The sequence below is a fragment of the Lynx canadensis genome, chromosome D4 (assembly GCF_007474595.2).
Source record: "Lynx canadensis isolate LIC74 chromosome D4, mLynCan4.pri.v2, whole genome shotgun sequence".
In the NCBI taxonomy this organism is placed as follows: domain Eukaryota; kingdom Metazoa; phylum Chordata; class Mammalia; order Carnivora; family Felidae; genus Lynx; species Lynx canadensis.
In genome coordinates, this window is record NC_044315.2 from 28,468,506 (window position 1) to 28,612,684 (window position 144,179).

At 43.9% G+C, this 144,179-nt stretch overlaps 3 protein-coding genes and 1 long non-coding RNA gene across 4 annotated transcripts; 2 read left to right on the forward strand and 2 right to left on the reverse strand.

Moving 5' to 3' along the window:
• The first annotated feature begins 25,817 nt into the window (after positions 1–25,817).
• On the forward strand, positions 25,818–29,913 carry LOC115499438 (cathepsin L1-like). Its single transcript, XM_030293345.1, has 8 exons — positions 25,818–25,965; positions 26,274–26,409; positions 26,706–26,828; positions 26,930–27,076; positions 27,257–27,481; positions 28,166–28,328; positions 28,969–29,086; positions 29,562–29,913. The coding sequence occupies exons 2-8, from the start codon at positions 26,284–26,286 to the stop codon at positions 29,659–29,661; spliced, it is 1,002 nt and encodes a 333-aa protein (XP_030149205.1). The 5' UTR covers positions 25,818–25,965; positions 26,274–26,283; the 3' UTR covers positions 29,662–29,913.
• Positions 29,914–34,095: 4,182 nt separating this feature from the next.
• FBP2 (fructose-bisphosphatase 2) lies at positions 34,096–63,877 on the reverse strand. The gene is made up of 7 exons (XM_030294244.1): positions 63,612–63,877; positions 58,587–58,749; positions 56,412–56,504; positions 44,905–45,045; positions 42,648–42,785; positions 35,975–36,094; positions 34,096–34,510 (listed from the first exon to the last, which is right to left on the reverse strand). Exons 1-7 carry the CDS (start codon positions 63,779–63,781, stop codon positions 34,316–34,318), a joined length of 1,020 nt encoding a protein of 339 aa, XP_030150104.1. The 5' UTR covers positions 63,782–63,877; the 3' UTR covers positions 34,096–34,315.
• A 9,394-nt stretch (positions 63,878–73,271) lies between these two features.
• FBP1 (fructose-bisphosphatase 1) lies at positions 73,272–100,388 on the reverse strand. Its single transcript, XM_030293862.1, has 7 exons — positions 100,096–100,388; positions 88,115–88,277; positions 85,719–85,811; positions 79,812–79,952; positions 76,424–76,561; positions 75,230–75,349; positions 73,272–73,601 (listed from the first exon to the last, which is right to left on the reverse strand). The coding sequence occupies exons 1-7, from the start codon at positions 100,263–100,265 to the stop codon at positions 73,410–73,412; spliced, it is 1,017 nt and encodes a 338-aa protein (XP_030149722.1). The 5' UTR covers positions 100,266–100,388; the 3' UTR covers positions 73,272–73,409.
• Positions 100,389–100,591: 203 nt separating this feature from the next.
• Positions 100,592–102,996, forward strand: LOC115499421. Its single transcript, XR_003964154.1, has 2 exons — positions 100,592–100,692; positions 102,542–102,996. It is a non-coding gene; the product is annotated as an uncharacterized LOC115499421 (long non-coding RNA).
• The last annotated feature ends 41,183 nt before the right edge of the window (positions 102,997–144,179 follow it).

Consider the following 144,179-nt stretch of genomic DNA (forward strand, 5'->3'; position numbering starts at 1 on the left):
GTCAAGGTCCATCCTGGACAAGCCCCCAAATGTGAGAAATAAGCCCACTGACCCAATCAAAGGAGGGACACGAAGACCCAGAGCACAATGAAGCAAAGCTTTAATCAACATCTTGCAAGAGTGGGTGCCTCCTAGACAGGCACACTCAAGGCAGTTACAGCAGACAATTTATCTCCTAGCATGTAAGTCCCTCCCCTGGTTCCTCATTGGCTAAGGACTACAGAGGTTACAGCATTACCCAGAACTTGCCTATGCCCATGCAAGGCAAAAAGTAGTCTGATGAGAACAAATATACATTCCTTGAAGTGATGCAGAGACATCAGTTTTTTGGCGCATATTCATTGCAAAGCCTGAAAAATAAGCCCCTGAATCAGAGAGGGGAAGAACCAGGAAGTGAAGTGTCTAAGGGTTTGGGACTCCATTGTGGGGGAGTTCTGGGCAGGTTTGGGCAGCTGCATTGGCCTGGTCAGTTGAGGGGGTGGTGGGGAGGCACAGGGCAGAGTTGGAGGGGCCGCTCCTTTTGTAAGAAGGTGGTTCCCACAACCCAAGGTGTGGCTGTGGGGCTCCTGAGCCCCCAGAGCAGCGGTGGGCTGCTTCGCCAGCTCACTAGGGGTGAACAAGCCTTGATTTGCAGCACCGGCTGCTTCCTGGGATGCAAATACTGCCACCAGGGCTGATTCCAAGCCCCCAGTGTGAGGGCACTGAACACCTAGGTGGGAAGAGACGCATGTGGTGGGCTCTGCGGGGGGCACCAGAGGCCCCCGCACACGGCTGCCCCCCAATCACTTCGTGGTGAACTGGGTCACAGCACACCTCGCCCAGCTCAGGCCTGTCCCGGCTTCTTCCTTCCCCCACAAGCTCTGGCCTGGCCACCCCCACCCCCAGCCCCACCCTGCCCAGATGCACTGGCTGCAAGATCTCATCTCCCCAGGGTCAGCCCCCCTGAGCTGTCTCAGGACCCAAGTAGCCTCTCCCTGTGCTCTGGCCAGTCCTCTGCTGCCCCCTGCAGGTCAAGAAGAAGGGGTCTTTCTGTTGCTAATTTAGCCCACTTGGAAACCTATGTTATTGGCCACCCCCCTGCTTTGCAGATATAGACTTCTAGCATGAATGTGTTTAGGATCCACAAGAGGGGGTCTTACAGAGAGTAGCTCCCCCAAGGGGTGTCAGGAAATGTGTATAATCAGTTTTTGATTTCACAGTGAATGGCGGAGGGCGCTATGATTGGAGCTGCTTGGGGTCCTCATGTCTTATAAGGACAGGAAGCCCCACCCACCCCAAAATGCCCACTGCACCCTGGTGAGAAACACTGGGAATATCAAGAAAAAGTGACATGGAAAGGAAATAAGTATAAATTGCCCTCTGCCTTTCCCTTATCCATGGTTACTGATTGTGATCACTCTCCTCTTCCAGATGGTCTGAGTTATAGCTGCAAATACATCTATTGTCTTGGCCTCTCTGCAGGTATGGTCTGCTCCTCATGACAAACTACCAGGGAGTTAGCACCTGGCCCAGGGGCACACAGTAGAGCAAGGCCAGAATGCAAACATTCAGCTCCTACTCTTTTTCTTCTTGGACAGAAAGCCAGGGAATTTGGGGGGAAATCTCAGCCCTCTTTTTCTATGCCTGACACTTTGCTGGTTCTTTCCACTCGGTTTTCTCTAATCTGCTCAAGTATGTGTGTTGTGAGGGTGTCTGTTTCCATCTTATGGGTGAAGAAGCCCAGGAGGCCGAGTGACTGCCACACAGCTGGTGAGGGGTACATTCAGGAGTTCGACCTACTCCTTCTGACTCCAAAATTCAAACTTTCCACTACACTGACAGGCCTTTCTTTTGGGAGCCTGAGTAGTGTCTCTTAGGGCACAGTGTTTTGCAAACTATAAAATGCTGGGCAAGTGGAGGTCATTTGGTTGATGTTGGCTTTCTTGTCATTGCAGAGGCTCCATGAAGGACCTTTGTCACTGAAGTTCCTCTGCCTGTGTACCATGCAGATCTTGGGTCTCCAAGAGAAATGTTATCACCAAAAACACCAAAAGACAACTTTAGTCAAGGCTCAGATTTTTTCAATGGGGACAGTGGTTCCCAAACTTTGCTGCACGATGGAATCACTTGGGAACACTTACAACCGCAGTGTCCAGGTGGCAACCAGACATAGAAAGGCAGAGTGTCCAGAGGGAGTGGACATGTGTGCAGGCACCAGGAGTTGCTAAGGACCCCAGCGATTCCAGTGTGTGGTCATATTTGGGAACCACTAACCTGAAGCCTTTTCTTATGTCAGTAAGGATCTGGGCAGTTGGGCATGAATTCCTGGTTGGGCCGTGGTGTCCGACAAGATCCCTAATTGACCCCAAAGCAAATGAGAAGCCCTCACCTGTCCGTTGGAGACACCTGGGGACTTTAAGGGAGAGAGAGAGATGGGTGGGAGACTGCCTCCCTGGAGCACCCACGTGAGCTTCCAGCTTCGGCCCAAGGCAGTGGTTCTCAACCGGGGCCATCTCGCACCACCCAGGGAACGCTTGGCAATGTCTGAATGTTACTGGACCCCCAAGACCAGGTTTTTGAGTCTCAACCCTAAACTTGAGAGAAAGTAGGCAGGCAGAACTTATTAGAGATAGCCTGTGTACGAGGGAGCCAACAAGCAGGAGGAATGTTGCTCCCAGAAGGGACAGCATGCAAGGCTTATAAAGGCACGTTTCCAAAGGGTGAGAGCAAGCAGTGGGGAAGCATCCTTCAGTCCCACAGTCATTATCTTGTGGTTGTTACTTTTTAGTGGATACGAGACAATCACAGGATGCCTTTCCCCATGTTCAACGTTCCTTTAGAACTCCTGGAAAACAGAAATACTTGTGCAAGGAGGCTTTAAATTGCTACTTCTAATTTTGCCCAGACCACCTTTACTCCCTAATGGCTCTTATCTCTCCCTTGTTCTCCCTTCCAGAAGGAGATTTTTGTCTCTAAGCCTATGGAAACATTTAACCCTTGCCTTAGACCAGTGGCTTTATAGGAGTTAAGTCCCTTTTGCTTTCCCTATATTGTCTTATGAAGACACTTTGGGTTGTCACGTGTTTGGGAAGGCGATGCTGCTGGCATCTGATGCGGAAGCCAGAGATGCGCTAAACATCCCGCTTGCGCAGGACAGCCCCGCCCACACAGTAGAGATTGATCTGGTCCCAGACGTCAACAGTGCTGAGGCTGAGAAACGCTGGTCTCATGAAACCCCGCGCATGGCTCAGATTATGACTCGAGTTGAGAAATTCAAAGATGTGCTGTGAATCAGATTCGGGCGTCCGTGAGCTTCCGTGGGAATGGAACTTTAACTGTTACTGATAAACATTGAGAGAGGGGCCGAGATGCTTCTAACTCTTGTTGAAAAGATACTGCTTTTATTGGCATGGAAATTGCAATTTCCTACTTTCGAATTTGTAATGACTTTAAAACTGCAGTCCCTAAGCCTCCATTTCCTCCTTGGGGGCACGTGAACAGCCTCCGTCCCTGCCTCCCCCAGGGCGACTCCGAGGGTCAGTGCAGGCACAGCCCCGAGAGCTGGACCAGGCGCATGATACCGGGAGGTGCTCCGTACATGTTAGCTGGTGTCGTGCTTATTCATGGCACAGAAATGGAAGTGAATTTGCTCGCTACGAAACTACGAAACTGCAGCCCTATGAAAATTCTCTAATTGAAAGGTGCTGTGAACCCTAATGTCCTCCTTTTATGTTCACTGAAACTCTTTAGGTCAAAATGGTCCGTAAAACTAAGCCTTTTCTTTGAAGTGCACAGTTATTACCAGTAACTAGCCTCAAATGAGTGCTGAGGTTTGTGCATACACAGAATCTAGGTGGGTCCTGGCTGGCTCAGGCTGTAGAGCGAGCGATTCTTGATCTCGAGGCTGTGCGATCAAGCCCCATGTTGGGTGTAGACACTACTTAAAAATAAAATCTTAAAAGAAAAAAAAAAAAGCAGGTGGCTCAGTCGGTTAAGTGGCCAACTTCCCTCAAGTCATGATTTTGCTCTTCATGAGTTCGAGCCCCACATGGGACTCTGTGCTGACAGCTCAGAGCCTGGAGCCTGCTTCGGATTCTGTGTGTGTTCCTCTCTCTCTCTCTCTCTCTCTCTCTCTCTCTCTGCTCCTCCCCAACTCGTGCTCTGTCTCTGTCTCAAAAATAAATAAACATTAAGAAAAATTTTTTTAAAATCCAGGACACGCTCTGTCCACCTTCTTTGTTTCCAGCGCCCGTTGCACTTGTTTCTGCCTCTGAAGGCAGAACTAGCGCGTGGAACAAGCAGCCCTTGTGCGAAGGAAAGAAACAAATCCTCTTTCTCCAACAGAATGGGAAGACAGCGGAAGAACTGGCTAAATCAGAACAGTACGAGCACGTAGCAGGTCTGCTTGCAAGGCAGAAATTCTGTTTATTGGTCTGAAATGGTTTTTACGTGAAAAATTCTTTTTCCTTGTAAACGATGAGATGAACAAAGTGAGGCATTGGACCCCCACCCCCGTCCTGTGGTTTGCATACAGTTAGCGTCAACACATCAGCTACCTATCAGTTTCCTCTTCTATGTTTGGACATGGAAATCATGTGACCTCCTTACAGTTGCTATGCCTGGTTTCCCTCCTCCCGCCCTCTCTGTAATAACCGTCCCCACAAAGTAGACAGGAAATGAGAAGGCTGACTGCTTCTTTCCTTCTTAATGTGTTGAGCTCCCAGATATCACATGATACACTCCAGTAGAGGAAACACTGTGACTCTAAGGTTTAAGGATACAGGACAGAAGTTAGTAAATGCAGGGGTGTCTTTCCTGCCCACATCATAGGAATGTGTATCAAGAGTCTTTAAAATAGTCACACCCTTTAAGCTAGGAACTCCATGTCTGGAACTCTATCCTAAAGAAATGTAGGGGGAAAAAGTTTTATGTGCAAAGATATTCATTGCAGTGTTATTTATAATATGGTAGCAAAAATTAAAAACATCAGATGACCAACAATAATGTCTAGTAAATTGTTATGCAGCTACAGGATAGAATGGTTTGGGGACATTAAGATATTGTTGAATAGGTTTTAGCAGCAGGACTTTAATGCTTAGGTTGTTCCTGGCTTCAAAGCGGAAGATAATATTAAGGGCACATTATAATCCCACCTATGTTTTTTAAGTAAGCATAGGGGGAGCCTGGGTGGCTCAGTCGGTTGAGCGTCAGACTTCCGCTCAGGTCATGATCTCGTGGTTTGTGAGTTCGAGCCCCACGTCGGGCTCTGTGCTGACAGCTTGGAGCCTGGAGCCTGCTTCAGATTCTGTGTCTCCTCCTCTCTCTGCCCCTCCCTTGCTCATGCTCTGTCTGTCTCTCAGTAATAAATAAATGTTAAAAAATTTTTTTAAATAAGCATAGGAACAAAATGTTAACAGTGGTGTTTTGGGATTTTACTACTGTGATTAACACTTTCTTCTTTAAATGGTAATGTATTTTTCCCAAATTTTCTCTAATACAGTTGACAGTTAAACAACATAGGTTTGACTGTGAGGACACACTTCCATGCGGGTTGATTTGTCTCTCAGTGCCCTTCAGTGGGCTCAGTGCTGATTCCTCGCCAGCCTTCCCCCGTGCTGAGCTCACATGCTGTGTGGTGAGCCACACTCTCCTTCCAGGGGTCACCAGGGCCTGTTCCCTTTAGCAGAGTCTCCTGGACTCCGTGCTCACTGAGACCCGTGATTTGTTTGCTACAGTCATTCCCTCAGAAGGTTCTAGACTCAGCTTCCTGATGAGCCGGAAAGGGAGGAGTTGGCTGCCACATTCTTAGTTTTTTTTAGTAAATAAGTCCCCAAATAAGTAACTGCTTGGGGTTTGGGGACACCCGGTCCTGGAATCTGGTTCTTGAAAGTGGTTGAGAATCACAGGAGCGACTCTGGAGAATACGTCAGCAAGGACTTGTGGTAGATTGTCAGGAGGAGCAGGCAATAGAAGCCAAGGCAGAGAAGCCAAGACAGTAGATGAATTTGCAGTGATAAGTCTGGTCATCTGGAGGGGGAGAGTAATCACACTAGGAACCACGGATAAGGGAAAGGAAGAGGACAATTTCTACATAGGAGCATCTTGTCACCAATTTCCTTTCTTTTTTTTTTTTAATGTTTATTTATTATTGAGAGACAGAGACAGAGCACAAGCATGGGAGGGACAGAGAGAGGAAAAGACACACAACCCGAAGCAGGCTCCAGTCTCTGAGCCGTCAGCACAGAGTCCGACGCGGGGCTCGAACTCACAACCGCGAGATCATGACCTGAGTCGAAGTCAGATGTTCAATCCACAGAACCACACAGGCGCCCCACAAATCATGTCATTTCTTCTTGATGTTCCCAGTGTTTCTCACCAGGGTGCAGTGGGACTTCCTGTCCTTGTAAGACATGAGGACCCCAAGCAGCTCCAGTTATAGTCTCCCCCCCATTCATTGAACTCAAAAACTGATTTTACACATTTCCTCTGTCAAGACCCCCTCCTGTGGATCCTAAACATATTCATGGGGAGAAGTCTGTATCTGCACAGCAGGTTTGGGGGGGAGGGGGGTGGCCTTAAATTGCCTGACCATTCCATAGGTTTCCCAGTGGGCCAAATTAGCAACAGAAACACCCCTTTGTTTTTGCCTCTAATCATGTAGAAGAGCCAGGAATTTATCTTTAAAAAACATGGTTAAAGAAGCCACGGGCTTCCGGTTCCAGAAATACAACCTAAGTCATCTTGTTGACCTGCAGGGGGCAGCAGAGGACTGGCCAGAGCACAGTGAGCGGCTACTCGGGTCCTGAGACAGCTCAGGGGGCTGACCCTGGGGAGATGAGACCTTGCAGCCAGTGCATCTGGGCGGGGTGGGAGTGGGGGTGGCCAGGCCAGAGCTTGTGGGGAAAGGAAGAACCCGGGACAGGCCTGAGCTGGGCGAGGGGTGCTGTGACCCAGTTCACCACGAAGTGATTGGGGGGCAGCCGTGTGCTGGAGCCTCTGGTGCCCCCCGCAGAGCCCACCACACGTGTCTCTTCCCACTTGGGTGTTCAGTGCCCTCACACTGGGGGCTTGGAATCAGCCGTGGTGGCAGTATTTGCATCCCAGGAAGCAGCCGGTGCTGCAAATCAAGGCTTGTTCACCTCCAGCAAGCTGGCGAAGCAGCCCACTGCTGCTCTGGGGGCTCAGGAGCCCCACAGCCACACCTTGGGTTGTGGGAACCACCTTCTTACAAAAGGAGCGGCCCCTCCGACTCTGCCCTATGCCCCCCCACAACTGACCAGGCCAGTGCAGCTGCCCAGACGTGCCCAGAAGTGTGCTGTTGCTTAGACCAATTCTGCCTCCCAGGAAGACGAGGGGTGCTTATTAGGATGGCAAGGAGGGAGTACAGGTAGATGTCATGAGTTCATGTAGTTTTACTATCACCACAGGTGCCCTTCCGATCTGATTTTAACATCCTAGTCTGAGGGATGATTAGGAAGTTACTTTATTTTTATTTTGTTTGATTAGCCTCCTAATCAGATTGTTTGCAAGCTGATATTAGAGTAGTTACTTTCTCTAAGCCTAAGACAACACAGTGAAGAAAGGTGCCCAGGAATATTTTGGAAAATAAGACAAGGTGTAGAGTTTGCCCCAAATTTAAAATTCAGCACAAATAAGCTGCATTTGCATCACTAGGAGTTGCTGCTCCTTCCATGCTGGGACCCATTGCATCCTGCCTTGTGGGGAAAGCAATGTAAGCTCTCCATGCCTCCTCTGGCTTTCCCAGATACTGATGTTGGTCTGCTGAGGTTCAGTCATCTTTGCTAATGAGAAAGTGGAGCTAAGTTTCCAGTGAGAAAAAGCACTAAAAGAAAAGTAGAAGAAACAGATTCACCAGGGCTTCAAAGATAACCACAGTGTCTGCTATATGCCAACAACTGTTCCAGGCACAGGAGAGACCATGGTGAGCACAGAGCACAGTGTCCACAGTGTGCAAGACTCAACTTGTAAACAAACAAGAAAACTGCCCCATGGGGGAAGTCAGGGGTGGGCAAAGAGTGGCCTATGAACCAAAGCTGGCCTACCACCTGTTTTTGTAAATAAGGTTTTATTGGAACAAAAACACCTGTTTCATTTCCTATTGTTTATGAGTGGTTTGGGAGACATGGCATTCACAATTGAGAACACCAGTCACTTTACAGAGAGGATTGCTGGCCTGGTGTAAGTGCACGGATTCAAACAGGGTGAAATGAGAGAAAGAGTTTGGGGCCATGGCTACTTTCCACTGACTGCCCACGGGACCCCTCTCCAAATGTGACATTTAAACCAACATGTGAAGGACAAGAAAGTAGAGGCACCCAGAGGAGGGGCTGGGGAAGGCAGAGAGAACAGTGAGTGCAAAGGGCCTGGGGCAGTAGGGAGTTGGGTGTCACCCAGGAAACAAACCAAAAGGAGGGTTGATGCGTGCTGGCACCAGGGCTGGAGCATGGTGGTCTGGGAGAAAGGTGCCTGAGGGGATCTAATCAGAAAGGAAGGGGGTCTTACATACCTAGGTAAGGAGATTGGGTTTGGTCCAGGAGGGTTTAGCAGGTGGGCACAAGATCTGACCCTGGTTTAAAGAATTTCCCTTCCACTGCCTAGAGAGGCCAGGTAGAAGGTGATCTTGGAGGCCAGTGAGATATGAGGGCACTTGGATGGGGTTATCCAGGCTCAGATACTTTGTGAGCCGTGGGCAGGAGTGCAAAGGAGGCCCCCATCCCTGGGTAAATACGTAAAATACAAGGTTAGAGTTAACAAACAGGGAAATAGCTCATGCTTTGACTCCCACTTACATAAATACACTATCTGACCACCTGGAAGGCAGGACTGGTTTAGAATTCTGATTCCTCGAGTTCCCTGCTGCTTCTTCCCTCACCCCCCCCAACTCTCCAGCTCTTCACAAGCCTGGCATCCTCCCCTGCAAGAGGCCAACAGCCATGCACACCCCAGCCTCACCTCTGCATCCAGCCACACCTGCCTGCCTGGGGAAGGCAGTGGGGGAACACACAGGAGAATATTTCAAGGCAGGAGCCAGAATTTAGGAATAAAGACAATTTTCAACTTTTAACCTTTGTGGACCCTGCTTCTGGGCTCACAGAGAAGCTATACTGAGATTTACCAAGTCAAAGTGACTTAGCAAAACCTCAAAGCATAGGCTCTATTTCTGCCCCGAGCACACACCTGCCCTGAGCATATATCCTCTTTGCTAGCAAAATGACCAAAAAGAAGCATTCCGAACATGAAAATAAGAAAAAGAATAAAAATCCTGGTTCCCATAAGATTAAAATCATGAAGATTGGCATATGCTAAAAACATAAGATAAAGTCTGTAACTTTCTGGAATATCCTTCATCATGATAATTAGTAACTCTTTATGTAAATATATTTTATAATATGTATTTAACATATAAATATATATATTATTATTATATATTATATATATAACCATATATATATGACCCTACACTAAATGTTCCTTTCTGGGAGCATTCTCTTCTTTGAGAAGATTGTGTCTCCTAGCAGTTGTCCTATCTTGGGCTCCAATAAAACTTGCTTTTTTTCCTTTAGAAATTCTAAAAGGTTTGCTCATTTTGCGTAGACAACCATAGTCCCAGCTCCTCCCTTCCCAGGCGTTACTTCAGGAAGGTCTGACCAGACAGGGTTTTGTGACCACCAGGACACAGGTGGTCTTGGGGCTCCCGGGAGGTAGAGAGCACAGAGGGACTTGTGTTCTCCCTCCAAAAATCGGTGTTCTCCCACCTTCAGAGCTAGACGGGAGCAACTCACACTCACTTCTTCCTCAGACCCTCTCTGTATCAGAAACACAGCCAGCCTTGGAGAGCACCCCTGCCGGGTGGATGGCAGCTGCCTTCCCTGGGGCAGTGCTCTGGGCCTGCCACTTGCCTTTGCATCATCATTTGGTGGTGACAAGTGAAAATGCACGCATCAGCCAGGGGGGAGAGATTTCAGAAACCCCCATGTGTACTTCTATATTAAAATTGGTCTCCGTGGAGACCCCACAGGCCCTGCACCCTTACTGTCGCCGCCACACCATGGAGGATGTTCAACACCTGGTGCCTGACAGCCACGTGGAGGAGCTGCTGCCGATCCAAGATGCCGTGGACATTTGTGCCTGGGACCTGAGCAGCAGGACCATGAGGGACATCCCTAACCTGATCAAAACAGACAAACTACACCATTCCTAGATGGTGAAGGAGGATGAAGAGAGGGTCTACAAGTAAACAACTGCAAGATTGCCAATCGCAGGACCGAGCTGCTGGTGCTTCTGGTCAACCACAGCCAGGGCATGGAGGTGCAGGAGCGAGGGCTAGAGATGGAAATGATAAAGTGCTGCCTCCTGCTGGACTCCGTGTGCAGCACCGCAGAGAACGTCATGGCCACCACTCTCCCAGGGTTGCTGACAGTGAAGCATTACCTGAGCCCCCAGCAGCTGAGGGAGCACCATGAGCCCGTCATGATCTACCAGCCACGGGACTTCTTCCGGGCGCAGACCTTGAAGGAGACCTCGCTGACTAACACCATGGGCGGGTACAAGGAAAGCTTCAGCAGCATCATGTGCTTTGGGTGTCACGACGTGTACTCACAGGCCAGCCTAGGGATGGACATCCATGCATCAGATCTGAACCTCCTGACCCGGAGGAAACTGTGTCGTCTGCTGGACCCGCCCGACCCCATGGGGAAGGACTGGTGCCTTCTGGCCATGAACTTGGGTCTCCCCGACCTTGTGGCAAAGTACAACACCAATAACGGGGCTTCCAAGGAGTTCCTCCCAAGCCCGGTCCACGCTCTGCTCCGGGAATGGGCCTCCTACCCCGAGAGCACGGTCGGCGTCCTCATGTCCAAACTGCGGGAGCTGGGGCGTCGGGACGCAGCAGACTTTCTACTGAAGGCGTCCTCAGTGTTCAAAATCAACCCCGATGGCAATGGCCAGGAGGCCTATGACTCCAGCTGTAACAGTGGCACATCTTACAATTCCATCAGCTCCGTCGTGTCCCGGTGAGGGCAGCCTTTGGCTTGGGCAGGGTGTCTTCGGACTGCAGAGCAGGGGGATGCAGCCCATAGTCCCGGCAGAAATTCCGGCATCCCTCCCTGTGCCCACATCCTGAAGGTCCCCGCCCTCCTTCCTGCTTCACCAGTTTCTCTGCCACTACCTCCCTCCTCCCACACATTCCACTGTGTGTGAACGGTCTTTGTAGTTACAGAGCAGACCACAGCCTGTCCTTTGGCCAATTGAGAAGCCAGTATCCCTCCTCCCTGTGTCCTAGATCATCTCTCATCCGCCAGCACCTTGCTTCTTACTGATAATTTTACTGGAATTCCTAACTTTCCAATGAGTTTTTTTTAACTACTGTATGAGTTGTCCAAAAAAAAAAAAAAAAAAAAAAAAAAAAAAAAAAAAAAAAGCACATGTATCCCAAATGTGTTTCTTATAGTCTTTTCCTTGTCAGGCCATGTCCTCGTCTTATCCCTTTGATATTTGTAGGACAGACTCCCATGTGTGGAATCCCACTGTCTGACTGACAGACAACGTGTGAGGCCTTTGCAGAAGAGGCTGTGTCTGAGACCATCCAGGGAACGCTCCCTCTCTGTCCCCTGCTGTCTGCTGATCGCCGCCTGAGGTGCTCCCCCCCTGAGCTGTGGTTTTTCCAGAAATTTTTGTGTTTCATTTCACACGGAAAGGGGAGGAAGGAATCCTCTTCTAGAGTGATTTCACACACAGTGTTGTTTTCATGGTAAGACACGTCCTTGCTGCTCTTGTGTAAACATCAACGTTGCGCGTCCACGCGGAACCCGCAGAGTGTCCGCTGATCATTCCCGCTCATCTCAGGTAGAAGGTGACACAGCTGCAGGAAAGGAAGGTCTGCGGGAGGACTCAGCAGACCCCTGACTCCTGCTCGGTGGCAGTCCGCTGTCATTTGCGCGGAGCAGATGGTTTTCACATGTAGATCCTGGTTCGATGACTTCCTGTCTGTGAAGTCCGACAAAGAAGGCGAGGAAGCGAGATTTCCTGCGGTGATTTTAAGTAGTGATGGAGTTTTAGGTTGAAGTGAGGGAACACGTCCTAATTCTTCTGTCCTGAGAAGCGTGTAATTTTAATGTTATAGCATCTATCACTTATCTATCTACATGCAGTATGTGTATATATGTGTATTAATAAAGTTAAGTTTACTTAATCTATAAGATGTAGTCAATAAGTTGCTGATTTTTCTTTTTTGTTCTTTTTCCTTTTATTTCATTTTTTTATAAATAAAATGTCCCTTGTTTCATTAGTTTGTTGGAGTTTTATTCAAAAGGAATCCTTTTTCTCTCTTTTTTCTTCAATTGCCAAAACCCTGCATGGCAGGGCAAACCAAACTGAAGTCCAGGAAGTCAGTTAACCTAAACTCCCATGTGGAAACACCCGGCTCATTTGGGGGCATTAGTACTAAAACTGGGGATGATGGGGGAAGCGGGAAGAGCCCTGATGGTTTTCACACTGTTGTCACTTGAAGAAGGGAGTCCCTTCCGTTGTCCTTGGGTGACCCAACACCACTGGAGTCCTTGAGTGCCGGCCAGGCACATGGGGAGCTTTTTCTGTCTGTACAGAGGTGCGGGGACCAGCCCACAGGAGCAAGAGAAAACCTACTGCCAAAGATTTGTATCTCCTGCCCTTCTTTCCAGACAGAGCCTGCGGCCCAGGCCATGCGCTGGAAATGCCAGCTTTGACTTGCATGGAAACGCTCAATGACAAAACCTGCATTTAGTAAAACCTAAAGACTGTTTAAAGAAAGGAAAAAGGATTGGAAGGAAAAATAAGATGGTAACGATGATTTTCTCCGTGGGGCTGGGAATACTGTTTATTTCTGACTTGCCCAAATTGTCTGCAATAAAAATGGTCTATGTTATAATGAGAAAAAAAAAAACAAAAACGAATGAAATGATACTAAAAGCTGCACATTGACATGCCCGGAAAGGATGGCACTGAGATAGAAGCTTTGGTCACTCTGGAAGAGTGGACGATCTTTTTTTGTGTCGCCTCCATCCTGAAGGGTCACTTCACTCTCTCCTCCTTCAAAAAGAGTGTCACAGGGGAGGAACATGGCACAAGGCCACTGGAACCCAGAGGCAAGGGGTTGGTCTCTGCCTTCATCTGTATGTAAAATCCCAGAGAAGGATCTGGTCCCACATGGGTCCTGGAGTAGCCTTGTGCAAAATGTGATGGCCTGGCCCTGGGACCATGGGTTGAGTTTGGGAAAGAAGCCCAAGAAGGAAATTCTGTTAACAGGAAAAAGGGGACAGAGGGAGGATGCTGGGCAAATAAAAGCAAAGGAAAGCAAGAGTTTTTATACTTCTCTTTCATGCAGGTGCCTGGATAGGCAAGTGTACACAAGGATGCAGAACCACTGGGATACCTGAAGTGTTGAAGCCATAATAGGAATCATTACAACCCAAATCCAAAGGGCTTAAAGACCACTGACCTCACTGTCCCATCCTGGGAAAGGCCATGAAGGCAGGCCAGGGAGCCTTTTGACATCTTTAGTGCATGAACTCAGGTGAAGCTGGAACTGTCTGGCAAAGTCTCACCATGAGAAGCCGGCTCCACCCCCTACAGGAGGGAAGAAACCAGAACACGTCTCATTTCCTTCAGCCACAGTGAAACTCATAGGGTGCAAGTTCTTAGGAGCCAGAAAGCAAAGCCTCCTAGGATCTTTTTCTTAGTGTTGCCGTGAAATGCACTTGGGAACCTGCTCCTTGTCTCCTATGGGCCGTGCTGACCATTGGCACAAAGTCCACCCTTAGGCTGCTCTCTGGTGCCTGTGGTCTCCTTTTGGACAGGAGATTCCCAGGGACCACAGCAGCTAGAGGACACTGTGGGAGTTCTGACTAGTTCCAAATCTGGATGGCACTGTAGGTGGAGATTCTGGTGGACAGTTTGCAGAAAGGGGGTTTTAATTACAACTACAGGATTCCCTGAAATGTTGAAATCGACCGGCTCCCCTCGTGTGCTGAGTCCACACGGGTCTTACGAAACCCTGATGGGGTGACCCTGACAAGCCGCTCCAAAGCAAAGGGCTGACTTAGGTCTTCCTACATAAACAGCGGCTACATGCCTGTGAGGCAGTAAAATTGAGAGGGTGGTCAGGAGATCCGAGCTTGACAAGTGGAAGGCCTTCACAAAGGGTCAAACAGTAGATCCAGTTCTGAAGACGAAAAGAGTTCTGGGGACAGATGCTAGTGATGGTGCATGGCAATGTGCATGTGCTTGTAAATGTGGTTAAAATGAACAACTTTATATTCTATTTTACTACAATTTTTTTTAAATAGAGAAAATATATAAAGGTAGAACATTAAAAAAAAAAAATCCAGGTAACAATAAGGCTTGCAGAGGGATGCAGAAGATTATCTGCTGTGTTTAGACCATCCAGCAAAGCAGGACTCCCAAAAAGAGGGATATAGAAAAAAAAAAAAAAAAGATAGATTTTGTTTTGGAAGAATTTCATGTGTGTTATTTCAAAAAAAAATTCTTTAAGGGATGTCTGGGTGGCTCAGTCAATTAAGCATCTCACTCTTGATCTCAGCTCAGGTCTTGATCTCAGGGTCATGAGCTCAGGCCCAGCTCTGCACTGGGTGTGGAGACTACTTAAAAAAAAAAAATCTTTAAAGTGGTATCATGGGAAGAAGAAGTAAGAATTTAGTTTGGCTTCTTTTCTCTTTTTCTTTACTACTCAATTTTTTTTTCCTCAGTTTCAATTCATACATGGGATAACGCCATAGTCTTTTCAGGACATTGGATTCTGGAAGACTTAATCAGGCCAAACTTTATGGGGAGTAATGTTGTCTGATTCATTATACCCCAGACCTTTGCTGAGCACCTACTATGGGTGCCAGCCCCGGGCTCACAACAGGGCACAGAGACAGGTGACCATGTGTCTGCTCACCCAGGCTCATCACAGGGATCCACTCCACAGCTGCCTGAAAAGGTGGCTCTGAGGGGCTATTTCCAGAGACTGTAGCTATGCTTTGGGTGGCCACCTGAGGGTAGATCAGACTTCATCTTTGCAACCAAAGATTGTGCATTTCTGAGAGGCTGGAGCCTCAGACCCCTCTGAACTCAGCCGCTTCCAGACACGGGTCAGGATAGGGTTGGGAGTGCAGGTCCCTGCTGAACACCCTGGAGGAGGGAGGACCAGGGAGGAGTCCCTGGAAGGGGATTTTAAGGAGGTCAGTCCCCTGTCATGGGCACTCTGGAAATGTGTGTGGCAGGAGCAGGAAATGACCCAGGGGACAGCTGCTAATCTCCCAGAACCCCAGCCTCGGATGCTTGCTGATCGTAACTATTGCTCACAGGGCCAAGTCTTTGCTTGGAAAAGATGAAGAAGAGTGTAGGTGTAGGGAGGAGGGGCAGGAAAGAAGTTGCACAGGTTTCTACAGCAGAGGTTCCCCCGAGATGGGGCTGTGATGTGCCTTCCCTCTCAGGGCTGATGCTTGGTGAGGGGGCCTGGCCGGGTGCCCAAGGTTGTCACTCCAACCTGCAGGGCTCCTGTCAGGGCACAGAGAAGGTCCTGAGGCCAGCTCTGGGTAGATGATGTGCCTTGTCCCCCTTAAATCATGGAATTTTATAACTGAAAGAAATTTACAGATGGTTTCATTCAGCCACACTCTGTGGGGTCTAGAAACAAAGAGCTTAAGAGATTTAGACAAAATTGTACCATCAGTTATTAACAATTCAGACTAAGTATCAGGACATCTGACCACACCTGGGGATTCACTTTTCTCCTGTGCTAAGTATTTATATTGTAATGAAGTATGTGTGTATTGTGCTGAGTGTATGTGTATATGTGTCTATTGTGTAACTGTCTATGCATATGTGTGCATCTGTATATATGTGCATAAGTGTATGTGCATAAGTATATGTGTCATGCATATCTGCAGGTGCATGTGTGTAACTGTGTATTGTGCCTATAGGTAAATTGTATGTGGGTACATACATGCATAATGTGCGTGTGAGAGAGTATGCCTGGGTATATATGTGCATAAGTGTGTTTTCATGTGTGTGTACCTGTATAGTGTGTGTATTTTATATATGCTTGTGTATATGTGAGTGTGTGTTTCACAAATTAAAGGATTCTCTGTCCCTAAAGACCTGTTCTCCCGGCCAAGAGTCATGACCCTCACCAATCCATCCATGAGTGCCTGTTCCCCACAGTTAGGGAGGCTCACAGAGTAGGTGAGGACTGTCTTCTTCCCCCCAGCTCCCCACCATCCCCACCCCTGTGTGAGCCCCACAGGGTCCTGCAGAGCCCTCAGGTTGCATCACAGCCAGTACTGATGATAATCTTTCTGTCTTCCAAGAAGAGAAGGCCAGTCATCTTATAGTCATCTTATAGGGAGACCGGTGCTGACTCCTGTGAATCATGTGATTCTGTGACCAGCCCTCACATGGTACAGAGAAACGTGGAATTTATTGCTGACAATCCAGTGTACTAGAAGTCAGCGCAACAAAGTCCTTTGGTGCTGGCTCTCCCTGGAACTCGGGCAACAACCCTCTGGGATTTGAGGACAATTTGATGCAATGAAAGTTTTTATTCCCTTCAATTTTTTTCCTAGACATATTTTAATGTAACTGAAATCAGAAAATGTACAGTTTTACATCCTGCCTTTTTAAAATTATTTTTAATGTTTATTTATTCATCTTAGAGAGAGAGAGAGAGCATAAGTGGGGGAGAGGCACAGAGAAGGAGAGGCAGAATCCCAAGCAGGCTCTCCACATTAGAACAGAGCCCGATGTGGGGCTCGAACTCACGACCTGAGATATCATGACGTGAGATCATGACGTGAGCCAAGATCAGGAGTCAGATGCTTAACTAACTGCGCCACCCAGGCGCCCCTACATCCTGCCTTTTTTCACCTAAGGTGTCATAACAGCAATAATTCAATGTTACTAGAAGCTCTTCAGAAAGTACAGTGTTAATGGCTGCATACACTTACATGTTCCCTACCATGAAACACACATTTTTCCCTATTAGAAATAAAGCTGAGGGGCGCCTGGGTGGCGCAGTCGGTTAGGCGTCCGACTTCAGCCGGGTCACGATCTCGCAGTCCGTGAGTTCGAGCCCCACGTCAGGCTCTGGGCTGATGGCTCAGAGCCTGGAGCCTGTTTCCGATTCTGTGTCTCCCTCTCTCTCTGCCCCTCCCCCGTTCATGCTCTGTCTCTCTCTGTCCCAAAAATAAATAAACGTTGAAAAAAAAAAAAAAAAAAAAAAAAAAAAAAAAAAGAAATAAAGCTGAGAGGGGTGCCTGAGTGGCTCAGGCAGTTAAGTGTCTAACTTTAGTTTTTGGCTCAGGTCATGATCTCACAGTTCGTGGGTTTGAGCCCAACATTGGGCTCTGGGCTGACAGTACAGAGCCTGCTTGAGATTCTCTTGTCTCCCTCTCTCTTTGCCCCTCCCCCACTCGCTCTTTATCTTTTCCTCTCAAAAATAAATAAATAAACATGAAAGAAAGAAAGAAAGAAAGAAAGAAAGAAAGAAAGAAAGAAAGAAAGAAAGAAAGAAAGCTGGGATAACCAAGTTCCTGAACTTTTCTTCTGTATTTTGGATTAGATATGATTTTTTTTTTTTTTTTTTTTTGCTTTGTCACATGACAATTAAAGTCCAAGGAGAGAAGCACTTCTTACTGAGGAGAGAAGCACTTCTTGTATTTATATGGCTCTTTCTCTGGTTTCCTTTTTCCCCAGAATGCATTACTATATGGATAGACTGTTGACACACCTCATAATGCTTTTAATACAGTTTTTGCTACATATAACAGATTTCATAATAGCACTCTGACCAAAACAGAAAGATGATTCAAGCATTCCAACATGAGAAATGAAAATGATTTGTCAGTAATTATAGTTACTGATAGTTTAGAAAACTTTCAGTTTCAAAATGTATTCTTGGTACTACCATGCACATTTTTAGGATTATTTTCAAATCTGGGGAACCTCTATCATGTTGTATTTTTTTCTTATTGAAAGCTGTAGGCTTTTCTGATGAGGAGTTTTTTTTATCTAGTGACCTATTTTGAATGTTTCTTGATTGTCAACTCTGGTTAACCAGTCTGTGGGGGTCATCGTCCTTCTCCGTCTGGTTTGAGGGGTTGAGTTCCTCTGCGGGCTCCCCTTGTTGGGGACACAGCCTTACTAGTGCTCTGGGTTCTTCTCCGTGAGAGCCTCCCCTGCCACCTGGCCCAGGTCCCCACTTCTCCAGCCTCCTCACATCCCTGCTCCTGGAGGCCTGCCATCCAGCTGGGGACCCTGCCCCCCTCCCATTGGAAAAGGACTGGGGGACCTTATCACTGTAAATGGTGAAGATGCCAAGAAAGACTCTTCTTTCATGTGGAGAACACTCAGCCCCAGGGCCAAGATGCAAAAACGGTTATCTTCTAGAATGTTCTGATTTGTGTTCTTATCTGATTGCTTTCTCCTGCTGACACCTAACTTATCCTCCATAGTCGGGACAAAGGTGGACTTCAGGCCCGGTTAGGTTCTCATTCATCATTTTGGCAAGAATGCTGTCCTAAAAATAAGAAATAAGAATTAATTGGACTATTCTGTGTCCTCAAAGAGTGTAGCCTGAAGCTGTTTTCCAATGAAGGTGAGAAGCTGTTTTCTCATCTACCGACTCCTCAACCCTGAGAAGCCCTACTGTGTGCCAGTGGTTCCCATACTTTGGGATTTTCATGAAATAGTAAAATTTCACGAAGAACATAGGGGCTGACACTTTCTTATACAAAGTAAGACCACTTAGAAACTGTTGTCACCAGTTATCACAAAAAACATATATTTTTTTTTTAATTTTTTTTTCAACGTTTATTTATTTTTGGGACAGAGAGAGACAGAGCATGAACGGGGGAGGGGCAGAGAGAGAGGGAGATACAGAATCGGAAACAGGCTCCAGGCTCTGAGCCATCAGCCCAGAGCCTGACGCGGGGCTCGAACTCACGGACCGCGAGATCGTGACCTGGCTGAAGTCGGACGCTTAACCGACTGCGCCACCCAGGCGCCCCCATATATTTTTTAAAGATTTTATTTTTAGGTAATCTCTACATGAGGTTCGAGCTTACAACCCTGAGATTAAGAGTCACGTGCTCCACTGGCCGAGCCAAACCAACCAAGCAACCCACTAAAATTTGTCTTTCATATGTAAAGACATCATAAAAGAAAGAGTAGATTTCAAAAATCAAAAAAGGTACAGTCTTGGAATGTTGGATATTTATTTCAATTAAATAATTTAACCTTAAGAAAAAAATCACCCAGTGGTCCTTATTTCTCTACTTCACTAAACTATTGGACACATTGTTGTGGTTTTAAAAAGTTTACTGTATGGTTTGTTCTGTATTGTGTGTAGAAATGCAGGGAAAGCCCACAGGCCCCTTTCCATGTAATATTTCGTGGCCGCGTGGATCCCATCCCCTGACACTGTAAAACTCACCCTGTGTTCGCAGGCAGGGCCTCACTTTGGGAAGACCAGTGATTCTGGCTGCTCTTGAAACATGTAACAGATCTCAGTGTTAGGAGAAAACCTGGAGTCACACACATGTCAGACCATGGCCCTGTCATGAAACACAAGGGTTGACAGGTCTCTGCTCCAAAAAAGCCCAGGATAAGGAAAGGGAAAAGTAGTTTTTAATTCATAAGTGTGCTGACACTTGCCTCCTGAATTTCCCATCCCTGTTCTGCCTCCAGGTTACATAGAAACCTTGATATCTGGGGCACTTGGGTGGCTCATTCTGTTAACCGTCAGACTTCGGCTCAGGTCATGATCTCGAGGTTGTGAGTTGGAACACGGCCTCAGGCTTTGTGCTGACAGCTCAGAGCCTGGAGCCCGTTTGGGATTCTGTGTCTCCCTCTCTCTCTGCCCCTCCCCTGCTCACACTCTGTCTTTCTTTCAAATATAAGTAAATGTTAAGAAAAAACTTTTTTAAATAGAAGAAACCTGGGTTCCACGTCTACAATAGCCACATAAATATTTGTTAAAATAGTGATTATGCTGCTTGCTATTGTTTTCAATCTCCTAAAGACATATATAGTGGAAGACAAAATGATCTTGAGTCAGGACAGCATAGGGTGCACAGCCTTTCATGAGTTTTTTTTTTTCGGCAATTGGTAGCACAGTGTCTCTCTCTTTATAAAGCCTGGGTTTATGTTGAAAGCCATGAGCTCAAAAATCTTGTTTTGAAAGTTAAAGACTGAACATGTGACTCTTTTTCCTATCATTTCATTTTAATAATCCTAAGACTTTCCAAGGCAATGCATAGCTCTGGCTGAATGAGGGGCGGGTTGCACACAAGAAAGTCAACAAGAAGTGAACGTTACCCTTTCAACCTTACCACCTGGGAGACTCAGGGGAGAGCAGGGCGTGCCTAGCTCCCTGGTGCTGTCCTGTGAGTGTGACCAGCCAGCCAGGACCCTGTGCTTCCCCCACCTGTCTAGATCATGAGCTCTGAGCAAGCAGGGGTGCAGCAGGCTGTGCATCTTCCCTAAGGCAGCGTACGTATTTCCTGTCTGGCCCCTGCAAATGCTTGCACTCTTTGTAGACTGCTGCAGGGTGCCTGCAGGAGGGGGCAGTGGGGTCACATTTCACCTGTATTCAACCCAAGCCGTGTGCGCGCCTGGGGCGGGATCTCTTCCTGTGCAGGTGATCCTTAGCAGCACACCCTGACCTTTCTAGTATATCCATTTGGCACAGCCTGAATCTTGTTTGTGCCCGGACTGCCTGGAGCTCACCAAACACTCCAGTATGGAAATCATGGGGCATCAACTGAGGACAATTCCCTTTGCAACAGGAAAACACACAACTCAGGTGGAGGAGACTCAACTGGGAAGGAGTTCACCAGCCAGGAGGCACAGGCTGAGCGCACATCGCTGATGCGGCAAAAATGTCCTAACCCATTAGAGAGACTGTGGCATTTTCTCTGTTTGTCAACCTTCACCCTGTTAGTGGCTGAGTGGGACTAGAAGTTAGTGATTCCACTGCAATGATAGGAATGGCCCAAGAAGAAGCAGTAACCTTAATCCCCCACATTCCAGCAACCCTGTGCATTTCCTTTCATTTTTGGGGAAATGAGTCCCTTTCAGCTTTAACATGACTCCAACACTGCCCTTGGGTATAGTCACTGTCCACACTGTCGAGAACTATCATATTCCTTTATTATTCTTAAAATGAATCTGACTTGGAACCATTCATGCAAAATCTAGCCTCTTTCATTCTTCAACAAGTGTCTCCTCATGGAGAGTGCAAAGGTCCTGGGGTCTTACGGGCAGTCTGTGTTTCCTACTCTTGGTCATTTCAAATATGTGACCTGTACCCCTCCTTGCCAAAGGCTGTGTTGGGAATCTTCCAGAGCCCACCAGCCACACATGAGTGTAAGCATGAGTGTAGGCAAGTGGTTCCCTTCAGAGCAGCCTCCTGCCCCTCTCCCAGTGTTAGGGAGACACCTCTCCCCTCTCCCACTCAATAGGCAAAGGACACTTATTCCTCCCTGCAATGACATTATGGGAGGTTTTCAGACTGGGCCCTAGGATTAGAAAATCTTTTTCTCTCTCTTTAAAGCCTGGCTTTCAGGCCCCTCCTGGGCTCAGGAATTCTAATTGGAATGTCAAGTGCTGAACAGTGACCCTTCTTTGCATTCCTGTTGTTAAAATTCTGATTGTCTATGAGACAAGGATGTCCCTGGTTGTAGAGTAGACCTGTCCCTAGAAATGGAACACAAACAGGAAAAGAATACAGACATTTCAGACAGTATCACTCCCTGTGTCACACATGACACAGGTCTGCAGGCCACTACAGGGCCCCTCTCTGCATCTGATACAGTCTCCCTCAGCCCTGACAACTGTACCCTAAGACCTACTCTAGAAGAAATAACTCAGGGGTGGAGGATCTTCTTCTAGGAGAAGAGGGTGATGGTTCCTGCAGGGAGAAGGGAGGTCTCCCCATACACAGTCACAGACACAAGAGGCACTTTCCAGAAATGTTGAGTGGACACAGTGACAGTGGTTAGTGACTGTGCCTGGGGTATTGATGTGGGGGCCAAGGGAAGACTGTGGTCCCTTGGTTGCTGTCCCCACACTGCTGCATAAAGTATTAGCCGTTGTCCTCTGCAATTCTCTTTAATGATCTTTATTGATGTCCAGCCTTCAATCCCGGGTCTGGTACAGCCCTGTGTGTTGCCTTGTCTGGAGTTACAGCTCCTGAGATCAAACCCTGACTCCCTGCTCACCAGCTGAGGAAGCTGCCAAGCCCCTCCAAGCTTCAGTTCATTCATCTGTAAGGTACGATAAGGGGTATTATGGTGAACAAAGGCCATCATCCAAAGCAGAGCATTGGTGAGTGAGCCATACATCCCAGTTGTCTACTGGCTTCAAGAAGCCACAAAGACCAGAATTTTGGATGCATTTTTCCCCTTTTTTTGCTTATCTGTACTTTTAAAGTTTTTCGTACTGACTGTTTTGTTTTTTTAGCAAAGAAAGGGGGGAGGGAGGAAAGAAAAAGAAGAAGAAACAGAAGGAACCAAAGAAAAAACAGAAAACACTCCCAGAAGGACAATGGCCAAGGTCCCTCTGAGAGTCCTTGAAAACAGCCACTGCCAAGTTGTTCATAAAAACTCTAATGGGACGAGACAAGCCAGGGTGACAATGTGCTTACTGTCCCATCCCCAGGGGCACAATATAAGGAATGTGTGACATTGTGGTTCATGAGCCAGGTAACTGGTTGGTTAATTGTTCCTCTTGGGAATAGAACAGCCACATACTCTATATTTACAAAAAAAAACCACTGCCTTTTCCATTAGATTACAAATAGGTCAGGACCTAGAGACTGAAATTTTAAGGCAACTGTTCACTCATATTTGTTGGCAAGTTCAATTTGCCAGGACCAATTGGAGAGTGGATCCACTAGACATCTACAAAGTCATTTTTCACTTGCCTGTTATTTTTCTGAGAACATGCAAGAGAAGAGGGGGAAGAACACCAGATTCCCAGATGGATCACCGATGACCAAGGTTCACCAAGACGAGGCCTGGACTGAGCATTGCATTTTGCCAACAGTCTGCCCACAGTTGACCTATTTCAGTGCATCGTGCACATTTGGGGGCTCCACAAGCAGGGAAATGCTGGGGGGGAAGCCATGATGATGGAAGCTGGTTTGGTTGAGAGTCTCCAAGGTCACCTTCGTCCTTCACTCTCCATCCAGCCTTGAGCACAGAGCACACCAGAGGCAGCATGTTGGCATGGCTCCAGCTGAGACTTGTGGCCTCATGTCCCTAATCCTCTGTCCACCTCTGCTGGGTCTGGTGACCTCAGGTGTTCGCCCCCTGCCCCACAGCCCTCAAGGGCTTATCATGTGTCCTATTATATCTGGACTGTCTGATATTCTAAAACTTTCAGTGATATATCTTAAGATATGACACCAACAAGGATGTTTTGATGATAAGAGCCCTCTTAAATTCCAGAACATCATTTAGCATAATAATAGTAGCTACATTCTAGGGATTGTATGCTGACCATCATATCCTCTATAATCCTTAGAAATAGACATTTTTTATTCCCTTTGACAGGTGAGAATATAGACCCTCCAAGGTGAAGTGTCTTGCCAAAGTTACATGACTGTTGAGAAGCAGAATCAAAACTTGAAACTAAAACTGTTTTGCTTTAAAACCAATGGCCTGAATTAGTAAATATTTATTTACATATCATGTCTCTTGCCTGCCAACCACCATGTTCACCACTCACCTGATATATGATTGGCCTAAAATAAATATTTGTTGAATGAATGAATGCTATCTCCCCTCCAGACCTAGGGAATGGAGGCATAATCGTGGAATGACAGATCATTGTTCTGTTTTGCAGTTCATTGAACTATTAGGGCCAGTTGCCTATGGCTCCAAGGAGTCCAGCCAACTCCATGGTGCCTATAAAAGGGGGGATGCCTTGTTGCATTGCAGAAGTACTTTAGTTCAAAACTTCTGTAAGATTTCTTTTTTCTTTCTCTGTACTCTGCACATTAGATTCATTAGCTCTAGCTGTTATAAATCCAAAAAATTCTGAATTAAGTAGAAAACATGAACAAAGAGGCGCCTGGGTGGCTCAGTGGGTCGAGCATCCGAGTTCAGCTTAGGTCATGATCTTGCAGTTCCTGAGTTTAAGCCCCGCGTCAGGATCTGTGCTGACATCTCAGAGCCTAGAGCCTGCTTCGGATTCTGTGTCTCCCTCTCTCTCTGCCCCTCCCCTGCTCACGCTCTCTCTTAAAAATAAACTTTAAAAAAAAATAAAAAGAAAAAAGAAAACATAAACAAAATGATTTTCAAAAGGGAAAAAACTAACTCTAGCTCAAATGGAAATTCCTTGCCCAAAATATCACTTCCTCTAAAAAATATGGCTAGCTTTGTTTAAGGTCATCCGTGGATTGCTGACAACTTTCTAGAAACGTTTTTGAATGTTTCTTTTGGCCACTGGGGACAGAACTGCTGAAGCACCAGGGAGCATAAAGGAAATGGTCAGATGGAGTAGGCTGAGGGAAGCAGAAGGCCCAGCGGTGACCCCTCAGGGCTGTGTCAGCATGATGAGAAGGCGGGACCCACATGCCCCAGGCAGCAGGGCCTGTCCCTCCGACCCCACGTCATGGGAGAAGGACTTGACTTTCTCCCACAGATGAGAGTCATTATTAATTACATTGGAAGTGCAGGATGCATTTCTGCCCCTTTCTCCACCCAACCTCCCACAAATAGAAGCCTCAGGTAATAGTAGCTTGCCCTGATACCAGGAGCTAGTTCAGTCAAATGTATTTTTAATTTCAACATCTCCTGAAAATCCTGGCACATTCCCCAGCTAGTTACGTTTCCAGTTGTGTTTCTTAAACGCTTAGTTACATAAATTAATATTCATATATAAACATATTTTCCTCCATTGAAAATATTCTTACAAACTGCCATGGAAATCCTGGCATTACATGTAAATTAAAGTAATAACCACCGAAGTAAAACTCATTCAAGCAAATTTCTTAAATCTAAAGAAAAACATGTCGGATACTGAGGAACATAATACTCCATAACACAGAGAGTGGGAAAGAAAAAGCAGTTTCTACATTTTGCCTTTCTTTTATTAAGCCAGATTTTTCTGTAAATGACACGTTTCTGTCAGTTCTGAGAAAGACTTAAGAGGGAAGTAGAATCCCTGCCTGGGGGAGGCAGGACAGGAGCCTTACCAAATGCCACGCCTTCCCCGGACACCCCTCCCCGTCTGCCCCTTTCCCTGAAAGGACTTGAGCCTTGCCCAGCGCATGCCCCGTGTGGGGCATTGTCAGCCCTCTCCAGATTCTTCCATAACCCAGGGGCATCCCATCCTGATACAGTGATAACACCTCCCCCTGTGGGCTCTGCATCCTCCGCCAGCCCTCCGGGAGATTTTAACCCAAAACACTAGAACTAAAGGACAGGAAGGGTGACGCTGAAAACCCACTTGGGGCTCCCTGTGAGGTTCTTTACGTGAAACACCTGCCAACACATAAATTCGTGGTAATTAGTTGATCCGGGTCCCCAGGGAGACGCCGGACCCCTCCACGGGGCTGTCACTGGTCCCCCGGCTCACCTCCCCCGGGGCCACTGAAGCAGGTGTGGCCTCCTCTCTGGGACAATTGATCCAGGCAACTTACTCCCCGGGCGCGCAGAGCTCCAGGGCACAGAGGCCCCGCCCACAGGCTGGCTCAGCCACTCGCAGCCTGAGCAAGGCGAGCAGGGCGGGGCTGGCCGGGCCGAATCCTAGGTCTTAAACGGGCGGCTGCGGGCCCAGTGCAGGCCTTCTGGACCCCCCGACCTGCACCTGTGACTGAGATTGCTCAGCTGTACCTACCACAGCTGGTCTGCCCTCGCCAAACCCGAGCAGGGGGGCCATCCGAGGAACCAGCGCGGCCACCTGCCTTGGGGGTCGGAGGTTCGTGGCTCCCAGGAGGCGCTGTCCCCGGGCCTGACCTCTCCTTACGCGGCAGCCTGAGCCTCCGACGCCGCGCTGCGAGGCCCTCCCCTCCCTGCGCCAAGATCGAAATCCCTTGCAAAGTGGGAGGCGGGTCTCAGGGAGGGGAGCAGGGCAGCAGGCCCCCAGCACATCCCACATCCTCAGGCTTCCTTCCCAGCCCTGTGCAAACACTCGGGAGGATAAATTCAATTCCACCTTAGTGGCTCTAACATCTCAGAAGAAAGGAGGATGGCTTGGTCTAATTAGAAACTCATTTCCCTTTCTAGGTTTTGAAGCATGCATCCTTCTCTCTTCCTGGCTGCCCTTTGCTTGGGAATAGCCTCAGCTGCTCCGCAATTCAACCAGAGCTTAGATGAACTATGGTCCCAGTGGAAAGCAACACACGGGAAGCTATATGGCATGGTTGGTAACATTTAAGCTGCACAGAGGGACCCCCGCAGAGAACAGTCTGTGCTGGTGGGAGTTCGTAGCAGGGAGTAGCTTCTTGAGGCCGCTCTTACCAAGGCAGTAAGCGGGGCACCTTGACTGTACACAACGTGGGCATATGTCCTGCTGTGTGGTTGCTGGAGAACAGCTCGCAGAAGCATCAGGCCATCCCTGGCTGTGGTTTATCCTCCTGTCTGTGAGCACACCCGCTTGGTGCAGGTGAGTTGGTTTTAAATAGAAATAAAGATGATGAATTATATGTTTGTCTCCAGGATGAAGAAGGATGGAGGAGAGAGGTGTGGGAGAAGAATATGAAAATGATCAGACAGCACAATTGGGAACACAGCCAAGGGAAACACAGCTTCACGGTGGCAATGAATGGCTTTGGTGACATGGTGAGTGTGGCGTGGATTGCTGACTTTTTGTGCTTCCTCTCCCCAATACTTTACCAAAAAATCTCATGCTTGTCAAACATTGTATTCCCTTTTCCTTGAAGACCAATGAAGAATTCAAGCAGGTGATGAATGGCCTTCAAATGCAGAAGCACAAGAAGGGGAAAGTGTTCCAAGCACCTCTCTTTGCTAAGATCCCTTCAACTGTGGACTGGAGAGAGAAAGGCTATGTAACTCCCGTGAAGGATCAGGTGGGACAATGTTCAGCAGGTCCCTCTCAAGAGTAAAGGCTAAAGGAATCAGTATCCTTGCTATGGTAGACTGAGAAACAATGTGCAGTTCGCCATGTTTTAAGAGTTTTCAAATCTGTGGGCTGTTGTCAAATCTTGATATTTGTTTTGTAGACTGAGAGCTTTATGATTTGTTTTCAGGGTCCGTGTGGTTCTTGTTGGGCTTTTAGTGCAACTGGTGCTCTTGAAGGACAGATGTTCCGGAAAACTGGCAAACTTGTTTCACTGAGTGAGCAGAACCTGGTGGACTGCTCTCAGGCTGAAGGCAATGAGGGTTGCAATGGTGGCCTAATGAATAATGCCTTCCAGTATGTTAAGGACAACGGAGGCCTGGACTCAGAGGAATCCTATCCATATCATGCACAGGTAAGTGGAGCTCTTTACCTGTCATTCCAGTTCTGTTTTTTAGAGTTAAATACATTTGAAGAAGACAGATACCACATTTAATATGTGCATTTCATTTTTAACGTTTATTTATTTTTGAGAAAGAGAGAGAGAGAGAGTGGAGGAGGGGCAGAGAGAGAAGGAGACACAGAATCTGAAGCAGGCTCCAGGCTCTGAGCTCTCAGCACAGAACCCAATGCGGGGCTCGAACTCACGAATCATGAGGTCATGACCCGAGCTGAAGTCAGACGCTTTAACCGCTTAACCGACTAAGCCACCCAGGCATCGCTTAATATGAATATGCACATTTTAAATTGTAGACTCTAGATCTGCAAACTGTCAGATCTGTCATTAAATTGTATCGGCCGGGCACATTTCTCTGCTTAGATCGTTACCATATAGCTGTTCCTATTTCTATGTTATGTGGTGATATACATACCGTTCTATATATATTGCAAATTTCTTCAGAGCAACAAAATTCTTATGGACAGGTAGACTGAGAGTGTCTCATTAAATACACAGCAGTGAATATTTCCATTTCAAAACAACCAATAGCATTTCAGCGTTAACAAACCTGACTTGGAAATCTTTTACCTGTAAGCTGTCTTGAAGTCATGTTCCCAGTGGATGGTAGTAATCAAGTCTTTTCCCCTTCACCTTTGAAAGGATGAATCCTGCAAATACAAGCCCCAGGATTCTGCTGCCAATGACACTGGCTTCTTTGACATCCCTCAGCAGGAGAAGGCCCTCATGGTGGCTGTAGCAACCAAGGGTCCCATCTCTGTTGGTATAGATGCAAGCCATTTTACCTTCCAGTTCTATCATGAAGGTAAGCTCTGTCTATGTAGAAATTTAGGCAGAAAAATGGGGAAACCACCATAAGGTACAGCAAGATTGACTCTTTGTTATGTAGAAGTCGATGTAGAATTTTGGAGGGTGTAGATTTAACATCATTCTGTACATGTAATTTTTGTGCCTGTTGTTTGTTTGACGTGACTTGAACCACATCCCCACAATTTTAAGTACTCCATAAATATATTTAAATGGCTATATAGTTCAATTGGCATACTTTAATTTACTTTTTTCTAATTGTTAGACTATGAAACATTCCAAAGAATTTTACCACTGTTGTTGAGATTGGACAAAATCCCTTGGCTCAAGGAATTTAGTGTTCTGTGCTGTTTCCTTAAGCTGACATCCTAAAAGTCAAATCACAAGGTTTCAATGAGTGCTCTTTTAAGCCTCTTGACAGGTTGTTTTATGCTTCTTGCCAAATTGTCTTTCTGCCGGTACTAGATGAGAGCCTCAATCCCTAGCCTGGCTCAGAAAAGATCTGCTTTTAACTCTTATCTGGTGTTATGTCATTTCGCTGAAGGTTGAAATGCCTCCCTTACTCTGGTTGATAGGCTGGGTTGCTATCACATGTCACATGGGAATCCTCACCCTAGCATTGAGTTTCACTTTTCCAGGCATTTATTATGATCCAGACTGCAGCAGTGAAGACCTGGACCATGGTGTTCTGGTGATTGGCTATGGCACTGAAATAGGACAGTCGATAAACAAAACATACTGGATTGTCAAGAACAGGTATAAGAAGCCAAAAATACTTATCTTTAAAATTGAAAAGGGAATCCTTTCTGAAATCAGTGTTTGGAGGCGTGTTCTCAAACCCTTGGGCACACTTCTGAAATCACAGAAGTCTTTACCCTACGTAGGGGAAACACAGACATATTCATTTCATGACAACATGAAGACACTGTCTCAAGCTTGCTGAGGTAGTGCTATAGTTTTGGTACCACTGCATTTCTAAATTGGAAATTTTTCGTTATTTCAGAAACACATCTGATCCCAAGTGCTTTGGGGTCTCTCATTTTGCAGTCTGTGAAAGGTCTGGGGATAGAATTCTGTGCTGGGTTAGAATCCAATCATGAACAAGAATGGCCTCTCCTGATTCTTCCTGAATCTGCCGTAGCCTCTGGTGCACTGCTCAGTATCGGGTATTGTTGTTCATAAAGATAAATGTGTTTGTTTGTAATAAATGGCAAACCCTGTCTTCTTTCAGCTGGGGTGCAAATTGGGGCATAGATGGCTACATAAAGATGGCCAAAGACCGGAAAAACCACTGTGGAATCGCCACCATGGCCAGCTTTCCTGTTGTATGAGATGATCTCTGTAGAAGGCCTTGATTGGGAACAGAATACTACGAAGAAGAATTTTATCTTACAACTGATCACACCTTATTGTGTGAAACAAAACACTTGGAGCTCGAACTTGTGATTTGATTCTGTGACATTTTATACCAGTAAAATGTCACTTCTTTAAATACTGCTTTGAACAGCTTTGTATGATTGATTTTCCTAATAACTTCTGAATTTTTATATTTTGTACTGATGTATAAAGTTTTACCTTTTAAAATAAAACCATTTCGAAGTAGAAGTGGGGTCAGTTTTCAATATATTAACTTTCTGTAGAATAAGGCTGTTAAATAACAGAAACTCAACCAAGTAAATTATAAAGAGCTAATTGGTTCAATGAAGGATTTATGGTTCATGAAGGATTCATGAAGGATTTATGAATCAGGCAGCTTCTCATCTATCTAGCAAGTAGAAGACAGCTCCAAGAGCTACAGAAAAAGAAAGGTTTGTAAAGGTAGAGAGGGAACAGAAAAAAGGAAATTATTAGCAAAGAATCTTATTTTAGGCAAGATCACTTTCCTAAGAAGAGAAAGAGTCTGTTGATGTATTTCCTAGTGCTGACCAGGACATTCCCATTACTGGTTAAAGGTTATATTTCAGTGAGAAGGGAGTTGAAACTGCAGTTAGGTTAGATATTGAGTCTTCATTTGCTGATTTGCTTCATTTACCTAAGTGCTACCACATTGGGCCTGTAGCTCAAAAGACCTAACAATGTGCTCATCGTCCACTAGGAGAATGCTGGGTGGGGTCTGGCTCTTGTAGTTGTAAATAGGCACATGTCATCTCAGCTGCCCTTTGGCTGTGTCTGTCCCAACCCTTGAATGGAGCAAATAGGAAATACTTTTGAGGGCAGGAGGCAAAACTAGTGGAAGATGAGGGTTATTTAGGAATTGTGTCTGCACAGAGATGTGTTCAGTGTTGACTTCCGGCCTCCAGTGATCAGGATGTTCTCTTGCTGGAAACTTTCTCAGGGGAGAACACCTTTCTCAGGGAAATTTTATGACCTGCTTCTGGAAAGGGGATGTCAGAGAGCCCTTCCTGCATCTATCTGCTGCTTCTCAAGTGCCTTCATCTCAAAATAACCAATATGCCACTGTGGCTTATTTTGGAGCAGCGTGTCCTGAACCCCTACATCCTTACTGGGTCATTTGAAAGTCTTAGGAGCAAAACTGAGGTCTCCAAGGGAAGAAGGAATTTGGCCTCAAGACTGTGGCATAGGGTGTGTGTCTGTGTGTCTGTGTGTCTGTCTGTGTGTGTCAGGGCAGGAAGGCTTGAATCCTATTGGTTGTGTTTCTCTGGAGAACCCAGACTGGTACACAGACCCATCTTATAGACCCACCCACAATGTCCTACTTTCCTGCATATCTTTCTCATGCCTTTTCCCCTTCTTTGAAAATAATAATAATAATGATGATAGAAGGTGGTTAGATTTCATTACAGGAAGTGAATACAGAGAGTAAAGATGGTGTTGTCATCAGGTTAGGTGGAGCAAAAGGGCTTAGCATGGTGCCAATATATTTATTTCTTTACACATTTGTCTATTGTGATGTCCCTTGAACTAGGGAAGGGATTTATTTCCATGTTCATAAAAGCTGGAGCGGGTTTCTAAGTAATTCGCAACTTTCTCAAACCACTGAAGAGCTTTCCACAGTCAACCATCTCCCTACTGCTGGACACTTCGATCCTTCCCATATTTTTGCTCTTACAGACAATATGTAACTTTAGAAAGGCTCATCTAGGTTTTCCTGCTGACCCGCAGGTCAGAGGGCCTGCTTATCTAAACTTCTCAACGTCCACAGAGCTGCCACATTGCCATCCCGTGGCCGTCCTGTGATCTGTCTCTCCATCAGGCAGAAGAGGGCCGTGTCCCAGCACCTGAGGACATCTGAAAGGATCAGTCACTGCTGTTTATTGTGCATCTGCTAAGTGAGAACAGATGGGCCATGTTCTTCTCATTTCCTGATCCTTAGGGAGTCTCACCATCTTCCCACTAGTTTATAGACTATTTGTATTTTTCTCTTCACAAACTGCAGTTTTATATCCTTAGTTTATCTCTCTGGGAGGGTGGTTTATCTTTTTTCTCTTAATATGTATGATCCTTAATGTGCCTTTTATTACCTGTCACAAACATTTTCTCCTGCACTTTGGAGTGGCTTAACTTTGTGTGGGGGATGTTGTTAAATCGCATCTCTTTCCTTTATACATTTTTCTTGCTGTCTTTTGGTCCCGTTTAGGGTCATAAATATATCCCTTTCATACTTCCGTTTTTTATGTTTAATTCTGGAATCCATCTGTAATATGTTTTGCGAATCCACTTCTATTTTTTTCCCAGACGACTAGCTAATTATTCACCATTCTCTTCCCACTGATTTGAAACAGCATGCCTTCTTCTTATTTTTAAAAAACATTAAAATAATCATATGGCTTTTCTCCTTGTTTTAATGGCTCTGCCTTCCAGTTGCTGAAGCCCATTTGCCCAGAGTACAATGCAAACCAGTGAATAGTCCCACCTTCCCCAAGTAGGGCCAGACCCATAAAGAGTACTTTGGGAAATGCTAGAGAACGGAAAGCAAACCAAGGGGCGCCTGGGTGGCTGAGTTGGTTAAGTGTCCAATGTCGGCACAGGTTATGATCTCATGGCTCGTGGGTTCGAGCCCCACATTGGGCTCTGTGCTGACAGCTCAGAGCCTGGAGTCTGCTTCGGATTCTGTCTCCAACTCTCTCTGCCCCTTCCTCTCTCTCTCTCTTACTCTCTCTCTCAAAAATAAACATTATTATTTTTTTTTTTTTTTTTTTTAGAAAATGGAAAGAACACCTGGATTCCCCGCTGAGACAGGCCCAAACATTTAACCTGGGAAGGCAATCAGGAGAGAATGAGAAACCAAGAAGAAAAGGATCCTCAGATCACTTAGACCAGAGATCCCACCAATAATTCTTCTGTCCCCTGCCTATGGAAGGACAGTCACTCAGGCACCATTCCACCAATTCCCTCCAATCTTTGATATGTGGCCTCTGAGAATGGACTGGGGGAGTCCCAAGCTCTTTCCAGCTCCTTGTTTCAGGATTTCACTTACAGGGACCCATGGTCTCAGCCTGAAGAAGGAGGCGTATGAATCGTGCATGGATCTTCTGAGCGTCCGCCACACTTATCAAAGCAACACACACCATGACTGAAGGTGCTGTCTCTCACCTCTGTTTCCAGCAAAACCTTCTCCTCATGGCTGTGCAGTCTTTAGACCAAGTGCTGTACGCTCACCAAATCAAAGTATTCCTAAGAGATTTTGAAGTGAAGACTTCAGTTGGGATCTTTGAGATATACCTTTCAGATGAAGTCTATAATAAAGTAGCCCATTGCTTAAAATCAGAATGTTTCTTAAAAAAAGAAAATTGATGTGTCCTTTGGAGAGGCTGAAAGCATTTCAATTACATATTAAAATTTTGCCACTATTGTTACTGCTGCCAAGCCATATTTAGCTGAGGAACAACGCTGAGTTCTGAATTATACACATGCTGACATCTGCACTGGGTTGTATGAACCACCCACCCAAAGCCACAGTGAGAAAGGAGAGCCTCGCTTCCGCCCATGGCTCCTCCTAGTCCCCACCTCCCCACCACCATTGCCTAATGCATTACTTTAGTGGATTTTCTAATGTTGAGTCACTCTTGAATCCCTGGGTTAAGCCTGATGTTGTCCTGATGCATCTTTGTTTAAGTACTTCTGGATTTGATTTGTCAATCAAGGATTTTTGTCCTCTGGGTCCATATACATATATAGTAATTCTTGTGAAAACAAGCTGAGGTTCCTGATGTATATGCCACCCCAATCCCAATGCTGACGTAATTTTGAAAAATGATTGATATTTAACTATGCACTCTGGTCAGGCCCTAGGATAAGTTAAAATCTTCTCCCCAAAATGAAAATTCAAAGTTAAGGGGTTGAGAAAAGTAGGTATTAATTTTTAAATCTTAACTCTGTTTCATATGTGGCTTAGTCAACAGGTGACCACACCTTTCTGTTCAAACAATTATTGGTCATCCAAATCATCGCTCCCGAAAAAGGCTCAATCTGAAGCTTCATAATTTAATAGACATAAGGTTTCTAACTCAAAACTTATCCAAAGTAAGACAAAAGCTCTTCCGTAACTGCCAGCCATTTAAGTACATGTAAATATACATTTAAATATAGAATATATATTAAATACGTCTATCTCTTTCACAAGAAAGGAAATGAATCACTACAGGATAATACATTAGGTTCAAATTATAAGCCAACCAAGACAAATTCTTAGCTAATCTCTGGACTTTTTGCCGCAAGTCGGTAGTTGCCAATTCTCTGGCTGGCAGACTTATAACTATATCTCTACTAGCTGCCGTCCATGAAAGAAGACAAATCAAAGTTGTTCTTTTTACATGTGGGTTTTTATTTTGAGCCCTTTACACTGAGCACAGAACCGCCTCTAGCGTCTGGATCTGTGACAAGCAGTTCACTGCTGTTCTTCTGGATGTGACTCAGGAGCTTTGCCTTTTGTTACTCATTACCATTGTTTCCACTTATCGTTCATTTAGGGCCCTTAATAGAAGGGACAAGGCAAAGAGAAGACAGCTTGCAGGGTCAAACCCACTACCTGCCTGCCTGGCTTTTCTGTACACAGGTGAGGTATTCTTGCACATCATCCGGGGACCCTAGAATGAGGGGAACTCGTTGGTGAATGGACTCTGGCTTCACATCCAGCACAGGCTGGGTGCCTGTGGTCGCTATGCCTCCTGCCTGCTCTATGATGTAGGACACGGGATTGCACTCGTACAGGAGCCGGAGCTGTGGAGAAACAGAGTTAGGTGGACAAGCTTGGCAAGCTGCCAAAAGTCCCATGCCACACCCCTAAAGCTCAGTGAAGGAATTACAACTGCTGAACTTCTGTCTCATTAGCATGAGCACACTGGGCACCCCAGCAGAGTGGGCTTCCTGAGGTCAGGGCCCTCCAGAAGGCTGGGTACATCAGACGTTGTTCATCATCACATCTTTGGGGCACTGCTGGTCAGTATCTACCCATCTTGTGACCTTTGTGTTCATAGGAGACCTGCCTCCTTGTCTGGAAGTATGAGATCTAGATACTAGTTTCTTACAGTTTGGCAATGAGGCAAATTGACGCTGAGGCCTGGTCAGGAGCCTCTGTACGTGAGGCCTTATGACTAGGAAGGAGTCCTACTTGGGTGGGATGGGAGGTCACCTGGAGAATACTAGGTAGCCTCTCAGGATAACCTCAGTGTCCAAGATCATATGGAGGAATTCCACATCTCAAGCATCAACTTGACGAGGTAGATTGCTAGTATTTAAATGGTCTTTTCTCTTAGCCCCCGAGACTGAATAACTTCTACTGCTTGCACTCCAATAGCACATCCCTCTTCATATATTTGTCACACTGAGCTCTGTTTAGTAACTGCCTTCCTCCTTATATGCTCGCCCTTGAAGGCAGGAACAGAGTCTGTCTTGGTTGGTCATTGGCTTTGAATCCGGCATTCCAATAATTCAAACTGCACACACTGGTAGACATATATACATGTGGCTAGTTGTTGCTGTGCCCCAAGAATACAGTAGACCTGTGTTTTGATGTGTCTACTTACCTATGATTTCTGTGATTGGCTAAAAAACAGACACGTTTCTATGGGAGGGTCTATTCAAGACAGATGCACTTGGATCATAAGATTCCCACCTAATAATACAAGTATTTTGGGGTTTGTGTCATAAAGTAGCAGTAAGATCTTCCAGGAGCTATCTTTGTAGAAATATTGAATAAGTTCTGACCAGTTCTTATTCTTGAGTTTGGGAACTCTCTAGGGGCTTCATAGGTAGACTTCAGGTCATCTGTGAACCCCCTAAAAACATATATAGTGTGTATGTTTATGTGCATTTTTTTTCTGGAAAGTGAGTCCATACTCTTCATTAGATTTTTAAAGGATCCTTAATCTAGAATCAGGTGGTGCTGAAGCTACAGGTCAGGCACAATATGTAGAAAGTGGTAGATGAACACAGTTGACTCACGGTGAGTTATGGGCATGAGGAAAAGGGGAAGTGAAGGCCAGTGAAAATTGCCAACAACAACAATTTTCGTCTCTCCCACAGCCTCAAATTCATTAATGGGAAATAGCCCTCATTTCTCTTCCACATGCCCACTCACAAATGGACGTGAAAAGGACAGAGCAGTAACTAAAAAGCAGACATGAAGAGAAAGGGAACTCCAACTGGCTTACTGACCAGAGCCAGTGGACAAAAGAGAATTACCTTGCCCTTAGGACTTTTCTGGTTCGCTGGGTATAGGAAAATCCCTCCATACACCAGGGTGCGGTGCACATCAGCCACCATGGAGCCCACGTATCTGGCCCCATAGGGAGCACTGCCATCCTAAAAGGCAGAGAGAGGAGATAAGATGCTCATCTGAATTACATACTCCGTTACCCAAGTATCCTGGTTTAGGAAGTGTGCAACGCACGGGAAATTAACTATTAAAGGCTTCTAAGGAAAGAGGGAGACCCCAAAAGCATTTAGGCTTGGATTAGACAGCAAGAGAAATTCACCCAACAAAACAAATTGAAATGCAATAAAAACAGGCACTGTAGGTGATTCCAAACCCTGAGTATTAGATCCAATGCAAAATCTGCAATATGCTCTCCTAGGTAACAACATGAGTAGCCATGTTCAGAAATCTTGTATAAACTCAGCTCAATAAATAATTTTCAGGGGCACCTGGGCAGCTCAGTCAGTTAAGTGTCCAAATCTTTATTTTGGCTCAAGTCATTATCTCACGGTTTATTAGACTGAGCCCCATGCTAACATGGGGCTGCTTGGGATTTTCTCTCTCTCTCTCTCTCTCTCTCAAAATAAATAAATAAACATTAAAACAATTTTTTTTTCAGCATCTTCTTTATGCCAGGCACCACGCTGGGCCCCGAGGAGGCCAAAATTGGGAAGACAGTCCCAAGGAAATCACCAACTAAAGGGGGAGAGTAGCATACATAAATGAATAAAAATAAATGAATTTACAATTCAATGGTAAGAAGATGAATAATCCAATGTTACATAAAAACGAAAAGCTTACCTTATACCATATGACAAATTAACTCAAAGTGGATAGATGACCTAAACATAGGAACTAAGACTCTAAAACTCTTAGAAAATATCAAGACTTTTTGGGGAAGAAACTCGAAAGAAATGGCATTAAAATTATCTGCCAAAGTAAACTTGAACATTTATGAAAATGAAGAACAAGAGAAACATATGTATCTCTACCAAATCTAAGAACATATAATGAACTAACAATGCTTACATATTCAAAGAAGAAATGCAAACACCAAACAGTGGATCAGAATAGAGCATGGTCCTGGGCCTAAAGATAGATAAGAAATTCATTTATGGTAAACATGACCTTCCAATCAACATGGAAGAGCACTATATAGAGAGCAGCACTGGGCTAGCTGCTTAGAAAACAGGTGTGTAAGACTCCTACCCTCATTCTTGACAACCAAATTACTTCAAGATGGAGAGACACTTAAAAGGAGAAACTCACAAATAATTTAGAATAAGGCTGTCCAATGAAATTCTCTGTGATGATGAAAATACTTTTTATTACCACTGTTCAACATGGCAGCCCCTGACCACATGTGGCTGTTGAGCTCTGGCAATGAGACTAGTATAGATGAAAATGGAATTTTACATGTTATTTAATGGTAATTAATTTAAATTTAAATAGCCACATGTGGGTAGTAGCTATGTATTGGACAGCACAGAAGAAGGAAACATGAATACATTAATTTATAATCTGGTACACAAAATCCATTAGATATAACAAAAAATAAATATATAGAAAAGACCCTGAATAGCCAAAGCAATCTTGAAAAAGAAAACCAAAGCAGGAAGCATCACAATCCCAGACTTCAAGCTATACTACAAAGCTGTAACCATCAAGAAAGTATGGTACTGGCACAAGAACAGACACTCAGATCGATGGAACAGAACAGAGAACCTAGAAATGGACCCACAAATGTGTCGCCAACTAATCTTTGACAAAGCAGGAAAGAATATCCAACAGAATAAAGACAGTCTCTTCAGCAAATGGTGCTGGGAAAACTGGACAGCGACATGCAGAAGAATGAACCTGGACCACTTTGTTACACCATACACAAAAATAAACTCAAAATGGATGAAAGACCTCAATGTAAGACAGGAAGCCATCAAAATCCTTGAGGAGAAAGCAGGCAAAAACCTCTTTGATCTTGGCCACAGCAACTTCTTACTCAACACATCTCCAGAGGCAAGGGAAACAAAAGCAAAATGAACTACTGGGACCTCATCAAAATAAAAAGCTTCTGCACAGGGGCGCCTGGGTGGCGCAGTCGGTTAAGCGTCCGACTTCAGCCAGGTCACGATCTCACAGTCCGTGAGTTCGAGCCCCGCGTCAGGCTCTGGGCTGATGGCTCAGAGCCTGGAGCCTGTTTCCGATTCTGTGTCTCCCTCTCTCTCTGCCCCTCACCTGTTCATGGTCTGTCTCTCTCTGTCCCAAAAATAAATAAACGTTGAAAAAAAAAAACTTAAAAAAAAAAAAAAAAAGCTTCTGCACAGCGAAGGAAACAATCAGCAAAACTAAAAGGCAACTGACAGAATGGGAGAAGATATTTGCAGATGACATATCAGATAAAGGGTTAGTATCCAAAATCTATAAAGAACTTATCAAACTCAACACCCAAAAAACAAATAATCCAGTGAAGAAATGGGCAAAAGACATGAATAGACACTTCTCCAAAGAAAACATCCAGATGGCCAACTGACACATGAAAAAATGCTCAACATCACTCATCATCAGGGAAATACAAATCAAAACCACAATGAGATGCCACCTTACACCTGTCAGAATGGCTAACATTAACAACTCAGGCAACAACAGATATTAGTGAGGATGCGGAGAAAAAGGATCTCTTTTGCATTGTTGGTGGCAATGCAAGCTGGTGCAGCCACTCTGGAAAATAGTATGGACGTTCCTCAAAAAACTAAAAATAGAACTACCCTACACCCAGCAATTGCACTACCAGGCATTTATCCACGGGGTACAGGTGTGCTGTTTCGAAGGGACACATGCACCCCCATGTTTATAACAGCACTATCAACAATAGCCAAAGTATGGAAAGAGCCCAAATGTCCATTAACGGATGAATGGATAAAGAAAACGTGGTATATATATACAATGGAGTATTACTCAGCAATCAAAAAGAATAAAATCTTGCCATTTGCAAGTATGTGGATGGAAGTGGAGGGTATTATGCTAAGTGAAATTAGTCAGAGAAGGACAAATATCATATGACTTCACTCATATGAGGACTTTAAGAGACAAAACAGATGAACCTAAGGGAAGGGAAACAAAAATAATATAAAAACAGGGAGGGGTACAAAACATAAGAGACTCATAAATATGGAGAACAAACTCAGGGTTACTGGAGGGATTGTGGGAGGGGAGATGGGCTAAATGGGTAAGGAGCACTAAGGAATCTACTCATGAAATCATTCACTATATGATAACTAATTTGGATGTAAATTTTAAAAAATAAAAAATCAATAAATAAAATAAAAAATAAATAAATATAACATGAAATTGTAAGCATCTTTATAGGATCAAAAGTTGAAAGTCCCGATATATTTCTAATATGAATAACACACAAAGGCTATTTTCTTTCATTTACTAAGAGCTTATACAAAGCAACAAGAAAAAGATAAATAATACTAACTAAATATTTGAAAAGATAGAAATAGGCAATTTACCAAGACAAAAGTAGATGCTCAATAAATACAAGGAAACATGTATGACATAAATCATAATTAATTACACACTAGTCAAGCCACAAGGTTCATTGTTTACCATCAGATGGACAGGAAGTTTTAAAGATTCACCATATCTAGCACCATCAGGGATGCAGGGAAACGGGTACTCTTTCATACGGCATCAGAGACTAAATCGATGCAATTTTTGTGGAAGAGTATTTGATAACATTAACATGTTAAGTGCTCATATACTTTGATCCAGTAACCCCAGTAAGCAATGTGCTGTGCACATCTACTTGCACGAGGTCACGAGTGGACACATTTGGGCATCTCCATTGCAGCTCTGGGTCTCCTGGTGGAAAATCAGAGGCAAGCAAAGCTTTCCTCCATAAGGAATTAGCTCATTCTGTCCTCTCAACACAAGGCTGGGCAGCCTCTTCAGTCAATGCCACAAATCTGTCTGTGCTTGTGTAGAACAATCTTCAAGTCATGAAAGAGAAAATCAGGTGAGACTAATATGCTCTACCTGATCTTCTGAACGGGTGAAGGGGTAGATATGGAGATGGATGTGCATAATCCCTCCTGCCATCCCAGCTCAAAGAATAGAAGCAACACTGAACAGTGGGCATCCCTGGAAAGAACAACTTGGCTGGGGGTATGGGAGGGGGGAGACTTTTGCTTTTAATTTTGTATATTTCTGTAAGTTTTACATTTCCTCATCTTAGATCACATTTTAAAATTGAAGTAAAATTCACATCAGATAAAATTAACAACTTTAAAGTGCATAATTCAGTGGTATTTAGTACACATTCATAATGTTGTGCAACAATGACTGTCAGGTTACAGAACATTTCCATCACCCAAAGGAAAACCCTACACCCATTAAGTAGTCCCTGCCATCCCCTCCCTCAGCCCCTGGCAACCACTAATCTGACTCTATACATTAACCTTGTCCTTGCATCTGGCTCCTTCTGCTCAGCATAAATGTTTCTGAGATTCACCCATGCTGTGGTATGCAACAGTACTTCACTCCTTTTTGTGACTGAATAATATTACCGTGTATGGATGTACCATCACTTATTCATCCATTCTTCAGTTGATGGACATTGAATTGTTTCCACCTTTGGTTATTATAAATAACGTTGCTATGAACATTTGTGTATAAGGTGGGGCTTTGTGTGTGTGTGTGTGTGTGTGTGTGAGTGTGTGTGTGTGTGTGTGTGTGTGTGTGTGTTTAAATACCTGTTTTCAGTTATCTGGGGTATATACATAAGAGCACAATTGTTGGGTCAAATCGTAATTCTATGTTTAACTTTTGAGATATATTAAATTTTAAATTTTGTTAACAAGAATAGAAATCAGAGTTTCAGTCAAGTAGAAATATTGCAAACTATTTATTGCCTTCTTCTTTGGACCTTTCTTTTTTGTTTTTGTTTTTGTTTTGTTTTAATTTTTATTTCTTTATGGGGGGGGCATGAATGAGAGAGGGGCAGAGAGAGAGAGAATCCCACGAGGGGCAGAGAGAGAAAGAGAGCAGGAGAGAGAAAAAATCCCATGCTGACAGCACAGAGCCCAAAGCGGGGCTTGAGCTCACCTGATGAGGGGCTCTAGCTCATGAGATCATGACCTGAGATGAAGTTGGATGCTTAACTGACTGAGCCACTCAGGTAACCCTGGGCCTTCCTTTATTTAAAAATAGTAAAAAGTACTTAATAAAATAAAGCAACAGCTTCAAGCCGACGCCCATCAGGCCAACCTCTCCTGCTTTCATCTCTGCCCCTCTCTCTTCACAGAGAATTTTTGAGGAAGGGGGCACAGATTATTTTCCCTAATTTTCTTTTAATTTCTTTAAGGGATCACTGCAAACCTCCACTACAGCCAGGAGGATGCCCACCACCCTGTTGAGTGTATTCCCATTTGTCCAAAGTCAAAATTCCTTTTTGTATATTTAGGTAGAAATTCTGGGATCCAACTCTAGGTTTCATTCTGTTCTTCTGATCAGTCAGAATTGGACGCTCCCAAGACCATCCGGCACTTGAGTCAAAATGATCATTGTTTTTACATCCAGAAGAAAGTACCTCCCTGGACTCTCAAGCATTGTCTGAGAAAATTATCAAGCATTCACACTAGTTTCCAGCCATTGTATGTAGACTAAACTTTCTGAAGCCAGAAAGCAACTTTCCCTAACAACTAATCCCTAGTCTTCAGTTTATGGAATTTGTAAGGGATTTTATGTAAAAGTAAGCAAGCAAAACCAAAACCTCCTATAGGCAAAACAATGCCTTTTATGCTAAGAACAGATACATAGTAAATCTCAGGTTTCACATTAAAGGGCAACTGGAGGATTCTGGAGATTTGCTTTATATTGGGGAATAGGTACCTTCCTTTGCTGTTTAAAAGGGTCTCATCTTTGAATCCGTATAGAAATATTGGTTAATATGTTGGGCTCAGCAGTCTACCATTTCTGTGATAAGTGAACACTGACTTTTTAATTCCAATGACATGCCCTAGAGTTTGGTGAGAGAGGGTTCCACTTGTAAACAAGCTTGAGCCCCTCTTCCAACTTAGACCAGAATTTACACTTCTGGTCTAGAAATTCTTTGACTCTGCTCCCATGCCTGTCTTAAAAGCTCTCTTAGTATGGTGGACATACTGACTGGAGTGTTTGGGCTGCATTAACAGCCACATGAAGTCTAGAACGTGGTAATCCCTTTGAGAGCAAAAAATGTCCTGAAGCTTGCAGTAAACACAAGGCCCTGATATTAGGGCATATGAATGGGACTTTCAAATAGAATTAACTATTCCATCTAAAAAGGAATGACCAGAATCTACATAGGTGGTAGCTCAGTAAACAAATGACTTGAGAAGTTCAGGCCTGAATCCTGAATTTTGAAAATGTAGTCTGTCTTCTTCATAAACAATGTCTCCTAAAAAAACTAACCGGGGAATATTATCTTGAGTAGGTAACTTTAGCTGTAAAAGACTTTGGTCATTTATGAAGAAAGGCAGAGTCAGTCATTCTCATACCAACCAGAGCCATAATCAGTGTCACCGACCTCTGTCAGCCAGGCTCCCAAAGCCACCACCCAAACAGGGATCCAGTGAGGCAGCATTCTCCCTGCTACTGTGTTAGGCTTCCTTCACTCACCTCTGGAAATTTCTTCTTCTGCACATATTCCGAAGTGGCAGCATCAAAATACTTGGCATAGCCCTCATTGAGACTGAAAATCTTTCCTTTCTTTTTTATCTTGACATCTTTTTCCACCAGGATAAATTCACCGAGAGCCTAGAAAGATGAAGAGAAACACCTGGAAGAAGAGAGAAACCAGGAAACAGAAGCCCACAGCACACTGCCGAACAATCAGAGAGCATCAGAAAATGTGGGACTGCTGGAGAACATTCCTTGGTAATGTTCACTGCCTGCCCAGTTACTCATTTATAGGGAAGCTTGCAGTATTTGTCCCCCAAGTTCTCATCCCCAGTTAATTCCTAATGTTTCAAGGGAGTTTTGGGCCATAGACAATGAGAGGAAGAAGTTTCACGGATTGAATTTGTCATAAGGGTGGGTGATGCAGTTCCCCTACCAATGGGTGGTCCATTTATGTAAATGACTCAGTCTTAGAAACTATTAAAAGTTCCTGATATCCCAGTGACTCTTACACAAGTTAAGGAGGAAATCCCTTCCATCAGAAACTGTATTCACTTGGCATAAGGAGTAAAATGGATAAAAAATTTTAAAATCTTCAGAATCATTAATAAAAATGTGGCAGTGCCCCCACTGTGGTTGCTCTGCGGGATATCCCCAGTGTAACCCTTTATCTGAGTGCTGGTATTATAAGGACATCCCTCAGGTACCCGTTTATCTGAGTACTTATGGATGTGATTAGGTGGTTGCAGGTATCACTTTGAAAGGCTAGATATCTCTCTAAGTCACTAAGAGGAAAACCAGGCTTGGAAATGTAATCAGCTTTAATGAACTTCAAAGACTAAGAAAGTGAAAATCCCCCACGATGACAGCTCACAGCTGGCAGCTAGATTAGAAGGTTCCTAATAAACATAGGAATTTACCTTCCAAGAGTATAAAGAGGCAAGACCATGTTGACCATGTCTGAAATAAGACAATGATAAGAATACTCAACAGCCACAAAAGTAACTAAGCATCCCTCTCTTCTGTATGTGATGACTGCTTCTTTCCCAATGAATCTCTACCCTCACTTTAATCTTCCCACCTCCTAGATAAAAATTATTGATATACAATCATTAATTGTGCCCACTTCTAGACAACTCCCAAACCAGAACTAGCCCTCTCTTTCTTGAATCCTCCTGAGATCAAGCAAAAGCCCACTTGCTATATAGTTAAGTCCATCCCAACTCCCTCCTACCACGACACTCTACTGTTCCTCTAGAACACATCCTCCCTTGTTCAGTAAACCCAACTTCTTTTTATTAGAGGAAAGTTCTTGGTGGTTTTTAGTTCATGAAATTTAATAACTTGCTGTGGACATTTGTTGCTTTGGAACAGCCCAGTGTGGAGTAATACTTCCTAAAAGCAGCCTGACTCCCTTTGAAGAACTAACTCTCCTCAGTGGATGCCAGTCTAGGAAGACTAGACTGAGCCTCCTCTAGCTCAGTTCATGCATTTGACTTATCTTGGCAAATTAAATTCTCCTCCCTGGCAAGTGAACCTGGAGTGAGAGACACAGAATCAGAGGTAATGTCCAAAACAGACTGGCCAAGCTGCAAGCCCATTCCTGTGACTCCTGCTTCCTGGTCCTCAAGACCTGCCCATTTCAGCTTGCGTTTTGAGCTTTACCATTAATGCAGTAACATCCTTTACTTAATTGGGAAGAACATGTATGTTAGAGGCAGTCCTACAAACCCAGCTGTCCAATAGGGTAGTCACTTAAGTTAATTAAAATAAAATAAAATTTAAAACCCAGTTTCTTAATCACACTAATCACGTTACAAGTATTCAATAGCCACATGGGGCCAGTGGCTACCAAATTGGACAGCACAGATTATAGAACATATCCATGGTCACAGAAAGTTCTATTGGATGGTGCTGCTCTAAAAAGTCCATGTTACTGTCTAGACATTGGCAACATTATGATTTTTTAAATCATTGTATTCCCATAAGCCAAAGAGGTTTAACACATTTTTAGATTAGAAACTCCTTAAGGATAGGGTCTGGGTTGGTAGGACAGACCCCTAAGAACCCTTCAAACGCCCTCCATTACACAAAAGTCTTTAATGTTTTTTGATGTTGGTGTTGGCTCACCAACTAGACTCTCTGGCCCCAAAAAGCAAGTATTAAGAATGACCAGAAAATTATCCCAGGGGACTGGAATTAAAGCACAGAGGCACATGGAGTCCTAAGTACTGATGCTGCCATATTGGGTACCTACAGGGTCAAGCATGAAGAGGTCCACTCCCTGCCCAGTGGAAAGAGCCACGAGCGTTGCACTGCCATAGAGGGCATAGCCCGCAGCCACAATATTTCGGCCTGGCTGCAAAGCATCCTTTTCAGAAGGCTCGTCGTCTGAGGTCTGCGGAAGAGAAAAGAGGAACATGGTGTGTTATTGTCTCTGGACAGAACCCTTTGCCAGAGGCCGCTGGCACTGAAGGAAGCGCAGTTCTCAGCATTTTGAGCTGAAGCACATGCACCTGGAGGGAATGAGCTGCCATATTAATGAACGGTTCTACCTGAGCCATTTTGCAAAGGCCATTCTTGGATTTCTCCCTGGTTTCTGAACACATTCATCTGCATCCTGCCAAGAAATCACTCAAGATGCTAAAACCACAGCCTCTCTTCATAGTCATAAGCAAGAGGGAAAAATCTTTATCATCTCCATTGTGTAGATGAAGAACTCAGAATCTAAATGTTTGGATAACTCACCCGACATCAAGAAGCCTCAGAGGTGGAGTCAAACCCAGGCAGCCTGGCCCAGGGCTCTTCCCTGTTCCATGTGCTGTACCTTGAAGACCTAGTCCTTGCCTGCTCCCCACCTCCATCCCCACACCACAATGAGCCCATGTCTACAGTTTGGAACATTTTCTTCAGGAAGCCTCCCCCTTTGCCATGGCAGCAATGCAGGTGTGAGTGAGAATTCAGAGGGGATTCAGAGAATTCAGACAGGTAGGGATGCCAAGGAAGAAGCAACAAATATTCTTGATGGAGGAACAGAGCTGCAGCTGAGACTCTATTTCATAACCCAGTTTCCCCAATACCTCTTGAAGTTTCCTTCCCTCCCCACCTCCTTATTCTCTAAAAGGCAAGTTTATCAAAACTTATGAGTTTGGTGGGGCATCTGGGTGGCTCAGTCGGTTAAGCGTCCAACTTCGGCTCAGGTCATGATCTCATGGTTGGTAAGTTTAGGCCTTGCATTGGACTCTGTGCTGATAGCTCAGAGCCTGGAGCCTGCTTCGGATTCTCTCTCTCTCTCTCTCTCTCTCTCTCTCTCAAAAATAAACATTTAAAAAATTTCTTAAAAATAAAAGAGAAGAGATGGAGGTCAGGAGAGGTACCCACACAACATCTTGAAACCAGTGAGTGATAAAGCTGGGACAGACCCACATCTCCCAATGCTAAGCCAGCATCCTTCATCCTTCAACACTGTCACAGAACATGGGACTAGTCTGACCTTTGCAAACAATATCCTAACAACTTGATTATAATTAGCAAACCTTACCCTTCTTTAAAAATGGCATGTTCCTTTTAATAATTTTTCCTTTTCCCATCTTGCATTCTTTCAAATAACTTTTTTTTTTTTTGCAAATAATTACATTTCCATCTGACTTGGATACATATTCAATAAATTGGCCTTACTTCCAGATTTACTGGTCACATACAGATTCTGAGAACCAGACCCCAGAGCAGATTCTCAAAGTGGACCAGCAGCATCAGTATCCCCAGGGATCTTGTTAGGAGAGCAAATATTTGTCCCCCCTCCTCCCCCAATCTGGCTAGGCCTACAGAATCAGAAACTCTGGGCCTCCAGAGTCAAACTTCCAGGTGATTCTGAAACATGCTAGTTTGGGAACCACAGCTTTAAAGAATGAGCTCTAAAGACTTTTCAGAAAATTGAAAGGTTTTTAATTAAAACTTTTAGTCTTCACCATTGATGCTCCTAAAACACCTCCATTCGGCCATCAGAAGGACCACATTTTCTGTGTATGAAACTAGGGTTCCTTCCCACTGATTTTTCCCTGACCAGAGGCTGTTCTATCTTTGAGCTGTGATCCTGTAGCCCCTGCACAGGGTAGCACCCTCTCCGTGGCCCTCTGGCCTCTTCCCCATGGCTGGAGGAGAACCACTCCTTCCCCCTGGCTTCACTAGCTTTTAATAACAGGCAGAACTCTCTGGTCTAAAGAAATAACAAAAAAGGGGCGCCTGGGTGGCTCGGTCGGTTAAGTGTCCGACTTCGGCTCAGGTCATGATCTCATGGTCCATGGGTTCAAGCCCTGCGTCGGGCTCTGTGCTGACAGCTCAGAGCCTGGAGCCTGTTTCAGATTCTGTGTCTCCCTCTCTCTGTGACCCTCCCCTGTTCATGCTCTGTCTCTCTCTGTCTCAAAAATAAATAAACGTTAAAAAAAAATTAAGAAATAACAAAAAATACATTCCAGATCCCAAAACTTCCCTCTAGCCATTGCCCTATCTCTGTCTTCATGTAGATCCTGGAGTCTGAAATGCCTGTCTACAGTAGCTGTCTTTCTTCTCCTGCTACCACCGCAGGCTACTAGCTGTCCACTCTGACCACTGTCACTGTCACTGTCCAGTCCTCCTGACCCTACCCCTGGGCAATGTTGGGTCCCTTGACTACTGTCACCTTCTTAGGTGAGAGACATGGGTCTCTCCTAAGCATCTGTCCACTTCCCTCTTTTCTGGACTGCAATATTGTGATTTATAAGAAATATGTATTTGCTCCTTCAGATGACCAAAATGCATTTCTCCTATATATTTGGTTTTTGCCCACAGTCCCTGGCTCACAACTTCCAAAACACTCAGACTTTCCTAAGTGTTGAGAGTGATGAAGGTGTCTTTGTCATGATGATGAGTGACTTTGGGACAGCACCTAAGAGAATTGCCCAGAGAATCAACCACGTGATCACGTGATTAGAAGGCTGGAACTTTCTTCTTCACCCTCTGACCTCCTGGAGAGGTGAGGAGATGGAGATTGAATCAATTGCCAATGGCCAGTGATTTAATCAACCATGCCTATGTAATGAAGCCTCCATAAAACCCGAAAAGGACAAGGTTTGAAGAACTTCTGGATTGGTAAATATCTGGAGATACAAGGAAAGTGGTGTACCTGGAGAGGACAGGGAAGTTCTGCACCCTTTCCCGCTTACCCTGCCCTAGGGATCTCTTCCATCTGGCTGTTCCTGAGTTATATCCTTTAATAATAAACTGGTGATCTAACCACATGTTTCTCTGAGTTCTGTGGGCTGCTCTAGCAAATTAATCAAACCTGAGGAAGGGGGTCTTGGGAACCTCTGATTTGTAACCAGTCAGAAGCACAGGAAAAACCTGGGCTCTCGACTGGCATCTGAATTGAGTTGCCGGCAGGGGCAGCAGGGAGAGTCATTGGGACTTTCAATCTATAGCATGTTGGTCAGAAGTACAGGCTTGCCTTGTAGGACTGAGCCCTTAAACCCTGGAATCTGATGCTATCTCCGGATAGATAGTGTCAGAATCGAGTTGATTTCTTGGACACCTGCTGGTGTCTGAGAATTGCTTGATGCTATGTGGGGAGCCCATGGCATCCCCATGTTGGAATTGGGTCCAGGAACCTTTCATGGACTTCTTTTGAACTCTCTAGCTGTGCCTTCTCATTTGTTTTTGCCATCCCCTAGTCTTCCAATCCCTTAATGCAGGTACTCCTCCTGGTTCTCCGCAGTGCAAAATGGACTTTCTTAACTGCCACCCTATCCAATGTGGAGACTCTGAATTGCTGTGAGACAGAAAAATTTAATGAGGTCTGGGTAGATGCCTGACCCAAACTGCCCCAATCACAGTCTACCCAGAAATCCAGATTTGGGGCTAGAACACTCTGGTTTATGTCAACTTGGGAGCTGTGGGATGGCACCTTTCTTCTGCCATTGGCCAAAGAAGCAGAGAAAACTTGGTCCACAGAGAGAAGGAGTGAACTGGCCACGTGGCAGGAAAGCAAGATAAGAGACTCTTTTCTGGTCCTAGCTTTCCCTGAGGCTGGCCATATTCCTACCTTGGAGTTTCCTAATCCATTCCTGCCATTCCTGCCATTCCTGCCATTTACACCAGAGCCCTAACTAATAAAGCTCTCTTCTTAGTCTACACACTGCTCGGTAATCTCACCCACAACCAGAGTTCAAAGCCCTACACACACTCCCAGTCCTCCATCTTCATCTCCCCTGAGAGCCCAGCCTCAGAGTCACCTGCCCACCAGATATCCCTAGTCAGGTATCCCACAGGTACCCCAAACTCAGTATCATCTAAGATGGAATTTGTCTGCCCCATCTCAACCCCAAAATCCCTGCTCTTCTGCCATTGCTTCCTGTCTCAGCAAATGGCACTGTCATTTGCCCAGTAGAAACCTCAGGGTCACCTGCCCCTCCCTTTCCCTGACCACCCTCCTTGCCATTACCCCATGCCCTCCACTCAGTCACTGAGCCCAGTCTCTCCTTGCACCCACTCTTCACAACTCCATGGCCTCCTCTCCATCCTTACCATCACCGCTTGGCCCCAAGTGACCTTTACCTCCTTCCTGATCCCCCAACTCCACCCTTGCCCCACTCTGATCCATGTCACTTCTCACTTAAAACACGTTATTGACTTCCCACTGCCTCAACGTCTGATATTCTTAACTCATTTTACCAGGTCTTCCATGATCTGTCCCCCATTGGTTGACCAGCCTTGTCCAACACCATCCTCCACCCCACACCCAGGCCCCCACCGCAAAAATACCGAGCTTCTTTTCTCTTCTTGAACATTCCACCACCCTGCATCTGAGCTCCAAGAATCTGTATATGACCTTCTTTCTAACCAGCATGGCCCAATCTTTTCTCTTCACACCTTCTGCCTGAGGAACTCATAGTTAACCTTCACATCCCAGGTGAAGCATCATCTTTCCATGAAGGCCTTCTCTGACCTCTTGGTTAGTCTTCCAGGTACTTAGTGCTTCTCCTGGGAAGCTCCCAACACACCTTCATTAGTGCTGTTTAATGTCTGCCTTCCTAAATAGACTGCAAGCTGCATGGTGGCAGGTGCCAATTGTCTTGTTCAGGCCTGTTTTCCCACCATGAGGTGCAATCTGGCACATGGTTATGGCATTCAGTTGATTCACACATGCAAACACCCATGCAAGTTAATACATGTGCATATATATGCATACATACATACATTTTCAGGAGCATGCTAGACAGGCAATTGCAAGGCATTCCCAAATTTCATCAACCTCTTATATAAATTTAGATTTTCCTGAATTTTAACCTTTTATTTTAAAATAATTAAAGATTCACTGGAAGTTGCACAGATAGTACAGAGATCCCATGTACCTTTCATCCAACTTCCTTCAATAGTTGCACTGTAAATATTTTGCTACAGTACAATATCAAAACCAGGAAATTGGCATTGGTATTAAGTCTGTGTACCACTCTGTGCCATCTTGTCACATGTGTAGACACCATATAAAGACACAGAACTATACCATCAGGCACAGAAGTCTCCCTCATGCTACCCCTTTGTGGTCATTCCCACACTCCGCCCCTCCCTGCTATCCCTAACCCCTGCGACCACTGATCTTTCAACAGCTCTATAAGTACGCTTTATAGAGAATATCACATAAATGGGATCATAAAGTTTGTGAACTTCTTAAATTTTTTACTCAGCGTGAAACCCATGAGATCCATCAAAGTTGTTACATGTATTGATAGTTTATTCCATCTTATTGCTGAGTGGTTCCCCATGGTATGAATGTATCACTATTCAACCATTCATCTGTTGTAGGACGTTTGGGTTATTTTCAGCTGTGGGCTATTACAAATAAAGCTGCCATGAGCAATCACGTGCAGGTTTTTGGGTGGACATAAATCTTCAATTCTCTGGGAAAAATGCAAAAACTGCCAAACTTTTCCTGAGTAGCTGTGTCACTTCACATTTCCACTAACAATGCATGCCCTTGTAGCAGTTGGTTTTGTCACTGTTTTCTATTTCAGGGGTTCTATTAGGTATGTAGTGATGACTCATCATGGTCTTACTTTGCATTTCCCTAATGGCTAGTGATGTTGAACATCTTTTATGTGCTTCTTTGCCAAGGAACTTCTTTTCACCTGTTTGGTGACACGTCTCTTTATGTTTTATGTTCTAATTGGATTGTTTCGAGTTTTTTACTGTTGAGTTTTGAGTCCTTTGTCAAACTCTCATTCTGTAGCTTGTGCGCTCATCCTCTTTACAGAGTGTGCTTTTTGAGGAATTGCTCATCTAACTTGTCCAATTTATGCAGGTAGAGGTGTTTATAGTATTCCCTTTTTATCCTTTAGATGTCTCCTTTTTTTTTCAATATCAAAACAACTCTGAGATGAACAGTCTAGTGAACAAACACATGTTTCCATGATTATTTTCCCCAGAGAAATTCCAAACAATGAAATTATTGGGTGAAAGACTTTTGATATATATTGAAAAGTTGCCCCTCAGAAAGACTGCATTAACTTATAGCTTTACCATCAGTGATAAAAGCATTCACTTTAATTCAACCTCATGAACATAAAAGAGCACTATCTTTTCAACTTGGCCAATTTGGTGACTGAAAAAAAAATGATATTTCTTTTGTTTTAATTTCCATTTTTTATAGTTAACAAAGTAAACTTCATAGCCTTCTTGTCCATTTTTATTTTTTATTTTGTAAGTTGCCTGTTTCATATCTTTGCATATTTTTCTCTCAGGGTGTTTGTATTCTTGTTGTTTATTGTAATACCTTTTTACATATGAGAGATATTAATGCCACATATTTGTTACACCTATTTTCCTCAATTGTCATCTGCTTTTTAATTTTATTTACAGTGTCCTTTTCTTTTGCAGTGCAGTTTTTCTAGTAATTGAAATTATTTACCACAGCCCACATTATTTTCTTCTCTTGCCTTTATGGTTAGATAGAATTTCCCCTACATCAAAACAAAGCCAGACAAATATTATTCTGTTTTTGCTCCAGTTTCATCTCCCATCTCTCCATCAAGTCCATTAAACCATCTGTAATTTACTTTAGTGCATGGAAAAAAGAAAGGCTCATTTTTTTCTGGTCTGAGACTTCAAAAATCTACTTCACATTAGTAATCTCTATTGCCATGACACTTCTCTCAGAAAATCTCAGAATAGTTTGCAAATGATTTGGTGTTATCTTTATCAGGTGTTTTTTTTTAATGTTTTATTTATTTTTTTGAGAGAGAGAGCACAAATGGGGGAAGGGCAGGGAAGTAGGGGGACAGAAGATCCAAAGCAGGCTCTGCACTGACAGGCTGACTGCAGGGGGCCTGATGCGGGGCTCGAACCCATGAACTGTGAGATCATGACCTGTGCCAAAGTCAGATGCTCAACCAACTGAGCCACCCAGGTGCCCCTCTCGGGTCTTTTTATTTCTTCCTACCCCAATAAAATATCTAAATCTGTCACGGGTAAAGGAAGGGATGCATCATATGGCAACTTACCAGTAAAGTTAGTGACAATTGCAAAGACTCAATGTGTTGGTGGTAGAGGGTATGGAAAAGTAGACTATTTTTCTTTTTGTTGAGGTATAACTTAAACATAGCAAAGCACACAAATCTGAATTGTTCAGTTCAATGAATTTTTATATACGTGTAGTATATATTCATGTAACTACTGAGATTAGCTTGCAGAATATTTCCAGGGCACCTGGATGGCTCAGTCGGTTACACATCTGGCTCTTGACTTCAGCTCAGGTCATGATCTCACAGTTTGTGGGTTTGAGCCCTATATTGGGCTCTGCATTGACAGTACAGAGCCTGCTTGGCATTCTCTCTCTCTTCCTCTCTCTCTGCCCCTCCCCTGCTCTTGTCATTCTCCCTCTCTTTCAAAATAAATACACTTTAATTTAAAAAAAAAAAATTACAGAACATCTCCAACAACCTAGCAGTCTCTGGGTACCTCTTCAGTCATTATCACAGCCTCCAAAGATATCATGTGGACATCAAAAGGATAATTACCTTTGCCTGTTTTCATATAAATGAAATTACAAAGCATGTGTTCTTTTGTATCTGCTTATGTTTCACAACATTACGTCTTTGCAATTTTTCTATGTCTTTGCATTCAGAAACTTCTTGTTCTTTTTCATTGCTATGTAGTTTTCTGTTATATGAATATATCACAATTATTTATCCATTCTAATGTTGATACACACTTGGGCTTTGTTTTCTAGTTAGGGGCTACTATGAATAATTTGTGCATGTCTTTGGGCAGTCACAAGTGCTCGCTTATCCTGGGTGCGTACCAGCAGTAGACTTGCTGGGCCACAATGTATTACTACATGTTTAGCATCACAGGTGCCATGCCAACTTTTCCAAAGTATTTGTATTACTTTTTACTGCCGTCAACAATGTACAATTCCAGTTTCTTCATCAACACTTGGTATACATTTTTCATTTGAGCCATTCTTGTGGGGATGAATGATGTCTCATTGTTTAACATCCATTTCCCAGATGACTAACGACTTCGAGCATCTTCCTTGTGCTTATTAACCAGTTGTGTGGAAAATATCTCTTTAGTGAAGTGCTTATTCAAGCTTTTGCCCATCCCTTTGATTATACTGATGGTATTTTTTTTTTAATTTTTTTTTTCAACGTTTAGTTATTTTTGGGACAGAGAGAGACAGAGCATGAACGGGGGAGGGGCAGAGAGAGAGGGAGACACAGAATCGGAAACAGGCTCCAGGCTCTGAGCCATCAGCCCAGAGCCCGACGCGGGGCTCGAACTCACAGACCGCGAGATCGTGACCTGGCTGAAGTCGGACGCTCAACCGACTGCGCCACCCAGGCGCCCCCTGATGGTATTTTTTTATTGATTTGTAGAAGTCCTTGATTTATTCTGCATAGGCGTTCCTTGTTGGAAATATGTATTGAAAATCTTTTCTGCCAGTCTTTTCACTTATCTTGTCTTATGATGAATGAAAGTTCTTAATCTTAATGAACTACAGTTTATTAGCCTTTTTTTTTTCATGGTTAGTGCTTTCTGTGTCCTATTTAAGAAAGATTTACCTTCCCCAAAGTCAGGAAGATATTGTCCTATGTTTTTTTCTAGAAACATATTGGTAGTTGCCAGAAGCAGGGGTGGAAGGGTGAGGGGGAAATGAGTGAAGGTGGTCAAAGGGTACAAACTTCCAGTTAATAGATGAATAAATCCTAAGGATGTAATGTACAGTGTGGCGACTATAGTTAACAATACTGATTGTATGCTTGAAAGTTGCTATGAGAGTAGATCTTAAAAGCTGTCATCACCAGACAAAAATTTTGTTTAACTATGGTGATGGATGTTCACCAAACTTACTGTGGTTATCATTTATATATATATATATATATATATATATATATATATTATATATATCAAATCATTATGTTGTTCACCTATTCTAATACAATGCTATACATCAATTAGATCTCAGTAAAATTGGGAGTGGGGGCAAGGAGCTATTAAGAGCCATGATGGCAGAGTTGGAGAGCCTGTTTGAATTCTTGTCCTTCACGTACCAACTGGTGATTTTAGTTGAGTTACTTAACTTCTCTGTGCTTCAATTTGTTCCCCAGTAAAAAAAAAAAAATTGGTAGCAGTGTGTGCACCTGCTTCATGGGCTGAGGTGATGAGTGACCCAGGAGCACTGTGCTTGTAGGTGGGCAGAAGAGTTCCTGACTCATGCTCAGCAGTCAACAGTATTGGCCACAATGAAAAAGCCAATGTTGAAAGCCACCTCAAAGATACAACTGGTGTCTTTTTTCAGAATCTCATAAAGATCATACCACCTATGTCTTTATTTTTATTTCCAAGCTTTACTTCAAAAAGAGAAGTAACGTTCCTTTATACACCTATCTCATTTTGGCTTAACCTTCAAACATCATATTAGTCTTTCACTTTCTCAAACACCAGAGAAAGTGTCTTGGGTCATTCTCTCCTGCTCCCTCAGCAAAATTCTCCTTTTCTCTCTTCACAAGAAAAAAAGAAAGAGAGAGAGAGAGAGAGAGAGAGAGAGAAACACCAATTGGGAAACATTCTCAGAGTATTCCTCTAGCCTGGGCTTGCTTGGCTTACATTTCGTTCTTCAAAACAGAAGTAACAGAGCCCCCATCCTGCTCCTTGATTTTCTTCACAGAAAGAAAGCTTAGGCTAATTCACATATTCTGCTAAGGTTAGGTTTCTGCTAAGCTTTTGCCCCTGAAAATCAAATTCTGGCCTCTTTCTTTGGACAATCATCAGCCAAGCACAAATAATCTTGCAATATCAATATCTACAGACAACACACTGGGTGACATGGGATGTACCCAATCCTCCCCCACATTTATAATCTAAGAGCATGAAGGAAAACACTCATAGAAAGTTAATTACATACACATTACATGATTAGTGCCAAATTGGTAGCATAGAAATCAGTGATGCCTGTGTGTGTTTGATCATAGTCTAGTGGAAAGAATGTGTGCTGTGGAGCCAGAGGTATGGGCCTCTAAGACCAGCCCAGAGGGCAGATTACCCAACCGAACAATCCTTAAGACCATCCAGAGCCTGTAGTGTCCCTTCGGCCTGACAGCCCCCCTGGGGAAAAGGCCCAGCCATTCTGATTAGAGTGAGGACTGATCTCAAACTGAGATATACTGTGGACTTTGTTGTGTGACATGAAGTTTCTGGTAATACTGGGTGGTCGCAAACCCACCCATAAAATCCTCTGTTGGCAGGTATGTGGTGTATACACGAAATGGCCCCAAACAGGTCCTAATGCCCAGAGTCTGTGACTAGGTTGCATTACATGGCACAAGGGACTTTGCAGATGCAATTAGGGTCACTAATTTAAAATAGAGAGGTATCATTGTGGATTTTCCAGATGGGCCCAATCTAATCAAATGAGCCCTTAAAAGCAGAGAACTTTCTGTGGCTGAGGGCAGGGGAGACAAGGCAAAGTGGGGATATCAGAGAGATTAGAAGCCTGAACAAGACTTGGCCTGCCTTCACTGCCTTGGAGGAGAAAGGAAGCACAAGCCTGGGAATATAGGAAGCCTCTAGAAGCTGAGAATGACCCCAGTACCAGCCAGGAAAAAAACAAAACAACAACAAAAAAAAACCCAAGGACCTCCATCCTGCAACAGAATGGAACTGAATTCTGCCAACAACCTAAAAGAGCCTGGAAGCTAATTCCCCACCCCCAGCCTTTCGATAGGAAGCCAGGCTGGCTGACACCCAGATTTTGGCCTTATGAGACCCTGAGCAGAGAACTCAGTCATGCCTTTCAGACTTCTGACCTACAGAATGGTAGATACTAAATGGGGGTTATTTTAAGCCTCCAAATGTGTGGTTAATTGTTACAGCAGCAATAGAAAACTAATGCAATAAGATTTGAGAAACATAAAGAAGAAACAGAGGAGTCCTCAAATGCCACCTGGAACCTAATACTCTATCTGATATTTGTGTCACTCCCATTTTCTTAAAACCAAGACTCATCTGTCCTCTTATTTTACCTTCCCACCCATGCAGTGAAGAAGGCAAATGGAAAATTACCATATCAGCTCTTCCAATGAGGAGCCCGAGGCCAGAGTGAGTTATGGTTTGCTTACAATCGTGGGTCTGGTCAGTGGGAAGATAGAGGCTAGAACTCCAAACTTGTGGCTCCCAGGCCAGGAACCTTCCAGAAGCCACCAAGAGGGAAAAGGCATTAAAGATCAGACTCACCTTTCTGTAGATGGCAAAGATGGTTCCAATGGAGGCCAGGCAGTCGATGTTAGAAGATCCATCCAGTGGGTCAAAGCAGACCACATACTTCCCCTAAATGCACAGAGAGAAGAACCACCTGATTGGTGCCCTTCCAACCAATACACTCTGTGAAGTGGCAGTGCATGGTCGGTACCACTACATCAAAAGTGACCCAGAGCAAAGGGATATCCTTACCAGAAACTGCAATTACTTAAGGAGGGCAAAGTATCCCTTAAGGAGGGATTCAGCATCTATGAATCCTGAGCTCGGGGCCAATGTGCCCATAGACAGATGAGTCAATGCCCACATGGGGCGACGGAAATCCCATCCACCTCCGTGCCTCCTCTGGCTCTGCCCTTCCCTCCAGGGTGGGCCCATGGGGGCCTCATGGCAGTGGAGGGTGTGAGAGGAAATCATGTCTGAAACTGGCACCTGGCCGGGAAGAGGTAGAGGAGCCGAAGATAAACCTGAGCGAGCTCTACCCATATCCACAGTAAAGTCAGTAAAGTCAGTTATGGATTTATTCATGATTCTTTCTGAACCTCTATGCAGACAGGCTTTTCTCACTGGGGAGCAATTTTGCCAAAAGACTTCAGAAAATCTCAGAACAATGTCCCAGGGCCTCTGGATCTGTCTTATTAAGAGAGCTGGCATGTATACATACGTCAGGAGAATAAAAATACTGTCCCAGGTTTTGCTGCATCCAACCCACCTGTCCTGTGTGAAGGCCAGAAGACAGATCTGGATCTTTCCAGCCCACACACACCGCTCTCACAGGCTGCTCCAGCCAACATTCCACGGGAAGAAATCATCAGATACTTTTTACAGACCTCCTATGTGCAAGGTTCTGGGAGAGCTGTAGTGATGGGGACCAGAGTTTCCTGGCTAATTAGGCTAATTAAATACTGGTAATATAACATCAAGTAAGATGGAAGTCATTTCTCCCACCACTAAAATTACTTTTCCCTGACTTTCTGGTGACTTAATGCCCTAGCTTAAGCTGTTTTTTTTTTTTTTTTCCCTCTCTCACTGGGGGTGGAGACGGGCTAAAAAATGGGATAATCCATAAGTTTGGAAATTTCCCATTCTCCCTGTGGATAATTCAACTGAACCCATTCAATCATTCATGCATTCATTCAACAGATATCTTTTGAACATCTAGCATATGCTGGAAAATGTTCAAAGAACTGGTGTGGAAGTAGGCATAGAATATTCAAGAACCAGCACTAAGACCTGTATAGATCAGGCCAAATGGGGAAGAAAACAATAGATTAGATAGGAGAGATGATTGAGAGGCATGTAACAGTGGGAACTGAAAGTTGAAAATAATAGGTATGATTTAGCTTAAATTGTGTGAGACAACAAGAGTAAAGTGCTTTGCACAGTCCCTGGTATAAGGTAGATGTTTCATACATTTGCTTTTACCTTTTTCATCCTCTCAGCTAATTATGAAGAAATGGTCTCCAACACCCAATATATAAAACAAGGCCCAGTCCCAGTATTTACTTTGTATCACAGCTGGACATGGGTTGAATTTTTGGCCACTAGCAAACCTCTGACTTTAATGAACTGTTTTTGTGAAACCAGAGTAGCTACAGACCCTGCCTGGTCATGCCCTGCACTAACCAAGTTTGCCATTGTATTAAGGCAAGAGAGCACGATCTTTACGGTTTCTTTTCTATATTGGCTAACAGTTTGTCAGGAATGAAGAAATCTCTGATGAAACCAGAGCCCCTTGGAGAAGTTTGTGTTGGGGAGAGGGAGAATAGAAGTGGGGATGGGAAGAGTACAGGTCTGCTCTTCCCAGGAGCTCTAGTTTTTACTGGACTCGATGGTTTTGAAACCACAAAAAATGCAGCACTTGTTCCTGGCAAATGAAGACAAAACCCCACCCACTGAGGCATTTTCAGGAAATTACTCTTTACCCTGAATGAATCACCCCCCTGTTGTGGATTTTTTTTTCCACTAGACAGCATAAGACTTCTAACTAAAAAAGTATTCAATCTCCTCCCCCCCCCCCCCCCCCCGGAAAATAAAAGTTAAGGAATAGGAATATCCCAGGAACTAAAGAAAAGTAAAGCAACCAGATTCTTCCCAACTCAGTAGTACCATCTACTGGTGGCTAGGGGAACTGCATCCCGTCCCGACACGCACCCTCTTCTCCTTGGGGGTGATAATCGCGTCTTTATTCTCCTCAGAGACCAGGACACAGGTGCCGTAGGAGGACTGGAGCATGTTGATCACCAGAGAATTGGATAACACGTCCAATTTCTTCACCTCATCCCCGGTCACGTTCACGCTTCCCGCAATTCCATACCTAAGAAGACGAAAGACTGAATGAAATGGTTAAGGGAATCCAAAACTCCATCAGAGAAGCCCAGATTTGGGGGGGGGGGGGGGGGCCGCACCAGGGTGGCTCAGTTGGTTAAGCATCCCACTTCTGCTCAGGTCATGATCTCACGGTTTGTGCGTTCGAGCCCCACATCAGGCTCTTTGCTCTCAGCACAGAGCCTGCTTCATTCAGATCCTCTGTCCCCCCTCTCTCTGCCCCTCCCCTGCTTGCACTTTCTTTCTCTCTCCCTCTCTCTCTCTCTCAATCTCTCTCTCTCAAAATAAATAAACTTTAAAAAAAAAGGCCCAGACACCATTATTATAAGCCACTTTTCCCTTCATTGCTGCCAAATCTCCAATTTATACAGACCAAGTGCAACATTTCTCAAAGCTGTGATTCTCATCCTTGCTTCCTTTACACCGTGAGGATATTGTCATAGCCCCGTATTCTCCCAACAATGCTAACTGGAATTCAATCTTATAAAAACACAAACCTGCAATGGGCAGTGGGAGGTGAAGGGAAAGAGCCAATTCATAAAGTCAGACATGTCGCCATCATTACTAACCCCAAAACTAAAGGACCATAGCTTCCCAGCACAGGAATTTCAAGTATTTGTTGATCACCCTCAAATAATGGCCTGGTGGACTGAATGAGAAATTTGGCCTGTGTTGGCTTTGCATTACTTAAGATGGAAATTTGGGGACAGACTTAACTAATTTAATTTTGTTCTTCATTACCATTTCAAGCGACGTAAGAAAAATTCTATCTAGCTTTATGTTTTAGAATATCAGTATGCAAAGGTCTCCTAACTTCCACCGTCATGGGCAGGGTCCTTCTAAAATACCAACAAGATCACTCTGGTCTCACCCAGAATCTCCAAGTTCCCCATGGTGGACTTCAGGCCTCACCAAGGAAGCCCTGTTCCCATGCTGGCATTGCCTCTTGTCCCACTGACCTCACTCAGCCAGTCTCAGCCTCTGGGATCCACTAGGCACACACTTGTCTTACACGGACCCCTCGGTTGGCTGCCCCATCCCCGCACTCTTCCCGCCAAGAGTGGCATGGCTATACCCACTCAAGCCTTTTTCATCTCAACAGCCACAAAAGTCCTGTGGCCACCAGCACCCAGCAAGATGCTCCTCTCTTTTTCACCCTCACTTATGGTGTTCACTCCACAGGAATGCTGTCTGCCTACCATGAGCTTTTCCCTACTCTCCCTCCTGATCCATTCCAAAGGCTTCCTTGGCCCCAACACCACCAGGCACACCCCTGTCATCCTTCCACAGCAGTTTGTGATCTGTTCATGGGAATGCCTTTCCTGGTAGATTATCTGCTCACTGAAGGCTAGAACGGCTTATTGTACTGGTTTCCACAGCACCCAAGGATGTGGTAAATGCTCAATATACATTCACTGAATTATGAAGAAAGCATGGCAGGAAAATAATTTCTCTACATCCCCACCCCTTCTTTAAAGCCATGTATTTGCTGAAGGAATCCTCAGGTGGCTCTAACAGGTAGCCCGGTTGAGAACCACTGATGTACCCTAAGCAGGGGACAACTCACTTCCCACCCTCTTCCTTGACTGACAACCTTCCTCCAGGTGCCATTTACCCTTAACCCCCATTAGCACCCCTCCTTCCAGAAAGAATGGAAGCACATTCATAATGAGATCTGTCTGACACCTGCTCCAAGTTAGATCATGGATACAGCAGAGCTTTATAATCCACAGGACAATATCTTTTACTATTTTTTGAAAGCTTTACTGATAATTTTTGAATGGGATGTTCTACCACTTTGGCAGAAACCCATGAAGGTGCTTCCAGGAGAAGGATTCTAGCATTCCCTTCTTCCTACAGCAATGAACAGACAAAAGAGAAGAAAAAGCATGAACATTTTTTTATCACGTTTGCATTCATTGAGCTTGTGCCTAAAATGTCTTCCCCAAAAAAGGAAGCAAAGAATGAGGGGCTTGAGGCTCCCTAGATGAGAAAAGGGGCAGGAACATGTGAAAATCCTATTTTCAGGAGAATTGTTCCAGGACAGAGAACGACCTTTTAGCAATATGAGAAACAATTCCACGGTCCTCTTAAAATAACCTCAGCATTGGGGCGCCTGGGTGGCGCAGTCGGTTAAGCGTCCGACTTCAGCCAGGTCACGATCTCACGGTCCGTGGGTTCGAGCCCCGCGTCGGGCTCTGGGCTGATGGCCCAGAGCCTGGAGCCTGTTTCCGATTCTGTGTCTCCCTCTCTCTCTGCCCCTCCCCCGTTCATGCTCTGTCTCGCTCTGTCCCAAAAATAAATAAAAAACGTTGAAAAAAAAAAAAATAAATAACCTCAGCATTTTGTTAGAAAGAAGGAATTTCCAGGCAATGGGCATCTCACACTGCCACTTTGGTGTTTCAGTGAGGGGTCAGGAGAAGGATGACATCTGAATTGGCAGAATGTGGGGCTTCTGCCAGCCTGAGGACCCCTACCTCAGCCTCTGAGAAAATAGTGGAGCCTGAAGTCTTGATTCCATGGGCTACACCTGCCACCTAGTGGACATTCAGCAGCATGGGCCAGCCAGCGGGCAAATTTCCCCAGATCTGGGCTTGGACCCACTGTAATAATGAGCATTTACTGAGCATTTATTATGGATCTGGCGCTGTTGAAGTTATCATCACATGGATTCACTAAGCTTTACAACAACCCTATAAGTTAGGGGCTATTCCCATCCCCTCTGTTTTACAAATGGGAAACTGAGGTCCTAACAAGAGTAGACAGTCACATGGAAGGCAGCCAAGTTAAATGAACACCTTATTAACCAGTTCCTGAGTCTACTTCATCTGGACACTCGACAGGCACAAAGTTAGAGTTCTGAAGCCACGTAGTACAACTGTACCACCGCATCCACTGCCTAGCTAAGCGTCCTGCACAGAGGACGAGCACATTAAGGCGGGTAAATAATACTGAAAAGCAGTGGAGATGCCCAGAAAATGGCTCTAAGCATAGCAGAGCCATATGCAGGGACAGGTAAAGTCACTACTTAGTGTCACTCAGCACAGCCCATCACCTGGTGGGATCAGAACAGAGGCAAATGGCTGCACCTCGCATTCATGAAGATTGTTACAAGTAAAGATTGGCCATTATTGGTCTATGAGGCAATACAGTTATAGCAATACACAGAGATCAGGGAGGGCCGATCATAATGCGTCTTTAAACTGGATGTCATTACTGGGTTACAAAACCTTATCCGTTATAAATAAATCCTATAGTTATCTTGTGAGAATTACATCTTGTGATATAACGCTATCAAATTTTTGGTTCAAAAGTACTAAATTGTTAAGAATTACTATTTTAAATATTAGACTTTATTTCTTTATTTGGGGGAATAATAATAATGGGCCCCTTCACCTTTGGAGAGGACCTTTGCTACAAAAAAAAAAAAAAAATGGAAGTGCAAAGAAAGTCAGCTTTTTTTCAGCACAGACTTAAACTGGACTCTTGGCCGTGTGAACGTTAAGGAAAACCTCACTAAAATTGAGTCGGGAGGCCAGAAGGGGGAGCCCTCACACTGTAGCACTGGAGGTCATTGCAGGAAGTGTCAATTCCAGACTAACACAAAAATCCTCCGGGGAAAGAATCATCAGTTATGGGCTCCTAGAAGGAAGGATGTACATTGCCTCTCCTGCAAGAAATTGACTTGCCAACTCAGCCAATAAGAAACTATTATGGCCCTGAACTCTTGCTTTTCACCAATGGACTTTTGTTCAAAACAGCTCCTGCCAATGTCCTCCTTCATAAAATAACCTTCTTCTCCTTTGTTAAACCAGCCTATGGTTTTTGGCGTAGCTCACTTGTCCCATATTGTAATTCTCTTACTATTCCCAAATAAACTCATTTTGGGGGGGGGGTAAAATAACTGACTTATTGGGGTATCTGGGTGGCTCAGTCCATTAAGCTCAGATCATGATTTCAGGGTCATAAGATTGGAACCCCACATTGGATTCTGCACTGGGCTTGGAGCCTGCTTAAGATTCACTCTCTGCTTCTCCCTCTGCCCCTCCTCCTGCGCTCTCTCTCTCTCCCTCTCTCTTACAATAAAATAAAATAAAATAAAATAAAATAAAATAAAATAAAATAAAATAACTGGCTTATTTTTTAAGGTCAGCAGCTGTGACATTCAGCAGCCATAGTATGAACTTGGCCTTCTTCTGTGCTTGGATAAAGTACTGAAGAGAACAAAGTGGAAGAATGCTCTTCATTTCCTCCTCCTGGACCCAGAACCTCCCAGCTTCCTGCACACCAAGTAGAGAAAAAGATAATGAGTCTCAGAGAAGAAATAAAAAATTGTTTTGAAAGCAAAAGACTCCTTCCCTCAGTAAGGACAGAGACGCAGGGCAGAAGTCATTTTGTAAATGATTGCTAGCTCCTAACACACTGGCAAAGTTCATGGCAATAAAATGCTACTACCTGCAAAGATCATAAAGCAAAATCTCAAGTCCTATTCGCTGTTTCTTTCTGCCATAAGAAACAAGCCGGGATAATACAATCTATGTTTTTAATGCAACCAGCCACTGAGCTTCTCATCGTTATAATACATGGCAACTGGAAAAATTATATATTTTTTTCTTCATACCACGTCTCCAAGTATTTCGTTCCTTTCTGGAAACAAGTCAAAGGCCCCTTTATCAAGAGACAGAAACTTTAAAAGCGCCTTCCCTCCAGAGCACAGAGGCAAATAGCTTTAGACATGGTCGCCTGCCCAAGTGACCTGTACCTGCGGCTTTGCCCACGCCCCACCTGGGCCCGAATCCCTCTACATCAGGGGCAGGTCTGTGCACCCACACCTACTCCCCCAGGACTCACAGGTGGGCCAGGCCGGCCTTGCGCACAGCCGAGGATATGGCTTTGATGGCTGTCAGCATGGAGTTCAGCAGCTGTGTGAGCTCCCCGGTTCCTTTGGCCTGACGCCCCTTTTCCATAACGTAGCGAGTCAGGGTGAGCATGTCCGTTTCAAAGGGGCTGCTGTCCGACATGGTGGCGGATAAGTGTTCAAAATCTTCTTCTCCTGGAAAGCCTTGTTTATCTCTGAAGTCTGTGGCTCTTTGGTATCAGAGCTGGTTTGCACTAGCCCTGCCAGGACCTTTAACGAAAAAGTGCCCCAACCCACGTGATTAAGATAACTGGGCAAACCCTCAAGGAAATCTCTCTGGCAAGGTTGATGTTGAAGGCTGCCAAGGCACCATAAGCAAGCTGTAAATAGAATCGGGCAGCCCAGAAACACACCTACTTTCTTTTGATGAACCTTTTTATTTAAAGATCCTAAGAAGGAGCCATTTAGAAACTGGTGGAAGATGAGAAATCCAGCCACTAAAAAATGATCCCTAGAACCCTCTCATTCAAGGACTCAGAAGGATTTTTTGCATATATCTACTGTAGAATCCAGTTCCCCAATGACTCTAAGAGGCAGACTGGCAGATCTTACCTAGGGTATAGGTCACACAATAAAATATGGCAATCCTGGGACCTCTCAGCCCGGGGTCTTTTATATACTTTTGCAAAGGATGCTTTTTATTTCCAAAAAGACATATGCCTGAGTATCCTTAAAAGCCACCCAAATCTAGAAGAAAAAAATTACATTCCTAGCACAGTGCCTAGCATCAGGTTATTTTATCAATTCCTTTAGATTTGCACATCTAATTCAAAAATACTACTTTCTTGGGATGCCTGGGTGGCTGAATAGGTTAAATGTCCAACTTTAGCTCAGGTCATGATCTCGCAGTTTATGAGTTCAAGACCTGCGTCGGACTCTGTGCTGACAGCTCAGAGCCTAGAGCCTGCTTTGGATTCTGTGTCTCCCTCTCTCTCTGCCCCTCCCCCACTAGTGTTCTCTCTCTCTCTCTCTCTCTTTCTCTCTCTCTCTCTCTCTCTGTCTCTCAAAAATAAACATAAAAAATTTTTAGATACTACTTTCTTACTGAAAAGGAAACACTACAGAAGTATATAAAAGAAAAAGTGAGAGTCCTCACCACCAGCCCATCCCCCAGCCAACTCTCTAGAAATAACTGAGCTGGTGGGGGTCTGTACTGGTATTAGGCACTGGCAGGGGCCTGGGTAGCATAGACCAAGACCTTTCTCTAGGGGTGCATAGACCTGGCACTGAGTCCCAACCTAATTATCTACTAGTTGTCCTGGGAAAGTTCCTGAAGCCTCAGTTTCCTCTCCTATAAATGGGAATAGAAGTAAAACATCTATGTTATAGAGTGGTTTTCAGGATTAAAAGTGATAAGATGTGCCTGGCACAGAGCAGGTTCCCAGTACTTGGTAGTTATTACTACCCTTCCAAATTTTTGATGCATATATAATTATTATGTATACATATATAACTCCACTTTATAAAATAGAGGAATATGCACGCTGCTTTGTAGAATACATACATTGGTCTGCAATATGATTTTTCTTTTGATGGTTATTTCAATCAGAATGTGTTCAGCTGCAAGTAAGAGAAAACTCAGATGAAATAAATATTGTAGGGGGTTATTGTTCTCATATTTTCTCATGCGTTCACGAGGAGGTGGCTGCTGGCATTTATTTAGCTCTTCAAAGGCTCCATTTTAGGGGCCCCTCTGTCTCTTCTGTTACCCTGGGTCAGCTGGCTTCTGCCTCCAAGTTGAAACATCTTATGAAAACAAAATGGCAACCACCATTCTGCCCATGTAGCCCACACTGAAGGCCCAAAGAGGGGAGAAGGGCACTCTAATCACATCAGTTCCCTTTTATTAGAAAAGAAATATTTCCTCAGAACACCCCCCCACACACACACACACACACACGCACCAGTAGATTTCCACTTCCATAGCTTCGGCCAGATTTGTTTCACATGGTGACCCCTCACTGCAAGAGTTGGGCACTGGTATTGGATCAACCAATCTAAGGTGGCTGCCATAGCCTACCATCTTGGAAATACACATCCATGTTGGTACATAGAGGTATGCTGCATTCTAGTGTGTGAACAATTAATTTACTTTGGAAATGTGCATCCTTGAGATAATGTTTCCACAAGCTTCCTTATCTTTGTGCATGCTCTTGTGTGAGGCCTTCAGTCAGAACATTTTCATGTTGACATCACCAGGATCTAAACCAGACAGCTCTCATTCTTTTCGGAAAGCTTCAGGGAACTGTAAGAACTATAGAAGGGAACTTTCTTTGATCCTGATGTGTCATGTTGCCATTAACAAATAACTAAGCTTTGTCTTTCAAGTGAGAGATCAACAATGATTCTTCTGACATAATTATAGGAAGACCAGTGGCTGCATGTTAGGAGTTCTGGGCCAGTAAGTGAATATAAGAGAAGAGGGTGTCCTGCTTGTAGGTTTCCAGGTTTCCTTTGAAGTACAACATTGTCTTCAAAGGATTTGAAGGTGAACATTGGATTTGAAGGATTTCAAATCCTTTGTACTTCAAAGGATTTGAAGTACAACATTGTCTTCAAAGGATTTGAGAGTGAAAAACAACGCCAGTTGCAGTGGGCCTTTACATCTTTCCTAAAGAAATGATTATGTATATTCACACAAACACCCGTTCACAAATATTAATAGCAGCTCTATTTATGTAAGAGACTGCAACCCCAAATGCTCTTCAGTGAATGGATAAGCAAACTGGGGTAGATCCATAAAATGGACTACTATTCAGCAAGAAAAAAGAACAACCCTGCTACACGCAGCACTGGAATGAATCTCAAAGACATCGTGCTAAGTGAAAGAAGCCAGTCAAGGTGGCCGGGGTGGCTCAGTTGGTTGAGCATCCAACTCTCAACTTCAGCTCAGGTCATGATCCCAGGATCGTGGGATCGGGCTCTGCATCAGGCTCCATGCATAACATGGAGCCTGCTTAAGATTATCTCTCTCTTTCCCCTGCCCCTCCTCCTGGCTCGTGCTCTCTCTCTCTCTCAAATAAATGAAAAGAATTTTTAAAGAAAGAAGCCAGTCTCAAAGATTATATATGGTATGATTCCATTTATATTTTGAAAATACAAAATTATATACAAAGAGAACAATTCTGTGGCTATGTGGGGAGGGTCAGGACAAGGGAGGGTTTTTTGGCCTGATGGAACTGTTCTGTATCCTAATTATGGTGATGGAAATTTGAATCTATTTAAAACCCAAATAATTCTACATTTTTTTTAAAAATTCATTTTACTGTAAAACAAAATGCAAGGTGGATCATGGACAGTCTGCAAACTTTACTAGGCCATGACAAAGTTAGTAGAAAAATTGGCAGTATTTAGAAATTTCTATAGCAACTTCTCTGTGTTACACTTGCTCTGACTATATTAAAATGCAATTTAAATCTAGCAATAAAATGTCATTTAAATTTAAATGAAGTTACAACCTAACACTAAACAGTTGGGGCTTGCCTTTTGTAGGTAATTGTTTTTTATTTCATTTTTCCAGGTTTTCTTTTTTGACCATTTTAGCCATTTTTAAGCATACAGTGCAATGTCATTAAGTACATTCACAGTGTTGTGCGACCATCACCACCATCCATCTCCAGAACTTTTTCATCTCCCCCAGCTGAAACTCTGCTTAAACAATAACTTTCATTCTTGGCCTTTCCTTTAATTCTTTATATTACATTTTATAAAGTATCTGTTAGGGGCGCCTGGGTGGCGCAGTCGGTTGAGCGTCCGACTTCAGCCAGGTCACGATCTCGCGGTCCGTGAGTTCGAGCCCCGCGTCAGGCTCTGGGCTGATGGCTCAGAGCCTGCAGCCTGCTTCCGGTTCTGTGTCTCCCTCTCTCTCTGACCCTCCCCCGTTCATGCTCTGTCTCTCTCTCTCCCAAAAATAAATAAACGTTGAAAAAAAAAATTTTTTTAAAATAAAGTATCTGTTAACAAGAGATTGGAAGTGAAACCAACCAATCAGTGCTTCAGCACAACTCCCTGGAGAAGCTCTGGGCCCAGCACACTACAGATGCTAAGAGTAGGCAGAAGACTGGAGAATTTGGAGACCAGGAAGGAGAAGTATTGGCTAGTGTCATTTATAAGCGGTCAATTACTCATCTTAAAGGGAACTGGGGAGGGTCTGCTATTTTTGCCACTGTCTGGCTTAGGCTGGCAGCTGGGTACAGCAATCATACCCTTTTGCAGCTACATTTAAATGTTAGGAGTTTGAGTTACCCAATGGTCTAAAATTGCAACTGATGACCTTTCAGCAAATGCCAAAGTTCTTTCAGGGCACACGGCAGGGTGGAAACATAGAACAGCCGTGGAGGAAGCCTGGAGAAAAGGAGAGAGCATCCAGCTTACATTTATTTCAGGGCCACTGATACACCGGGGACCTCAAAGCTCTCTATGGCCTTGCTCCACTTTGGGAAAGATGCTCACAGACCTGAGTCAAAGTGAGTAAGGGCAAGCAGACCTTCCTGATAGTTGAGACAATCTAGCTCTTGCATCAGATCTGAAGACAAAAGCAGGGATCTAAAATGTGACTTAGGGTATCAACGGAGGGACCATTCTTTGTTAGCCAAACTCTACTGAGATAGTTTACGTACACTCTCTCAGGCAATGTCAACATATGGGTTTTTTTTTTTTTTTTTTTTTTTTTTTAGTTTTCACTCAGAAAAGATTTTATTCTAAGAATGATGCCATCAGGTAAAAATGAAAAACAATGCAGTTGTGGCACAATGTTTAAAAATATCTATACATCTTCCCTCGTAGGACTGCAGTGCTTCCTATGTACCTGAGCATGGAACACGGAGCACCCTTATAAGCTGCTCCACATGGGGAATCTGATTCCTTGCAGGTCAACCTACTTTTCCTCATGTACTAATGAAATCGGCTTAAGCCTCAACTTTGTAGGATTAACAGAACACAAAGATGGAAAATCAAGAATCCAATTTCTACTTTCCTGTAATATGGTTATACCAAGTCCAGTCTTCACTGTATAAAAAATACATAGGAAAGTGCTGTATACATTCTTCACATGGAAAAAACAAAGTTAAAGCAGAGCTGACCTATGTCAGACCTGTATTTTAGTTCTGTGGTGACCACTGTGCCTCATGCTATGCATTTAAAAAAAATTAAGACTTTGTTTTTTAGAGCAGATTAAGCTTACAACAAAATTGAGAGGAGATACAGAGATTTCCCATTTCCTCCCACACCCACACATGCACAGCCTCCCCTGTGACCAACATCACTCACCAGAGTGATGTGTGTGTGTGTGTGTATGTATGTATGTATATATATATATATATATATATATATATATATATATATAAACAAATGATGAACACATCATTATCACCCAAAGTCCATAGTTTGCCTTAGGGTTTACTCTTGATGTTGTACATTCTATGGGTTTAGACAAATGTATAATGGCATACATGTATCATTATAACATCATATAGAGTATTGTCACTGCCCCAGAAATCCTCTGTGCTCTTCCTACTTATCTGTCCTCCCCCGCCTATCTCTAGTAACCACTGATCTTTTTACTGTCTCCATTGTATAACAGAAGGTCATATAGTTAGAATCATACACCCTGTAGCCTTTTCAGATTGGCTTCTTTCACTTAGAAATATACATCTGAGTTTCTTCCATGGCTTTTCATGATTTTTGAGTGCTGAATAATAGTCCATTGTCTAAGTGTACCACAGTTTATTTATCCATTCACCCATGGAAGGGCATCCTGATCGTTTCCAATGTTTGGCAATTGTGAATAAAGCTGCTATAAATTACTTTCCGCAGATTTTTTGTACAATGTAAGTTTTCAGCTCCCTTGGGTAAGTATCAAGTCCTGTGATTGCTGAATCATGTGGGGAGTATGTTTAATTTGTAAGAAACTGCCAAGCTGTCTTTCAGAGTGTCTGCACCACTTTGCACTCCCACCAGCAATGGATGGGAGGTCCCCGTTGCTCCACATCCTCGTCAGCATTTGGTGATGTCAGTGTTCTGGATTTTGGCCATTCTAAAAGGTATGTAGGGGTGTTGCTTTAATTTGCATTTCCCTGATGACATCTTCCCATATGCTTATTTGCCATTTTGCCATCTGTATATCTTCTTTGATGAGGTATCCGTTAAGGTCTGTGGCTCATTTTTTAATCAGCTGTTTTCTTATTGTTGAATTTTTAGAGAGTTCTTCATATATTTTGGATAACAGTCCTTTATCAGATATGTCTTTTTCAAATATTTTCTTCCAGTCTGTGACCTGTCTTCTCATCCTCTTGACACTGTCTTTCCCAAAGAAGCTTTTTATCTCAATGAAGTCCAGCCTATCAATCATTTCTTTCATGGACCATGTCTTTGGTGTCATATCTAAAAAGTCATTGCCACACCCAAGCTCATCTAGGTTTTCTCCTATATTACCTTCTAGGAGTTTCACATTTTATATTTGTATTTATATTGAGTTTAATTTTTGTGAGGGCTGTAAGTTCTGTGTCTGGATTCACTTTGTGCATGTGGATGTCTGGTTGTTCCAGCACCTTTTGTTCAAGAGACTATCTTCGCTCCATTGCATTGTCTTTATCAAATATCAGTTGACTATATTTATGGGGGTCTGCTTGTGGGCTCTCTATCCTGTTTCATTGGTTTATTTGTTTATTCTTTTACCAATACCACACAGTCTTAATTGCTATAGATTTATAGTACATCTTAAAGTCGGTAGCATCAGTCCTCCAGCTGTGTTCTTCTCCTTCAAAATTGTGTCAGCTATTCTGGGTCTTTTGCCTCTCCATATAAACTTTAGAATCAGTTTGTCAATATCCATAAAGTAACTTGCCGGGAAATTGGCTGGGATTGCACTGAATCTATAAATCAAGTTGGGAAGAACTGACATTTTGACAATATTGAGTCTTTCTATCCATGAACATAGAATAACTCTCCCTTAAGTTCATCTTTGAACTTTCATGCTTCAGAGTTTTGTAGATCTTATACATATTTTGATAGATTTATATCTAAGTATTTCATTGTGTTGGGTGCTTCACCTAGGGATGAATCCTTCTTTGGCTTCTCCAGCTTCTGGTGGCTATTGGCATTCTTTGGTTTCTTTGGCTTGTGGAGACTCTAGTCTCTGCTTCCATCTTCACATTGCATTCTGTGTCTCTTCTAAAAACACATTTCATTGGATTTTGGACCCACCCAGGTAATTCAGGATGATCTTATCTCAAATCCCTTAATTAAATCTGCAAAGACCCTCTTCCTAAATAAGTTCATATTCACAGGTTCCAGAGGTTTGGATGTGGACATGTGTTTTTTGTTTTTTTGTTTTTTTGTTTTGTTTTTTTTTTTTTTTTTTGAGGAGGGTGGGCAGAGGGACACCATTCAACCTGCTGTAGTAATCTTGAAATTATTTCCAATTCTGAAGCTGGGGACCACAGTCGCTCTGAGAATTTTGAGAAACAGTGATTTTCATCCACGGTTTCTACTCTTTTCCTGGTCGGTCACAGGGTGTCCTGTCGAAAGCCCAGTAGCATAGTATGGTGGCAAACCATGGCAGATAGGTGCTTCAAGTCAAACTGGACTTAGCTTTGGGTGAAAGACACAAAGCAGCAAGTATGTCATTGTGGAGAAACTTCTCTATTGATTTACTTTAAAATATTTAGAATTTAGGTTTAACTCCAGGAATGGTTTCAACTTGGAACATGGGGAGTAAGGCTATGGAAATTCTAGGTACCAAAGTCAGACCTGTAGGTGGCAGCAGGGAGGCGTGGGGACCTCTACCAATCCTGCTAATGATGTTACTGAGGAACCTAACAGAAAATCCCTAGCAGTCAAATATTTGAGTGGTTAAAGGGGATGCTTTCCTTTGCAAAGAGAACATTATGTGTTTTGATTAGTAGGAGAGAGCTCCCATTTTAGGGACAGCATGACATGTGGAGCCTGAGAACCAGCAGACCTGAGTTCCTGCCAAGTCTCTACATAATGCACCACAAACACCATCCCTTCGCCCTTATCCGTGAAGGGCATCTCAGGGTTTCCAAGGTCAAATCCAACTTTAAGATTCCATGGATCATCAGAGGAGAATCACTGTTCATGCTGCTGATTCTGTGTCTGTCTTCCTTTCTCAGAGAAAAAGAGAAAGACTCAATGCATCCATAGCAGAAAACAGGCACCAGATGAAAACTCTTAGTTAAATAAGCCAATGACCCCATCGAAAGACACCATACAGAACATAAAACAAAAACAGGGAGAAGGTGTCTTTTTTGTGATTTTGCTTGGCTTCCTCACGGCAGCGGGGTAGGAGACTATTATCTCCCATCTAGCTGTCTTTATAGTTAAGAAATGGCTTCCAGACCACCACATCTCCCTCAGTGCTTCGAAAACCAGAAGTTACAAGACCTAAGCTACAAGGTTAAAAATCAAAAGGTGCTTTGTGAGTTCAGGAGACTTCCCTGAGAGGTCCAGCCACAGCTGGAGTGGGAAAAATACTAGCTTTGGGTCTAGTCAGTGGACAAAAGCGGACCCAATGCTTAAACTCAAACTAAGTTCCTTGTTGGAAAACATGAAATTGGCAGGGATTATTTGGAGGGAAAAGAGCAGGATTTACAGACACATATTTAAACTTACAAGTAAAAATATATATATATTTATCTATTACATATCTATATTTTATTAATACAATAAATATATTAAGTATTTAAAATATTATTTTAATTAATATGGTAAATATGTTTGATAAAATATTTTACTATATCAATATAATTATGGATTCATATAGCAAATAACATTTATTATATACTAACATATCTGTTTAAATCTAGAGCTCAAGAAAGCCCACAGATGTTTTTTAACATATAACTTGCCATGATCTGGGAATTCTAGTCCAGGGTCAGCTAAGGGAGACACTGTTTATACAGTGAGCCTAGTGAGAAATAGACTTGCTTGCAATAAATTGTATTTCCTTAAATTACGTTCTATGATGAATTTTTTACTTAAGGTAATTAGACCTTAGGAATTATTAGGCTTTGTTGTTCGATAGAGTGCTATGTTTTTATTGAAAAGTCACTACTGAGTGGCAACATAAGCCTTCAGACTCAGAAGGTTAGGTCATAGATGGGTGGCCCCCTAACTTTTCACCTGTCCAGTTCCCAGGAAGGCATAAACAGCTCTCTCTGCTCAGGTTAGTTCTGCGCACTCAGACCTGAACGGGCAACACGGAGAACAAGGGACACATTAACTCTAAGTTCAGTGGCCAGAGTACCTGGGTTTGTATCCCAGCGCTGCCGCGCATCGGTTGGAGACCTTGGGCAAATTACTTCACCTCTCTGTTCATTCCATCACCTGTGAAATGGGTCATTTATAGATGGTGCCTAGTTGGTAAGGTTGTTGTGAAGATTAAATCAGCTATCTAATTTCCATGCATTCACTGTTATTGTTATAATTATCACTACTACTATTGTTTGACACAAAGCAAGGACGACTCTTCTTTTAGAAATAGAAAGAAGATGTTTATTTGTCTCCTATCCACTCAAAACATGCCATCCATAGCATTACTGAGATAGTAAGGCAGCACCAAGCACTACACAGCATTTGACAGTGAAAATATGCATGCTTTTTATTTCTGCTGTTTAGGAATGTATGATGCGCAGTCAGAAAGGGGTAGCACCGTGTGGGATAAAAGGTCCAGGTAAATGGCACTTCTTTCTGGTGTGGGCAAGGCCACTTCTTCATTTGGCAGCGTGCTTCTTATAGATCTCCAGGAACTCCTTCACGTCTTCAGGCGACCCCAAGATGATTGGCGCCCTCTGGTGGATCTCAGTGGGAACAATGTCCAGTACAGCTTCCTTGCCAGTGGTAGCCAATCCTCCAGCCTTCTCCATGACGTAGGCCATTGGGTTACATTCGTATAGCAGTCTCAACTGAAAAAAAGAGCCAAGAGCAGCGCCCGCACACCAGAAAATATTACATAGAAAAGGGATTCGTTCTATACCAAACTAATACAGAGCTAGTGGGAGTTTCCAAGGTAACATGTAACTCTCCCTTTCCTTCTATGAGGTTGTAATAGCCCCCACCCCCAAGGCTGCCTCTAAGACCAAATGGTTAACTTAACCATTTGGTTAAATTAAGCCATTCATCAAGCCAGAGCCAGAGCCAGCAATAGATGGCCTGATGCAAATGGGAGACAGACCACCTGGACTCAGGACTGAATGACATTTTGGCAGAACTGATGGTTCCCTTCTCTTTATAGCACGGAAACTGGACCTAATGAGTGACTCGGTGTGTGTTTTGGATGGAGCTTTGCCTGTTCTAAAAGCATTAAACATCCATGGTAGTGTCTGGCTGCAGACATCTGGAAAGCAGACTGGCTCCTCCAAACAGTATGATATTGTTTGCAACGCTGTGCACGTTACTTTTACAATTCTCCAAAGGCTTCAGGGTTGGGATTTAGTATGTTATACATCTTGGCATTTACTTTTAAATATTAACTTTTTTATTGTGTTCATTTTCATGCAGTCTGCCTATTGAGCAGACAGCTTTTTGCAGGTGTTTCCTGACTCTATTTCCATACAGGTGTCATGGCCAGAGTTGCAAAATTGAGGGGGAAAAAAGGAGGCACCTCAATATCTGTGTTCAGAAACAATTTTTTGAGGCATTAAAGAAAAGTGCTATGGAGCAGGCTAATCACACAGGCTGAGATGCCTGACGTGGCTGTGGCAAGGGCGCTGTTTTAAGCAAATAAGAATGCCTTCAGCAAACTGGACACCACCAGCTGTAAACAGAGATCTGAACATATCTGGAACATATACACTTCTAACTATCTTAAGGGGATTATTGTTCCCATTCCTTCTCTTGCATTAAAAAAAAAAAAAAAAAAAAAGACTGTCTATCGGGGAAAACAAAGGGACAACACTTGGGAAGGAAACACACTGTCACTGTGTAGAAGAAAAGCGGGGCATCCCTCAGCCAGTGTTAAGCAAGCACAGCTCACCCCATGGCTTCGGGACTCTGCGGGCATTAGACCAGTGCAGTCAGTGGTAACAGCTTCCCTGAAAGCTCTAGGTTTCCCCAGAGAGTCTTTCTTTCCCTAGGAAGGTTTCATTTTCCAAGCAGCCAATGTCAGCTCATTAGTTATTTCTATTTTATGCCTCTTGAAAGCAATCAAAGGAAACCTTTACTTGGATACATATTCGATTTTTCTGCCTTGGCAATGAAGCTGAACTGTTTCATTTCACATTATGAATGGCATTCATTTTTCCCAGGCCAAACCACGCACCCACTGGAAGCACCCGTCCTCACCATAACACTATTACTTATCTTTAGCAACGGAAGGGCTCTCAAGAGACCATTTTGAGCTGATATCACCTGGCTTTAATGAGGACAACCTTTAATCTAGGAAAGAAGATGCCACACATATCCTCAGCATCCTACTGCGGAGCACAATGGCAATATAGTAGCTACTGTCATCTTTCTTTCTTCCGAAGTCAAATTCCCTGGGTTGCAAAGGAACTCCAGTGCCTCTCAATCACCTTTCAGGGGATTTGTTTACCTTTCCACTGGGGCTCTTCTTGTTAGCTGGGTACAGAAAGATCCCTCCATAGACCAGGGTGCGGTGGACATCAGCCACCATGGAGCCCACGTACCTGGCGCCATAGGGTGCTGTGTTGTCCTGCAAGGTTAAGATTAACAATAATTAGGGTTGCCACAAAGAAAATGAGTTCTGTGTCCTCTATGCTCATCTGATTCAACAGTCATTTAATGAACACCTATGAGGCGCATATTTGGGGCTGTGATAGGCAATGTGATGAATATCCTGTTCCCAAGGAGCAAAAACAAATAGCCCCATTCTTACACATCTCACAATAGGTCAAATTACCTGCAGAAGCCCCAACCGGGGATGGGTTGATTCTGGTTATGGGGTTGGGACGGCCATCACAAAATCATACGTTTTACCAGGACATTGCAGGCTGAGAAGGATTTTGCCAAGCTAAGGAGCTGGGCAAGGGGGGAAGGGAACCGCCCAAGCAAAGTATGGCAACACAGAGAAGGCAAATGCAAATGCTGTCCACCAGGAACCTGGGGAGGACCCTGGTGCAGTGCGTGTGTGCAGACTTCAGGGGTGGGAGGGGAATCCAGGGTAAGGTGGAAAGAGAGATAGTAAAGCTGGAAAGAGAGCCCTGAGCCAGCTCTGAGGCCCTGAATGCCAAACAGTATCTGGGCTTCCTCCTCAGTGGCATTTAAGTAGGAGTATGACAAAACTGGATATTCCTGCATAGAACCAGCTCTATAAACAGCCATTCCTTCTCTTTGTATTTGGTAATTTGTAACCTCTTCAGAAAGATGCCAAGATGGACACTCTTAATCTTGAGATGGTGGATAGAAATCCATCAGACACCACAAGGTGGCCACCTGGGTACGAGAACCACATTCTGTGCCATCTGAGATCAGGGACTACAGAAGTGAAATGTTTTACTGCCATGAACGAACTCATTCATCCGGCGACTTTATTATCCTAATTTTCTTCTGCCAAGAGAAAGTAGCAAAGGCTGACACGGACCCTCGGACTTTGACTTCTGAGGGCAGGGGTTCCAGTGCCCAGGACTAGGTGGGAATTTCATCATGGGGTCAGTGCACAGTGGAATCCAAGGCCCTGTGATCCCTGCCACCTTTAGCCTCCAGGCTAAATCATGAACCAACAGATCTGTGCATAACTCACGGGCCCTTGCCCAGAGCCCTCACTTACCGGGGGGAACTTCTTCCTCTGGACATACTCAGTGACAGCAGGATCGAATTCCTTGGCATAGCCCTCATTGAGGCTGAAGATATTTCCTTTCTTTTTGATTTTCACGTCCCTGTCCACCAAAATGAACTCTCCAATGGCCTGGAAACAGGAAGGAGAGGGAGAGGTGATGAGCTGCCTCCTCCAGGGGCCTGTGTGAGGGCTGGGCTGGGCTGGGCTGAGCTGGACTGAGCTGGGCTGGGGGTCCTGAGGCTGGGGGGCACAGGATGCTTCTCCTGGAGCTGGGACACTATGTCCCCAGCCTGCCACTTCAGTAATGGCAAACAGGACAAGGGAAGAGTCAGTGGGCGAAAAGGAAAGAAGAGAAGAGGCTGCCGCAGATGTTGTTAGGGGATCGAAATTTTTGGGTTTGCTTTCAAATAGTTTCAGTAAAACAAGAGAGAAACCATACAAAAACAGGGAGGGCAGAAATAGGTAAAACAGCAGCAAAACCTGAGGGAGATTGAGAATTGTGTGTCCACTCATATGTGGAATTTAAGAAACAAAACAAATGAGCAAAGGAAAAAAGAAGAGAGAGAGAAAGACAAACCAAGAACCAAACTCTTAACTACAAAGAACAAACTGATGGTTACCAGAGGGGAGGTCAGTGAGGAGATGGGGTCTGCAAAGTGTTTCTCAGAACTCAGTCCTGCCACCAAGTCCCAGTGCTGAGTTGATGCCTTTAGGGCTGAGGTACTTTAGAGGAGATGGCAATCTGGAAGGAAAGTGTCACCTAACTCCTACTGCTCTGGACTGAGGGTTGTTTGGGGCTCCTACATGTCCTGAGAAGAGGGCGCTTGAAGACCTGTCCTGTGGGGAGGGGGCTGTTCCATGGAGGTGAGAGGGAAGAAAGGAGGTATCAATACACCTGTCTCCAGCCGTTTACCTCCCCCCCAGCAGAGAGTGGTTCCTGCAGACAGGGAGTGTGTCTGACCTAGAAAGAGAGGAATAGAAGGAGGGAGGGAAGGCAGAATGGAAGGAGAACAGGAAGGATGAGGAAAAGGAGAAAAAGAGACTGGAATTAACAGTGGTCATTGGAAGGCTTCATTGTGAGTGATTCTTCTTTTTTCCTTTTATGCTTTTTTTTTCCCAAAAATTCTGACCACAGTTATGTAGAAACATTCTTTTATAATCAGAAAACTAAATAAATAAATAACTATATTTAGAAAAGAATTCTTGAGGGGCACCTGAGTGACTCAGTCAGTGAGTGACTGGCTCTTGATCTCAACTCAGGTCAGGATCTCATGTTCATGGGATTGAGCCCCGAGTTGGGCTCTGCATGGAGAGCATAGAGCCTATTTAGGATTCTTTCCCCCTCTCTCTCTGCCCTTCCCCCTCCCTCCCTCTCTCTCTCTCTCTCTCTCTCTCTCTCTCTCTCTCAAAATAAATAAACATTTTTTTAAAAGCATTTTAAAAAAGAAAGAAAAAAGTCTTGAAAACAAATCCATCACACAACAGGTGCCGAGAGCTCATGAAGCCATGCTTCCAGATGCCCTGCCCTGGTACCTGGCCAGAGCATGCGAGACATGAAGGAGCAAAGTCTCTTGCAAGTGCAGACAAGAGACTAAAAAGCCTTCTGAAAGTTAAAGCCTGATGGAAACGCAGAGAGAGCTGTCTCAGTATTTTTAGCAGAAACCATCAGCCAAAATGAAAAGAAAGCGCTAAAGGGGTCTGAGGTTCGCCCCGCAGGCACCAGAGAGCAGTGGGTTAATGAGATGGTGTCCCCAGCAGGGGACCATTACAGCAGGCATGCACCATTCTTCCAGACACTGAGGGGCCATTAGGTCTCAGGATGGCAAAAGACTATCAAATACACAGAAACTTACTCCCAGAGACACCGGTCTACGATCTGGAAACAAGAAAAGATTTCATTTTTTCTACACGTCCACCAACTCAAAGGTAACAGAGAAGTCACCAGAAGAATGTCTGGGGGAAGCAGTACATCTCTGGCAAAACAGTAAATCTGTAAACATCAGTGATTCCAGAAACTGTCCGCTGGGCTCCGGGTGAACTTTGCTCTGGTTCTGCCACTATTTTCCCCTGAGGTCACCTCATTTGGAGGCTTAATCTGGTATTGTTCCCTTAGCCTTGTTTATCTATTAAGCACCGGTTCTTCCAAGGAGGCAAAGTCCAGTTGTGCAAGATTGTAGGGGGCCAAGGCAGCCTACGTTCTCATTTATACCATCTGCCATGCACAGAGTCCAGGGCCTCACCAGGAAAAAACTGTCTCCCGCCAGGTGCCAGCCAGGCATCTATACCTTGTGTTCAGTGCGTCAACAAAAAGCACCAAATAGATGAAGTTTCGTTACTGTCATAGGAGGACTCGTCGAAAACTAAAAGGTATTTATAGGCCCAGTTCTTTTCCCTTTGGGGCACTGTATCGAATGCACAATGAATGTGCCAACCTACTGAATTCTACATTCAACAGTAGGTTTTAAGTGGGCCAGATATTTAGAGAGATTTCTTTCCCCAATTCATCTGCTTTGTTGAAACCGTCATCTACCTGAATAAAGAGATAATTCCAATTAACAGGCATGTGGAAGGAATTACCAACAAATTAAAACTGTTAATATTTTCACGGCACCCTGGACTCCTCTTTGTAAGGTAGCTTTTCTCTATAAGGTGGCAGGAGGAATTATCTTCATTGCCTTCTTTAAGTTCTCTTCCTTGAGTTTTTCAAAGCCTTATCAAAACTTCAAGGGTTCACAGAAGGTGTGCATGCATGAGCACAACATCAAATGAATTAGGTAGCTATTTTTGAAAAAATGTAAGCCACTGCATTTGGACACCCATTCACCTCTGCAAAACAAGCTAGTTAACGGAGATACTGAGTGGCAAACAGACCATCTACAGGCCCTATCTGGTCCATAAATGTGTTTTAGTTGGCTAGCACATACATTTTTTAAATCCAGTGTTTCTTGAAACATTGGAAGCCTTGGCAAGACTGGGCCCCTATTCCCAAATAGTAACAATTGCTAGACCTCTCCAGCTAGCTTTCCCCATTCCCCACCATTGCCCCAGTCTTCCTTCCCCAGCACACTGCATTCACTTACGTGGCCTGCCTGGACTTGGTGGACATTTGAATCCATTTGGTAATGTCTGTTCTAAAGAATTAATCTTGGAACAAAATCCCCCGCTTATGCTCTGGACAAATATTATTTCTCACCTCAGTAGGCTTCTCACGATATACACAGTGCCCCTCCATCTCCCTCACTCTTTCCCCACTCCATCGTCTCTGCCCCACTGTGGGCCTCATTTCCCACCTCTACATACCCCCCCTTCACCCTCCCACACAAATAACAGACATTTGCAGTCACCAGCCAAGCACCTAACTTCACACAGTGTCTCTCACCGGGTCCAGCATGAAGCAGTTGACGCCATTCGCCATGGCCAAGACCAACATGGTGGCACTGCCATACAGGGCGTAGCCGGCAGCCACCAGTTTCCTGCCTGGCTGCAAAGCGTCCTTCTCAGAAGGCTCATCAGCTGAACTCTGGGATAAGAAAGAAAACACAACATGTTTTTGTTTTGTTTTATGTTTCCTTTTTCCAGTTCAATCATTAGCAAGATGCATTATCAAGGTACTCTCCTAATACAACAGGGCATCTTCCTAGAAGGGCCTTCCTCCACACATCAGTAATATCCTGATTACATTACCACAGCAGCCTTCCCCCATACTGCAGATTTCCTGCATCTGGATCCTTCTTTCCAGTCAGGGGCCTCCTCCAATTTTACTAATTTGATATTCCCTCATTTCTCCATTATCACTTTCGAAAAAGAGCATGCCTCCTTGCCAGCTCCCACTAATTTAATCTTATTACAGGCATCAATGTCTTTCACCTGCCTACTCCATCTTTATTTAAACATATTAAGGCTGGGCTGCAGGACTGTTAGTCTGGCGAGGAAATCAATTTTGTGGGCTTTGGCCAGTTGCTGCACGTGCCTTAGTGGGCAGTGTGGCCTATTGCCTCACACACCCAAGCAATTCTCAGAAATACGGGAATTTAGAAGATCTCTCCAGAGTCATTCCAGGATAGGGCAGTTGCTTTCCATTTTGTTGACCACATCCCACAGTAAAAAAATACACTCACACCACAAACCAGTACCAACACACGTGCACATGCACACACAACTACACAAATTTAATAAAGCAATACTCACATTTAGAACATTACATGCACCCTAATCTTTTCATTTTTCATTAAAAACATAGCCCACCGGGTCATGTGACCATAGTTTGATACTAAGGAAGGGGACGCCTTAAGGGGATCTTCTTTATTAACACCTGATTGGCTTCTTCAGTCCTCAAAACAGCCCCAAACAAATCTTTCAGCTCGAATACTCTCTACTTGGATTCAAACAGAATAAAAAATGAGCAATTTCTGCCAATTTCATTTATTCCTTCCCCAATCAGAGATTCCAGTAGCTGAAAATAAGTACACACATCTGTATCACAATGCCGGAGATGGAAGTCATCCCAGCAAAAACATCCCTGGTAATTTTTCCCTGTAACTTTTGACACTGTGGCCCAGAGGCCATCTGCATCAGAATCACTCAGTACGCCTATTAAAAATGTGTATTCTGGGGGTGCAGCCTAAGCTTACTAAGCCAGACTTTCTAAAGGGGAATCTGCATTTTACTGTGCACCATACATGACTCTTGCACTGTAGTTTATAAAAAAGGAAGAGTCCAAAAGCCATTTTTTCTCCTTTTTCCCCTCATTCCCACTCCTGTGTCTAATAAATGGTTTTCACTAAGGCGGTTTGTTGGTTTTTTGGCTGGATTGGGTCATGTTATTTGATTTAGTTTGGTTTGTGTTCATAGAGCAGTGCATTGCATCTAAACACAGACCAATCACGCTATCAAGATTTTGAGTTGTTTTCCCGAACTCCAAATTTTGCCAGTGTCCAACCTGAAAAAAAGAACCAGCTTTCTTCAAAGCCAGTGACATAGGGGAGGACTCAGTCCTCCAATTTTCCTCTATCACAACTACTTAACCCTGCCAATGCAGTGAGAAATCAGGTAACAGCAATATGTAAACGAATGAGTTGACTGGGAGCCACTAAAGTCTTGAAATAATCAGTTCTCCAGTAAGAAAATCCCTCAAAGATCCATCTCACCCGGAACCATCTGTGCCTGCCTGTGCCAACAGTGCAAGAGTAAACAGCATTTCCTGAAATGTCGCCACCTGAAAAACTTACCCTCTGACTTCCATAGAATAAGAAATGGTCACGTTGTCTATGATCCACACACTCAGAGAAAATAATGCCATGGAATCATGGATTAGGAGGAATTCTTTCCTAGCCTGATCTTTCTAATGCATGGGTTCCCTCCTTCAAACCCCAGCAGTGAAGGCCTTTGTTCCAAGGGATCCATCACATTCCCATGCAGATGCTCATGGACCCACCGATGAGCCCTAGGCAAAATTAGAGAAAGTCTCTAGACCCTACCTTTCACTACCTATCCCAGGCCCCCACCTGCTGCAGGTATGGGTTTGTTTTACTCCACACCACTTCATGAGGAAGACATCATGGAGTCTGGAGACTTAAGGCAGTGGAAGAGAATATCAGGCAAGAGTGGAGCTATGCTATCTTGTCACTTATCTGGGCTTCCCTCAGAGGGGCAGCCAAACACTCCTTGGAAGGGCTCACAGGCATTTGAGAGTCCCCCATAACTCAGCCAATATTGTTCATTTACTATTACACTAGACAACCTAGCCTACAAAAAATAGATAAAACAAAGCCCCTGCCCTCAAGGGGTTTATAATCACTAGTGAACATGGGTAAGTTTTGCCTGGCCAGCAACCACAATCCTTCTGATAACTGCACTCACTGTTAATCTCCTTAACATACCCCCAGGCCCTCAGCTCTCAGGGGGGGCACACGACCCTGGCCTGGCCAACAAAATCATCGCATGCCTCAAGCCATAGTGATTGGTTGAGGGATGGCCAGGTGATCAAAGCCAAGCCAATCAGACCCAATGAGATGACATTCTTATTGCAATTGTTGGAAAAGAGGCTTCCATCTTCTGCTCGACTTAATTGAGAGGGATGGGTGTGAGCCTGGATTTGCTAGGCGCTGTTTTGCCACCAGAGAGGAGGAGCGCAGTAGAGATGGAGAGGATGCATCTCCTGGTTGCATGGTCTGAGTCCTTGAATGCAGCTGCACCTGAAGCAAATCTATCCACTGGGCTTTCTACTTATGAGAACCAATAATTTTCTTCTACTTTCCTTCCTTCCCTCACTCCCTCCCTTTTTTCATTCCGTTCTTTAGTTTGAGTTCTGATACTTTCCATTGAATGTTCACATACAAACCAAGTAATATTAATAGCTAACATTTATCAAACACTTTTTTTGTGCCAGATACTATTTTGGGGGCATTATTTTTAAGTTTCAGTACCTCCCCTTTACAGATAAGGAAACAAGAGGTACAGAGAGTTAGTTACTTTGCCCAAGGTCCTATAGAACTGGTAAGTGTCAGTGTTAGGAAGCTGCATTCCATATGGCTATTAATTAATAAGTCTCCCTGTGCTCAGTTAAAGGACTTGAATTGGATTCTGAACCTGCCCGAGCACTTGTGAAACTACATTTAGTTGTGGGGACTGAATATTTCCAAAACCATCTCATATGAAACACGTTTAGCTTAAAAACATTTTTTTTTAAAGGAAAGGAGGACAGGGCAGGGCAGGAAAGCCATTTCCAAACATGTAAAACAAAAACAACCTTATTTTCTGATGCTTTAAAAGGCCAAATGAGGGGCACCTGGGTGGCTCAGTTGGTTAAATGTCCGACTTCAGCTCAGGTCATGATCTTACAGTTGGTGAGTTCGAGCCCCCCATCAGGCTCTGGGCTGACAGCTCACATTGACAGCAGTAAATGTGTCACTTGAAGCATCAGACACATGGATGTTTACCCCCCACCCCAAGCCCTCAAATGGTTTCAAAGAATCAATAAGATGTTTGAAAATTGAAATGACATAAAGGCAGGTGTCACACTCTTCTTTTCTTTTTTTTCTTTTCTTTTTTTTTTTTTTTGGCTTTTAAGAGAGCCACTTCAGGTTTATTAAGAGCATGGAGACCTGTTGTTGAGTTTTAGCATTCATCATTCAAGCTGCTGTTGCAAGCTGCTTTGATATATATTTTTTTTTTCTTTTTTTTTTTTTTTTTTTTTTTGGTTGATAGCTAGTTTTCTGGCTCTCAGTTTTCTAGGGATTTTTTCTTTCCTTAAAAGAGTCTTTATTTAGGGTTTTGAGATAGAGACTGTGGCTGGCAAACATCAACACTCCTTTAGTTTTGGTGAAGTCATTAACCAGGAAGGAGTCTACCATCATAGGAAGAATTTTGCTAGAAACCTCTCTTGCTCTACTGTGGATTCGATACTTGATAGGTAAAAATTACCTCCCTCCATGTCTATAATAGGAATGTATGTTTCATGGTATGACTTGGAAAATAACTAAGTTGTTGCCTTTGCCTTTTTGTTATGAGCATTAGAATCCTCTATTACCCAAACTGATTTTGATGTGGATCTGCCTCTCAGTCAAGACAGAAAACCAAAATCCACACCAATGATGAAAGAAAACCATCCCACGGTGGTCCTACTTTCCATGTGTTCAAAAGGAGATTATGTGCAACACCAGACAAATCACTCTGAGAAATAAGGTGCAAACTGTGGTCCTGCCTCTCAAGCTGTGGCCTCCCTCTATCTCCCGAACAGGAAAGCTGGGAGGAAACTCAGAGGTCAGCTGAATGAAGCTGCCTCATCCACTGAGATGAAGGAATGGGCTTTACAGAGGTTTTATTTCTAAAATAAACAAAAGGGGCAGAAGTCAAGATGACATACTTTAGATTTCATAATGTTTATGATGGGCAATGGGGACCCATTCTATTTTTTACCAGTCTGTGTACTTGAGTTATTACACACACACACACACACACACACACACACACACACACCAAAAAAGAAGGAAAGAGAGGCTCTGGAGGTAGAGTTACCCACCCAGTTCACATAAGCGAGAGACCCAGGCCAGGAGTCTGGGGCCCCATGCTGTACCAGTGTGCAGCAAACCCTCCACAGAGGAACAGAGGGTAAACATTCTAGGCTTCACCATCACAATCGCCATCACAACTACTTTACCCTGCTGGTGCAGCTCAAAATCAGCCAAGGGCAATATGTGAGCAAACGAGTTGAGCATACGCCATTAAAACTTTATTTACGGACAGTGAAAACTAAATTTTATATGAATGTCATGGGTCACAAAATGTTTAGATTTTTTTTTTCAGCCATTTAAAAATGCAAAAGGGGCTAGGGTGCCTGGGTGGCTCAGTCTGTTAAGGGTCTGGTTCTTGGTTTCAGCTCAGGTCATGATCTCACAGCTTTGTGGGTTCGAGCCCCACATGGGGCTCTGTGCTGGCAGTGCAGAGCCTGCTTGTGATTCTCTTTCCCTCTCTCGCTGCCCCTCCCAGACTCATGCTATCTCTGTCTCTCTCAAAATAAATAAATAAACTTAAAAAAAATTTTTAGGGGCGCCTGGGTGGCGCAGTCGGTTAAGCGTCCGACTTCAGCCAGGTCACGGTCTCGCGGTCCGCGAGTTCGAGCCCCGCGTCAGGCTCTGGGCTGATGGCTCGGAGCCTGGAGCCTGTTTCCAGTTCTGTGTCTCCCTCTCTCTCTGCCCCTCCCCCGTTCATGCTCTGTCTCTCTCTGTCCCAAAAATAAATAAACGTTGAAAAAAAAAAATTTAAAAAAAGAAAAAAAAATTTTTAAATAAAATAAAAATGCAAAGGGGCATTTTCTTCTCACAGGCCATACAAATCAGGCAATGAGCTGGATTTGGCCCCAGGGAGTCATGGTTTGAAGACTCCTGATTCAGGGTCTTTAAAGGACAATTTTGACATAACTATTACTTTATTGTTGTATATATAATTCTCAGTTCACATAGTATGATCACTGTGACAAATCTATATTGATCCTTATTTTTATTCTCATTTTCCCTCATAAAAGAAAGCAAGATATAGCTAAAAGAGAGAAATAGCTTTCTCTTCCCACCCACCCATGTTTTCCTATATTTTCTTTTAAACTACTTAATGGATCATCATCAAGACGTTAATGCTGGAAAAGTGGGAACTTGAGATACAAACCCATTTCAAGCCTCCCAGTTTCATGATATACATTCTGACAGCTTCACCCATAGAGAAATAGTACTGGGTGCTCAACCTTAACTTTTCTTTTTATCTCAACCAAGGGGCTTGACATATTACATGTTACCTTTTTGTAGATGCCAAAAATTGTTCCAATGGACACAAGGCAGTCAATATTGGAAGATCCATCAAGGGGATCAAAACAGACCACATATTTACCCTGAGCAGAGAAAAAGGAAATACAACTTTACTTTTAAAATTATAGCAAAACAACAAGAATACACTAAGGGGATAAAACAAGAGACTCTAGGGGAAAGTTCAAGAAATGTGAGTCATTTATCCTCTGTCATGGAAGGGATAAGATGGCATACAGAATGAAAACAACAACAAAGTATACATCCCAAAAAGATCATTAGGCAAAGAAAACACAGAATAACAGGTCTAGATGAAAATGATGAAATACAGATAAATAAGTCAAAAATTCCTACACTGTTGATACAGATGGATCATGATTTTGGTTTGAGTTTCCTGGCAGCCAGAGGAAAAAAAGAAACAAGGTTAGTCACTTATTTTTCTTTATTCATAAGGGGGAAAAACGTAACAATTCCTTAGGTGAAGCAAAGACAGAATTAAGATCTGTAAAAAGTCTCCTCGTGCAGATAAATAATGATACTTGAGGTTATAGCGCACAGAGCTCTCAGCAATATCCCTACTGTGATTCCCAAAGGGCATAACTCTCTGTGGTAGTTGGACTATCAAAATGTCACTCTTTGAACTGGATTTTCAGCGGTGTGCTGGAGCTGGTCCCTATGGGTGCCCAAGAGCTAATGGTGCACATCTCTTCCCAACCGTGCTTTCAGTGATGTCATGTTGGTAGCTTGAAATAAACTATGGGAGTATTGACACAGTTGAAATTGGCATGTGCTACACATCAGAGATTTTTTTTTTTTTTTGAGAGAGAGGGGCGCCTGGGTGGCTCCGTCAGTTAAGCGTCCAACTTCGGCTCAGGTCATGATCTTGCGGTTTATGAGTTCAAGCCCTGCATCAGGCTCTGTGCTGACAGCTCAGAGCCTGGAGCCTGCTTCTGATTCTGTGTCTCCCTCTCTCTCTGCCCCTCCCCTGTTCACACTCTGTCTCTCAATAATAAATAAATGTTAAAAAAAAATTTTTTTAAAAAAAGAGAGAGAGAGAGGGAGGGAGAGAGTTTACCAGTACACCACTGGGGATTTTCCATCTCCAAATCCACCACTTTAAGATGTGGTTTTTAAATGTTCTGCATCAAATTAAGAGGTTTCTCTGATTCCCCGACCTATTGCTCTTAACAAATCACCCTGGCTGATGCAGAGGAAGCTGTCATCTGGAAAACAGAAACATGCCTATTATCAAGGCATGTTACAGTCAGGGAAGTTTGAGGTAACTGATAGAGGATATTAAACACAAAATTCAATCCACATGCCTAAAACTGCCAAGTACCTTGAGAAGCCCAGCAGAGAAAAACATGAACTTTGAATCTGACATGAAGTGGTATTTTAGGAATGATGTAAAACAAGTTAATCCGATATGGCTTCCCACCCCTCTTATAAAGGTCAAAACTGGGTAGCAGCCAACCTCTTTAAATTAATCCTCCAATTGCTTTTTTCTAATGCTACTCCTTCCTGTCACCAGTTCATCTCAAACAGGGAAAGGCAGAAAGCCCATATAAGTGCACATCACATCTCAAAAGGTTTTTTTCAAATCATGATTGCTGTTCTTCAAAAACTGGCTATACTCTTTCATTCATTTCTTCAACAACAATTTATTGTTGAGCCCCTACAAGCTTCCAGGCAAGATGCTGGGATACATAAAAGAATATAACCCATCAATGCCTTCAAGAAGCAATCAAATCAATGGGATCCAAATAGATTATAATGCATAAATCAGCGATAGGAATTGAAAGCAGTTTTTTTTTAAGTGTATTTATTTTGAGACAGAGTGCACAAGTGGGAGAAGGGCAGAGAGAGAGAGAGAGAATCCCAAGCAGGCCCCATGCTGTCAGCATGGAGCCCCACACGGGGCTTGATCCCACGAACTGTGAGATCATGACCTAAGCTGAAATCAAGAGTCAGACACTTAACTGACTGAGCCACCCAGGCAACCTGAGCAGTTTAAATTGGCAAGAAAGGTGAGTGTGAAGGTTGGCTATTTGGTGGGTGGAGATGAAGCAAAAGAGGTAGTTAACAGAAGCCAGACTTTGAAGAGCCTTGAACATGACAACAAAAATTTAGGGTTGGGGATGAGTAGGAGTACATAAGAGTCTCTCCAATGTATGAGTTCAGTGGTGGGGTGGTATTGGGATGAACTATGGTGTAGACAGTAAATTTCAGATACAGAAGTGAGGTGCAGTCTGTGAATGATGACTGATGGTTTGAAAAGAAGATAGGATGATTCCTAGGAATCCACCTTGGCTGAACAAGTGGAGCCATTTATAAAGCTAGGAAGAAAATAGTTACATTGAACCCCTCAACGGTAGAAATGCAGACCCACCCTTTTTTCGGGCTCTACTATAATGGCATGCTTATCTTCTTCTGACACAAGAACACAGGTGGCAAAGGATGACTTTAACATGTTAATAACCAGGTCATTGGAGAGGACATCCAGCTTCTTCACTTGGTCACCTGTCACGTTGGTAGAGCCAGCAATTCCATAGCTAGAGGAAAGAAAAGCCACAAAAATGTAAGCCATGACCACCAGAATATGCTAATACACCAATAAACCCATTGGAAACGGGTATTAGTAGGATTTAGAAGACAGGAAGGAAGACACATGGTTTGGGAGGAAAAAAAAAAAAAAAAAAACAAGAAGAACGGTCATCTCCCTGGATTATTCATCTGTCCAGTACCTATCAAGTTTCCCAGCACACGTTTGTGGTTACATCCATGTTTCTCAACCGTTTTTTAATGGCCCCTAAGAAGGCTTTCTGGCTTTTTTTCCTAATCACACTCCTCCATGAAATTTTAATTTGAATACTACAAATATAGTGTATATCTGTGCTTTATATATTAAAAAGACTGATCTTTCTCACTTCCCCCCAAAACCAATCTTTACCTCCCGGAAGCACAGGTTTAATGCAGAATGAATCTGTGAGAGGTACAGCAGGCAAGGGAAACTTCTGGGGGGGGGGAGGGGCAGGGAGCCTTAGATATGAGCAAAGACAAGGGATGCTATGATTTTAGAGCTGTAAAGCTCCTGAAAGAAAATATTGACTGGTCGCATCACCTCATTTTATAGAGAAGGAAACTCACACCCAGACAGCAACAGGCTTGTGTGAACCAGAGAAGCAGAGCAGAAGTGAGAAGCTGCAGGAAGTGGAAAATCTGGAGTTTCTACTTTATTTTCAAGGTACCTGTAAGTCAGTAATTGCAGAATTCCAGAAGCGGAGTGGCTTGTGCAAAATGCAGCCTAGTTTGCTAGAATGAAGTAAGAGGCAGGTTGTTCTAGCCCGGTGTTGAGCAGGAACACTGAGAAGAGGGAAAAGTTTGGAGAAAATGCACAGTCCAAGAGAAGAGATTGCATGTGGGGAGGGCAAGTAGGAGCGTTGAAGACACCGCCAAACAGCTGAGAGTGGGTGACAAGGGGCACAGTGGCAGCCCTCGCTGAGGCTGCCAGGAGCACTTGCCTGGGAACCGGTGGTCCCAGGAGCCCCTGCTTCAACTCCTGCAAATGCGTTTTCTCTAAACAGAACTCACATGTCTCTGGCTGGACGGACAAACCTGAGCCAACACTGGGAACCGTGCCACCCAAAACGCCTGGCCTGGCCTGACCTGACCTGGCCTGACCGTCTCCAGAAGGTAACTCCGGCTTCCCAGCAAGCCCACCATTAGTGCCGCCTCAATGTCATTCACCTGCCCACCTGGGGATGGAGTCTCATCCCACCAGCCCTCTGCCCACTGCCACCCTTCCCACCGTGTCGCTCCTCGTTCATGAGTCAAAGACCGAGGGATCTGTCAGACCCACAGCTGTAGCCCGTGGTCCAGGCGTTGGGTCCTCTCCCCACATAATCTTTCTCTCACCTCAACGGTGAGGCCGATGCTGCTGGAGAAAGAAGGCAGCCAGATTCTGGGTGGAACGACAGGGGCTTGGCAGGGCCACCAACCCAAATACACCTCCCTCCCTAACCCCACTGGCCCTCACTGCTGCTCCTTCTAAAGTCACTCTGAATTCAGGCAGGCAAACAGGCTGTGGAAAGGAACCTGAGCTCTCTAACAGAGACCCAGCTCACACCTCACCTCTGCAAGTCGCTTTCCTCTCTGTGCCTCCTTTGGTGCATGAGCCCACTGAGGGCAGTGATACCTTGTGCGGTGCTAGAGGATTCCATGAGATGAGGCACGCAAAGGGCTTAGCACAGCCTTTGGCATGTAGTGGTAAGAAAAAATGTTAATTATCTTGGTTGCTCTCTCAAGGGAGCCCTCATTAGGGATCTTCACCTGCTGAGGGAGGGGAAGCAGGGGTTTCGGAGAGCCCCTAGGCTTCATCCCCCATCATGTTAGCATGGTTGGTTTATCCTTCACTCCTGTGAGGAGGACGACAGGGGTATGTTTTCCTCCATTGTGTCCCGGCTTCCAGCACATAGTAGGCCCTCAATAAACACTTGCTGCATGAATGAATGGCATACACCCAGGAGAGCAGAAACCTGAGCCTGAAGGAATGAGTATAGGAGCAATGGACTTTCAAGGTCATTCCACGCCTTAGAATGCCGGGGAAAGCCACTGGCACGGTCTCCAGAGGGGCAGGCCTATGGGGACAGCTCCACAGAGGCCTGGAAGCCTGGGGCAGAGGGACGAGGCACCTAAGGTAGGCATGAGAAAGGCCTATTTCACACTTCGGCCTATGTCCCACCTGCTCAGGTACCTCGTCCAGCAGTATGGGGGAAGAAGAGTCAGACTCCAAGGCTTCCTAGAGGTTCGTGTGAGTGTCCATTCATTTCACAATATTTATCATGCCCCTAGGAGATGTTCTGAGTGCTGGGGGTACAGTGTGGAGCAAGACAGATGAGACCACTGCCCTCATAGAGCTTATATTCAAGTGAGTGAGACAAACAAGAAACAGTAAGTGCTCTGGAATGGTCAAGACCACCAGCCTGGTTCCTCACTGCTGCCTCGAGTGTTAAGCTCCTGTTCTGGGTCACAGCGGGTGACACCACCTCTCTGTAATGGGTGTCAGGTAGGCCATATAACACTCTGGGGACACGTGCTACACCTGGCACTGAAATGGCCATGTTCCCTGCCAAACCAGTGCAGGTAAGTGGCCACCTCTCTGGCTCCAACTCCCTGCAAGGTTGGGTGGTTACCTTTCCCTTTCTCCTCTTTACGCCATTGAGGGTCCCTCCTCTGTTCTAACGAGAAGGACCCTTTCCCAACTATCCTCCAGTTGCTTGTGAAACATGAAAACAAAATATATGGAGATATAATGTTCTAGGCCCCTCAAACTCAAAATTCAGGTACTTTACAACTTTCTTAGGTCATCTTGTGGCAGGGTTTCCCCTAGTGACGCCTGGTGTTTAAGAAAGTCTTTTATAAAGGCATAGGAAAGTGATTCTGAGGTAGAATCAGGGTTCAGGAGAATGAGTTCCCAGACTGCCGCGTTGATAGTAATTACAACCAAGTTCATATCCTATCACTGGGTGTTCTTTGCGTTTTGTCTTAGCACACAAAGTTACCCTGACTCGTGTTTGTCCCCTGCATTATTCTGCTCAGGGATGATAAGCCAGGCAGGACAAATGCTCAGTCGGGCTTCTCCCCAACACACCACAGGAGGGGCCCTCAGAAGAGCTGCAAGATGTCCCTGAGGGAACACATTTCCACAGCCCAATGAAAAGCCAGAAGCATGCAGGGCTCCTGCAACTCTGACAGAGGAGAAACGTCCTCAGAAATACCCTCAAGGAACTAATAAGCTGAACAACACATGGAGCTTATTTTCTCCCAAGTTTTCAGAAACCCTCTTGAAACAAGAAATGTCTGCCTTCTGATCAGTCATCATTCCTCAAAGGCCCCAAAGGATAGATGACAAAGAGCCTTCACTGTGTATTCCGATGGCCACAAGGAGAGAGCAGCGTCACCAGCCTTTGGGATGGACAGCAGGTGTGGGCCTTGGCTTCTAGTGAGGCGGCCTATGCCTCTGCCCGGCCACTTTAACTAGGGCTTGGAAAGTGAATCAACTGTGTTCCCCAAACCAGAATTCTAGACAGATTCCAGAAGAGCCCAGCAGAGGCCAGAAGCCTAGCCTGGTGTAGAAGCAACTTCCGTGCCAGCTGTTGTGAACAGGAGGGCACGGAACCAACTACCCTTTCACACACCACCAGGCTCTTTCTTACATCAGTTCCCAATATGCAGTTCCCTGGGGCCAGAATCAGGCAGCAAATGAGGCTGCAAGGTTGTGGGGAAACCATAATACAACTCTGTCAAAAAAACCCTTCCAGAGTCCAACTATGCCTTACGATCAGTGGAGAAAGAGAATCAAGCCAAAAGGTGAAAAAATGGGTTGCCCTAAGCAAGCTGTAAACCTCTAGGCTGAGCTCCACCCTCCACCCCACACAGAGGACTCAGTTGGGCACTGATCATGCAGAGATGGGGTCATCAGTTGTGACCGAGCTAGTCATTTGATCTGCCAACGAAGCTTTTCCTAAATGCAAGTTATCACAGAGGGAAAGGGAACACATCATGGGCTTTAACTCCACGTGATGAGGGAGCATAAGTCAAACTGAGGGGCAAGCACCAAGTAGCATTACCCCTGCCTTCCCCAGGCAGGATATGTGTGACATTCCTCAGACAATCTTGGCTGCCCAACAACAAAGGAAAGGACAGAAAACAGATGGCTGGACTGGTCAGAGTCTCCATCAGTTTACAAATCTCTTAGTCAATTACAAGAAAAAGCCTAAATCTCCAGAAACCTATAGACTCCCTTTCCTGGAACCCCAACACCACCCTCTCCTCCATAGTGATGTGGGGGAACAAAGGAAGGAAGAAAATGGAAGATAAAATTGAATCTCCGTATAACCTACAGCCCATTGACAGATACTTGAGGCAGGCAGAGTAAGTTTCTCCAGGAACTCCCTACTGGTCTCAATGTTAACACTTTGCTAGAGGGAAGAACAACCTTGGCCTGACAATAGCTAGGCCTCCAGTAATCTGTGAGTCTTTAGCATATGAAAATCTCTTTGGAAACTTCCCTTTTGACATAACCTCCCCCAGCCCCAAAGTATATAAAAAGCCACTCTTCACAGCCTTAGTGCAGCTTTCTGCCCACAGGTCCTGTCCTCATGCTTTAATAAAATCACCTTTTTTTGCACCAAAGATGTCTTCAAGAATTCTTTCTTAACCGTCAGCTCCGAACCCCACCGTCACCCCAAAACCTCATCACACAGGCTAGGACTCTAGATTACTGGAGTTCAGGTCCTGGCTCTGTCACAGGCTAAGCAAGCCAAGGAAAGTCACTTAAAATCTCTAACCTTTGGTTCATCTGTAAAAATGAAAATTAAGTACATCTACTTGGTAATATATGGGGGAAGCGAGGGTCAATGAATTGATATAGGCTTAGAATAGAGCCTGGCATATATAGGTGAGTGAGCAAGAATTGGTATCATTCCATTCTCATCCCTAATTTTCCTTGGAAATAATACACCCACGCTAAGAACCAAGGTGGGTCCTGGCAAGAACACTGCACCAGAGACACCTGGGTCCAAATTGTCTCTCCTTCTGAGTATTTATCAAGGTGGATGGATTGTTTCTGCTTCTACATTTTGTAAGGACGAGGGTTAATCCACCAATGCACCTGGTTCACAGCAGCCAAACGGCAGCCATGATGTTCACAAGCAAGCCCCACAGGCGTCCACTGAGTAAATGTTAGTTGATGATGGGGGAGGGGCAACCATGACCTCTAAACCAGTTTTGCCTGCAACTTTTGAGAAGTCAGCCAGTGCAGAACTGTGTCACAGGTAACTGGCAACAAAAGAAAGTGCTCAAAAGTTTGCATTTGAAGAGTCTTAATGGGGATAGTATTGCATTTGAAATACCTTCAAATGCACTCCATTTTTATTCAAATTGTTGGCCTTGCAGTCTAAGTAATTCAAGGGTGGGAAGCATCCTGTCAGGGTTTGAGTCCTTGTGAATTGTTCCTTTTTAAAGGCCTAGACACATAAGAGTTCTCTTTTTGGAGGTTGGGGAACAAAAATCAACTTGAAAAGTATCTGCTTTCATTTGCACTGTAAACCTCCCTGAAAAATTTGAAAAAGCTACATTGCTTTAATTCATATAATAGGGAACTCCTTAAAAGGATAGGCTAAATTTGGCCAGTATTTTAAAAGCCTTAGACATTTGGATTAAATATTAGCATTGTGTTTCAAATTTGCACATGACTTCTAGAATGGATGTGCCATTTCGCAGCCATAAAGTTTGTGATTTATGATGATCAGGGGAAAGCCGCCTTTAGCAACATTTCTGTAGCACAGCCCGAGAGACCAGGATTGGAGCCACACCCCTCTCAGGGAAGAACTCTCCAGAGCATTTCTTCCTGACGTCAACAGGACAGCAGACAGCAAGCAAAAGAACCAAATGAAAGAGCTCATTTTCAGAACACCCACCTGAAGAGAAAGGAAGACAGATTACTATTTACTCCTTATCACTGCAGTGGAACGTAATAAGACCTGTTATTGATTGATTCTGAGGTAAATGACCAACTGTTCACCCACACAGGGATATCCAAGGGTCACATCGGAAGTTTGTTGAAAGGGCGCCTGAGTGGCTCAGTCGGTTAACTGACTTCGGCTCAGGTCATGATCTCGGGGTCTGTGAGTTCAAGCCCCACATCAAGCTCTGTGCTGACAGCTTGGAGCCTGGAGCCTGCTTGGGATTCTGTGTCTCCTTCTTTCTCTCTCCGCCCCTCCCCCTGCCTCAAAAATAAACATTAAAAAAAAGAAAAAAAAAACTTTGACACAAATGCTTGGAGCAAAAAAAAGAAAAAGAAATTCGTTGAAGAAGAGATGCCAACCAGAACAGCGTTCAAAAGTCGCAAACCCCAACCTTCGCTTGTGTTCCTGCCAGTCAAAAGCAGACAAATAGGATTCCCTGTGACTGGCTGTGCTTCTCGTATGGAAAGGAAGTTACAGTTCACTCTCTGGTAATAAGGAGAAGATAATTTAAGAAATATAAAATAAATCTGATAAAGTTTGAAAAATTCAATATCATAAACTCTGCAAATTTGAAAATAAACATGTTAACTGATCTGTAATTCCAAAATTAAAACTGAAGTTCCTTATTATTTTTTTCCATCAAACAACCAAGAGAACCCCATATATAAAAGCAACTTTTATGGGGCACCTGGGTAGCTCAGTTGGTTGAGCGTCCAACTTTGGATCAGGTCATGATCTCAGGGTTTGTGGGTTCGAGGCCCGCATCAGGCTCTGTGCTGCCAGCTCAGAGCCTGGAGCCTGCTTTGGGTTCTGTGTCTCCCTCTCTCTGCCCCTCCCCCACTCGTGCTCTGTATCTCTTTCTCTCAAAAATAAAAACATTAAAAAAAAAATTTTTTTTAAGTGCTATTGGGGCACCTGGGTGGCCCACTCGGTTAAGTGTACGACTTTGGCTCAGGTCATGATCTCACAGTTTGTGGGTTCAAGCCCCACATCGGGCTCTGTGCTGACAGCTCAGAGCCTGGAGCCTGCTTTGAAGTCTGTGTCCCTCTCTCTCTGTTCCTCTCCTGCTTGTGCTCTTTCTCTCTCTCAAAAATAAACATTAAAAAAAAATTTTTTTAAAGCAACTTTTCTGGATACCACATGAGCAGTATAGGAGGTTTCCTGTAATCGACCTGATGGTGCAACGTTGCTCTAATATATAACGTTCCATCCTGAAATACATGCCTGGGAATGTATGAGTGCACATGGGTAACTACTATGGATTGAAAGGCAAAATAGAAAGACATACCAGTTTATAACAAAAATAATAATAATCTTCAGTCTAACAAAGTAATGACGATATTGGTACCTGTTTAATGAACTCAATTCATCCTTACACAACGTTCTGAGGTTGAAGAAAAACAGTGGTCTCCATCTTATAAGTGGGAAAACTGAGGCTCTGAGATATTCCATCAATTGCCCAAATCCTCACAGAAATTGAATAGCACAGCAGGACTCCAAGCCCAACTCCACTGCTCCCCAAAACATGCTCTGAAGTCCTGCATGTTCTGTTAAATCCAGTCCTAATTTTCTTCCCCTCTTCCTCTCTGCCTCAGGGCAAAGGTGCCAAAATCCAGTGGCCAAACCGTGAGGCAGGATTTCTTGCCCTAATCCCACACAGCCCATCCAACAGCAGGCTGAACAACACCTCCAACTGGATAGCGCTCCAACATAACAAGTTTAACGTTTCCAAAATGTTGGAATCACCTTCTCCTCCATCCCCAGCCTCTAAAACCAGCTTCTGCTTTGGAATTCTGTTTTGGGGTTTTGTTTTGCTTTGTTTTTGAATGGCATGGCCCTACTCTCAATTGCTAGAACCTTCTCTTTGAGAACCTCACTGCCCTTTCTCACCCAATCCACACTCAAGACTTCCCTGGGGTCTCTCTCCACTCCCCTCCAATGCTCCAGCTCAGCTCAGTGCTTTCCTCACTCCCCACCCTCAATGGCTTTTCCCAATATTTCAGCTGCCTTCCAAGTCTAGACTTCCAGCCATATCTTCCCCAGATTAATTGCTAATCATGCCACTGACCCACTCAACAACTTGTACTCACTCTCTCCCCTTTGCGCACACCCGCAAAATATATTCACCCCTGCCATTGGATGCTCCCAACACACTCAAATTTAACATCCACAAATGCCCCACCACATGTGCTCCTTGCTTTAGTCAAACTAAATGAGCACATTCTCCAGAAATATCTTCCCACCACCCCTTACCTTCCCTCACACAACTGCTCACCTCAAAATGCTCTCTAGCCATCAGGACTTGGGATCATCTTTCCCTGCTCACTGCCAATGCCCATCTCAGTGCCCCACAATCCTTTGCATCCATCCACATTGTATTTTTGGCATCTCTATGAAAGCATCTTTCAGGAACTCTATTGTGTTTTGTAACTAATTCTATACTTGTCTTACAGCATAAACTCTCTGTTGTTCTCATCCCTCAATCTCTCCTAGAATTCTGCACATTGTGGGTGTTCAATAACGTTCTGTTGAATTAAACAGAACCAGCGAATTCTTCAGGCAATGATTTGGAAACACGTACAAAGGGAAATCAACTTCATATGCCTTAAGCAAAAGACTAAACCACTGGAGAACCACTTTCTCCCAAAGGAGTGAAAACAAAGACAAGAGCAATCACTTCAGTTTGAACCATAAATTCATCAGATCCACTTACAGGCTGACTGTTCTCCTTGGGAGAACAGAAGGTGGGTTGCCCCTTGTATGAATGTCATTACCTTCCCTCCAGAGAATGGATGGAGGGGAGGCAGAAGCACAGAGATAAGCCTTCAAGAACAGGTTTTCTAGAAGCACAATGGCTTCTTGAGGTACAATTCTTAATTTGCATCAAAAATAAAATTAATGGGTAAGGTTTAGAGTCAGATGAGCTTTAACTGACTTGGGGAAAATAAAGTCAGAGACACGTGGTATAAAGACTCCCAGCCTGGGCAACAGGTCTATGCACCTCACCCTCAGCCCTCAGCCCTCAGCCCTCCCCTTCCCACCCCCCACCCCCCCCCCAGGGCCCTCATCTGTACAAAGAGGGGCTAGACTAGGTGACTTCTGAGTCTTTCAAAACTCTGTGATTCTATGAATGTCTTATCAACTACAATGAAGCTGGCTACAACAGCAACTATCAGTTGAAAGAGAGACAGACAAAGAGAGAGAGAGAGAGAGCAAGAGAGATATCGCACTCCAGGCTCTACTTTTAAACTGATGTGTCCCTGGTGAGACATGACTGAGCTCTATAAACTGGCTTCTGTGAGGTTCCTGCAAATTTGCAATCATGTTGTTCCTCTGGGTACATGCCCTCCTAAGGGCAAGTCTTCAGCAGTAACAAGTTATTTGCAGGCACGGCCTTTTCATCAAAGCCTATAATGAATGTAATTTGGAGGCCTGGCTTGAGATCTTGTCTTACTGCTGCCTGCCCAACTGACCATGTCATACTGAGATAACCAAGTTCTTATTTTCCCACAGGGGTTCAGAAGTGTCCAAGTTCCTGGTCCTCCCCTGTCAACTACCCACACAACCAGGCATCAACCCCTATTCCATAAGTACAACACTACTTGAAACAAAGACCTGTGTAATGCCCTACCATAGAGGAAGGGTTAAATAGCCCATGATACACTAAATAGCTCATGAAACACTACACAACAGGTAAAAAGAAGGAGGTGGATTTATATGTCCTGACATTGAAGGCTTTTCATTATATATGTTAAATGACGGGAGCAAACTACAGAAGAATATATTAAGTGTGATGCCATTTTGTTTGCTCTATTACATATAGGCTATATACATATGTAAATACATATCCATCTATAAAATTGTATGAGTATAAAGAAGTATCTGGGAAGATAACCAGTAAATTATTAATAGTTGATACCCCAAGAAATGGATATGAGATGGGTTTCACTTTTTCCCTTGTGTTCTTTTGAGTGATTTGAAGTTTTGTCAAGGAGTACAACTTATTAGGTAGCTTATAGTAATAACAGCAATATATTTTTTTCAAGTATGTTTCATGCCTGACGCAGAGCCCAATGTGGGGCATGAACTCATAACCGTGAGATCAAGACCGGAACTGAGATCAAGAGTTGAACGCTCAATGGACTGAGCCACCCAGGCGCCCCACAACAGCAATATTTTTTTAATCTGGTATTTACAACTATCTGGTCTAAAATACACACTCTAGGGGCGCCTGGGTGGTTCAGTTGGTTAAGCGTCCGACTTTGTCTCAGGTTATGATCTAGCGGTTTGTGAGTTCAAGCCCCACCTCGGGCTCTGTGCTGACAGCTCAGAGCCTGGAGCCTGCTTCCGATTCTGTGTCCTTGCCCATACTCTGTGTCTGTCTCTCAATGATAAATGAACGTTAAAAAAATTTTTTTAAATATACACTCTTATCTAGCACCCTTTTGTCCAGGTCCCTCTAAGGCTGAGGCTATTTTAAAGGTGAGAAAGATACACATCAGAGCACATCTTGGGTTTCTGAGTCTTTTGAGGATTTTGAAAGGTACTGACATGTTTTTTAAATAATACAAGAAATGCCAAGCACCCTTTTTCACAAAGCTCCCTGGTCCTCAAAGGCAAGAAAGGTGGTGAGGGCACCTATACTTGTAAATTAAATCTGAACGAAGATGTTAACTGAGTATTTCCTAAAACAAAGGCTCCTTAGAAACATATTAAGAGTGGCTGTAGGTGAAATAGTAATGGAACCACCACCTTCCTAACATACTTGTTCCAATCCCAGCAAGGCCCATCTCTGCTTATCATCTGAATAAACGTGATCGACACCCCCTCTTTTTTTTAAGAATTAGCTCCGCCAACCCACTGTATGGGACCAAAGCCAGACAGCTCACTAGAAAAGGAATCCAGGTCGTCCACATTATATTTTTTCAGATCAGCTATGAGCATCATACACATTTTTACAGTATTCCTAAGTGTAGGAAACATTAGGAAGCAGTGTGGGCAGTCTGAAAACCCAGGGACATCTCAGCTAAGGCAAGGACCAATCTAAATATAAAGTACCTGTGCACACCAGAGTAAACCGAAGGGTATCTGTGTTACTTACAAAAGCCTCATAAAAAGGCGCCCTTTGAATCCCATGTCCCATGATTCCTCTGCTACACACACAACATGATGTGCAGATTCTCAGCATCTGCACCACCTACCGCAGAGCTTCTTGGAAATGCAGACTCTCAGACACCCCAGACCTATAGCAGCCCTTTGCTCACAATCATTGCTACTCTTGGGAGCTCTGGGCATGCAGGCTTCCTCCCAGCCTACCTTGGGTTTCCTTTCTTCCTAACAGGACTTGTTTAGGGTCAGGGAGGTACTACTAAATCAGAAACCTGAGCTTGGGACCCCAATTCCAGAGGAAGTGAAGGAGGTCAAAGAAGACAAAGGGAAAGGAGGCACCCGCGCCAGCACTCTCCTGTAGGAGGCCCTGTTGGGTATGGTGGGCAGGCCAGGTGCTCAGCCTGGCTAGCCAGTTTCACCAGGGAGAGGCGAAGAGTGGGTGCAAAGGCAGGTTGCTCAGCCCAGAGGAGAGGGCTGCAGAATGGAGACGGCTGTGGACTGTGAGCCAGGTCCCCCCCACCTTGGGGCACCCCCAAGCTCAAGGGAGGGGAGCCAGGGCATAAGTGCAGTTGGACAGGCTTTGGGAGAAAGAGGCTACCAGGAAAAGGGAAAGAGAGAGACAGACTCCCATCTGTCAGACAGACAGACAGGCTGGCATTAGGAGGAAGGGGACCACACATCCCCAGCGGAACAGACAGGACGCTGCTGCCCGATGGCCAGAGGCCTGACTCACAGGTGCGCAATGCCCGCTTTGCGCACGGCGGTGGAGATGGCTTTGACCGCAGTACAGAGCGAGTTGAGCAGCTGGGTCATCTCGCCTGTGCCGCGGGCCTTCCTGCCCTCTTCCATGACGAAGCGGGTCAGGGTGACGATATCCGTGTCGAAGGCCGCCCGGTCCGTCATGCTGAGGCCGGGCTGCGGCGGGCTGGGCAGCAGGTGCAGGCAGCAGGTGCGTACGGCTGGGCGCCGTGAGAGGACTGAGCAACCGCGCAGCGTGTCGGCACCACTCGGAGCTTAACTGGCCAAGGCCAGGTTCAGGCGGTGTGTCCTAGGGGAGCCTATAGACACAGATTGCCGCCTCCCGCCCCCGGGAACACCTCCGCGCCCGGGCCTCCGCCCTGCTCAGATTGTGGCTCCGCCCACGCCGACCGGCGGCTGACGTCCGGGATCCCGGCCGCAGGCTCTGCCTCCAGGCGCCACCACCTGTCCTTCCTCCGCGGTCGCCTCACCACGCTTGCGCGCCGCCTGCCCAAGGCCTCCGACGTTGCGGAGCGGGGCTCAGGGCCACCTGCACGATCTCCGCGAGTCCCCGCAACGACACTGCCACGAGGTACAGCCCTGAACACCCCTCCCCTCGTTATAAAACGGAAGTTCGGCAGGTTACGTTAGTGCTCCCTGCGGCGGGCTGGTGGGTGCGCGCTCTAGGCCACTTGCGGGTGTCTGCGCTCGCGCTCCTACCGGCTGCCGCTCGCCGGCCCACTTGCCCCCTGGTCGCCAACCTGCCCCCTGCCCTCTACCAACCTGCTGGGCCTGTGATCTGGCTCTTCTCACCAACCTCCAGAGAAGTGGCTTCCCTGTGCCTCACTTGTCTGATGGCCCTGGCTAGTTCCTTCATTCGGGCTTTGAGGAGTCCTATAATCCCAGAGCTATCGGCAGACCAGTTTTCAGTGTCTGCGTGTGGCAGAAAAAAACAGTCGCCGACACAGGGAAATGCCTCCTGAATGCCCCACTGAGGCCAGAGACTCAGTAGACCACATCCTGATCTCTTTGTAGCCACGAGCTTTTGTCTTCAGGCAGTTCATACACTGATTCGTGGAACAACATTTATTGAACACCTACTATGTGCCAGGCACTGTCCTGTGCTGCACTGGGGACAGAGCCTGAACAAAACAGACAAGACTCCTGCCTTTTTTTGACCTTACATTTTAACAGCGACGATAAAACATAAACAATAAATGGGTATGTTAGATGAGCCATAGGAGCTGTAGAGAAAAATGAAATAGGAAACCAAGACAGGGAATGTTGAGGGTGAAGGGTTAGACAGAGTAGCGAAGGAAGCCTTCACTGAGAAAAAAGGCTGGGAAGCGAAATACTTAAATATAATATCTGAAACGTAACGACTACTTCTTTGGCCTAGAAACCAGCTATAGCAGCTCCATTCAAGGGTTTGTGGGGTTCTGTGTCAGAAACTTAGCCCCCGGGACATCTCACGTTAGCTAGGACCCCAGAAGTCAGCTGGTCCAATCCAGTGCCTCTGATGTTTAATCCTTTGGAAACTGGCCCAGGTGAGTGCTCGAGAACTCTGGATTGGGGTAGTCAGGCCTGCTGGATTCCCAGCTCCAGCCTCACCAGCCCAGAGACCTAGGCCAGTTACCCAATCTCTTTAATTCCAGTATATTTGCCTGGTGAGCGAGATGACCATTTTAGCTGGCAGGGGTGTCAGGAGCATGACGTGAGATGCTGTTGCCAGAGTGCTCAGCTCCAAGCCAGACACAGAGGATACACTAAATACACGCCAGAGACCTCTCTGTCTAGCTCGGTTGCTGACCCCTGTCGTTGAAGGATTTTTTTACTGCAATACCCAGTGTTCGTTGTCTCGCTACTTGGAAGAATGACGAGGTGGGCACCAAATGAGCAGCAGGCACAAGTTTATTAGAGTATAAGATCAGAAAGGAAGAATAGTATGAAAGCTCTCTTTACAGAGAGAGGGCATTCGAAAGTGAATGCTTGAGGACTGTAGGCGAGGGTCCTTGTTTCATAAGGTTCTGGTCATGTCCCCTTCCCTTCCCCCTTTTTCCTTCTCAGGTCCTACCCTTACTGACTGGGTAGCTCTCGGTACTGGGTTGTCCATTCCTGATTGGCTCGTTTGAGGGGGGGAGGGGGCATCTGTGGCCATCCATTCCCGATTGGCTCATTCTCATCGTGAGGACTGTTCCTTGTGGGTCATAGGTTTTAAGGTCTACTTGTTTTCAGTTAGGTCTTTCGTCAAATTCCTGAGGGAACCTGAGGGGGAGTAGGTGGTGTCTGTTACATTCTTAAGGGGAACCTGATGCCCGAGGGGGTTTGCTGTGGTCAGACCCTCCCAGCATTGTTCCAAACTATGTGTTTTTCCCCACCCAGGGACCTCAGGTCTGTCCTTTCCCTCTCTGCCCACTGAATCGTATCTTTTTTCCTATCAGACTGTCACCACAATGACGGGAAGCCCACCATGGACAAGGCAAACCATCCCCCTTAGACATAGGCCCGTTTGCATGGCGATCAAGTACGCACTCCGGAGCCAGACCGCCTGGGTTACCGTCCTGGCCTTGCCCGTCGCCGGTGGCATAAGCCTGTGCAAGTTCCTAACCTCGCTGAGGAGCATTTCACTCATCTGTAAATGGGGGGTAATGATGCTGGCCACCGCATAGGGTTATACAAGTGACGCTGGTGAAGTGCTGCAGAACCATGCCCAGGCTGCCGTGAGTGCATGCCGTGTAGGTGTTTCCTTCTTTATATGGATAATGTCAGCTGCTGTTGTCATCTGAACAGAAGAAAGACATTTCCCTTGCCGTCACAAAGGGGCAGAAGGGACATAGAGATGATAGCCTCAGCCTGTATTTACCTATTGTGCAATAGTGTCCCCTCTGTCACGTTGGCTGACTGTGACCAGCTCTTTTCTGGGTCAGGATGCATAAACCCGTCACCTGTGTGTTGGCCAGAGGAAGGAAGGTGCAGGACCAGCGGAAGGTGGGCTCCTCTACACACAGGACCTCTCCCTCCCGGTTCCACCCACCCCCCGTGGCAGAGCTGCTCCCAGCAGGACCCCAGCTTTCTTCTGCTGCCTCATCACAAAACACTCAGCTTCACACAGTAGTGCAGATTGGAATAACGTGTGCCATATTGGGACTCTTGTAACAGCTAGAAGTCCTGCGAAGAAACCGCTCACTGTTTCCTCACCTGGCTCCAACCCCAGGAGATCAGCTCTGGTTTGTGTCAGTGGCAGGAAGTGGACAAGTTACAGTCTAGATGGTAACTCACGACCCCCACCCCCACCCCTGAACCCAGGGAACTTCTGCTTGCTTCTTCCGGCCCCCAGGGCAGTTAGTGTGACAGGGAACAAAATATCAGCTGGTTGCCTGGGAAGGGATTGTGGCAGCACGGTCCCCATGTGAGTCCCCAGCTCTTGTGGCCTCATGGAGGTAATGGCAGTAGGACCAGTAATCTCGAAGCAACAGAAACTGAACAGCCAAACTGCAGAGCTAACATCTATTGAGCACTTGCTAAGTGCCCAGCACTCATTGAGGGCTTCCCAAGTTTAGTCATCCCAGTGCCCCTAGGGAGTGGCTTCAGCTCGTACTCCTATCCTTACAGATGAGAGAACTGAGGCTTTTCAAGGTCAAGGAACCGGTCTGAGGCTTGTGGCCAGCTGGGAAGTGGCAGAGCCAAGATGTACACCCTGATCTATCTGACTGCAAACCCCACATTCCCAGTGGCCTACTGGTTCCCTGCTAAGTGACATTCACCTCCATGGTGAGGCTTTGAGCCTGCCAGCTACAGCTTCAAAAGTCTGCTCTACAGATTGTCCACCTCTCAGCTCTAGAGCTACTTTTGAAGCCTGTGCTCATTCATTATTTTACTCAACAAATAGTTATGAGCACCTGCCGTGTGCCAAAACCATACCACATGCTTTAGGTACAGTGGTGAAGAGGACAGACATATCTCTTTTCATGTCAGGTTTGCATTCTCTATGAGAGATAGTCAGAAGACAGAATCACATAAGAAGCAAAGATGCAAAACCATCTCAGGAAGCAAAGAGTCCTAGGAAGGACACAAAAGAGGGCAATGAGGTAGGGACTGAACAAAACAGGGAAAGGAGTGACTAAAGAGCTGATAGAAGAACAGCCAAAGAGAGCAGCTGGTGCACAGGTCCTGAAGTAGCAATTGGCTGGTGTAGCAAAACCATCTCAGGAAGCAAAGAGTCCTAGGAAGGACACAAAACAGGGCAATGAGGTAGGAACTAGTTAAGGGAATATTTCTTATGAAATAACCTTTGGTTCAAGACTGAACAAAACAGGGAAAGGAGTGAATAAAGAGCTCATAGAAGAACAGCCAAAGAGAGAAGCTGGTGCAAAGGTCCTGAGGTAGCAATGGGCTGGTGTATTCAGTGAACAGCAAAAAGAAGGCCAGTGCAGCTAGAAGAGTAAGTGAGGAGAAGATACACTAGAGATAAGGTGGGAAAGTGAAAGCAAGAACCAGATTAGGAAAGACCTCCAGGTCATTGAAAAGACACTTGTGTTCTATAAATAGTATGGCAAGTGGCTTCTGGGTAGCCCAGTCGGTTAAGCATCTGACTCTTGATTTCAGCTTAGGTCATGATCTCGTGGTTGTGAGATCAAGCTCCATGTCAGGCTCTGTGCTGGGAGCCTGCTTGAAGATTCTCTTCCTGCCTCTCCCCTGCTCAGGTTCTCCCTCTCTTTCTCTCTCTCTCTCTCTCTCTCTCTCTCTCTCTCTCTCTCTCTCTCTCCGTCTCTCTGTCTCTCTCAAAGGAATAAAAAAGAGTATAAATAGTATGGTGAAAAGCCACTGGAGGATTTTCAGCTGGAGAGCGATATGACCTGATCTGAATGTGTGGGAATGAACTGTAGAGGGTCAAAGGGAAGACCCAGCAGAAGGGTTTGATCCAGCCCCTACTTGATTGCCTGTAAATATGTGAAGAATGCAGTCATAATCTTCCCAAATCTCTCCTTCTCTACCAAATATTTTCACTTCCTTCACCTGTTTCTCCTGTGGCAAGGTTTTGAAGTTCTCCCCATCCTGCTTTGGACTCACTGACTTCTTGAAACTCCTTCCCAAACCATGTTCTAGTTCTGTGGTTCCTCCTCTTCTCCAAATCTGCTCCACCCCATACCCCAGTGGTCCATTCTCCTATGTAAAGCAATTAGCCCTATTTCCTCACCCCTCCTGAGAATATTAGCAACAGGCTGGTTACCGCAGCACCAGGGTGGGCAGAGGGGAGAAGCTGAGCCACGGTGCGGTTGCAGTAAGGAGCCCAGCGGGCCCTGCCTAGAGCTCTAAGCTGGGATGACCCTTCAGAGTTGTCCTGGGTTGGGGGCAAGAGGGCCAGCAATTACATCCCCAGGTCAACCCATCATTAGCTATAGGCTGCCCTGGAAAGGGGCATGACACAGGATAGGTGGCTCTCTTCTGCCAGGGCAACAGTGCCAGGGGCTGGAGAACAAGTTTTTTGTCCTCAGTGAAGAACCGGGTGGCATATCCCAGCATCCACTAGAATAAGCAAAGAAGACCAGGACTGGAGGCAGGGGCTGTCCCTGCATCGCTCAGCTTCCCTCTCCTCTGTGTGTTACCACTTTCAGACATCCGTCCCCTTACAGTAGCGCGTATGACCACAGGCATTTCCAGACCCATGTTCTATCAGCTGAGCTCTTCCCCCTTGTTCCAGCAAAAATTGGTGTTGGATTCTTACTGGCCCAGATAGGTGACCATTCCTCAGCCGATGATTGTTGTTAGAGCGAGAACCCTGGATCTGCTCTGATTTATAAAAGATGTTACAAATGTTAGTAACTACCTGTTAGACAGATTCAGTGAAATCATGAGTAAAAGCACAGGGCCTGGAAATTAGGAAATCCTCAATCTACATCTGCTGCTGCTGCTGCTGTTAGAATTTAAATAGGCATCAAGGGTTGGTAGCCAGGATGGAACATTCTAGGGCCAGGGGAACATGAAATAGCCTGAGAAAGCTGAAGATGAATCTGAAGGACAGTGAGCAAGCCAGATTGACATGGTGGAGTGTGTCAATGAGAGACCAATGGCCAGCAAGCCTGGAGAGCAGTTTGCCTGAGACTACAGAGGGTTTGAACAAGAGGATAAGGAGTTGGAATGTTGTCCTGTAGACCATTGCCACTGTGGGTGGCAGTGACTTTGCTCTGCAAAGTCACCTGTCCACCCATAACAAATACAGAAACTGAGCGCAAAAAGCCATAGCAATTTGACAGAATAAATTTATGTCTATTGAATCTGATAATAAATATTTGGGATGTATATTTTAAATCTTTTTTTATTTCATTTTTCTGGAAATTAACTTATAGGGTATTTTATGAAAACAATAACCCATGATGGACTGGAAATGTTTTTTAAAACTGGTCCTTCACCCCAGATAGTTTGAGAAGCAACACTGAGGCCGGCAGAGGGCCATCAAAGTTTTATGATGAGTAACATGTGCAGGATACTACTTTTCCTAGTCGTAACACGTAGGGTAGATTGAAGTGTAGAGAAAATGGAGCAAGAAACGACAAGCAGGAGGCTCCCGTGACCGTCTGGGTTAGAGTCTGTACCGGCCAGTGGCAGCAGAGACCTTGGGGAGGAAGGAATCAGGGCGGGGACTCCTTCTCTACCAGGGTCTTGACTGCATGGAGCCTTTATGTGCAAGGAGAATTATAATCTTCATAGGTACTGACCTACCTAGAGGCCCCCACACTCCAGACACCATGTGGAGTAAACCTGGGACTCCGAGCAGGACCTTTGGACAAGATGACATTGCCACCTGTCTGATCACATAGACCCGCAACCTCAGTGGAGTCTTGACCCTGCTGTATTCCTGGGCCCCACACCCAATCAGGCCACATTTGTTCTGCTTCTGAAACAGTTCTCCCATCCCCCTACTTCTCTCCAGTCTCCTTTCTGTCATCGTCCATCTCTGCCCTTAATGCTTTATCTCCCCTGAAGGCGCTCAAATCTTGTCACTCCCTCACTCCAGAATCTCTCATGGCCCCCCACTGTCTGGGAAAAACAAACCCAGCTCTTGGGCAGGACGTGTAAGACCACCACTGCATGTCACCAAACCCCACAATTCCTTCCAGTGAACTCCCTCTTCTCCCTCTCCCAGTGTTCCAGCTGCTGCAGAACAGCTTCCTGCCCTTTCCCCCTTCCTCCCACATCTCACTCAGCGGCAATGAATTTGTACCTACTACATTGAACCAACTCCAAGGCCACTCCCCGAACCAAAGGATGCATAGGGAAATTTGACCATTTCATGGTCTGCCGGGGTGCTCACCTGAGACCTGGCTTCTGTGACGGCTTCACCATTTTAGCTAATGAGAAGAAAGGTCACAAAGGAGGCATAAGGAAGCTGCCTTGGCTGGGTTTCTTGCTGGTGTCCTAGCTGCCTGTCATCTAGTTTAATCCCTTCTTGAAAAGGAGGGGATCAGGGCAGAGCCTCCTTTTTTACCAGGATTTTGGCTACGTAAGAGTTTCAACATATAAGGAGAATTATGATGAATTGGGTACGTAGGTGCTGATCTACTCAGGAGGTTCCCACAACGTAATGAGGTGTTTAACCCGATTTATAGCAGAAGTTTAGACAGGTTTACTGTGGTGTCTAATACCATGGAGTAGTAAGTAGCAGAGTGGGGATTCGAACCCAAACACTATACATGTTGCTTCTTTATCATCAGATGAGACCTAGAAAGGAAACACCCAGATTCCAGGACCAGCTCTGCCAGAAACCAGCTCGCCTTAGGAATGTCACTTAGTATCTTTTATCAGAGTGGGGATTTGAGCCCAAGCACTAAGCATATAGCTTCTTTATCATCAGATGAGACTGAGAAAGTGAACACCCGGATTCCAGGACCGGCTCATCTAGAAACCAACTCACTTTAGGAATGTCACTTAATTTCTTTGAAAAATAAGGAGGTAGAACTACATGTTTTTGCCAGATTCCTTCCTTCTCTTACATTCTTTGACCCTGTGTAATAATAATAGCTGCTATTTGTTGAGTGTGTTTTACACGCCTAGCATCATGCTAAGTGTGCTTTCAAACCAATTATCTCATTTGATCCCACAAGGCCTTGTGACTAAGTGCAGCTGTGATTGCCCTTTGACAAAGGAGGAGATTGTGGTTTGGAGAAGTTAAGTCGCTCTCCCAAGGTCACACAGTTAATAAGCGGGGGAACCAGGTTCTAACTCAGACGGGCTGACTCCAGAGCCCATGCCCAGTCTGTCTGGCTCCCAGACTCTCCAAATCCAGGTCTCATGTGAGGCTTGGCTCTCTCCAGCCTCAAGGCTGGACCACCCGCTGCCTCCTCACTGAAACGGTCCACCCACCTCCACCAGCTCACTAGTCGTTGGTAATTTCCTTCCACCAGACCGGTCTCCAGAGGCCCAGCCCCTGTGCTGGGTCAGCTACCCTCTTGTGGTCCCTCCTGCTGCCTGGATCTCCTCCATTATTTTCTTCCTACTCTGCTCTTTCCCTTCTGCCCTCCACACTGGGCTATAAGCTCCAAGGACGGCAGGAACTGCCTTTGCTTCTCCAGGGCATGGAACAACACACTGTACCGTGAAAGAAAATGTGTTCACTTAAGAGCAGGACTTGGGGCGCCTGGGTGGCGCAGTCGGTTAAGCGTCCGACTTCAGCCAGGTCACGATCTCGCGGTCCGTGAGTTCGAGCCCCGCGTCGGGCTCTGTGCTGACTGCTCAGAGCCTGGAGCCTGTTTCCGATTCTGTGTCTCCCTCTCTCTCTGCCCCTCCCCCGTTCATGCTCTGTCTCTCTCTGTCCCAAAAATAAATAAACGTTGAAAAAAAAAAAATAATAAAAAATAAAAATAAAAATTTAAAAAAAAAAAAAAAAAGAGCAGGACTTGCTGAGGAGATAGCAAAACTGAATGCTGCTTCCCCTCAACTGGTTTTCACCGGCTGATGTGACCCTAGACGCTAGGCCCATAATGGCAGTCACTGAAGACTCCTTTGTGACCAAAGAACAGTAGGACTTTTTCTAAACCATCCTATCCAGGGTACTATTGTCAATCCTTAATTAGCATAGCCACCTTGAAACTGGTTTTTCCTTTCTTTCTTTTTTTTTTTTTAAAGGAGAGGATGATTTTTTTTAATTTTTTTTTAATGTTTTTATTTATTTTTGAAGGAGAGAGAGACAGAGCATCAGCGGGAGCAGAGCAGAGACAGAGGGAGACATAGAATTTGAAGGAGGCTGCAGGCTCTAAGCTGTCAGCACAGAGCCCAACGTGGGGCTCGAACTCACGAACTGTGAGATCATGAACTGAGCTGAAGTCAGAGGCTTAACTGACTGAGCCACCAGGTGCCCCTGATTCTTTTTTTTTTTAAAGCTTATTTATTTATTTTGAGAGAGAGAGAGAGAGAGAAAATGAGTAGGGGAAGGGCAAAGAGAGAGGGTGACAAAGAATCCCAAGCAGGCTCTGGCACAGACCTGGGTGCGGGGCTCGATCTCACAAACCATGGGATCATGACCTGACCCAAAACCCGAGAGTTGGACACTTAACTGACTGAGCCACCCAGGTGCCCCTGTTTTTCCTAATTCTTTTTTTAAAATTTTTTAAACGTTTTTTATTTATTTTTGAGACAGAGAGAGACAGAGCGTGAACGGGGGAGGGGCAGAGAGAGAGGGAGACACAGAATCGGAAGCAGGCTCCAGGCTCTGAGCCGTCAGCCCAGAGACCGACGCGGGGCTTGAACCCACGGACCTCGAGACCGTGACCTGAGTCGAAGTCGGACGCTTAACCGACTGAGCCACCCGGGCGCCCCTGTTTTTCCTAATTCTTAAAACACAAACCCCAAGTTTCCTCCTCCCAGAAACCATGTCAGTGAATTTCTCACTGGTGTGTTCCCTTGCCTGGCAAGTAAAAAACTCAGCATTATTATGACTTATGGTTATGATTAATCATTCTATTTATGAATGGCTCTGATAACTCTGCTTTAGTCTTTGGCAGCATGTAGTAGGTTCAGCAAAGTTTTGTTGAGCATCATAAACACAAACAACCACTGCCTTGGGTGAGGCGTAATATCTCCATGCATGCCTGAAGAACCGGGGGGCATCCCGGCGAGAATCTCTTCTCCCCAAGACAACTGGGGAAACATTCACAGAGCGAGTGAACTCAGGTTTGCTCGTCATCTTTTATTTTTTCCTAATCCAGTTCTTTGTTCCAGCCTTCCTTTTCCAGCGTAGATCCCAAAAGGCATCAATTCAGCTTCCTTCTTGGCAATATTCTCAACGCCTTACCTTCCTGTCTTCCATCACCTCCCCCTAGATACGCTCAACCATCTGCTCTCCCCACTGGGCACCGCTGGAGGTCACACCAACTGGATACCTGGAGTTCACCATAAATTCATAAGGCGACACTTTTCTCTCAACACTGTTGGACATGTCTCCACCCAGTTCACTCACCTATTCTAAAACTTCCAGCCACTCACCTCGTCCTTCACTGATTTACTAAAAGCCTCAGCTAGAAATCTAACTATATCTGCCCCAACCAATTCTTTAACTTCTCCTGCCTCAGCTAGAAGTCTAACTACATCTTCTGCAACCAGTTCTCCTTCCCTCGTTGTAAAGCCAGTTCTACATCTGAGTTTTGGAGCCCATCCACTGACCTTCTCAGTAAACTCTGCCCCACCTCCCCTTTCTCCTTCTTGCATATTCACCTACCTCCTCTCAGATGGATCCATCTCATTATCAGTTAAATATGTTAAAATCCTTCACATCTTAAAAGGAAACCAAAATCCTTCTCTCTCTCTCTCTCTCTCTCTCTCTCTCTCTCTCTCTCTTTTTTTCTTTAGTAATCTCTACATCCAGCATGGAGCTCAAACTCACAACCCAAGATTGAGAGTCCTATGTTCTATGGACTGAACCAGCCAGGCACCCTTCACAATCCTTCTCTTAACCCCCTTACTCCTCTCCAGCTACAGTTGCACGGTCAAATCTCTTGAGAAAATGGAAAAAGGTTACTTTCACTTCTATTCGCCCATTGAAAGAACTCTTGCCAGGGTCATGTCACTGATGACTTCCATGTTACTAAACTTAACAGATAATTTTCAGTTCTCCTCTTGACTTCTTAGGAACACATACCCGACATACACCCTTTTTCTTGCAACTCTCGGAGTTTGTCACACCCTCCCCTGCTTTTCCTGTTACCTCTGGAGTTCTTCATGGACCCTCTCAGTGGGTGGTCTCCCAAGGCTAGCTCATGATCTTAATTACCATCTGTTTTCTTATGGCTTCTAAATCCAGTCTCCATCTTACATCTCCCCTTAGAGCTCCAGATCCATATATCCAATTTCTCCCCTGTTTTGCTAAGCCTATATCTTAGAGCTGTGTTAAGATCACAACAAAATTGACAGGAAGGTATAGAAATTTCCCATATACCCTATTCCCCACACGTGCATAGCCTATCCCATTATCAGCATCACTCACCAGAACAGTACATTTGTTACCAAGGATGTACCTACATATACACATCATAATCACTCAAAGTCCTTAGTTTACCTTAGGGTTCATTTTTGGTATTGTACATCTCATGGTTTGGACAAATGAATAATGACATATATCCATCATTACAGTATCACATAGAGAATTATCACTGCCCTAAAAATCCTCTGTGTTCTGCCTATTCATCCCTCCCCCCAACAATTGATCCCTGATAACAACCAATCTCTTTTACTGTCTCCACAGTTTTGCCTTTTCCAGAATGCCATATAATTAGAGTCATATGTATGTAGCCATATCAGATTGGCTTCTTTACTTAGTAATATTCATCTAAGCTTCCTCCATTTCTTTTCATGGCTTGATAGCTCTTTTCTTTTTAGTGCCAAATAATATTGCATTGTCAGGAAGTAGCACAGTTTATTTATCCATTCACCTACTAAAGGACATGTTGATTGCTTCCAAGTTTTGGCAATTATGAATAAAGTTGCCATAAATGTCCTTGTGCAGATTTTTGGGTGGACCTAAGTTTTCAACTCCTTTGAATAAATACCAAGGAGTGTAAATGCTAAATTACAGGGTAAGAGTATGTATAGTTTTGTGAGAAATCACCAAACTGCCCTCCAAAGTGGCTGTGCCATTTTGCATTCCCACTAGCTACACATGAGAGTTCCTATGGTTTCACATCTTGTCAGCATTTGGTGTCATCAGCTCCAACTGCTTCTTGACTTCCCTACCTAGATGCCTACCTTGATCAAACCCAAGACTGTACTCATGGTCTTCCCACCCCCTCCACACCAAACCAGATCTTCAGCCCAATATTTTATCTCTTGGATGATGACATGACCAACAAACAGAAACCTAAGTTTCTTCTTTGATACCCTCCTCCCTCATTCTCTATATTCAATCCGCCCTCAATTTTCTTATTCATTTTATCTTCATCATGCCTTTTGGATTGGTCCAGTTCTCTTCAGCTCCTCTGGTGCCAGTCCAGCCCAAGCTACCATCTTTCATCCAGGCTATGGCAAAAATCCCTAACTGGTCTTCTTCTATCTACCTTATTCCCTGTGTGGCATCCAAAGTGATGTTTCCAAAACCTTGAAATGATCGTGAAACTGCCTTGTACCTAGTGGGAGCTTAGTAAATCTTGGTAGGACTGAACTGAATTGAATTGATGCTCCATACTATTAATCAGGGTGCCATACCAACTCCACTCTGAAATATGTCTTGGGCTGTCATTTACTGAGCAGAGAACTATGTGCTCATTATTATGCTGAGTGATTTTCATGTGTTACCCGATTTAATCCTGAAGACATTATGAGATGGATATTATTTTATTTAATTTTTATAAATGAAAGGGCTGCATCAGTTCAGATCTCTATGGAGAAAGATGGCACACTCAACTCAGGGTGATTTCAGAAGAATTACATAAAGGGACTCTTGACAAGGCTTTGTGCAGGGGAAAAGTAAGACATAAGAGAGGATGCAATACTCTAGGGCAAGTAAGGACTGAAAGGACTTCATTACTATTCCTAGGCCTGAAGGTTACCGGGACCTCCTTACCACAAAGAGGGCAGGGTGGAGGAGGCTGCCAGTCAGGAGCTGAGACCAGGGGTGGAGAGATGACAGTGACCCTGAAGGAACATGAATAAAATGCCCCAACATTACTTTCCTCCCTCTCTCTCTGACACTACATTGGCTGAACCCAACTGGAAGCCAGAAAGCAAGGGAATCCTTGATGCTGTATTATAGTTCAGCTTCCCAAGGCCTATAGCATCTGGGGAAGGATGGAGAATAGAGCTGGAGATGCAAAACTAGAAACATGCAGCACGAGTCCCAAGAGCACAGCCCTCAGAGACAGAGCTCTCTTCCCCCTAAGGTCTAGGCTGCCCACCTCCAGAGCCCTCAGAAAACATAGACTCGTTGTGCACGTAACCACCTTCTTGGAATGGAGATCAGAGAAGTTGAGTTCTTCTGCCAGCCAAGTAATGATGAGTTGATATTCTGAGACTGAGTCATTAACTGGGACATCATGGGCGATGGTCCAGGAGATATAGGAAGTACAGAGAGGACATATCAGGGTGGTCACCAACCCAGCAATTTCCCAGTATCCATGTCTAGGGGGGTCCAGAGGAAGGGAGGAAAGAAGAGTCTATCCTGACCTTATTCATCCACAGGGTGGAGGGAATATGAAATCCAGCCACTTTTATGACTCATGCTATGGATCCAATCCTATACTTTAAAACAGGTCATTTGAGAACTCACCTAATGTCCATTTTGCCCTGATTTAAATCTGGCCACTGTGGTTCTTATGACACATCCCATATCCTTAGACTTCCCCAGTGGCTCACTCTCCAAAATGAGGATCAGAGAACATGGGGACATCCCACACTTGCATAATTCTAATGACCATCTGCAAAGGAAGTACAGTGAGCTGTTACTATCTATTATGAGCATTCTTTCCAACATCTTCCTCTTTCTATTTTCAACAGAAACTTTTTTTTCAGAATATTATTTATTTATTTTGAGAGAGAGAGAGAGAGAGAGAACATGGGAGAGGGACAAAGAGAGAAGTGAGAGAAAGAATCCCAAGCAGGCCCCACACTGTCAGCACAGAGCCCAATGCGGGGCTTGAACCCATGAACCGTGGGTCATGAAACCAGGAGTCAGATGCTTAACTGCCTGAGCCACCCAGGCTCCCCTCCACAGAAGCTTTTAAGACTAGTAGACATCAACCAGCTGAAGGAGAAATACAAAAGTTATTAACCAAGAGGCACCAATTCTGGCAAACTTGGCTCAGTGCTGACAATTGCTCCTTCTACTTCCTTAATAATTGAATACAACTCCTGCTGGCCACACATTTTGTTGTTGTTGTTGTTATGGTGCCACAGGCTGCTTGAAAGTTTTACTTCCTTGTCCAGTTTGCATAAATTTGTCATCAATAAATTTTTGTTCTCAACATAGCCCCTCCTCCCACCATAGCAAATTATTGGATGCATTTTTTACATGGCTATGTTGAAGAAACGTATTTTCAGACAATATGAAAATGTCAAAATTCATCATAGCTTTTATGCTAGTCAATAGACAACTTGAACTTGTTGAGGCTTGACCAAATGTTGACATCCAGACCAAAATATGAGGGCAATAGCACTAAAGAGGACTGTAGTGGGTTGAATGGTGGCTCCCTCCAAAAGATATGTCCACCCAGAACCTCTGAATGCGGCCTTATTTGGAAAAAGGTTCTCTGTAGATGTATTTAAGGATGTTGAGATGAGTTCACCCAGGATTACCCAGGTGGGCCCTAATGCAAGGACAAGTGCCCCTTCAGGAGAAAGGCGGAAAGAGATTTGAGACATACAGAGAAGAAGGTGATATGAAGAGAGAGGCAAAACCTGGAATGATGTGGCCACCAAACTTAGGAGCATGCAGAGCTGACTCCTTCCAGGAAAGGTTCTCCCCTGGAGCCATTAAAGGAACCACAGCCCTGCTGACACCTTGATTTTCAGATTTAGTCTCCACAAATGTGAGGAAATACATTTCTGTCGGTACCTAGGCCATGGTACCTTGTGATGGCAGCTACAGAAACTAACACAGGGACTCTTCAAATCCCCTGATTGAATTCCTTTGTTGCAGATGAGGAAAATAACAGCATGCACAAGTATGAAATGTTTCACATAACTGATCATGTTCAGTCTCTCTAGCAGCTCCCCGAGGTGGCCATTCCTGCTCAAGAGGGAACTTAAGCCCAAAGAAGTTCAATGATTCATGCAAGAAGAAGTTAACTGGGCAACAGTCACAGCAGGTGGGTTCTTCCTGCAAAGCTGATACTTTTCCCACAGAACTTCCATGCCTGGGGTTCAGAGATGTGCAGCAACATGTCCATATAACACAGGGGATGAGAAATTGTCTAGAACACAGATCTTTTTTTTTTTTTTTTTTTTTTCCCCACGGCTGCTGTAGGGGGTCTACCCAGGTATGACAGTTGCATCTTAAGGTCAAAACTGTTGAACAGTAAGTTAATTTGATTAAATGGGATGACTTCAGAGCTCATTGCTTAGATCCTGGGGCTAAATAAAAATTGATGCCTCCAAACGCAGGGGTAGTAAGCCACCAGTTATTTGAATGGGTGGTACAGGCTGTTCATTTGTTCATGAAATATGCTTTAAGATTCTCCAAACACTCATAAAATCAACATAATCAACAGCTCCCCAAGGCCAAGCTGGTTTGGGCGACCCTCCCTTCTGGTTTGTCTTATAAAATGCTTTATTTATGTGCTACAAGGGCCCCACTTCAAAGTCTCAGTGGTTCCAATGGTAATGAGTGAATAATCCAGTTGAGCAAGTAATCAAAGAACAATAACAATTGTTCTAGCCATAAAGCCCCCAGTTTGCAATTACTTAGCAGTTTAAATTCACTTCATTTAGAAAATTTTGCCTCTGAGGCAGGCTGAGACTCTCATTCAGAGGCCAATTAGATTAAATTAGGAGTGACACGTTAGCTGGGGAGACTTAATTCATTTTGGGTTATTTGTAGCTTTAATTATAATCCAGACACAGCCAGAGCCACATTTTGGAACATTTTCTTGCCTCTGTGGGTGCTGGAGGTGATTGGATCCCTGGGAGAGATGTTCCAGGTGGCATGTGGCCAGCCAAGTGACCAAAGGCTGCTTTGTCATCAGACTCTGCTCTAGACCTATTCTCCCAGCTGCTGTTGAAGACTCACAGGAAGTGAGCTTGTCTACAAGATCTTCCTTTTTAAAAAGTAGCTTTATTAAAATATAATTAACAAAACAAACACATTCAAAATACACAATTTGATAAGTTTGACACATGTATATACCTGTTTAATTATTCTCACAATCAAACTAAATAAACATATCCGTTGCTCTCCTAAATTGCCCCATATCCCTTTGTAGTCTCTCCCACCTTGACCCCACACACTCAGGCAAACACGATAATTTGTATTTTCCAGGATTTCACATAAACGGAATCATACGATAGGTACTCTTGTTCTTTCACACAGCATGATTACTTTGACATTTGCCTAAGTTGTTTCTAGTATCAATAATTGATCCTTTTTTATTGTTCCATAGCATTCCATTGAATTGATATACCACAGACTGTCTCTCTATTCAGATGTTGAGAAATGTGGGCTGTTTCCAGGTTGGGGTTGTTACAGACAAAGATGCTACACAATTTATGTGCATATGTTTTCATTTCTCTCAGCAAAATACATAGGAATAGAATGGCTGTATCATATGATAGCTATATGGTTTCTTTTTCAGAAGCCACCAAACTGTTTTCCAAGCCACTGTACCATTTTACATTGCCATCGGCATTGTATGGAAAGTTCCAGTTGATCTGCATTCTCACCAGCACTTGCTATAGTTAATCATTTCAATTTTGCTTCTTCTTCTTTTTTTTCTTTTGAGAGAGAAGGGGGGAGGGGCAAGAAGAGAGAGAGAGAGAGAGAGAGAGAGAGAGAGAGAGAAGCTTAAGCAGGCTTCACGCTCAGCACAGAGCCCGACGCAGGTCTTGATCCCACAATCCTGGGGTCACAACCTGAGGCAAAATCAAGAGTCAGATGTTCAACTGGCTGAGCCATCAGGGCGCCCCTCAATTGTAGTCATTCTAATAGTGGTATCTCATTGTAATTTTAACTTGCATTTCAATTATGATAATGATATTGAATATCTATCTTTTCATATGCTTATTTGTCAACATGTGTCTTCCTCTCCCAAGTGTCTGCTCAAATCTCTTGCTCATTTTTAAAATTTAGCTGTGTTCTTACTGAATTTTGAAAGTTCTTTACATATTATGCATACAAGTGTTTTTATCAAATATATGATTTGCAAATATTTTCTCCCAGACTGTGGTTTGTCTTTCCATTCTCTTAACAATATCTTTTGAAGGGTTGAAGTTTTTAATTTTGGTGAAGTTCTGTTGACCGAGTTTGGTTTTTTTGTTTGTTTGTTTTGTTTTTTATGGATTGTGTTTTGGTGTCCTAAGAAAATCTTTGCCTAGCCTAAGCTTGCAAAATTGTCTCCTATGTTTTCTTCTACATGTTTTACAATTTCAGGTGTGCCTTTAGGCCTGCTACATTTTGAGTTAATTTTTCTTTTTGGTGCAAGGTAGAGATCCAAGTTGAAATTTTGGCATGTGGAAATCCAGTGGTTTGGTACCTTCCTTCTCCACTGAATTGCCTTTGCAACTTTGTGAGAAAAAAGTTATCTGTATATATGTGCATCTCATTTCTGGACTCTATATTCTGTTCCATTGATCTGTTTGTCTGTCTTATAGCAATACCATATGTTTTGAATATTGTATCATTAAAATAAGTCTCGAAGTCAGGTAGTGTTAGTCTTCCAACTTTGTTCTTCTCTTTAAAAGCTGTTTGGGCTATTCTAGGTCCTTGCAATTCCATATGAATTTTAGTTTATCAATTTCTACAAAATCCCACAAGAATTTTTTTTTTTTTTGAGAGACAGAGAGAGAGAGAGAGCATGAACAGGGAAGGGGCAGAGAGAGAGAAGCAGGCTCCAGGCTCTGAGCTGTCAGCACAGAGCCTGATGTGGGGCTTGAACCCATGAACCATGAGGTCATGACCTGAGCTGAAGTTGGATGCTTAACCAACTGAGCCACCCAGGCACCCCACAAGATCCCCCAAGAATTTTGATTGGCATTTTGACCCACAATTACAGCAGCATGTGCCTTGATTTATCTAGCTATTCTTTCATTTCTGTCGGCAGTGTTTTGTAGTTTTCAGGTTACCTGATTTGTTCATCTTTTGTCATATTTAGTCCTATTTTATAATTTGATGTTATAATAAATAGCATGGTTTTTTGTTTTAATTCAACCTCTGATAGTTCATTGCTAGTATATGTCGAGGGAAAAACTGATATAATGTTGTGTCTGACCACCTGTTGTTTTGTCCAGCCTTTTCCAGGTATTTCCAGGTATATTCCCCATTATTCCCTGTTATTCCCTGTTGGCTCAGAAGTCCTCTTTGAAAGTTCCTAATTAGAATTTGGATTCCTTTCTTCTCTTACATGGCTGTATCCCTTTCCATTCCTAGCACCTGACTGCCTTTTTATTATATCATAATTATTATCATTACCATTATGATTATTAAGCTTCAAACTGCATTGTAATTTCTCATTTGCTGTAATTACACCCCAGAACCAGAACAGATGTCAGGCAGTTGAGAAGGAACTTTTGCACCAGGGTAAAGGCTTGATTCTCCATTGTTTTAAATCTCCTGTTACTGAAAATTCCCATAGGGTAGTTTTCCTCAAATTCTGGTGTGCATCAGAATCATCAAAGGAGCATATTTTTAAAATATAGATTCCCAGCAGACCTTCTGCCCCACCCAAGGAAGCTGAATCCAGGAAATCTGTATTTTTAAGCCACTACACAGGAGAATCTGTTATACACCAAAGTGTAGGCACCTCTGTTACAGGCAAGTCTTGTGAACCACCCGGTTCAGCCACTTGGAAAACCACTAAGCTGTAAAACTTGTCTCCTCGGTGTTCCTATTCTTCATTTTTTCTCTACTCAGGCCTTTGGTTTCTCAGTTCTCTCTCTAGCAAAGCAGACTTCGGCAAATTATTTTCAAGTGTTGTTCTAAGGATATCATATTGGCATGCTTTCTCACACTTCCTTCCAAGAGAAGTTACACAGTCAACAGCCCCTCCTGCCTAGGAGGCCCTGTGACCCGGCCTCAGCCCAGTCCCCCACCAGCCACAGCTTACTGGTTCAGGGTAAAGTAAACTGGAACAGTGGCTGGCGCTGGTCTCCTGCAAGGGCAGTGTCTAAGCTGGGCCAGAGCAATTCCTGCATTCCCTGCCCAAATGTCCAGAATGGGTAAATCCATAGAGACAGAAATCAGATGGTGGTTGCCGGGGGCTGTGGGAGAGGGGTGGGGTGTGGCTGCTCAGGGTTATGGGGTTTCTTTGGGGGCAATGACAATGTTTTGGAACTAGATAGAGGTGATGGTCACACAACATTATGATTGTACTAAACGCCACTGAATCGTTTACTTTTGAATAGTGAATTTCCACCAAAGAACAAAAGTCTGAGCAGTGGGTGCTGGGGTGGTGATGTGAGCACCCCAGAGCTCCCAAAGGTCATGTTCCTCAGGAGATCCTAGAGGATTCACCTTCTGTGTCAGGGATGGTGAGGGACACCAGGATCACTCAGAAGTTCTATGTGATCACCTCTGCAGGCAGGGCCGAGGGTAGGAGAGAAGGTCATGGGTCTTGGCTCTCTCCGAGCAGTGGGGCTTGCACCTTAGACTGGAAGCAAGAGGTCAAATGGCAGGGCCCCAGGTAGATGGGAAAGGGAAATTCTGTCTCTGTGCCTTCTTTTCCTTGGCCTGGATTTTGAAGAGTTAGGCTAGTTAACAACATCCCTGAATGATAAGGAAAATGGTTCCAGCCATGTGGGGGCAGGCCAGCAGCCAGGTCTAGAAGGCTTCCCTGTAAGGCAGTAGGTCCCAAATGTGGGTGTGTATCAGAATCTACTGGAAGCTTCAAAATATTATACCTACCCCAGGGCTTCACTCCCAGAAAAGTTTCATTTCAGAAGGTGGAGGAGAGGAAGGGCAGGTGGGAATCATATTTTCAAACATCAATCCAGGGGAATTTAAGGCATATTCCCCAGAAGAGAGCAACTGCTAGGAACCCTCGGGTGCCACTGAAGATGAGTAAAACACAGACCAGCATGAACAGAGTCCTGGGTGGTGGAGAGCAATGCAGAGCCACAGTAAAGGGTTTAGATTTTATCCCATTTGCAAAAGAAGACATTGGAGCATTACAACGGGGAAATGATAGGATCTGACTCACACTTCAAAAATTATTATCTCAGAGCAATTAAAATACCGTGATACTAAAGGGTTGATCTTATCCACTTGTAGAAGAAAGGCAAATTGTAAGCTTTTAGGGTCATGCAGGGTAACTTCCCTTCATATCTCCGCTGTCTGCCGAGTTTTATCTAAAGCAAGTGTGAGTTGGTAATTCTAACATTTTACCAAGGAATCCGAAAAATGTTGGCTTGGCAAAGACCTCAAGAGAACATGTGGTCCAACCTGCAGACTTCCAGGTAGGTCCAGACATAAATCATCTCAGAGAGATAAATACCCAAATCACATGCCGATGCTGATCCTGAGAACCAGCTTCCCATCTTCTCTGCTCTGACAAGGACACTCATCACCACTGATTAGAGGTTTGAAAATGTTCTCCTTGTTCTAAAGAAATTAAACAACAAGAAAAACAGGAAACTAAAAAAACGTGGGATACCTTTAGATGCTCAGAATCTGGTTTCTTCATATCCCCCCTCAGACCACTGCAATCTACCATTTGACTTTTTCCGTTGAATGCATTGATTCAATTCACATCCAGTCCTCAAATGTTGGTGGAGCACCCAGTAACTGCATGGTCCTCAGAGGACACAGGATGGTCACTGACACCTAAGACAGGTCCTAAAAAAGGCAAATTCGACCTCTTAAAAATCACATGAAAAGTGATATTTATAAGCATGGACACATGATCTCTGTATGTTAGCATGTAAAAATAGTAATGCAAATGTAAACAATATTGTAAATTTTAAAAAAGAGGGAAAGACTGGAATAATTTTCTTTTTAATATTTGTTTTTGAGAGAGAGAGAGCACGAGCTGGGGAGGGGCAGAGAGAGGGGGACAGAGGATCCCAAGTGGGCTCCGTCACTGACAGCAGCGAGCCTGATGCGGCGCTCGAACTCTCAAGCCACGAGATCATGACCTGAGCCGAAGACGGCCGCTCAACCGACTGAGCCACCCAGGTGCCCCTAGAATAATTTTCAAGTTACAAGCTTAAAAGAAAAACAATAATAAAATGTATGACTGTATGCGCAGCATTCTTCAGCTTGTGTTTTAAAAGCTGTATATAAGTGATTGGAAAATCATATCACAGGACTTCTTGTTTAAATCACTTGCTATTATAAGAAAAGGCAACATAATAAAGAGCAAAACAAAACAAAAAATAAAATAAGGCTGCTTGTGGTATGGCAGGAGGCAAAAAGAAACACAGGAAAAAATCTGCCAAGATCCACATCATCCTGATGTTCTCCGTTGTTTTCAGATACCCTCCCAGCAGTTTTGCTGTCTCGGGCACATATCGACACACGCCGGTAATGGGAGCATATTAGAGCAGCAGTACTCTGAGGAATCCGTCCGGCTTTTAAATGTGGTTCCATTATGGCATTACACGGCGCCTCCGAGTCCCATGGCCACGTACAGAGGATAGGAGACGTGACCCAAGGAACTCGGGCAAAATGACAAAGGAGACCAGTCAGGCTCTGTGGCAGCAGATAACATTTTCTTCTTCCAACAAACCACAGAGCCTTTTAAAAAACAAATAGAATAATGATGTGGGCGAGAAGTACCCCTCCCTGGGATCAGCAGATGGAGAGGAAGAAAGTAGAAAGCAGGTAAATTGCCAAAGAAAAGGCAGGAAAGTGAAAAACATCAAAATTTCAGAGTTAATTATATACCACTGCTCAAGAAATGAGAGATAAGAAGCCAGAAAAATACTAATTTAGTGAAGGTTGAACAAACAATTCTTCTCCCAGAGGCAAAGAAAGGAAGGAGCAAGCATTTCTAAACTCTGGCGATTATACAGATGGCAGAAAGAATAAAGACGAAATTTCATTGACGACGCAAGCCTACATAATAAGGGAGAGTATTAGGAAGACAACAGCAGTCTGAAGTGTTTACAGTGTTGAGTGCGGCAACAGCTCAGCAAGCACGTAGAACGCATTATCTGAGTTGTGAAAAATTACCCTCAGAAATCATGGAAATTAATCCAGAAGTTAAACATTTATTAGAAACAAGATTAGAGATTACAGGAGAAAGGTCGAGTCTGAAGGGTCAACGAGAGCTGCATCAGCTAGTTTCTGCACTGCCCGCCAAGTGGGTTGTGTTTGATTGGGAGCGCAAGGTCCAGATGGAAGTGGAGCTTCTGGGGGCCCCATCCTCTCGGGGGGCCACCAGTCTGCGCACAGGGAAATCGCCATTGGTGTCAGCCGTTCTTGCAAAAAGCGGATGATGCAACGAGGAACCCTGACCCCTGATCCCTCCGTGACGTTCGTAACCTGGGAAGGGAAGTCAGCCTCTGTGTGTGATTAACTGCGTGGCTTGAGTACTGGACAATATTCAAAATTGAACCCAGCCCCTTCCAGCACTCAGCTGCCAAGGTATTGACTCCAATGCCCAGGTGAATGAAGCACTTTGCTGTGGGTGGCAGAGTTTTGCCTTCCATCCTTTTTTGTCAAAAGCGTCAAGCAAACAGGAAAGATCATTTGAATAGACAAGGGAGAGTCTGTCTGATGTGTTTCTTAGCACAGCACTGGAAACAAGGGATGTTGCAGGAATGTGCACAGAGCCATTCTGTGGGTGCAGGTGAAGAAGAGGTTTTCTTGATGACTAATGAGTTTGTACCATACACCCCTCTGTGTGTGAGTTCTTTCCACACCAAGAGTAAGATTCACCTAGTGTCAGGTCCTCTTGAAACTCTGCAAAAATGTGAATGGCCCAGAATCCTCAGGTAGTCAAGAGAGAAACAAAAAGGAAAATTTCCTGTCCTTCTACTTTGGTCTAATTTATTTTCTTGTGGGTATGCATTACCGGCTCCTTCCCCCTAGAACTCCATGAATTTGGACATATATAAAAATTTTACATGACCCAAATTTTCATCAGGAAAAGAAATAAGATTCAAAAGAAAAAAAAATCCATCCCCTTAACACCCTTTAGTTACATTAGAATTTGCAGCCCACAGCCTGAACTTCTCAAAACTCTGTGAAACCCTATTCTCTCCAGCAGGTGCTATTTTGGGAGACAAAGTTGGAATGGTTATGAACTTGGGAGTCAAAAAGGTCTAGGTTTTCAAATGCTAGATTTGTCAGTTACCAGTTGTGTGACCATGAAGGTGTTCAATCTCAGTGTCATCAGTTGTAAAATGGGAACAATAACATCTACCCTATGGAAACATCCAATGCATGAGATAAAAGGCGTTTTAGCACAGTGACTGGAGCATAGGAAGATGTCAGTAAATAGCAGTCATTGTTGCTCTTACTATTATCATTATTATTAAAATAAGCTAGAATTTTGGAATAAATTTTTTCTCTAAATGATTAACTTCAAACCATTACATGGACTTTAATACAAACCACTTTCTGGGCCAAATGTGCCATATGAATAAATGCATACTATACTGTGACAAAGCAAGAAAGTACTCAGCATTAGAAATATCTCATGGTGCACCTGGGTGGCTCAGTCAGTTGACCGTCCCACCGGCTCAGGTCATGATCTTGCAGTATGTGAGTTCGAGCCCCATGTCAGGCTCTGTGCTGACAGCTCAGAGCCTGGAGCCTGCTTCGGATTCTGTGTCTCCCTCTCCCTCTGCCCTGCCCCTGCCTGTGCTCTCTTTCTCTCAGAAATAAATAAACATTTAAAAAAATTTAGAAATATCTCATACAAATATTAAGAAGAAAAAAATTAAATGTTCTATCCTCCAGTAACTCTTCTTGAGTCAGGTGTGTTTGTTCTTTCGCCAGGCACCCTAATTTCAAACTGAATGAAACCTCTGGTATTTCTCCCGATGCCTAAAGTTTTGAGATGTGACAATGTTTGTATTCCAGTATCCTACAGTTCCAGGAAGTTCAGGTGATGACATAATATAAATTCTAAAATAAGAATACATTGTGAAAAATGTTTGTGTTTCAAATAATGTGCATTCATATTCAGAGAGAAAAGGAGAAAAATGGGTCTTCACAGAGCTCCTCCTGACAATGATTAATTGTGAATATATGCCTCACACTTAGGAGAGTGAAATGTATCAGCAGCAGAAAATAGAAGTGCCCTGGGCACTTGAAGCACAAAAGGATTTAATGTTACGTGAGTTATGTGCTTACCAAATTATCAGAAAGGTAGGAGGAATCGCCTTCCAGGAGCTGTTTGTTGCCTCGCCATCGTCAGAAAGGTTGGGAATCGAGAAGCTGCCTTCTGGGGTACCTTTGATGCGGGTCAGGGATCAGAAAACCTCGTGGTCTCAACTGTTTCCCCAGAACCACACCTCTTGTCCTCCATCTGCACTGGCAAGGGCGAGTGTCCTTCGCCTCTTGACTCCCACGTGGCTGTGCTGTAGCCTCTCACCTCCATCCCCAGGTTTGCCAACAGAAAGAGTAGAAATGTGCTCTGTGCTAACTTCCACTTTCAGACATCCTGGGAGCACATCTACTCCAAGTAACCCCAATTGTATCCAGAACCCAACTATAGGAGTGTCTGGAGAGGAGCTTTCTTACTTCTGAAGGAGGTGCAGGTGAAGGTGTGAAGGAAGGCTTGCTAGAAGGGGCTGGAAATGATGATGAGTAGTATAACCACCCTCGCATCCCATGTGGTGTGGAGCGGGACTGGGTCTGGAAACTGAAGAGCCACACATGACCCCCGACTCTGCCCTTGCCAATAGCTGTGTGGTTGCGGTGAAAGCTTTTGGTTCCCTCACAGGTAAAATAAGGAGGTTGGGCTACACCATTTCTAAGAACCCTGTCAGTTCTTGAAGCAAAAATGCACTTCTATAAAAAGCATGAGGAGAAACCATCTCCTCTCACCATCCTCCTGCCCTTACTTCCCAAATGTAGCATTGTTTTTGTCTTCATGGTTCTTGTCTTTTCTTGGAAGCTGATAGTGGCAGCTGGAGCTCAGCTGTTCTCTGCTTAGAAGATTCCTCTAGAAGTCCTCCAACAGATCCCACCTTGGAACTTTACAATATGATGGAGTTGGGTGTAGGTAGAAGTAGGAATAGAGCAAGAAAAAGAAAGTTGGCAGGGCCGAAGTTCTCTGATCTCACACCTGAATTTCCAAGAGTCCCTAGATAGCCTCTGCCATCAGCCAATATTCTTTGAGCCACTTTCGTGAACAGAACTGAGCTGAAGACCTGTTTCAGGGCCCACAGGTTTGGCATTGGGCCTCCACACAGCCTAAGACAAATCTTTCTTCTTAAGAAACTCTCAGAGCACTGCTTCTCAGACTTCCATGTGTATGCAGAGCCTTGGGATCTTGTGAAAATGCAGATCCTGAGCCAGTGTGTGTGAGGAGGGGCCTGAGATTACACATGTCTGACAAATTCAGGTTCCACGACCACTGCTTGGTAGACCGTGCTTTGAGTGGCAAGGTTTAGGTTTGCACGCACCACACTCCCACCAGCCTTACCCCACGTGGGCTGATTTAAATGCAAATATCTGGGATAGACTGTCATAAATTGAGGATTCTGTAAAGAACCCTGAAGATAAGGAGCTGAGGGATTTTTTTTCCCCAGTAAATATTAAGTACTGATCCTGATGTAATAGGCACCACACAATGTGTTGCTCAGAGACACATAGACCAATAGGTCTGGTCTAACAGTTGCTCCCCTTCCCATATCATAACTTTTTCCTTGCCCACCCTTTCTTCTGAATCTAGCCCTCTGGGTTTGGGCCTCAGTTTCCTCATCTATAAAATGGGATAGAAATATCTACCTATAGAACTGGTCAGAAGAATAAGTAAGATACTACATGCCAAGAGCACTTGGTATATTACTAGGAGCTTTGAAATGTTACTTGTTTCCTCATCATTATGGGTGTCATTGCCTAATCCTGCTTCACCCTGGCACCTCTCTTCCCTCAGGTGTAAAGAAAGATACTACTCACAGTTGCTTGTCTCATCTTCATAGCATGGAAAATCTGCCATTCACTCTCAAAGGATAAGGGGGAATATTGATTGAATGGTATGAAACAGAGTTGTAAAATCTTGAAAAAAATATCTTAAGTTTGTTTATTTATTTATTATGAGAGAGAGAGAGTGAGCAAGCAAGCAGGGGAGGGGCAGAGAAAGAGGGAGAGAGAGAATCCCAAGCAGACTCTGCACTGTCAGCACAGAGCCTGGTGTGGAGCTCAAACCCACAAACTGTGAGATCATGAGCTGAGCCAAAACCAAGAGTCTGATGCTTAACCAACTGAGTCACCCAGGAGCCCCCAAAAGCTTGAAAATTTTTATTCTAAAGTGTTACCCTGTGAATTTATAGAACTACTTGGCCTAATAAGTAAGGGTAAGAAAAACAGAAAAAAGTAAGTGACAAAAAAGAAGAAATTGAACAAATGATCAAAATATAGGCATAAATTAAGAATGAGGATGTTCATGGCAGCTTTGTATCTAATGACAAAGAAATTAGAAACAACCTAAATGCCCAGCATTCCAGATACGGGTGTGTAAAACACTGCATATCTGTACACAGAATATTGCATAGCCTTTAATGTTTACCTTAGATTTTTAGAGGCATGAAAAAGGCTTTTGACATGATGTTTGGAGTAAGAAGAAAATCAAGCTACAAATTTGTATATACCAAATGAAAACATACAGAGAAAAAAGGGAAGAAGGAAACATGCTATAGTGTAAATCGTGGTTGCATCTGAGTGGCTGTGATTTTGTTTGTCTCCTTGTACTTCTCATACTTCTGAAACCCTCAGTAAAGTAACCACAGTGTATTATGAGCACAAGTGGTGGAGCCAGATTGCGGCTGTACTGGTGTTTTACCCTCTTTGCCACCTACCAGCTGGGCTAGTCACTGCACACAGTTCTCTCCATGTCTTTATTTCCTCATCAGTAAACTGGGGATAGTAATAACATTTAACTGTTGGAATCCTGTCAGGATGAAATGAGTGAACATGTATGAAGTACTTAGAGCAGTGGCTTACACAAAATAAGTGCTTTGCAAGTATTAGCTCTTATTATGTTCATTGTTATTCATATCATCAAAAGAAAATCAGCAAAAACTGAAAGAAAGACCAAGAATTAGAGAAAGATCTATAAATATTAGCATGAGATCTGTTTTAAGTCGACATTTTATTTTGAACTAATTTTAGATTAATAGAAAAGTTGCAAAGAGTGCAGAAAGACCCCATATATCTCTCACCCAATTTCCTTGATTGCTAACGTTTTACATTAGTATAGTATAGGCATCAAAACTGTGACATTATCATTGGTACATTACTATTAACTGAAACGCAGCTTTTGTTTGAAATTCACCTATTTTTCCATTTATGTACTTTTTCTGTTCTGGAAGGGTAAAATTTCTGAATTCTGACTAATGTGGTTGGGTTGGTTTTAATTGTGAAGCATACATAAAATCTTATAAAACAAAAATGCAGTGTTTAAAAGAAACAAGAAATAGAATACCACTAGTACCTTTGAACCTCACTTGGTATCCTTTCTCCATCACATTTTCCTTCCACCTTTCCACCCCAGAGATAATTATCACCCTGAATTTTGTGGCAATAATATCCTTGCTTTCCTTTATAATGTTACCATCCAGCTATGAATATCCCAATAAAATATTTTTGCTTCTTTTTGAACTTTATATACGTGAAATCATATTGTATATACTCTTTCATTCAACATTATTTTGTGGTTGGGTTTTGTGTGTGTCTATGGCTCATTCAGTTTCATTGCTATGTGATACTCAACTAATGTGTTTTTTGTTATTTCCTTCTGCTCCCTACCCTTCCCTGATCAAATAGACCTTCTGCTTTCATGCCCTAAGGATGGCAATAAAACAACAGAAAATCAGATTAAAATGCTTTTTAAAAAATTATTACTTCAAAAGCCCAGATCTTCAAAGATTTAAAGCTTAAACAATAGATTTACTATAGGATTTCTCTGCCTCCACCTTATAGACATTTTAGTCCAGATAATTCTTTGTTGTGGGAGTTGTCCTGTGCATTGTAAAATGTTTAGCGACATCCCTGGTTTCTATCTACTAGATGTTTGTAGTACCTACTTCATCCCCAGTTGTGACAACAAAAAAATATCTTCAGACATTGCCAACATCCCTGAGACACAACTGAGAACCACCAGTTTCGAAGACTAAGGAAAGAGCCCACGTAAACTGCTTGAATCACATGAAAATTCTCTAGATGGGAAATTAAGAGAGTGAGAAAGGAATACAGGAGCATGGAATGAGATGCCTGTGAGATGGGCTCCATAGTCAGTCCCACCCCATGACCAGATCCTGGGATACAGGGTCAAATGACCAAAGCTCCATGTTTATTGGGGACTCCAAAGGAATTCATATTCACCATGTCCAGGAAGAGCCCAGGGTACATGTTCTCCTGTTGCCCATCAGGACTAGAGAGCAATGTTATGTTTAAGCAGACAGATCTAAGTCTCAACAGAGTTTCCTGCAACCAGAGAAACTTGGGAGCTACTGAATGTTTTGTGAGTACCCAAGGGCTATAACAAGGTAGCACAGAGAGATAGAAATCTGAGAAGGCCAACAGCTTGGGCCAGGAAGGACAAAGCAGTGCTCTCCACGCATCAAGGGCTGAACACTCAATAGAAACAGGAATGAAGTTGGCACCAAGGACCAGCCACTGCTCTCCTCTATTGATAACTTAATTCCGTATAAGCTTCCTAAGAAATTAGGCACAAGTCCAGAAAATGCACAGCAGATCCAAATTGATAATTATGATTCCATGGCTTGGCAAAATAGAAGCTTAAGAGGAAATTATTGTTTAAAAATAAAGTAAATCCAGGCTAATTAGACAAGAAAAAGAAATAAAAGACATCTATATTGGTAAAGAAGAAGTAAAACCATCTGTATTCACAGATCACATGATTTTATATATAGAAAATCCTAAGAAACACACACACACACACACACACACACACACGACCTATTAGGACTAATAAACAAGTATATCAAGTTTGCAGGATATAGGTTCAATACACAAAAATCAATTGTATTTCTAAACACTAGTAGTGAACAATCCAAAAAATAAGGTAAGAAAATTTATAATTTAACAATTAACAAAATTCACAATTCAATTTACAGCAGCATCAAAAAGAGTAATTATTTAGGAATAAACTTAACAAAAGAAGTGTTGTAAGACTTGTATACTGAAAACTGTTAAAGAAACTAAAGACCTAAATAAATAGAAAGACATTCTATGTTCATAGATCAGAAGACTTCATATTGTTAAAGTGGCTATTTTTTTCAAATTGTTATACAGATTCAACAGAAACTATCAAAACCTCAGCTTCCCTTTTTGCATAAATTGAAAAGTTGATACTAAAATTTATGTAGAAATGCAAGAGATCCAAAATTACCTAAATAAGCCTGAAAAAGAACAAAGTAGAGGAACTCACACTTCTACTATGAAGCTACAATTATCAAGACAATAGTATTGGCATAAGGATAGACATATTGTATAAATCAATATAATAGAATTGAAAGTCCAGAAATAAGCCATTCATTTATGGCCAACTGCTTTCCAACAAACGACAATATAATTCAATGAGGAAAGGACAATCTTTTCAACAAATGATGCTCAGACACCCAGATATCCATGAGCAAAAGAATGCAGTTGGACTCCTACCTCACACCACATATGAAAACTAATTCAAAATAGATTAAAGACCTACATGTAAGAGCTAAAACCATAAAACTCTTAGAAAATGTAAGTGTAAATCTTTGATTTTAAATTAGGCATTAGATATTACCCCAAAACACAAGCAATTTTTTAAAAAAATTATAAATTCAACTTCATCAAAATTTTAGTAGTTTTTTTCTATAAAAGACATAATTTAAAAAGTAAAAAGAATGCATAGGATGGGAGAAAATAATTGTAAATCATATATTTGATAAGGGACTTATATCAAAAGTATACAAAGAACTCTTACAACTCAACAGTAAAAGAGCAAATAACCCTCCCACTAAATAGACAAAGGGTTTGAAAGACCTTTCACCAAAGAAGACATACAAATGGCCAATAAGCACAAGAAAAGATGGTCAACATCATTAGTCACTAGGGAAATGGCAACTTAAAACCACAATGAGATAACACTTTACACAAATCAGGATAATTATAATAATAAAATAGTAAGTGTTACCAAGGTTGTGGAAAAACTGGAGCCCTCATACACTACTGGGAGGTATGTAAAATGGTGCAGCCACTTTGGAAAACAGTATGACAGTTAAAAAGTTAAACAGGGTTACCATATGACCCAATAATTCCTCTCCTAGGTATATACCCAAAAGAGATGAAAACATATAGCCACTTAAAAACTTTTACACAAATGTTCATTGCAGCATTATTTTATTTATTTATTCTTAATAAAGAGTCTTTTTTTTAATGATTCATTTATTTTGAGAGAGCAAGAGAGAGAGAGAGAGAGAGTTGGGAGAGGGGCAGAGAGAGGAGAGAAAAAGAATCACAAACTGACAGCACAGAGGCAAACACGGGGCTCAATCCCACAAACTGTGAGGTCATGACCTGAGCTGAAACCAAGAGTCTGACACCCAAGAGCCACCCAGGCATCCCACACCATTATTTTAAATAGCCAAAGACTCCACTGATTGATGGATGGATACACAAATGTAATGTGTCTATGTAATGGAATATTATTCAGCAATAAAATGGAATGAAGTACTTATTTATGCAACAATATGGAGAACACTTGAAAACACTGTGCTAAGTGAAAGGAGCCAGTCACAAAAGGTCACATATTATATGATTCCATTTAAATGAAATGCCCAGAATAGGCAAATCCATAGAGACAGAAAGTGATTAATAGTTGCCAGGTGCTCGATGAAATGGAGTGACCCTTAAGGAGTATGAGATTTCTCTTTGGGGGGAGGAAAATGTTCAGGAATTAAATAGTGGTAATGGTTGTACAACTTTGTAAATATACTAAAAACCTCTGAATTGTACACTTTAAGAGAGTGAATTCTATTGTATATAAATCATATTTCAATTCTTCCAAAAAATGTTTCTCAGGTTAAGTATTAATAGTAAATAAACCACAAAAGCAAAAAATTAATTGACTAATTAAATATGTCCTATTTCTTGCAGACCTGAGTTTGTAGCCTGAATACTATGCTGGCCACAACTATTCTGAGACATCTCCTATTTTAATTTTTTGTCTTTTTTTCTTACAGAGTGAGCATGAATTGGGGAGAGGGGCAGAGGGACAGGGAGAGAGAAAGGGAGAGAGAAAGAGAGAGAGGATCTTAAGCAGACTCCATGCTCAATGTGGAACCCAGTGCAGGGCTTGATCCCACGACCCTGGGGATCATGACCTGAGCCGAAATCAGGAGTCAGACACTTGACCAACTGCGCCACCCAGGTGCCCCTCCCCTATTTTAATTTTGAAATTTGCTCTCTCAGTGGTCTTAGCTGCCCTGTGCATCCTCAGGGTTCGTGTGTCCGCCACAGTCTCCCCACACATCTTCATCTCTGGGGCCCCCTGAGACTGTGCCAAAAGCACCTTGGAGATGCCACATGATGAGCTTTGTGGATTGTGGTATTTTATATAAATATAAACTCTCTATTTGTGACCCTCTTTGTGACAAAAGAGCACCCTACCCTTACTCATCTCTTTGCCAAGATTCCAAAACCTGTATTTCCATCCCTGACCTTGGAGTCTTCAACTGCCCACAGGGGCATTCACAATTAGCTATTCTACCATCACTTCCTCTATCCAGGTAGATACTTCATATTTCATAAAACCAAGTGGTGAGGAGAGCCTCTCTTCTCTCTTTCTGTCACTATTAACAGCCTGTATTTCCACTTTGATGGAAGTTTAGCATGTACTCTCATACAACCTCCTTGCACTCACAACAAGACTGCTTGTTTACTGCTCTTTCCATTTTACACACAAGGAAACTGAGACTTCAAAGAGGTGAAGGATGTGGCAAATCCAGGACAACCAACCCAGGTCTCAAATGTCCACACCTATGAGGAAACATTCTGTCCTCCATTTCTTCTAGCCCTCCACAGCCATTCAGCAAGGTGTAGCCTGTGTGAGCCAAGGACTGACTGAGTGGACAGAAAAGTTTAGCACTGATTCATCCTTCATAACATTTCACCAGGTGGCCCTCTCCATCCCTACTTCCACTGCTAGATGGTTCTCAGGCTCCATCATTGTCTGGAGGGCCTGTTAAAACACAGATTGCTGGGCCCCATCCCCAGAGTTTCTGATTCAGTAGGTCTGGAGTACAGCCTGAGAGTTGGCATTTCTAACCCCATGGCTGGCGCTGCATTTCCCTGCTCTGGTCCATCCTGCACACCACCATCCTATTGACTTGCCATCTTGTCTTTCTTCCCAACTAGACTGTGAGTCTGAGGAATGAGGCTCATTCCTCTTTGTCTCTTTTCTGCCTCACCCATTACCCTGCACAGGCCTAGCATGTAAGGCTCCTCCTAGTCTCACCTGAGCCCTCATCCTGAATTCAAAATCCTGCCTGTGGATAATTCCTTGACCCTGGAAAGTCACTCAGCCTTTTCAAAGACAGTGTCTACCTCTGTAAAAATGAGATGATAAGAATGCCTATAAGTGGGGTTATTGAGAGATTTAATGAGAATGATGTTGAAGGGCTTAGCACAACCAAATGGACTCTAGGTGCTCAATAAACACTATTATTATTTCCCATTCTGCCCCTTGACCATGGCATGCACACTACCCCTCTATGCCTTTACTCATAACTCTCTTCTAGCCTAGAATATTAGCTCTCTTCAGCCCCTTTTCTCCACCTAGGCTCTTTCCATCCTTTCAAATTCTGCCTCCACCCTATGCCTCCATTGATTTGTCCAACATGTGGGGTTCTCTCTTGTAAATTTGGAGCCCTTAGCTATCTTTATCCCTCACTAGTCCAGACTCTCAGACTGCCTTATACCATCCTTTTCACAATTGTACTGGTTGTCACATATTTGCAACTAAATTGTAGGAAGCTCATGCAATGCTTGCATATTAATGTCCATAGCCCCAACCCCAAATCTCAAGGAGTATTTGTGGAATGAAAAGTTCTGTTCTTAATGGACTCGACAGAGAATTAAGGCATCCAGTTGTATGCCATGTAAAGAAGTAACAAGCAACATGAGAATACCAATTTTTAAATGTTTTGGCTTCAAGGTTTAATTCAGCTGTTAGCACTGGATCTGTTTTCATTGTGGCTTGGAATATTTTTTTCTTAAACGTGAGTTTCTTGGCTGAAATGCAGTGTGTTGCCGCTCTGTAGTGAAACTTGCAACCATTCAATATAAGTGAATGTTGAGGGGAAAAGTCAAGAGCCTGCTCTGGGAACTTTGATGCTCTTATCTCCCAAATTTAAAAGAACAACCCTGCCCCAGTGAGACAACAGATGGAGATGTGAACTTTTGCTCTAGGTCTACATGATATTTTTTTTAAGGTAGAAACAAGGTGGAGTAAATATTTCCAGCATTCTCTGAATTCCTGAAGCAAAGTTGAAATAGACATTTTCCTGAGGAGCTGTTAGAAGCTATTGTGTTTGACTACTACAGAGTTGAGTCTTTTCCATCCAAAGTTATTTAATTCTTGCTTATTATTATTCTGCAGAAATATTTTTGGATCCCATCCTATCCCACCACTTTCATGAATATAGTCATAACAGCTGCACATCACTGTTGGACCAGGATCCAAGTCTGTCACCACATCCAAGTGTCTGCACTGTTTCCTTGTGACCTACTGATCACAGGTTCCTCATCATTTCATAGATGATTAGGAGCTCTCTGGTCAATGGCTGAGCACTTAGGAGTTCCCATCATCTCTTCCCTTAGCAACCATTTATTTAAATACTAAGGTTTTTAATTCATTATCCTGTTTCATCCTCAAAACAGCTCATGAGAATGTTGTATAATTGTGTTCATCTGACCAAAGAACAGAAATGAGACTCAGAAACCACCAAAGAGCTAGACGGCACAACCCGGAAGTAATGGGCATTTGGACGTCTAGGGATGACCACTGAGATGCAAGAGACAAGATGGAGTTGGGAAGTGGGTACGTTCTACCTCTGCCATGGAGTTGTAACCCTTCCAGAAAATCCCCCTTGGACAGTGGATGTGCCTGCCTGCTGTACAGTCTGCTGGTTCTCTTCGTGGGTCATTGTGATGCCATCACGTCTTTTCTTTCCTTATAGCTCCCTTTTCTCTACCCCTGCTGCCCAAATGACATATCAGCACTTTCATCCTTGCCTCAGGCTTCACTTTCTTGAGGACCCGGGTTAAGACAATTATGTTCTACTCCCAATTTAAAAATTTAGGTTATTGTTTTAAAATGGTTCAGTTAGGGGCGCCTGGGTGGCTCAGTCGGTTAAGCGTCCGACTTCAGCTCAGGTCAAGATCTCGCGGTCCCTGAGTTCGAGCCCCGCGTCGGGCTCTGGGCTGATGGCTCAGAGCCTGGAGCCTGCTTCCGATTCTGTGTCTCCCTCTCTCTCTGCCCCTGCCCCGTTCATGCTCCGTCTCTCTCTGTCTCAAAAATAAATAAACGTTAAAAAAAAAAAATTTAAAAAGTCCCATTTGGGGGAGACTTAAAAAAATAAATAAAATAAATAAAAAATAAAAAAAATAAAATGGTTCAGTGAGGCCTGGATAGAAAATAGAACACAGTAACATAAACTACAGTTCAGAAAAGCATCTCAAATAGAAGCAGTGGGTAGGACTCCCTTATGAATATGGAATATGAATCTGTGTAGATCAGACAAGTGATTACTTCACATAAAAGTAAAAGTCAAGTTGAACACGTATTGTCTTCTTTGAGGCTTTGTCAAACTTTTGCTTTATTTTCACATAAAACATTCTGGGCTCTCTAGTAGAACAACTGAGTTTTTCTAGAATGAGCACAAGACAATGCTTTCCAGTATGCAATTTTGTTGCTAAGGCCTAAGAAGAGACAAAAACCATAGAGACATCATTTGAACTCCCACTCCTTTTTAGTAAAAACAAGTAGTTTACTTCTCTGCCAAGATTATTATGAAACCAGCCCCAAATTTACAAATGTTATGCCAGGAGAAAAAGCAGAAAAATTTATTCATAAATTTCCTATATAAAACATCTCTATGGACATCACATAAAATTCAATGGCATAAAATGTGGAAAAGCCATTACTATCGTATGTGTATGAGCAGATATTTTACTTTATAGCTGGATAAAAATGCTCATGTCCAAAGTATGAGTCAACTTTTGGCCTACATACAAGCCAAGTTAGACTGGACTACATGGAGCAACAAATAAACTCTGAAACCACGCCTTTATAAAGTCTGATGCAGCTGGGTGATCCCCTCTTGTATTGTAGCTGGGCCATGTAGAACAAGGGTCTTCCAAGATCATTGCAGCATGGAAAGAGTTGGCAAAGGCACACCAGCTCTTAAATACACTGGCCTGGAAATGACACCATGGGAAATGCTGGGAGGAAACAATGTGGGGACATCATAACACTGTCCTTGCCATAGTATTTGTATGAGGGAGAAAAATTAATGACTTTATCACTGCTGATTACCAATAAGAATCCATGCTATGGGGAAATGATGTGTGCGTGTGTGTGTGTGTGCGTGTGTGTGTGTGATTAAATAACCTGAGCAATGTCATGTGACCTGGAAGAGCAGTCATGTGATCAGTACTGATGGGGTGTGAGTCTTATGTCCACAAGAGGGTCCATTACTAGGTAAAGAGAAGAGAAATGGATAAATTCCTAGAAACACATTACCTCCCAAAACTGAAGCAGAAAGAGATAGAACATTTTGATAGACTGATTACCAGCAATGAAATTAGATCAGAAATGAAAAAACTCCCAACAAACAAAAGTCCAGGACCAGATGGCTTCACAGGTGCATTTTACCAAACATTTGAAGAAGAATTAATACCTCTTCTTCTCAAACTATTCCAAAAACATAGAAAAGAAAAGTTCCAAATTCATTTTATGAGGCCAGTGTGACCCTGACAACAAAACCAGATAAAGACACTACAAAAAAAACAAACAAACTGTAGGCCAATATCTCTAATGAACATAGAAGCAAAAATGCTCAACAAAATATTAGCAAACAATACATTCCAACAATACATTAGAAAAATCATACACCACAATCAAGTGGAATTTATTCCCAGGATGCAAGGGTGATTCAATATTTGCAAAACAATCAATGTAATCCATCACATCAATAAGACAAAGGATAAAAACCATATGATCACTTCAGTAGATGCAGAAAAAGTTTTTGACCAATGTGAGACCTGAAGGCATAAAAATCCTTGAAGAGAGCACAAGCAGTAATTTCTCTGACATCAGCCATAACAACATTTTTCTAAATATGTCTCCTGAGGCAAAGGAAATAAAAGCAAAAATAAACTATTGGGACTGATCAAAATAAAAAGCTTCCACACAGCAAAGGAAACAATCAACAAAACTAAAAGGCAACTTATGGAATCGGAGAAGATATTTGCAAATGACGTCTGATAAAGGATTTCTATGCAAAATATATAAAGAACTTATATAACTCAAAAACCCCAAATAATCAAATTTAAAAATAGGCAGAAGGCATGGACATTTTTCCAAAGAAGACATACAAATGACCAACAGACACATGAAAAGATGTTCAATATCAGTCTTCTTCAGGGAAATGCAAATCAAAATGACAATGAGATATCACCTCACACTTGTCAGAATGGCCAAAATAAAATTAAAAAATCCACGAAACAGCAAGTGTTGGCATGGATATCGAGAAAAAGGAACTTTCATGCACTGCTGGTGGGGATGCAAACTGGTGCAGCCACTGTGGAATACAGTATGGAAGTTCCTCAAAAAATTAAAAATAGAACTACTCTACAATCCAGGAATTGCACTAGTGGGTATTTACCCCCAAAATACAAAAACACCCATTCAAAGGGATACATATATCTGTACATTTATTGCAGCATTATTCACAATACCCAAGATACAGAAGCAGCCCAAGTGTTCATCAATAGATGAATGGACAAAGAAGATATGGTATATATACATACACACACACACACACACACACACACACACACACACACACAATGGGAATATTATGCAGCCATAAAAAAGAATGAAATCTTGCCATTTGCAATGACATGGATGGAGCTAAAGAGTATAATCCTAAACAAAATAAGTCAGAGAAAGACAAATACCATATAATCTCACTCATGTGTGGAATTTAAAAACTGACACAAATGAGCAAAGTATAAAAAGGGAGAGACAGACCAAGAGACAGTCTCCTAACTATAGAGAACAAACTGGTTATTAGAGGGGAAATGGGTGGGGGGGTCTAAAGAGTATCATGATGAAAAAAATAAAGAAAATATAACAAAGAAAAGAGGCTACATATGAATGTCAATCCACACTCAGCATTACCCCCAGAGAACAGCCAGTAGTCGATAGCATATTCCTGATCTTGAATCAGTATTTAAGAAAACGGAGAGGGGCGCCTGGGTGGCGCAGTCGGTTAAGCGTCCGACTTCAGCCAGGTCACGATCTCGCGGTCCGGGAGTTCGAGCCCCGCGTCAGGCTCTGGGCTGATGGCTCGGAGCCTGGAGCCTGTTTCCGATTCTGTGTCTCCCTCTCTCTCTGCCCCTCCCCCCGTTCATGCTCTGTCTCTCTCTGTCCCAAAAATAAATAAAAAACGTTAAAAAAAAAAAAAAAAAAAAAAAAATAAAAAAAAAAAAAAAGAAAACGGAGAAAATTCCACCTGTAATCCAAATGCATGCACCTTTTTTTCAGTACATATGTTTCAATTATAGATGCAATTTCCACTGTGGCAAGAAACAAGCAGCAAATACGAGACATTGCTTTTCCAAAATGAATTATGACAGCTGTCAAGGTAAAGAAGGCTCACATGAGGCTTTGAAATGAAGGATGATAATTTCAGCAAAGATCATTTCTGTGATTTCAGGAAGATTATTCAAGGGACATCTGGCAGCAAACTTTTCAGTATCTTGAAAGACCTGAATCAATCACTTCAGGCCCAAACTAGAAAAATTCTTAGCATTGAGAATAGGCTCTCCAGACTTCATTAAGACAACTAAGCCGAATTGCAAACAACTTAGTCCCTGAGAGCTGGACTGTTCTCAACTCTAGGTGATTTCCTTCGCTTATCAGTGGAGTAGATTGATGGCATATTGTTGGGCATACTTAAAAACTCAAGCCCAAATGTTGTGACAGAACATGAAGAAATTATTTCTAGGAATATATGCAACCCAAGAATGGATTAGGTACCCAAGCATTCAGGACTACCTTCCAGGCTGAAACATTCCATCTTTCAGCTTCCTGTCAATATCACAATTGCAGGGTGCTATGAGGTGTCCTAAGGAGAAATCTCCCCATAAAGAAACTCTGACAAAGTCACCACACATTTGCCATTCTCAATGACCTATGCCCTTGAGATAGGATGCTCTAGAAATACGGAATAAGAAAATAACAAATGGGAGGGGGGGTGCTCATCTATGCACGAATCCATTTTATACATATTTTTGGTGAAATAGTATAAAAATATTATCCTTGTCACTAATATGAAATATATTATCTAAAATGTTAACTGCTTTTATTTAAAATCATGATGAATCTTTTAAGTTTTCCTGAAATTGCCTGAGTATGCATTGCATATCATTAATGGCTCATAAATGAAAAGATGTTCCAGGAATATTCTTAGCTGCTCCTGTGAATAGCCTTTGAGGAGTCAGTAGAAGTGTAGGGCTTATCTTCTGGCTTCTGTTAACTTCTAGGCCCCAGGGGAGGCTGGGCCAAGAGGAAGTCATAGTCCCTGACTCCCTGGTGGTCTTTTTACCTGCTTCTGTTCCCTTTGTCTCCTGGTCCACAGGTCTGAGCAGGGATGTCCAAACACTTAAGATCCAGATGGTGAAATTCCATCCAGATATGAGGAGACAGTCACTAAAGGCCTGGAGACAAATAGCAGCTACTGGCCAATGGAAAAGGTCTCTACTCCATGACCTTGAGCACTGGGAAAGCAGGAAGGTTTTGCTGATGTTGAAGGCTGTCTATTATCATGGTGTTTCTCAATTTTTTTTTTTTTTGCCTACATTTTTTGGTAAGAAATATATATGTATGTAATATATAACTATATATATAATGGAAACAGAAATTTCCTAAATCAATATTTTCCCCTCCCCTTTGAAATATGCTTATTTTCTCTCATTTTCTATTCTGCTCTATTCTATTTCATTTCTAAAATGTCGCTCAGATGGAAAACAAATCTGTGGTTTCCAGGGGTTATGAACAGTATGTCTGGCAGGAGGAGACAGTGACTATAAAAAGGTAATTTTGCCTTTCGTGGTGAGGGAGAGTTTTGTATCTTGATTATGGTGGCAGTGATCATACACATGTATATGTATGACAGAATTGCACACACACATAAAGGTGTGCTCGTAATAATGGGAAATCTGAGTAAGGCCACTAGTCTGTAGTAGGTAAATGTACTGGGCCAGTGTCAGTTTCCTGGTTTTGATAAGGTGCTATAGTCAGCTAAGATGTCTATTGGGTGAAGCTGGGCGATGGGTACACGGGACCCCTCTGAACTTCTTTTGCAACTTCTTGTGCATGTCTATTTCAAAACAAAAATGTTTTGCATATTACTCAAGACCCATTAAATTACTCAAGGTCACCATTCGTAGTTTGAAAATGAAACCCTGGTTCACCAAGAGTGGATGTTGGATCAGCAGCAACTGTGCCTACATAAACTGATTTGTCTGAAGAGATACATCGGCCTGTGCAGACCTGTATTTGAACTGGCTGGGACTCCACAACCTTAAGTCTCACTAGCCCCCACCTCAACCCCTGCCAGTGGACTGGGAAGCTAGGGGTTGCACAGAGTAGACAGACTTTTATTTCATTTTCTTTGTGTGTCATCCTCTAAATGTCCCTACCCTATCCCTCCCCCATTTTTTTTTAAACACTTGATCCTGGGGCACCTGGGTGGCTCAGTCGGTTAAGAGTCAGACTTTGGCTCAGGTCATGATCTGACAATTCCTGGAACCCTGCGATAGGCTCTGTGCTGACAGCTCAGAGCCTGGAAACTTCTTCGGCTTCTGTGTCTCCCTCTCTCTCTGCCCCTGCCTCGCTCATACTCTTTCTTCCTCTCGCTCAGAAATAAAAAATAAAAAAGTTAAAAGACACTGATCCTCATTCCACCGCTCAGACATCAGAGCACTGTTTCTCAAAGTGCCGTCGTTGGCCCCCTGCCTCACTTAAGGCTATGAATGCAGATTCCTGCTACTCACTGAAACTCACTTAATTAGATTCTTTGGAGGTGGTGTTCAGAAATATACACTTTTAAACAAGCTTGCCAGAGGTTTTTATGTGCACCACCTTGGCTTGAGAAGCTTGTTGAAACCCGATCCGTGAATATGCAGGACGTCAATTACAACACTGGAAGTGAATTTGAGTTAAAAAGTTCCTCTGTTGTGAAGATAGGATTTCTGAGGTTAGCTTTCGTTCCAACTTATATGATCTTTGAGCAATAAAGTTTCCAATGTTGACATAAGCCATGTTTCCTGCCTTTGATGACAAAAACATTACTTTGGTGACTCAGTTTCTCCAAATGTGAGGACAAAAATTCCAGTAATCTCCCTAATTCACAGCACTTCCGTAGATAATGACCGTTTGTTCTCAGATGGAAGTAATTTCATTAGCATAAGTGGATGCATATTTTATAAACACAGACGCATGTGTTTCATATTCTTCTCATATTTATTTACACATTCTGTAAACACATGTATACACAGAGCCACATGGACATTTTTAGAGGAGCACATGGAACATTTTGCACATGTAAATACCACAGTTGATGCCTCTGGGGCTTTTTTTCTCAGGTGGCAAATCGGTTACCACTCAGAGGCTCTCAGTTATTACTTTTCCCAAATAAAAATACACCCAGGTCAGCCTCTGGACTCTTCTCAATCTCCCTCCTCCTCTCGGAATGTCCTGGCCTCTAGAGCATCTAATTTATTGGGGAACTGATGCATCCTAAAATGGTAATGATTTCTAGTAAGTCAATATCATGGCTTTCCAGATAACATCTCTAAATGTACCCAGCCTTAAAGAAGAGAAGTTAGTCAGATTGACGAGGTGCCTACTTTCCGCCAAGAAGATTTTATAGCTCCCTCCTATGAACACCAAAGGTCTTGGACATACTTGGAGTCAAGTTAAAGTGAACCTTGTCCTGGAAATTCAGGCCCACACAGAGCTCAGTGGTGGAATGTGTGGAATGGCAAAGGTGGCAAAGGTACTCTTAGATGTTAAAATATTTTCTTTCGGGGCACCTGCCTGGCTCAGTTGGAAGAGCATGCAACTCTTGATCTCTGGGTTGTAATTTCCAGCCCCTCGTTGGGTGTAGAGATTACTTAAAACGAATACGTTTTTAAAATAATAAAATAAAATGAATAAATAAATTTTGGAGCGCCTGGGTGGCTCAGTGGGCTAAGTGTCCGACTTCGGCTCAGGTCATGATCTCACCGTCCACGAGTTCAAGCCCCACATCAGGCTCTGTGCCAACAGCTCAGAGCCCGGAGCCTGCTTCGGATTCTGTGTCTCACTATCTCTCTGCCCCTCCCCCTGGTTGCACTCTGTCTCTCTGTCTCTCTGTCTCTCTCAAAAATAAAATAAAAACATAAAAAATAAATAAAAAAATAAAATTTGAAAATAATAATAAATGAATAAATAAATTAAAACTTAAAAAAAATAGTTTCTCTCTACTGAGCCTCTTACACGAGGCTGAAATAGACCCAAATGTTGTCTCTTGCATCAGAAGCACTCAGTTAACTACAATCCAGTGTCTCTTGAACTAAATTTTATTTTTTTCCAGATACTAAATATAATGTGAGAGGGAAAAGAATGTTAGGTAGAAATGGTGCTCTACCAATGTTCTCTTGACTTAAACAGTGTGTTTTGGTCCAGAGACCGTGTGATCCTGTTTTCCCCCTCTTTAAATTTGTTAAGTTTTGTTTGTTTTTTTTTTCTGATAGTGAAGGCAAAAATAATAACTGTCGCCTGCTAAGGGTTTATGTTGCACCAGGAACCTCCTAAACCCTTTTACATTCATCCTTGCAAAAGGGCTAGGGGGTTAGTGTTCTTGTCCTCATTTTATAGGTGAGAAAATGGATGCTCAGAAAGAGCCAATGGCTTGTTCAAGATTACACAGCTAATTAGTAACTGATTAATAAAAAGATGTGAATCTAACACCCGTGTGCTGGGTTGGATAGTGTTCCCCCAAGTTCACCTATTTCCCAGAACTTCAGAATGTGACCTTATTTGGAAATAGGGTCATCACAAACATAATTAGTTAAAGTCATAGTGGAGTAGGGTGGGCCCCTACCCCAATATGGTGGTGTCTATAAAAAGAGAAGAAACACAGAGCTCCGGGAGAATGCCACGTGATGACAGAAGAGGCAGAGATTGGGGTGATGAGGTTGGCTGGTAACACGTGAGGCTGAGAGAAAGGCACGGAACAGATTCTCTCCTAGAGCCTTCAGAGAGGACATGACCCTATTGACAAGTTGCCTACCGACTTTCAGTTTCCAGAAGTGTGAGACAATAAAATTTTTGTTGTTTCAAGCCACCCATTGTGTGGTACTGTGCTACAGTGGCCCTTGGAAACTAATACAGCCCATGACATACCCTCCAACCTGTTTACTGTTGAAATTTTGGAAAATTTCAAAGAGAATTTACTTGATCTCAAGTTCCAGAGCCAACCACTGTGGATTGTTATATTTCAGGCTCCCTTTACTTCCTCCCCACAGCCATTCCACCCATTTCTATGTTTTAAAAATAGTACCAGCACTATCGTGTATTTTCTTCTCCTTTGTTGTTTGGTCAGCTGTATTCTTTACGGGATGTGCCTTTAGGACAGTGAAAACAGCTGTAAACGCCAGCATCCTCTGTGTTCTATCATCATCATCAACAACCTCATCCTCATCATTTCAGTTCCTGGAAATTGGTCTGGTTGAGATGATGGTGGGACCCATCTGTGATGTGGAACATTGGCACAAACAATGGAACAAACTGGCTGTGCGTGAGGTCCCCAGAAGATGGCAGTGTGCATCATAAAACCATGCCATCCACATTTGGCCACTTAGCCACCAGCCTGTGAATCCTGGTAGATGGCAGGCGACAGGCCTTAGGCTCCGGGAAGGACCTTTGTGAAGGATACTGGAAACAGCAATCAGACTGCTAATTAGCCTGAGAGGCCACTTGGAGTGAATATTTTCAGGTTTTGCAAGGTCTTTCTTGTTTTGTTTTGTTTTGTTTTTTATAATAAGATTGTTTTGTTTACTTTTTAAGTTTATTTATTTTGAGAGAGAGAGAAAAAATGAGGGGGGGGAGGGGCAAAAAGAGAGGGGGACAGATAATCTGAGGCAGGTTCTCTGCTGACAGCAGAGAGCCCGATGTGGGGCCTGAACCCACAAACTGTAAGATCATGACCTGAACTGAAAGTCAGATGCTTAACCGACTGAGCCACCCAGGTGCCCTGCAAGGTCTTTCTTGGTAAAGAGAGAAACTGAACTGCCACTCTAAGCCCTTCGCTTAAAGAAATTTCCCATTCAGACATTGGAGATTGTTGTCACTAATATTTTGACGTATCAGCTACAATCTCTATAATCTGTCCCTTACTGATCGAAGGGTTTAAGGCAGGCATCTCAGTTCCCATGTATATAGACTGTGCATAAAAGAAGGGACGGTTCAGCAAGTATGAAGCAGGGAAAGCTTGGAA

What these genes read in the sequence shown, in the direction of transcription:
- LOC115499438 (XM_030293345.1), top strand. Translation starts at nt 26,284, where the DNA reads ATGCATCCTTCTCTCTTCCTGGCTGCCCTTTGCTTGGGAATAGCCTCA. An exon ending in ACGGGAAGCTATATGGCATG is followed by an intron (nt 26,410 to 26,705) that starts GTTGGTAACATT and finishes GTTTGTCTCCAG; the next exon opens with GATGAAGAAGGATGGAGGAG. An exon ending in CCTATCCATATCATGCACAG is followed by an intron (nt 27,482 to 28,165) that starts GTAAGTGGAGCT and finishes CACCTTTGAAAG; the next exon opens with GATGAATCCTGCAAATACAA.
- FBP2 (XM_030294244.1), bottom strand. Translation starts at nt 63,781, where the DNA reads ATGTCGGACAGCAGCCCCTTTGAAACGGACATGCTCACCCTGACTCGC. An exon ending in TCACCCCCAAGGAGAAGAGG is followed by an intron (nt 56,505 to 58,586) that starts GTGCGTGTCGGG and finishes CTGTGCATTTAG; the next exon opens with GGGAAGTATGTGGTCTGCTT. An exon ending in AGAAAAGTCCTAAGGGCAAG is followed by an intron (nt 34,511 to 35,974) that starts GTAATTCTCTTT and finishes GTTTCTCCACAG; the next exon opens with CTCCGGCTCCTGTACGAGTG.
- FBP1 (XM_030293862.1), bottom strand. Translation starts at nt 100,265, where the DNA reads ATGACGGACCGGGCGGCCTTCGACACGGATATCGTCACCCTGACCCGC. An exon ending in TAGTAGAGCCCGAAAAAAGG is followed by an intron (nt 85,812 to 88,114) that starts GTGGGTCTGCAT and finishes TTCTCTGCTCAG; the next exon opens with GGTAAATATGTGGTCTGTTT. An exon ending in TTTTTGGCATCTACAAAAAG is followed by an intron (nt 79,953 to 85,718) that starts GTAACATGTAAT and finishes TTCTTATCCCAG; the next exon opens with AGTTCAGCTGATGAGCCTTC.